Source organism: Oncorhynchus gorbuscha, linkage group LG13 (genome assembly GCF_021184085.1).
Source record: "Oncorhynchus gorbuscha isolate QuinsamMale2020 ecotype Even-year linkage group LG13, OgorEven_v1.0, whole genome shotgun sequence".
Classification (NCBI taxonomy): Eukaryota; Metazoa; Chordata; class Actinopteri; order Salmoniformes; family Salmonidae; genus Oncorhynchus; species Oncorhynchus gorbuscha.
The window spans coordinates 51,132,932-51,276,675 of NC_060185.1; the positions used below are offsets into that span (position 1 = coordinate 51,132,932).

Sequence of the window (143,744 nt, forward strand, 5' to 3'; positions counted from 1 at the left end):
CTGACCCACTGGGAATGTGATGAAAGAAATAAAAGCTGAAATAAATCATTCTCTCTACTATTATTCTGACATTTCACATTCTTACAATAAAGTGGTGATCCTAACTGACCTAAGACATGGAATTTTTACTCTGATTGAATGTCAGGAATTGTGACAAACTGAGTTTAAATGTATTTGGCTAAGGTGTATGTAAACTTCCAACTTCAACTGTATGTCCAGATAAAGTGTCCGGGGTGAGAACTTGGTAAACTTGTTAAATACATAGTTTGATTAAATAGGTATTAAGAGTAAAATTGAAAAAGTTTGACAGGTAGCCAAGTCTCTCACTCACACACACACACACACACACACACACACACACACACACACACACACACACACACACACACACACACACACACACACACACACACACACACACACACACACACACACACACACACACACACACACACACACACACACACACACACACACACACACACACACACACGCGCACACACACGCACACACACGCACACACACACGCACACACACACACACTCATAATTTTAAATCGTAGTCTGACATAATGAACGGTTGTTATGTAACTGTAAACGTGAATGTGTATTATCTGATTTCTCCAGGTGGGTGTAGACTCTGGTGATGTGTGTCCAGCGGGCTATGTCTGCCCACTAGGCACCAGGTTTCACCATGAACACCCATGTCCTGCTGGGACCTGGAGTAATGCAGTGGGGTCCCGGGACCTGTCCTCCTGCTGGCCCTGTCCTCCAGGTTTCTACTGTAACATCACAGCCCTCACTCAGCCCTCTGGGATTTGTGCTGCAGGTATATATTTTTATGATGGACATTTCGAGCAATGCCATGGGACATGATTTTATCGCGTCATCAGAGTACTTTAGAGGTCTGAAATATCGGACAGATGTTTATTTCTAGATGAAATGTCCATTTAACCAATGTCTTAACTGCACTGTATTTAGTATGTTTATAGAATACAGAATGTGTTTAGCTCTCAGTGTTCCATGAACTATAACACTCTGTGATTTACAGGGTTTTACTGTTCAGGTGCAGCAAAATCCCCAAAGCCGATAGATGGAGCGACAGGGGACACGTGTCCTATTGGATTTTACTGTCCTAAGGGCTCAACGTCCCCCTTACACTGCCCTGATGGTTCCTACTCAAACACTACAGGTATAGTATTTTTCACATTTCATGGCTTCCCTTCCATACTGTATACATGCTATTGACCCCTTTTTTCTGTTTCTGGTTGAATCGGAACAATATCTGTCACCCTACCAAACCTCCCCCCTTGTGACATCAATACAGAAGACCCGTGTATTTTAGGATTTATTTCCCTTTTGAAGGTGCTACAGAATGTATTGAGTGCCCTCCTGGGAGATACTGCCTAGGGGGGAAAGGTGTTCAGCTCTGCCCCAAGGGTTACTACTGTCTGGGGGGCACGGTGGAAGACGTAGTGCCCTGTCCACCAGGCACATACAGCCAACAACCAGGACAGAGCCAAGTGGAGCAGTGCCTGCTTTGCCCAGCAGGTGAGAGCATTGTCTATTGAATTCAATGAAAACCCTTCCTCAGCTACTGTCACTATTTCTACTGCAGTTACTCCTTCAGCTGTCACTATCCCACTAACGGCTACTATCCCACAAACGATTTATAATACAGTCACTACAGTCACTACACTAGCAGTCACACAATACAGTCACTACACTAGCCTCTAAAACACTTCAAAACTTCTTCCACAACCATAAGGCCAATCTCATGTCATATGCCACTTCTCACTTTTTGTTTGTTTCTCTCCACGACAGGAATGTACTGTGAGGACTGGGGGTTGGCTGAACCAACTGGGCCCTGTCAGGCTGGTTACTTCTGTTTAGCAGGTAACGTAGCCTACCACTAGCACTGCCACAGTGCAAGGTACCTCTTTAAGGCCCGCATACCGTGTATTGTTCTAATACGTTTCAATAATACATTTAACGGTGTACTACGTTTCACTCAGTACTCATAAAATAACTTGTCCCCAGGTCTAAACTTCAGGAACCCAGATGGGAACATCAGTACAGGAGTGGGTGGAGCCTGTCCAATGGGTCGTTACTGTCCAGAGGGCACCAGTCTACCTCTACCCTGCCCTCTGGGCACCTATTCTAACAGGTAAAGTGAACTGTTTATTTATGATATTTGGATAGGGACATATTGGCATATTGAGTAAGCAATTGCCAGATGTGTTGTACCGTAATGTTAATTGTTTATGCTAATTTCCAACATGCCTAGTTGGGCTTGAATGCTACGTAAACCTTTTGTATAATGAATATTAATGATAGATGTAGATAGTAGATGTATGTGCCTAGGGTTTTATCCAGCTCGCGTGTGTGTGTGTGTGTGTGTGTGTGTGTGTGTGTGTGTGTGTGTGTGTGTGTGTGTGTGTGTGTGTGTGTGTGTGTGTGTGTGTGTGTGTGTGTGTGTGTGTGTGTGTGTGTGTGTGTGTGTGTGTGTGTGTGTGTGTGTGTAATTGACTGAAACTAAATGGACTTGACCCCAGGCCTGTAACATGGAGTCCGTTTGGAGCTTACACAGTAACTCCAGCTGTCTACAGTTGATAAGCGTTGCTCAGTAGAGAAGATTTAGAATTCCTCGGTAAATAGTCCATGTGTCTGTGTTTAGTCTCCATGTGACAGAGGTCTCAGGCTGCAGCCCGTGTCCTCCTGGACAGTTCTGTGGCTCTGAGGGGCTAACCCGTCCATCTGGAGCCTGCCAGGAGGGATTCTACTGCCCAGGGGGGGACCGCTTGGCCACGGGTACGTTATAATCAGAGCACATTCATTATCACATGCCATGCGATACATTAGCGTCCTGTCCAGGGGTGTACGTAGGCATCAAGCTGCCTCACGCTACAGAATCAAGAGATAGACTCCTGCCCCGTGGGCCATTCTGGTTCAGACAAGGCTGACTTACCCTCATTATCACGTTCATTATCATAGTGTTAAGAATTCACTCTAGTCTCTTCCCGCAGACTCTGTAGCTAGACCCAAGAGTTTGGCAAAGCGAGACTACAGTCAACGACCTAGTCAGACCAGTTAAGGTTTTAGATGATAGCCAATGAATATATCGCAATTACACATTCATTTGATCAGTATTAGAAGCTCTAATCCCTGTTTCTAATCGATTTCGCCTGTGCAGGGTTTGAGGGAAGAGGCGGAAGAGAGGGAGGAGGAAGATGGGGAGGGCTCTGCCCCCCAGCCCATTACTGCTCCCCTGGCAGTGCCATCCCAGTGCCCTGCCCAGCTGGCACGTATGCCAGCCTGACAGGCCAGACACAGTGCCCCCGCTGCCACGCTGGTTACTACTGCCCTGAGAGGACCAGTAACTACACCCAGTTCCCCTGTCCCCCTGGCTTCTACTGTCCTGATGGTAGGAAACCATCCTCCTGTCTTATTAAGGTTTTCCAGCACATGGTTGGTTGAAAAGGTTTGGGTCCTAAGCAATCTGACCAGTGGGTGAGTCCATGTTGTTTGAAGTGATTACCGACCCAGTAACAGTACAGTACTTTCTTTTTGTATGAGGGACAGACAAGCTATACTACATGACCAAAAGTATGTGGACACCTGCTTGTCGAACATCTCATTCCAAAATCATGGGCATTAATATGGAGTTGGTCCCCCCTTTACTACTATAACGGCCTCCACTCTTCTGGGAAGGCTTTCCACTAGATGTTGGAACATTGCTACGGGGATTTACTTCCATTCAGCCACAAGAGCATTAGTGAGGTCGGGGATTGATTTTGGGTGATTTGGCCTGGCTGGCAGTCGTCGTTCCAATTCATCCCAAAGGTGTTCGATGGGGTTGAGGTATTCTTCCACACCAATCTCGAGAAACCATTTCTGTGTGGGCCTCACTTTGTACATGGGAGCATTGTCATGCTGAAACAGGAAAGGGCCTTCCCCAAACTGTTGCCACAAGTTGGAAGCACAGAATCGTTTAGAATGTCATTGTATGTAGTAGCGTTAAGATTTCCCTTCACTGGAACTAAGGGCCCTAGTCCGAACCATTAAAAACAACCCCAGACCATTATTCCTCATCCACCAAACTTTACAGTTGGTACTATGCATTGGGGCAGGTAGCGTTCTCCTGGCATCCGCCAAACCCAGATTCGCCCGCTGGACTGATAGATGGTGAAGCGTGATTCATCACTCCAGAGAACGTGTTTCACTGCTCCAGAGTCCAATGACGGTGCCATGTTGAAAGTCACTAAGCTCTTAAGGCCATTCTACTGCCAATGATTGTCTATGGAGATTGCATGGCTGTGTGCTTGATTTTATACACCTGTCAGCAACGGGTGTGGCTGATAAAATTGGGCAGAAACAAAGAACTTCTGAAACTCGTCAGTCTATTCTTGTTCTCAGAAATGAAGGATATTCCATGCGAGAAATTGCCAAGAAACCGAAGATCCCGCAAAACACCAGTCTTAACGTCAACAGTGAAGAGGCGACTCCGGGATGCTGGCCTTCTATGCCATATCTCAGACTGGACAATCAAAATAAAAGATTTAAGATGGGCAAAAGAACACAGACGCTGGACAGAGGAAGATTGGAAAAAAGTGTTATGGACAGACAAATCTAAGTTTGAGGTGTTCGGATCACAAAGAAGAACATTCGTGAGACGCAGAAACAATTAAAAGATGCTACAGGAGTACTTGACGCCATCTGTCAAGGATGGTGATGGCAATGCAATGGTCTGGGGGTGCTTTGGTGGTGGTAAAGTGGGAGATTTGTACAGGGTAAAAGGGGTCTTGAAGAAGGAAGGCTATCACTCCATTTTGCAATGCCTGTGGACGGCGCTTAATTGGAGCTAATTTCCTCCTACAACAGGACAATGACCCAAAGCACAGCTCCAAACTATGCAAGATCTATTTGGGGAAGAAGCAGTCAGCTGGTATTCTGTCTATAATGGAGTGACCAGCACAGTAACATCTCAACCCTATTGAGCTGTTGTGGGAGCAGCTTGACCGTATGGTACGTAAGAAGTGCCCATCAAGCCAATCCAACTTGTGGGAGGTGCTTCAGGAAGCATGGGGCGAAATCTCTTCAGATTACCTCAACAAATTGAAAACTAGAATGCCAAAGGTCTGCAAGGCTGTAATGGCTGCAAATGGAGGATTCTTTGACGAAAGCGAAGTCTGAAGGGCACAATTCTTATTTCAATTCAAAATCATTATTTATAACCTTTTCAACGTCTTGACTATATTTCCTATTCATTTTGCAACTCATTTCATGTATGTTTTCATGGAGAACAAGGACATTTCTAAGTGGACCCAAACTTTTGAACGGTAGTGTGCATTATGTCAGGATCAAGGTTGCGGTGCTTATTTTGGGGATTTCATGAAATAACTGCAAAATCTGTCTATTCCACACAGGATGGTCATTATCAGTGGTGTTGTGTGTTACAGTATGTTGTGTGTTTTCCAGGCACGCGGCATGCCACCCAGTTCCCCTGTCCCCGTGGCTACTACAACCCCGAACCCATGACCCAGAGCCTGGACAGCTGTCTGCCCTGTCCCCCTGGACACTACTGTGAGAAGGAGAGACTGACCGCTGTCTCAGGGAAATGCAAAGCCGGTCAGTTGATAGGCCTCTATTCTCTGAAATACTCTCTCTAGGGCCATGAGTTCTCCCATACCATGTGATCTGACCAGGAATAACTCACAGCTGTGTTTGTAAATATAACTAGGGCTAAACCTGCTGGCCTTATGCCCTTCATATGAGCGATTCAGGATACTGTCTGTTGTATGGTCATAAGGATCATTCTCTCGCGCTCTCTCTCTCTCTCTCTCTCTCTCTCCTGCCCCCCTCTCTGTCTCTCTCGCTCTCTCTCTCTCTCTCCTCCTGCCCCTTTCTCCATGTCTCCCAGGTTGGTTCTGTGTGTCTGCTGCCTGGAACTCCCAGCCCTTTGACCTGGACAACTACACTAACGCCAACTGTCTGTGTCCTGCCACCTCCACCGGGGGCCGCTGTCAAGAGGGCTTCTACTGCCCCCAAGGAAGCCCTGAGCCTCTGCCCTGCCCTCCCGGGGCCTTCTGCAACCTATCTGGTACTGTGTGTCACACCCTATTGTGTCACCCCAATCAAGACTCCTTTTTCAGCTTGTTACTCATTAGCGTGGAACACCACCCACGGGCCGTATGTTTGACACCCCCTGCGGGTGGTTTGAGTACATTTTATTCTGAGAGAAAAGATCTCAGTCGACATTGACATGACTAAAACCAAATTGAAACTGTGTAGAAATGATAATGGACCTACATTTATAGTCCCTTCACTCTGTACAGCTTGGTAACAGTCATCAAAACGAACGCTGGAGAGTCAGCAAGCAAGCGTTTTTGCTCATTTTGACAGCAGGAAATATAACAAATAGTTTGACACCGCTGGCATAGAATTTAAAACACCGTACTGTAGCAGACTGAAAACCCTGGGGAGTCAATTTGGAGCTGAAACAATAACTCAGTATTCGATTCTACAGTAAATATTGATGATTTTAATCTGAGGAAGCAGAGCTTTCAATTGCATACACACTCATACAGTTAATTATATTCTAATTTCTCAACATGTTGTCCAATAGGTCTGGCCCTGCCCATGGGACCCTGCTCCCCTGGCTTCTACTGCACAGAGGGAGCCACTCAGGCCAAACCCACTGACGGAGAGACTGGCAACATCTGCCCTCCTGGAACTTTCTGTGGTACTTGATACAGCAGCACTCACCCTGCTTCTTAATTAGTCAAAAACAAATATGTGTTCTTACTGGACACTTTAAGGTAGTATAACCCCACATTTCACATTTTCCAACTACTGAAGTGTGGTGAGCTTGATGTGCGGTGAGCTTTCTGGCACAAAATGTCTGCTACTCGATGGCAATGGAAGGATTTTGTCTCTCTCCCTACCACTGCAAAGGGCTTCGAACACCTGGAAAAGTCCTTTTTACAAATCAAATCTATTATCCTTTTTCATTGCCTCAGTCCACTCCAACTGTCTCCGTCTTGATGACAACTGTGAATCGCGCTGATAGCTATTATACGTCTTTGCTAGCAGTGGAGTAAAGTTGTCTTTTCCTCTCAGGTGAAGGTTCTGGGGAACCAGAGCTGTGTCCCGCTGGTACTTTCTCCCCAGCCTCAGGCCTCTCCAATGTGTCTCAGTGTCAGGCTTGCACTGCAGGGTTTTACTGCGCTGCTGCAGGCCTGAGGGATGCTACTGGGCTATGTAGCGAGGGTGAGTTCATTTTGGCTTAATCGTAAATCGCTCCAATTGCTCACTGATAGGCCAGGTGGAAGTTTCGTCATATTGCTTACAAATCAAATCCTCTCGGATCGCCACAAGTGCATGTGGTCTAGGGGTACATTTGGAATTGGGCCGTAAGCTGTACTTGTGGGTTAACTCTGTCCTCCTAGCTAGACGTGCCTTCAGGTCTCCCATCTCCCATCAAGCATTAGAAATGCTTTCACTCTACTTCCTCTTGTTACGTTATATTTCATTGATCTTTTATACAGGGCTTATTCTCATGCCTTGTTGCTTACTTATTTATCCATGTGAGTTCATTGAGATGGTTACAGTATCTCTAGCCAAGAGGTAGTGTCACAATGCAAAGGCGATCACTGTAACCAGAGGAACGAGAGACTGTCGGTATTGTAGCTCTGTCTCTATCGCGGTGTTCCAGGTTACTGGTGCCCTCCAGGTCAGAGGGTGGCCACAGCTCTGGCTTGCCCTGCAGCCCACTACTGTCCCCAGGGAAGTGCAGTTCCTGAGCCCTGCCCCTCTGGAACCTTACAGGACAGAGAGAAACAGGCCACCTGCCATATCTGTGAAGCGGGTAGGTACTGTAATTGAGCTCTCTCTCTCTCTCTCTCTCTCTCTCTGTTAACAGTACACTGTTCTGTGTTCTGGATCATTCCAAATACTTAGGGCCCAGAGTTTTTCCTTACTATGTGACCTGACCAGGAAAAACTCTGGACCCTAGTTATAACCTATACAACTCTGGACCCTAGTTGTAGCCAATTACAAGGACCCACAGTCAGGTCACATGGTCAGAAATGACGCAGGACCGATATTGGCAAGCTAATTATTGATCAAAGTTGTGTACTAAAATACATAAACAACACACTGTATTTTTCCTTCTAGGTTATTACTGTGACCTAAGGTTGGGCCTGGCGAATGCCTCGGTCCTTCGGCCCTGCCCTAAAGGACATTACTGCCCCCCAGGCACCGCCTTGGCCACCCAGAACCCCTGCCCCCCAGGCTCATTCAACCCCAGAGAGCGAATAGACCGCTTGACAGGCTGCATGCTCTGTCCTCCAGGACGGTTCTGTCCTGCCATGGGACTCGCTGAACCTGCAGGTGAGATAGATCTGCTTTCTCCTGAAGCGTGCACTCGTTCACTACTTCCCACAAATCTAAAAGCATTGGATTGGTGGAGCCATGGGCTAGTGGGAGGTTTCACTACATTTCTTATACCAGTCATTTCCTGGTATAATCAGTAAAGGGAAGTGGACATGTGCACATTTTGGGAGGGAGGAGAGATAATTGGGATATAGGTTATTGATGTATCACCTGTTTTTGTGACACTTTTCTTTTTCCTCACCCAGTTTCACGTCAACTATACAGTCAGGTCCATAATTATTGTCACCCTCGATAATGATAAGCAAAAAAGACTATATAAAATAACTAAGAAAAATACTGAGCTATATTGTATGCAAAACAAAAGATAATAAAACATATACGTATATATATTATTTTATGGGAGCTATAAATACAGTGTGTATATATATATATATATATATATTGGAAGTTGAGTTAACTCATCGTGACATAACCAGAGCTTGGCTCCTATGCTTGTTAATGCAATGCAGTGTGACAGGTACTGAACAGCAGGAAGAAGCAAACATTGATGATTTGTATGTAGGTTACTGCAACGCTGGCTTCTGGTGCAGGGAGGGGGCGTACTCCCCCAGTCCTGTGGACGGCCTCTCAGGCTTTCCGTGTCCTGCTGGACAATACTGCCCCTCAGGTAGCTCTCTGTTCCTACTCCTAATGCGTAGCTCTCAAATACTTGTTATTTTACTTCGAGTAGCCTAGAGATGATGTATAATATCACTCAGTATTAATACTGCATCTGACCATTTTGATCATTACAGTATTGTTATAAACTGACTGGAGGTTTCGGACCAGTAATCTCGCTGCATAGTGTATACTGCTGGATCCATCAATACATTTGTATATACAGTTTATGATGGGATTTTACAACACACCAATTGCTACGACATTGTCGGCATTGAGATTTCTCTGGATCTGCTCTGCAGGTACCCCTGCCCCGGTGCCCTGTCCTTTGGGCACCTGGTCTAACAGTACTGGCCTGGCAAACCAGGAAGAGTGCCGACCCTGCCCTGGAGGACTCTACTGTGACTCTATCAGCCTCACCGCTCCCACTGGGTCTTGCACGGGAGGGTATACACCAAGCACTGTCTCACTCACACACAGGATGAGTTCCGACTCCCTACCCCCTTTCCCCTGAAGTGGGAGTTTTCTTACTCCCCCTCGTGGATTCCAAAGGATAGTTCACCTAGAACATAGTTCTACTTTATACTATATAACCACACCAAGCGTTTGATTGATGTACGAAGGGGAGTCGTGTTTCTTACGCCGTCGTTCCCTGGGGAGTAAACACGGGCACACTCAGGGAAAAAGGGTAGATAAATCTGACTAAAGATACAGTATTTGGTAGTTTTATTCAGTAGTTCAGTTAACATGTGTTCTTCCTTTTCTGTGCAGATATTATTGTCTTGAGAGAGCAGTGACACCCACTCCCGCTGATGGCCCTACAGGCGGACCCTGTCTAGAGGGTCACTATTGTCCCGTAGGAACCACTCAGCCATTGTCCTGTGATCCAGGGACGTATATGATTGTAACACATGCCACTCAATGTGAGCCCTGTACCCCTGGCTGGTACTGTGTGACAGGCACACTGCAGCTGTGTCCTGCAGGTCAGTAAAGCAATTCTTATATTTTCAAACATAAGTTGAAAAACTAATATAAGATATCATTGATAAAAACCCTCGACACCAGCTATTCTAGGTCTCTCAAACAACAATACAGTGTCCTTCATTACTTAAGTAACCTTTTTAGGGTATCTGTACTTTCATTAACTTTTTTACTCCATACACTTTCCCTGACCCAAAAGTACTCATTTTGAACTGCTTAGCAGGACATGAAAACTGTCCATTTCACGCATTTATCAAGAGAACATCCCTGGTCATCCTTACAGCCTCTGATCTTGCGGAGATATGAGGCTGAGTGTTGGAGTGTGCCTCTGGCTATCTGTAATTTGCAAAAACAAGAACAGTGTGTAATCTGGTTTGCTTGAAGATTCACTGTGCAGAAATTGCTCTGCCATTTCCTGGTTGCTAAAATAGTTTGCCTAATTTTAGTTTATGTTACAAAACAAGCAAGTATAATGTAGAGAATCATTGTGCCATCTAAACCACTGTGAAATATATTTTCCACAACCAAAACTATTGTATTTTCACCTTTTTGAAGCTGGTGTACAAATCCGAATGTAAAAGAAGCAAAAATTTAACTTAAGAACGGGAAGCATAGAAATAGCAGACATAGAACAGCCCTACCTCTTCTTAGACTTGCTTTTGATGGGAATGACAGACCTATAACACACATTTCTATGTGAATTTGGTCAGCTTGGCCAAAAAGTTACATATTGCAGATTTTGTTATAAGGAATTTGAAAAGATTTATACTTTTACGTTTACTTTTGATACTTAAGTATATTTAACACCAAATACTTTTAGAATTTAACTCTAGTAGGATTTTACTTGATATCTTTCACTTAAGTCATTTAAGGCATCTTTACTTTTACTCAAGGATGACAATTGGGTACTTTTTCCACCACTGCTCATTACGAGACTACGTTGATAAGGATATGAAAATCGGCAACTATCTATACTGTATAACCACAGCACCCCACATTTCGAAAAAATGGAACTTTTGATTGAGTGGCACATTTGGTTCGTACTCTTGCACCAAGAAAAGTCCAATCTTCTTTTTTTCTTTGCCCTCTAGGTTTTTACTGTCCCGAGGGAACGGGATATGACTTGAGAGCTTGTCCGGAGGGCACATACAGCCCTGAGCTGGGCTTGACATCCATCAGCCAGTGCAGGCAGTGTGACGGTGGCCATTACTGTCCACTTAGGAATGGCACCTCAGTCACAGGACAGTGTCTGGAGGGGTATTACTGCTCCTACGGAAACACCTCTCCACAGCCTTCCTCTCACTCTGCAGGTGATGCACATGCACCATTCATGTTGGACAATCTCTATCTAATAATGGTTCTGGTCACACTTTAAATTAACTACAACTTATATAGAATTCATAGAATGTTCATAATGTCTTCATGAGAACTATATATATATGCTTCGTACATATTTTATGAGCAAAGGTCTTCACATCTGGTGATATGCCAAATGTGGCATAACCCTTTTGTCATCCAGTATAATGCCATTAGCTTATGAATGGTTTCTAAAGCATCTAAGACCTTATAAATGGTCTATGAAGGGCACATAAAGATTTTAAAGTTATAGCTTGTTTAAAGTGGGACTGTGGCTCCTTCTATTACAACTCGCATGCACATTGGATCTGTTTGATGAGACCCTGTACTGTCTTTGCTTCAGGTGGAGGACCATGCCCTGCAGGTCACTACTGCCCTAGAGGCACCATCGATCCTCAACCTTGCCCCATTGGCACATTCAGCAACCTGACCAAACTAGTCTCCCAGGTATATTCGTTTCTCAAGGCTCAAAACGCTCAATATTCCTGACATTTCCTCCCAAGACCACAGCACAGTGACTGCAGCCTGAGCTGTTGTTGCTATGCTCTACCTTCTCCCATAGAACGGCTGCCGGCCCTGCTCCCCAGGTTATTACTGTGACACGTCTGGGCTAACAGCGCCGACAGGGGAATGCTGGGAAGGTTTTTATTGTCGCCGTGGAGCAGTTTTTCCCAACAGCCCTATCAGAGACAGCCGAGGAGGGCCGTGTCCACGAGGTAACTCACCAATCCACACCTCCTCCCCTGGGTTCGCAAATATAAAGGACTCCCCAGAATACTGTCTCTATCTCTCTTCTCTTTTCTCTCTCTCTCTCTCTCTCTCTCTCTCTCTCTCTCTCTCTCTCTCTCTCTCTCTCTCTCTCTCTCTCTCTCCGTTTTCCTCAATCTTCTTTCTCCCCAAAGTGCTGCCTCTGTCGCCCCTATTGTCTCTGTCTCTCTCTATCTCTGTGTGTCTTTCTCTACCTCTCTCTCGGTTTTTCTCTCTCCACTCATTGTTTCCTATTTCTCACACACAGGTTATTTTTGCTCTAAGGGTTCGTCAGCTCCGCGAGAGTGTCCCCAGGGAGCCGTCAGTTTAGAGGAGGGTCGATCCAGCTGCAGCCCCTGTCCCCAGGGGTACGGTTACACACACACACACACACTGCTCCATCAGAGCAACTTCTCTCTAATACTGCTCTAACAAAGGCATACACTCAGTGTGCACACACATGCCCAAAGACTCCATGGGATTAAAGCTGTGAAGATAATATTGTTGAATCATGTTGTTTTATCTTTGACTCCCGAGTGGCGCAGCGGTCTAAGGCAGTGCTCAAGGTGTCACGACAGACCCAGTTTCGATCCCGGGCTGTATCCCAAGCGACTGTGATACAGAGTCCCATAGGGCGGCACTCAATTGGCCCAGTGTCGTTCAAGTTAGGGGAGGGTTTGGCTGGGGGGGATTTACAAGTAGCCGTCATTGTAAATAAGAATTTGTATTGCCTAGTTAAATAAAGGTTAGAGATCTATTATGTGATATGTAACATCTACAGCTCCGAGCCTGTTCCTCTTTCTAAGATCTGCTTTTATGGGGTACATAATGAAATCTGACTAATTGTATTGCCCACATTTTTGATTCCCGGAGAGAGAGAGAGTGTGTATGTGTGTGTGTCGCGTGCGTTTGTGCGAGTTTTCCCTTTGGTGTGTATTATGATCAATCAGATCCCAGCTTCTTACATACAGTATTTATTTCCTTTTCTCCAGTTATTACTGTCCTGGCAACAGCTCCCTCCATGAAACCATTGAGTGCCCTGTGGGTCATTACTGCCCAAATGGCACCTCCTCTCAGTACCAGTACCCATGCCCTGCTGGGACCAGCAACCCACACACTAGGATGGGCAGTCCACAGGACTGCCTGCCATGCCCCCCAGGTCGTACACATATCTATCTGGTTGTTATTGTCTATTTCATCTTATTCCGAATTCTTTTAATAGATCAAACAGTTCTAGATGTCAAAAAGTTACTTTTCAAGATGCCTGTGCTGCGGTAATGCACATCATTAATATCACCCTATCAACCAGGATGAAGCCAAGCCTCAAGTTCATTATCCATCATCTAACAACATTGTACAACAACCATTATAATGAAATACTTTCTTAAATAGGCCCCTGGCAGTGCAGTGACCTCCGTTTTGAAACGTAGGTTATTTTTGCTGGACTATATAAGTTAACCCAACGGTACTTCATCTGTACAGGTATACATATAGTAACTGATAGAACTACACAGGCCTTTTATTGAAACATTTCTTAACATTTAACATGTTTGATGTGCAAGCGGATGCCACATTCACCCATTGCCCCATTTTATAGCTATTTTAAAAGGTGATCTATCTAGTGATCCTGGTCTGATTGAATAAGCTTACATGGAATGGGAGAACCTGATCCAAGATCAGATGAAAACAGGCCCTGGTCTGATTGGTCCTACCTCCTTTTCTCAGGTTTTTTTTGTGCCTTTCCGGGACTGAGTGCCATATCGGGCCAATGCATCGCTGGCTATCTTTGCCACTCTGGAGCAGTATCCCCGGAACCAGAAGACGGCGTGACCGGTGAGCGGTGTCCCCAAGGGCATTATTGTCCAGAGGGCTTGGCTGCAGCGCCACGTCCCTGTCCTCTAGGATATTATAGCAACACCACCAGGAACACACAACTCTCTGACTGCCTGCCCTGCCCTGCAGGTTGGTGCTGATCAAACACATTTTAGTTTAAGTACAAACCACTATTCTTTATCTCATGAAGAAACATTTTCTGATGAATATTTGACTGATATACTGCACATGCAGTTTCTTCAGGGAGGACAAGTTATATACATTTAATTTGAATAGCGATTTATATTTGACTGGCATAAAAAATGACTTTTGTTGGGCTCCTTTTATATTGCGCAACAGTGAAGACTTCTCTCTCAAATGCAGGGTTCATTTGTGCCAGCAGAGGGCTCTCCATCCCTTCTCATCTCTGCCAGGCTGGCTCCTACTGCCCTTACAGACACAACTCCAGCCTCCCTGTCTCTATCACCTGCTCAGCTGGGCATATGTGCCCACTTGGCAGTGCCATCCAGGTTCCCTGTGTGCCAGGGACTTACCAGGATCAATCTGGGCAGGTAGGGTGGAGGACATTCATAGCAGTATCATCTTGACCACCGGTCTAGTAAAGCTGAACATTTTGTAGGGCCAGGAGTTTTTCTTGACCATGTAATCTAACCAGGAATAAGACTCTACATACACAGAATGGTGCGTGTTAATTAATATATTCTACATCATCCCTTTCACAGGCAGAGTGTTTTACCTGTCCAGCAGGGTTTTACTGTGCAGGCTCAGTACATCCTAACACAGAACAGGGGGTGGGAACACACATGCCAACCCCTTGTCTGAAGGGACACTACTGCCCCCCAGGTAGTGCATATTTGTCTGTATTGCAATAAGTGCCACGCATACCATAGTGGTCGAAGACATTGCTGAGAATGACACTAGACTATATGGCATCTGTGTGTGATTCTTTTTGTTCTCTAGGCACACGGTCTGGTGTGGAGTACCCATGCCCAGCTGGCACGTTTAGTGGGCAGACAAGCACATCTAATAAGATTGGGTGTGTGCCCTGCCCTCCAGGGAAGTACTGCAGCTCTGCAGGGTTAGCAGTGCCTACTGGGCAATGCTCTCCTGGGTGGGTTGCAGCATTATAAAAAAAACACCATCTTGAATCGTATCTTTGGTTCAGCATGTATGGTCCTTGAGATTTATGTTGCGCTGTCTCTATAATTGTGTTCCCGTTTCTTCCTCTATATTCACTCTCTCCACTTTTCTTTCTTGTTTTTTCTCTCTCTTTCTTTCTCTCTTTCTATTTGCTCTCTTTCTTTCCCTCTACCTCTCTTCCTCCTTCCCTCCTCTAGGTACCTTTGTATCCGAGGCTCTGTTACTTCTCAGCCAGCTGGAGATCCTACAGGTGGAAAATGCATCGCTGGGTCCTACTGCCCACTGGGTACCAGTCACATGCTTCTATGCCCGCCTGGCACTTTCAGCTCCTTAGAAGGTGACATTTAAACTGGGGACATTTCAATATGAAGATCTTTACAAAATATATATATCCTCTACTGTATGTGTCACATTTATGTAAGCGTGGTTGCTGTGTATGGCCCTTATAAATTATAGGTTTGTCATATAAAATGAACACATTCATATTGATTACATATGACTAAATGGAAGCCCTGAATTATATGAGAATGATGACCATTAATACATGTATTGTATAATAATTCTATGGAAATGAACTCCATCTTTTCTGGTGTGTTTGCTGTGCAGGGGCAGTATCTGTGGCTGCGTGCCAGCCCTGTGTGCCTGGGCAGTACTGTGCAGACTTTGGCCTTGCCTCCCCATCTGGTCCCTGCAGCGCTGGGTTCTACTGCCCAATAGGATCCAGAACCCCCATGCCAAATCATAATGCAACAAGTAATAATGAAACAAGTAATAATTGCAACAAGTACTTGAATCAGGTGTTCTAGTTCAGGGCTCCAACAAAATTGTGAAATGTCTGTGGGTCCCCGAGGAAAGGTTTGAAAATAGCAGATTCATTCAAAATGAGTAGAGACAGGACTATCTAGGACCTAACCAGGAAAAACTCTGGTCTAAAGTAATAGACTAGATCTTGCACCCTGGCTATTTCTTTGACAGGTCATGGGGTCAGGTAAAACTCCAGGCCCCACTAATGATAATGACATAACATATGTTGTCCCTGTTACAGGAAATGCAACTTCTGTATATCCTCCTCGTGATGGAGAGGTCTTGGAACAGATCAATGGAGACCTGTGTCCAGGAGGCCACTACTGTCCGATTGGGACAGCTCAGCCAATACCCTGCCCCCCAGGTACACTATATTATAATCAGACAAGTTCCAAGGGCAATAGAACCTAATAGGTGTAACAATAAAGCTGTCATTAAGGCAGCTCATTAGAACATGTAATCTGGCACTGTCACTCGTGATCGATGTGGCAATGTTATGCTATTTCTATTTAGTGTGTGTGTGTGTGTGTGCGTGGTTTGTGCCACCTTCGATAACACGTGATGTGGTCCTTTAACAAGATTAGACCATGCTAGACCAAAAATAGATCTTCCCTTTGTTTGGCAGCATGATTTATGTGAAGTGTCTACGACTGTCGCTAGATTGAATAAACTGTTCATTTAGTGCTCCAAGGTGTCAGATACAAGACATACTCTTGGCAGGCTACATAATGTCCCTCGTTGGTAAAAGGATGGTCTTTCTGTGGAACGATAATCAAACTAGATGCAATTATTAGATATACTAGAGCATTTCCCCCCCCCTAAACTCTCGTGGACAGATTACGCAATATTTTACTTCCAAATTAACCGAGATTACCCCCCCCCCCCCCCCCCTTCTATTTCCTCTATTCCAGGCACCTTTCTGGGTGGATATGGTGGTCAATCAGAGGCAGACTGTGAGGCTTGTCCGTCTGGATTCTACTGCCCTGTGTGGGGGCAGACCACCACAGACCTTCACTGTCCCCAGGGTTGGTTCTGTCCAGTAGGCGCTGTATCAGGGCATCAACCAGGTAAACCGGGTACAGACGGGAAGAGAATGGCCTGGTTCCTCCTTAGGTTCCTTCCTTTGTTTTGGTTTATACTGGCCACTGTGCTTTTGCTTTGCCTGCTCTTTGGGGTCTGAGCAGGGTAATTGTAAAGCACTTTGTGTCATCTGCTCATGTAAAAAGGGCTTTATAAAACAAACTTGATTGTCTGCTCCATACTGCTGGTTATTATGTGCGGTCTCATTCTTCTCAAAGTACTCATCAGATAGGGAGAGAAGGAGAACGCCGGGGATGGGTGAATTACTGTAGATAAATGGGGATAATGTCCACTCATTGTTTGAATGGCATGACAATTAACAAAAGAAAAGTTGGCTGCTACACATACAGAATGGCACTGTGATTTTTTTCCCCTCCTTTTGTGAGGTGCTGATTAACGGAAAATAAACTATAGAAATGAAAAAGAAAGTTGCACGCTCAAGAGCAGATGCGTGTGACTTTCTTTTTCATTTGTCTATTTTCTGTGTCAAGTTGAATGTGCATAAACACTCTCGATTTCAATGGATTCATTTCCTCATCAGCAAGGTTCATAAATAGCCCCCATAAATAGTAGGATGCAACTCCTCCATGCTGCCACAGTCATTACACCCACTTCTCCCTGCAGTCCACAGGGTCTCCCAACAGGGGCTAAATAATCCAATAGCGTTGCCATGACACCTAATTGAATTGTTTATAACGTTTGCTTCTGTTTCCTGTTTTTTTGCACTGCGTTTAGAATGTCAGTGCCCGTCTGGTCATTCGTGCCCGTATGGAAGTGCCAAGCCTGTCATCTGTGCCCCTGGCACCTATCAGTCTTTGACTGGTCAGTCTACATGCAAGACCTGCCCACCAGGTGACTATTGATTCAAGGACACTTTTCTAGCATATTTTCAATGCTATTCGGCCTAAATCCTGACCAGGAAATCCACCCTTTTTAGCTAGCCCAGCTAGCCCGTTCAGATGGCTTGGTCTCAGATCTGTTTGTGCTGTCTTAGGGTCATTCATCTGGACCAGGCTAGGACTCCACACTACATGAAATTTGTCCACCATTTAGTATAGTTTATATGTCTTTGGTAAAAAAAAATACTTATTGATAATAAAGAACATTATTTTCCAGACAGCCTCACTCTTTACTTTTCTGTTCCAGGTTTTTATTGTGTGGAGGGAACCTCTGTCCCAACACCGTGCCCAGTTGGCAGTGTGAGTCAGGCTGAGGGGAGAGCATCTCAGAGGGAGTGTTCTCCATGCCCTCCTGGGCTCTACTGCAACAGCAGTGCTCTCACCTCCCCCTCAGGACCCTGCTCTCCAGGTCAACACAGGATAATGTTTTAATAACCTTTTAATATCATACATTTTCAGACTGCCCATGCTCTCCAGGTTAGACACACTATACAATAATAACGTATGACTAACATTTGAATAAGATATTGTTTCAGGCATTGCCCATGTGCTTGGGGGACTCCCATTTTTTCCGGCAGAATTGATTGTGACCCTTGTGACCCTGACTTTGAATACCACTGCCTTAGGTGATGGCAATCTTGGTGTCTGTTTTTATTGACGATCTGTTCATTGTCTTTCCTCCTGTATGTCTGAAAGGCCACTTCTGTTCCCGCGGAGCTACTGTCCCTGATCCAGTCTCCCAGACCTTTGGGGATGTCTGCCCTCTAGGACACTACTGCCCAGAAGGTAGTGGGTCGCCCAGGCCCTGTTCTGTGGGTAGCTATCTTCCAGAGAGGGGTGCTCCATCCCCCTCCCGCTGCTACCCTTGTCCCCCAGGAAGATACTGCCTCAACCCAGGCTCCTCACAATTTACAGGTGAGGAAAAACTCTTAACATTGCCTCTCTCATATCAACTAATGACTAAATGAAACTAGTGCCTGGAGTTTTCCCTGGTCAGGTCACCAGGGGGTGTAATCATGACGCAGATTCTGTTGCAAAACGTTTCGTATGTTGCAAATCGTTTTACAACAGAAACCGTTTACTCCAAACTGAATGAGCAAACAAAAGTTTCTATTGGACAAATTGATCTATGTCCCTCCCTGTTCCGTTTGCTCTGTTTGCTTCCGTTTCGTTCTTAAACGGCAAATGGTTTTCGTCAAACCAGGGCCTCCGGCATTTGGTCATGTGACCAGGAAGAGAAATCTGTGGCTACATATCATACAATTAGGCTCATTTTGCACATTTGTAATTTCATGTTTTATATAACGTTTGTACCTGGTTTCATGTTCACGTCAATGCCACACTCCTCTATACTGTAGGTCCTTGCTCCCCTGGTTTCTACTGTAGTGGCGGTGCAGACAGTGCTATACCCCAGGCTAACTCCTCCCAGCTCAGCTGCCTTTGTGGCATGATAAAGGTCCATCCTACTAACCAAGATCTTTGTTCCTGGTTACACAACATTTCCTGCTCACCTAACAGTATAGATACAGGTAAGGCAGTGTATATTTGACCATCAGAAAATAAATGGTGGCAGACGGACGGTGCGCTAACCCATTGTTAAAGGCCCAGTGCAGGCATTTTTATGTCAATATCAAATCGTTTCTGGGTAACAATTAAGTACCTTACTGTGATACTTTTTATCAACAAAAGTCTGTGTGTTTAAGCAAGAGACTCTTTTTTTTGTGAGATGAGTGAGGATCTTCTGAGCTGTTTCCCTCACAAAAACATCTGGAAAGATCATACGGTTTATTGAACTATTTAACCTAACCCTCATTCACAAACCTAACCTTAACCATGAATTAATTTTGACCGCTATGCCTAAATTAAGTTTTTCTTTTGCTGGTCGACTATCCACTTCCGACAGGTCATGGACTCTATAGTCTCTTCTAACAGACTGTCGAATAGCTGGCCAGCATGCACGCAAGATTGATGATGGACTGTAGAGCTTGGAGGTGAATGCAAATGAGTTACAGTTGGAGGTTATAGCCTAAACATATGTTTATTGCGTCATGTCCATTTTTAGATGGAGATGGGAGCTGGATGGATGTCGTAGCTAGGCCGTGGTCAGGTCAGGCCTTGGCCGACTCTACACCTCATCTCAGGAGCCCACTTTATAAATGTGCTAACTTCAAAGGCGATGTATGTCCCAAAGGTATGCATTGCCCGCTATCTGAACTCTTGTACTCGAACGGTTGCTTCTATTTATGCCAATAGACTTTAAAAAACGGTGCAACGTATTTAGTAGATAGTCAGGCTTTTTTTATATTTTTAACCGTGTTGTATTAAAGCGTGTTTTCTTGTAGAGCATACTGGATTCATCTATTCTTCTTCCAGGTTTTCAAAGGGCTTTACATTGTATGGATTTAAACTCACCTCATCCACTACCAATGTATAGCATCAACCACAATATGTGTATGACTTTCCTATAGGTTTCTACTGTCCTGTAGGATCGGCTTACCCTCAGCCCTGTGACACTGGCTTCTACTGTGGTCAGACTGGCCTGGAAGCCCCCAGTGGACTCTGTACCCCAGGCTATTTCTGCTCCAGGGGTTCCACGACCCCTCACGCCTCACTCTGCCCCCCTGGACACTACTGCCCCCAGGGCACACCTCTCCCTCTCCCTTGCCCTCCTGGAACCCTGATGGGTAAGAAACAAAAACACTAGCCTGGTCCGAGATCTGTTTGTGCTGTATAGCAAACAACGACCTTAGGAGTTGGATACAGCAGATCTGGGACTAGGCTACGACAACACTGTTGCTTCACTGTTAATGAATCCCTGGTTAAAATTTAGACTATGACGATCATTGCAGGATATTTTGAGATTTTTGAATATCCTGCAAGGATCCTATAGGTCAGGATACTGTGAAAGATTAGAGGATAGGCCACCGTTTAAAAAAAGAAAGTTGCAAACGCTATCAGGAAGCATTGTTGAAGAGTCACATCACCCTGTTGTTGCTGTCGATGCTGATGTCCTCACATACCCTGCTATCGAGCGTTTCTTATTGTACAAATTCACATAGAACTTCCCCATTTCGGAACCATTTTCTTTCCTTTCGTGCCTACTGAACGTGACCCCGACCTAGGGCTGTCATCATGCTAGCTATTTACTGGTGCTGTGGAATATGAAAACGTAGTTCATTTAAAACCATTCTCCCCATGGCTACTATGACAGAGAGGTTGGTCACAATTTAATCTGTGTTTTGGAATGGGGCAATAAAAATAATCAATGTTCTATAACGTTCAGAAAATGTTATGTCAGTCTGATGTGATTTTCTGATGCTGACTCACAGATCTGTGCCACTGTGTGTTGTTAGGTCGATCAGGCGGGTCCACAGTGGACGATTGCCAGCCTTGCCCCCCTGGTCATTACTGCGATCAGATAGGCTTGGCCAAGCCCAGCGGTCAGTGTGCTGCTGGCTACTACTGTCCTGGGGGACAGAGCACTGATAGACCATCGCAACATGTGTGTGGAGTTGGTCATTTCTGCAAGGAGGTTAGTGCAAATGTGCAAATGTCCTCGGGGCTTGTGCAGTATACAGTATGGCTAATTTACTATATCCATACTGTACTAGCATACCACCTAGAATGCATGTCCAATTCATTGCTAATATAATATCATACTATGTATTATATTATATGTTGCTGGTCTTTCAGGGTAGCGTGAGAGAGAGAGCCTGTGCCCCAGGCAGCTACCAGCCTAGTGAGGGTCAGCACCGATGTGAGGTGTGTCCTTCTGGCTTCTACTGTCTTGAAGAAGGTAAGCAAATATATCTTCTTTTTTTTTCAATATGTTTTTTATTGATGCCTTGATAAAATAACAAGACAGACTCATCACATCATAGATAATCACACACACACAATAAGTGACAAGTAAACATTTATGATTAATGATCAAATGAAATGAATGAGCAATTTACTGTTCAACCCATACGGCTAAAACATGATGACTTCCGATTTTTCTGTGGCACCCACTCCCATCAAAGTTGCCCATCCCTGGCACAAAGGCCAGGGTCCGACAGGAGCCCGGGTGACAAGCAAGCCTGGAGGAGTGGGCCCACTCCAGGACAGACAAGAGGACAGAGTCAGGCGCAAACATCCAGTTATCTGGGCCCATCCCTGGGGTTCAAATGGGAACGCTGCGCCTCATGGACTTGCTGAGTGCCGTTGCCAGACACGAGGTGGGAGGGATGGTCTTCTTTTTCAAGACCTCTGCAATCCGCCCTGGCATGCTGTCAATTAACTTCTGTGCCACATCCTGACTGATGGCAGCCCATTCTTGCATAATCAATGCTTGGAGTTTGTCAGAATCTGTGGGTTATTGTTTGTCCACCTCTTGAGGATTGACCACAAGTTCTCAATGGGATTAAGGCCTGGGGAGTTTCCTGGCCATGGAACCAAAATATCAATGTTTTGTTCCCCGATCCAGTTTTCACTTTTGCCTTATGGCAAGGTGCTCCATCATGCTGGAAAAGGCATTGTTCGTCACCAAACTGGATGGTTGGGAGAAGTTGCTCTCAGAGGATGTGTTGGTACCATTCTTTATTCGTGGCTGTGTTCTTAGGCAAAATTGTGAGTGAACCCACTCCCTTGGCTGAGAAGCAACCCCACACATGAATGGTCTCAGGATGCTTTACTGTTGGCATGACACAGGACTGATGGTAGCACTCAACTTGTCTTCTCCGGACAAGCTTTTTTCCGGACACCCCAAACCATTGGAAAGGGGATTCATCAGAGAAAATGACTTTACCCCAGTCCTCAGCAGTCCAATCCCTTTACCTTTTGCAGAATATCAGTATGTCCCTGATGTTTTTCCAGGAGAGAAGTGGCTTCTTTGCTGCCCTTGACACCAGGCCATCCTCCAAAAGTCTTTGCCTCAATGTGCGTGTAGGTGCACTCACACTTGCCTGCTGCTATTCCTGAGCAAGCTCTGTACTGGTGGTGCCCCGATCCCGCAGCTGAATTAACTTTAGGAGATGGTCCTGGCGCTTGCTGGACTTTTTTGGGCGCCCTGAAGCCTTCTTCACAACAAATTGAACCGCTCTCCTTGAAGTTCTTGATGATCCAATAAATGGTTGATTTGGGTGCAATCTTACTGGCAGCAATATCCTTGCCTGTGAAGCCCTTTTTGTGCAAAGCAATGATGACGGCACGTGTTAACCATGGTTGACAGAGGAAGAACAATGATTCTAAGCACCACCCTCCTTTCAAAGCTTCCAGTCTGTTATTCGAACTCAATCAGCATGACAGAGTGATCTCCAGCCTTGTCCTCGTCAACACTCACATTTGTGTTTTTTTTTTTGTTGTTTTTTTTACCTTTATTGAACTAGGCAAGTCAGTTAAGAACAAATTCTTATTTTCAATGACGGCCTAGGAACAGTGGGTTAACTTCCTGTTCAGGGGCAGAACGACAGATTTGTACCTTGTCAGCTCGGGGGTTTGAACTTGCAACCTTCCGGTTACGAGTCCAACGCTCTAACCACTGACATGTCAGCTGGTCCTTTTGTGGCAGGGCTGAAATGCAGTGGAAATGTTTTTGGGGTTTCAGTTCATTTGTGTGACAAAGAGGGACTTTGCAATTAATTGCAATTCATCTGATCACTCTTCATAACATTCTGGAGTATATGCAAATTGCCATACAAACTGAGGCAGCAGACTTTGTGAAAATTAATATTTGTGTCATTCTCAAAACATTTGGTCACCACTGTAGGCGTCACCTCCCCAGCTATACATTTTCTGATCTCATTGAATTTCCCTCTGGCTCCCCTGTGGAATGTCCATTATCCTCTTTGTTTAGCCAGAATCCCACCTCATCCATCTTCCGTTCTGGGCCTGTCCCTGCTGTCTGATACTGGCAATTTCTTCTTCTCTGATTAGGTCATGGTTTCTAAATTAGCATACACACAATTTCATGACCTAAAATTCTTGAATACTAAACAGTAATCGTTCACTACACAGGATACAAACAAACTACAGTTTAACTTGAAACATGTTACATTTTAATATAATCCATCAATACTATAAATGTAGGTCCATCATCATTTCTACACAGTTTCGATTTGGTTTTAGTCATTTTATCGACGATTGAGAAACATTTTCCTCCGGTTTTATTCCATGCACTTGTCATCTCCCGTTTGGACTGCTGCAACTCTCTGCTGGCTCACTGCTTGTGCCATCAAACCCCTGAAACTCTTCCAGAATGCCTCAGCCTGCCTCGTGTCTCACTTTCCCATGTTCTCCCACATCAGCCTGCAATCTGGCGCCTAGTTGAAACTCACATATATTTCAAGACCATGTCAGGACAGTCTCTGCCCATTTTCCTGAAACATCTGAGAACCTTTTTTATTGCACTTGTCTGTTCTCACTAGCGTTGACTTTTTAGTTGCTTTATTGAGGAAAAATGTTGACTTAATATGACTGTGATATGTGGTTGTCTCTAGCTACCGTAAAGTGAATGCACTAACTGTAAGTCTCTCGGCATAAGAGAGTGATAAATGACCTAAATGTAAAATAAGTCATGTATCATTTTTTTATATTGGTAATATACACTGAGTGTACAAACATTTATGCACACCTGCTCTTTTTATGACATGGACTGATCAGGGGAATCCAGGTGAAAGCTATGATCCCGTATTGATGTCACTTGCTAAATCAACTCTAGATCAACTTCAATCAGTGTAGATGAAGGGGAGGAGACAGGTAAAAAAATATTTTTTTAGCCTTGAGACAATTGATAAATGGATTGTATACAGTGCCATGCAAAAGTATTCACCCCCCTTTCCATTTTTCCTATTTTTCTTTACATTACAACCTGTAATTTAAATGGATTTTTATTTGGATTTCATGCAATGGACATACACAAAATAGTCCAAATTGTTGAAATGAAATGAAAAAAATGACTTGTTTAAAAAAATAAAAAGTTAACGGAAAATGGTGCGTGCATATGTATTCACCCCCTTTGCTATGAAGCCCCTAAATAAGATCTGGTGCAACCAATTACCTTCAGAAGTCACATAATCAGTTAAATAAAGTCCACCTGTGTGCAATCTAAGTGTCATGTGATCTGTAACATGATCTCAGTGTATATATATACGTGTTCTGAAAGGCCCCAGAGTCTGCAACCCCCCAAGCAAGGAGCACCACCAAGCAAGCGGCACCATGAAGACCAAGGAGCTCTCCAAACAGGTCAGGGACAAAGTTGTGGAGAAGTACACATCAGGGTTGGGTGATAAAAAAAATATCAGAAACTTTGAACATCCAACGGAGCACCATTAAATCCATTATTAAAAATGGAAAGAATATGGCACCACAACAAACCTGCCAAATAAGGGCTGCCCACCAAAACACACGGACCAGGCAAGAAGGGCATTAATCAGAGCGGCAACAAAGAGACCAAAGATAACCCTGAAGGAGCTGCGAAGCTCCACAGCGGAGATTGGAGTATCTGTCCATAGGACCACTTTAAGCCGTACACTCCACAGAGCTGGGCTTTACAGAAGAGTGACCAGACAAAAGCAATTGTATTAAATAAAAAAAATAAGATAAACATGTTTGGTGTTTGCCAAAAGGCATGTGGGAGACTCATATGGAAGAAGGTTCTCTGGTCAGATGAGACTAAAATGGGGATTTTTGGCTATCAAGGAAAACCCTATGGCTGGCGCAAACCCAACACCTCATCACCCCTAGAATACCATCCCCACATTGAAACATGGTGGTGGCAGCATCATGCTGTGGGGATGTTTTTCATCGGCAGGGAAACTGATCAGAATTGAAGGAAGGATGGATGGCACTAAATACAGGGAAATTCTTGAGGGATACCTGTTTCAGTCTTCCAGAGATTTGAGACTGGGACAGAGGTTCACCTTCCAGCAGGACAATGACCCTACGCATACTGCTAAAGCAACACTCGAGTGGTTTAACCTCTTAGGTCGACCCGACACGCAGGCGTCTAGACATCTGGAAATGCAAATGTGCTACGCTAAATGCTAATAGCACTCGTTAAAACTCAAACGTTCATTAAAACACACATGCAGGGTACTGAATTAAAGCTACACTCGTTGTGAATCCAGCCAACAAGTCAGATTTTTAAAATGCTTTTCGGCGAAAGCATGAGAAGCTATTATCTGATAGCATGTAACACCCCAAAAGACCCGCAGGGGATGTAAAAACTAAATAATTAGCATAGTCGGCGCTACACAAAACGCATAAATAAAATATAAAACTTCATTACCTTTGACAATCTTCTTTGTTGGCACTCCTAGATGTCCCATAAACATCACCATTGGGTCTTTTTTTCTCGATTAAATCGGTCCATATATAGCCTAGATATCGATCTATGAAGACTGTGTGATCAAGGAAAAAACAGCGTTTTATAACGCAACTTCATTTTTTAAAATTAAAAAAGTCGACGATAAACTTTAACAAAACACTTCGAAATACTTTTGTAATGCAACTTTAGGTATTATTAGTAAACGTTAATAATCTATCAAATTGATCACGAGGCGATGTATATTCTATAGCTCTACGTCTTGAAATAATGTCCGGATAAATCTCAACCAAAATATCCGGTCGGAGACCGGAAGAAATGGGCTGTCTCTTCTTTGTTTGACCAAGAAACAAAGCCTAGGCAATTGACAAGACTGGTGACATCGTGTGGAAGCTGTAGGAATTACATTACATTTACATTTAAGTCATTTAGCAGACGCTCTTATCCAGAGCGACTTACAAATTGGTGCATTCACCTTATGACATCCAGTGGAACAGCCACTTTACAATAGTGCATCTAAATCTTTTAAGGGGGGGGGTAGAAGGATTACTTTATCCTATCCTAGGTATTCCTTAAAGAGGTGGGGTTTCAGGTGTTTCCGGAAGGTGGTGATTACAATCTCGGCTCCAGGTAATGTGGCTTCCATTCAACAATACATTCAAGTGGCGCAATTGATATATTTTCCAATTTTCAGTGATCAGATTTTCCTGCGCTTTTCGGTGAAACGCACGTTCTGTTATAGTCACAGCCGTGATTTAACCAGTTTTAGAAACGTCTGAGTGTTTTCTATCCACACATACTAATCATATGCATATACTATATTCCTGGCATGAGTAGCAGGGCACTGAAATGTTGCGCGGTTTTTAACAGAATGTTCGAAAAAGTAGGGGGTAGGATCAACAGGTTAAGGGAAACATTTAAATGTTTTATTTTGCATCTTCAAAGTGGTAGGTATGTTGTGTAAATCAAATGATACAATCCCCCAAAAAATCTATTTTAATTCCAGGTTGTAAGGCAAGAAAATGGGAACAATGCCAAGGGGGTGAATACTTTCGCAAGCCACTGTATGTGTGCCACTTTATTAAACAGTGAATAGGCAAGACAAAATATTTAAGTGCCTTTTTATTGGAGTGTGGTAGTAGGTGCCAGGCGATTATACCATGATGAAGACAGCTTGTCTGTCGAAACGTTGAACATTACATTTTTGCATCTGAGCTCTGAGCTCCTACAGTGTTCCACTCCGCTAGCCATCACCTCGCTTAAATAGGTGTGGGTTTCTTTCGTCTTTAGATTAGCAGGTGCCAGGTGCACTGGTTCAAGAACTGCTGCTGGGTTTACACTTAACAGTTCCAGTGTGTATCAAGAATGGTCCACCACCCAAAGGACATCCAACCAACTTGACATAACTGTGGGAGGCATTGGAGTCAACATGAGCCAGAATCCCTGTGGAATACTTTCGACACTGTTTAGAGTCCATGTTCTGACATGTTGAGGTGGTTCTGAGGGCAGAACAGCCTCAGGGGTGTTCTGGGGGGGGGGGGTTCAAAGTTTCAAAGTAAATGGAAAACTAGACCTGACAATCTACTTTCTAAGATGAACATGTACTCTGTACGTGGTGAATAAACGTTGAATAAATGTTCAAGAGCTTTATAAAATTAATTTGATTCATTGATTGATTTCATCCACCCTGAATCCAGGAAGGACACACTTGGTTCCATGCGGAAGAGGATTCTATTGTCCACGTGGAACAGCCAATCAGCATCCTTGTCCATCCGGGACCTATGGAAACTTATCAGGATTGGCTGACGAATCGGAATGCTCTTTGTGTGAACCGGGGATGTACTGTAAAGGAACAGGTATATATTAGCCTCATCCCATACGTCCCTAGGCTGCATCCCAAATGGCACCCTATTCCCAATGTAGTGCACTACTTTTGACCAGGGCCCATAGGGAATAGGGTTCCATTAGTGCAGGGTGTAGGAGGCTATCATTTGGTACCCAAACTGTATGTGCTCTAGCCAACTCTTCTATCGTCCGTTGTCATGCCATACAATATCATAGGAGTTAGGCTAGAGCACATGCAGGGATGAGGCTAGATACAGTATATATAACACTAACAGTTCATTTGAGTTCATAATCATGTTATTTTACATTGTTTTTCTGAATATTTTTGGGGGAAGGGAGAATTTACCCCAGTGGTCCATGCAGTGCAGGGTTTGTGTGTTTTGGGGCCGCCTCTCAACCCTCCCCCTCAGACAACATCACAGGCGCTCCATGTCCTCCTGGATTCCACTGTCCTGTTGGAAGCTCCGTACCATCGCCCTGCCCTAAAGGCACATTCAGGTACCCACTGCGTGTGATATCTATGCAAAATAAAGGCAGCTGTTAAGATATTGTCAGAGTATGTTTCATATTTACACTTTGTGTGGGACATTTTTTGTATTTTATTTTTATTTTTTATTTTACCCCTTTTTCTCCCCAATTTCGTAGTATCCAATTGTTTAGTAGCTACTATCATGTCTCATCGCTACAACTCCCATACGGGCTCGGGAGAGACGAAGGTTGAAAGTCATGCGTCCTCCGATACACAACCCAACCAAGCCGCACTGCTTCTTAACACAGAACGCATCCAACCTGGAAGCCAGCCGCACCAATGTGTCGGAGGAAACACCGTGCACCTGGCAACCTTGGTTAGTGTGTACTGTGCTCGGCCCGCCACAGGAGTCACTGGTGCGCGATGAGCCAAGGATATACCTACCGGCCAACGCTGGGCCAATTGTGCGTCGCCCCACGGACCTCCCCATTCGCGGCCGGTTGCGACAGAGCCTGGGTGCGAACCCAGAGTCTCTGGAGGCACAGCTGGCCATGCAGTACAGCGTGTGTGGGACATTTTGATAGATTTCATATTTTCATATCCTTTCCAATATTATTGTCACTAAAACATGTTTTATAATATACATATAGTGTATAACAGTTCTAAGTATTCCGTAACAATGTGTACCCACCTGCCAATGTAGTTTGTGCCATGATGGTAAAACTTGACAGATCTGTAGCCTTGTTAATGTTCAGGGCGTATATTTACTTGCAGTGAGCAAAGTGGACTAACGGAGCCCTCCCAGTGTCGTAGATGTGTTCCAGGGTTCTACTGTGCAGAGCCAGGCCTTAAAGCAGTCACTGGATCCTGTCTGCCAGGTGAGAGATTAACACTTATTTAGCATTTAAGTATTAGTATTGTATTGAATTGGGGGGGGGGGGGCCTGCCTGGGACTCATACCATGTAACCGTTACGCTAAGACGTCCAAACCTATTGACGAGTTCACTAGGTGTTGGGTTAAGGTCGCTACATTACCCCCTTCCTTCAGAAGAGCGTGTTCTCACGCTTCTCTGTTCCAAGTCCCTCACGGGTACATGCCTCTCTGATGGCCTCATGTGCACCATTATCACTTCTGACACCAAAGTAGCGTTTTTGATGGGTTGTACTGGCCGGGACACGAACCTGGGTCCAGCAACTGTCGAGCCAACACCTTAACCATCACACCAAGACGTCCGAACCCATTGATGAGACAGCTATGTGATGGGTTATAGTCGCTACACTATTATTTTTCCATTTTCAATCTATTATTCCACTTGAAGGACTTCATGGTGTTGCTGACTGTGCTCGATATTGCAACCGTTATTTTATTATGTTATTTTATTGTGTTACTTTTTATATTTTTTTTACTTTAGTTTATTTGGTAAATATTTTCTTAACTATTCTTGAACTGCACTGTTGGTTAAGGGCTTGTAAGTAAGTAAGCATTTCACGGTAAGGTCTACATTTGTTGTATTCGGCGCCTGTGACAGATTGAGTTTGATATGACATGTTCAGTGTGAAAGGCACCTACATAAGGCCGGACTTCATAACACTTTCAACTGCATATGTAGTGCTTATGAATGCAATATGTATGTATGAATGCATTATGCATGTGAAATCAAATCAAAGTTTATTTGTCACATATGCCAAATACAACAGGTGTAGTAGACCTTACAGTGAAATGCTTACTTACAAGCCCTAACCAACAGTGCAATTTTTAAGTAAAAAATAGGTATTAGGTAAACAATAGATGTAAAGAAATAAATAAAAAAACAGTAAAATGACAGTGAAAATAACAGTAGTGAGGCTGTATACAGGTCGGTGATCAGGCCTACACTGTTGTGTCGTCTGCAAACTTAATGATTGTGTTGGAGTCGTGCCTGGCCATGCAGTAGTGGGTGAACAAAGAGTACAGGAGGGGACCCCTGAAGGGCTCCAGTTTTGAGGACCAGCATGGCATATGTGTTGCTTCCTAACCTCACCACCTGGAGGCGACCTGTCAGGAAGTCCAGGATCCAGTTGCAGAGGGAGGTGTTTAGTCCCAGGATCCTTAGCTTAGTGCTCTTGGGCACAGGGACTATGGTGGTCTGCATGTGCTATGAAGTTTTCAATTGAAGTGTTAACATATATTTGTAGGTTTCTACTGCTTGGAAGGGTCCCAGAGTGCTGCCCCGATGTCAGGTGTATTTGGAGGTGTTTGTAACCCAGGCCACTACTGTGAGAGTGGGACCAGTGTGCCTGCATCCTGCCCTGCTGGCACCCATCACAATAACACCAGAGGGAAGAAGAGCGATGACTGCAAGCCATGTCCTGATGGTAACTTAATGATCTTCAGAGAGACTTGAGCTGATGACATTTTAAAAATTGTACGGATGCCCTATCACTACGATTAGTTTGTCTTGGCTGTTTAAGAAATCTGTGTCTCCTGGCTCATAGACTACTTTCAGGATAAGGAGCCATCTAACGTTCAGTTGTAAAATACTGAACTTGTCCTTTTTGATCAGCAAATAATGATATTCGGATGTAAAGATTTCCCTGTGAAACGTCCATTCATTGTACCTCATCTGTTCTCATATCTCAAAAAACAAACTGCATACCGTATTTGATGTTGTTTGTGACATTGTAGGTTGGTTCCAGGACTTGGAGGGCCAGAGGGAGTGTAAGCCCTGTCCCCCTGGTTCTCACTGCCCGACCACCAACACAACTGGCAGCACCAGTGGCCCCATCACCCCTCTGCCCTGCCCAGCTGGCTATGTCTGCCCCAGAGAGAGCTCCTTCAGCCAACCCTACCCCTGCCCCAAAGGCACCTACAGCCCTACTCTGGGTCTCACATCCCTTGGTGAGAAATAATATACTATAGTTAGGGACAGGAGTTTTTCCAGACCAAACAAGGTAGATGGTTTATGTATGGCCAGGAGTTTTTCATCACAGCCAACAGCTGACCAGGAAAGACTCTTAGCCCTAGCTTTATCTCTAACAAGCGCCCAAAGGGCCCAGAGGTTTTCTTGGTCAGGTAATGCAGCAACAAGGACAAAACTCCTGGCCGTACATGTATTATCTGTCTTATTTGAAATGGTAATCAGCCATAACCCTTTGTATTAATGATGTTTTGAATTTTGAATTTTATTTTTTTCAAATAAAATTGCATTTTGTTGTGTCAGAGCTAATGCATATGTTTGTTCCACTGCGGTTACAGGGGAGTGCTTGGTTTGTCCGGCGGGCCAGTTCTGTGGATCAGAGGGTCTGGTTGAGCCCACTGGACCCTGTGCTCCTGGGTTCCTCTGTGTTACCAGGGCCACAGTGCCCAACCCCACCGACAACAGGACAGGGTCAACCTGCCCCCTCGGATCATACTGCCAACTAGGATTCAGAGCAGGTACAGTACAGAGGAATTGTCTCTACACTCTGAGGGCCCATACTCAGACTTGAGGTAAATAGACTTAACATGGACTTCAGTCAATAAAACATGGACTGACAGTAAGTCAACAAAAATTGGACCTAAGTCCATGGTAAGTCAACTTATCTAAAGTCTGAGTAGAACCCATAGGGCATTTGTCTTAAGATGTTTGTTGTTGTTATTATGATAAAAACAAATGGTTACCTGCTATGTGTACATTTTTTACATGTACACTACCGTACATGTACACACCAGTCTCAACGTCAACAGTGAAGAGGCGACTCTGGAATGCTGGCCTTCAAGGCATTTGCAAAAAAAAAGCCATATCTCAAACGATTAAGATGGGCAAAACAACACAGACACTGGACAGAGATATGGCTTTTTCTTTGCAACTCTGCCTAGAAGGCCAGCATCCCAGAGTCGCCTCTTCCCTGTTGACGTTGACACTGGTGTTTTGCGGGTACTGTTTAATGAAGCTGCCAGTTGAGGACTTGTGAGGAATCTGTTTCTCAAACTAGACACTCTAATATACTTGTCCTCTTGCTCAGTTGTGCACCAGGGCCTCCCACTTCTCTTTCTATTCTGGGTAGAGCCAATTTGCGCTGTTCTGTGAAGAGAGTAGTACGTAGCGTTGTACGAGATCTTCAGTTTCTTGGAATTTCTCGCATGGAATAGTCTTAATTTCTCAGAACAAGAATAGACTGACAAGTTTCAGAAGAAAGTTGTTTGTTTCTTTTCATTTTGAGTCTGTAATCAAACCCACAAATGCTGATGCTCCAGATACTAAACTAGTCTAAAGAAGGACAGTTTTATTGCTTCTTTAATCAGGACAACAGTTTTAAGCTGTGCTAACATAATTGCAAAAAGGGTTTTCTAAGAATCAATTAGCCTTTTATAAACTTGGATTAGCTAACACAACGTGCCATTGGAACACATGAGTGATGGTTGCTGATAATGGGCCTCTGTACGCCTATGTAGATATTCCATAAAACATCTGCCGTTTCCAGCAACAATAGTCATTTACAACGTTAACAATGTCTACACAGCCTCCCTGGTGGCGCAGTGGTTAAGGGTGCTGTACTGCAGCGCCAGCTGTGCCATTAGAGACACTGGGATCGCGCCCAGGCTCTGTCGTAACCGGCCGCGACCGGGAGGTCCGTGGGGCGACGCACAATTGGCCTTGCGTCGTCTGGGTTAGGGAGGGCTTGGCCGGTAGGGATGTCTCGTCTCATCGCGCACCAGCGACTCCTGTGGCGGCCGGGCGCAGTGTGCTCTAACCAAGGTTGCCAGGTGCCCGGTGTTTCCTCCGACACATTGGTGCAGCTGGCTTCCAGGTTGGATGTGCGCTGTGTTAAGAAGCAGTGCGGTTGGGTTGTGTATCGGAGGACGCATGACTTTCAACCTTCGTCTCTCCCGAGCCCGTAAGGGAGTTGTAGCGATGAAACAAGATAGTAGCCACTAAAAACAATTGGATACCATGAAATTGGAGAGAAATAGGGGTAAAAAATAAAAATAAAATCAAACGACGTCTACACTGTATTTCTGATCAATTTTATGTTATTTTAATGGACAGAAAATGCGACCCCAAACTTTTGAACGGTAGTGTTAGTTGGCGAGCAGAGGTTCTAATTTTTCGACGATTTAAAATTAAGTCTGTTTGTTTGAATGAATACCAATGAATCAAACTAGTAACTCATAGGTTATCATTGCGCAATTATCATTTTACCAAATAAAAAACGAGGCATGTCTGTATTGCTTAAACAGTGTTCGACCTCGTGTTAATGATGGGAAACCCTTGTAGGTGCTTGTGCTCCTGGGTTCTTCTGTGACTGGGGCTCCAGTAGTCCTGAGGAGGCCCTCTGTCCAGCAGGCTACTTCTGTCCAGGAGGAACTAGGACCCCCCTGGCCTGTCCTGCAGGCACACACAGCTCAGTGACAGGCAACAGCCACCAGAACAACTGTACAACATGTCCTGATGGCTACTACTGTCAGGGTGGGTGAGATTGTTGGGTTTCAACTTCAAACAGGATTATCAGTGTCATTTTAAAACCTTAAGATCAGCCATTAGTTTAACATTTAAGTATATCTGATGATATATTTCATGTTAGTGAAATTATTTTGACAATAAATATATTCCCTAATTCCTATCAATTATGGTATTTCCACCAGGTTTGAGGTCATGTTATTCCAGTTGAATTCCTATATCTTGCGTTGGACATAGAATTTTGGTTCAAATTGACGCCAACTCTGTGGTAGAATTCACCAACCCTTTCCACTTCATACGTTAGCAGGATTCTGTGTAATGTTTCTCATGTCATGTGTGGAGCAGGTGAAGGGGTGGTCTATCCAGTGGTCTGTCCTCTTGGTCACTACTGCCCTCCTGGGTTGGCCGTGGGTGTGAAGTTCCCCTGTCCCCCTGGCACAGTGCAGAGCAAGCCTGGAGCCTCCAGCATGGACCACTGTCTACCATGCCCTGCAGGTGAACCTTACACAGATCTATACATTACCACCGACTAGGGTTTCAACATTCCGGGTAAAACATATCTTTCGCGTTTCAAATGACATCATCCTTTTCCCTATCCAGTGCACTCCTTTTTGACCAGAGCCAAAGTAGTGCGCTGTATGGGGGAATAGGGTGTCATTTGAGACGTACTCTCGTATGTCCACAGGGATGTTCTGTGCCCTCCCTGGGCTCTCCCAGACAACGGGGCCTTGCCAGGCAGGATACCACTGTCCCCCAGGTGCCATCACACCCAATGCTACTGAATATGAGGTACCGTTGTAGTAATATTGAATGAGGAGGCACAAACAACGATGGTCACGTTTTGATATGTTGACTCATTCTGTGCGTGTCATACCCAAGTACCCTACAAGGGACATTTTACCACACTGTGATGGGGAGTTGATCAAAATCAAACGGTATACAAGGGATTCATGTTTCTGCGTTGTGTTGTTTTCCAGCAGAATTCTACCAGTAATAATCTGTGCCCCCGTGGCCACTACTGTCCAGCTGGCACTGGCTACCCTCTTCCGTGCCCACCGGGCTCTCTCTCCAGCTCCCTGGGACTGAGGGGCGTAGAGGAGTGCCAGCCTTGCCCCCCTGGGCACTTCTGTGACAGGCCTGCGCTGACCGCGGATGCCGCCCCGTGTAGCGCTGGGTAACAGAAAAACATGCTGCTCGTCTCCTAATGAGGAGCCCTCAGCTTATGCCTGAGCATAATGCAACGAAAACTGATACAATTTATGTAGTTCATCTGGCAGTTTATCTCTCTATCTCAACTGACCTGGAAACAGAGGAAAGGAAATGACTCAGAAAATGCAGTTGTTATGCTCACTGAATTGATGTTCCTCTTGTGCTCATTGCTGTTAGAGAAAGGAACAAAACAGACTCAAATCAGCCTATCAAGAGATACAGACTGAGATAAGCATCTCTTGGCCATCTATTGTATATATCTACACTCTACGGTTTGTGGTTGACTCTTTCTCTCCTTATCTAGGTATGTGTGTCTAGGGGGTAGCTCCAGTGCCCACCCCTCTGATGGTCTCCATGGTTACCTGTGCCCCACAGGGCATCACTGTCCTGTTGGCACAGCTTCAGGGGTACCCTGTGAGCCTGGCACCTACAGTCCTGCCCCTGGTGCCGCCCACTGCCTCACCTGCCCTAATGGCACCATGTGTCCCTCCTCTGCCACCCAAGAGCCCTCACTCTGCCCTGCTGGTGATTATAACAAATACAATCATAATGTTATAGAATGTAATATCACTATTACTTCTCAAATTAAATGTAGAAATTGCTTCTTAATGTGAAGTAATGCATTTCAATACATTTGAATAGAATTCACATCATATACAACACGCTTCATTGCCAGTGATTGACTAGTATGCTGTAAGTGAATGCACTTATTCACAGCAGCCGTTTTCCGCTTCTCTCCTTTTCCCACCCAGGTCACTTCTGTCCTGCCCGGTGTGTGTTACCCCTGCCCTGTCCTGTTGGGACCCTCAGTGAACAGACAGGAGCCCCCTCGCCCTCTGCATGCAGGCCCTGCCCCTCTGGGCTCTACTGCAGCTTGCCCGGCTCCTCACTACCACAAGGTCTAGTCAGAGAATAGAAAAGCAAAGAATAGATCTGTAGTAACAGTACTATACTCTTAGAAAAAAATATATGCTATCTAGAACCTAAAAGGGTTCTTCGGCTTTCTCCATAGGAGAACCCTTTGAATAACTATTTTTGGTTCCAGGTAGAACCCTTTCCACATAGTATTCTACATGGAACCAAAAAGGGTTCTCTATGGGGGCAGCTGAAGAACCGTTTTGGAACCCTTTTTTGTAAGCGTACATATACTGCGCAGAGTTGGTGAACCTTTTGGCACTGTAATTCCATACAGATACAGTTGACAATTAATAATGTTGGTAATGTTTTTTTGTTTGTTGAATAATTGGGGTCACTACATGACCAAGAGTATGTGGACACCTGCTCGTCGAACATCCAATATCACAAGCTTTAATATGGAGTTGGTCCCCCTTTGCAGCTATAACAGCCTCCACTCTTCTGGGAAGGTTTTCCACTAGATGTTGTGACATTGCTTCGGGGACTTGCTTCCATTCAGCAACTAGAGCATTAGTGAATTCAGGCACTGATGTTGGGTGATTGGGTCTGGCTCGCAGTCTGCATTCCAATTCATCACAAAGGTGTTCGATGGAGTTGAGGTTAGAGCTCTGTGCAGGCCAGTCAAGTTCTTCCGCACCGATCTCGACAAACCATTTCTGTATGGACCTCACTTTGTGCAAGGGGGCATTGTCATGCTGAAACAGGAAAGGGCCTTCCCCAAACTTTTGCCACAAAGTTGAAAGCTCAGAATCATCTAGAATGGCAATGTATGCTGTAGCGTTAAGATTTCCCTGGAACGAAGGTGCCTACCCCGAATCATGAAAAACAGCCACAGACCATTATTCCTCCCCCACCAAACTTTAATGGCGACCAGCTTTACATCACTCCAGCCGAGGGGGGGGGGGGGTTTACTGTTGCCTTGTCTTATATTAAATATGAATTTCTTGCACTGATGACCATTGACTAGATGTTATGCAAGAAACCAAGCAGGAGAAGCAGACTGGATAGAGTATAGAGGCAAACAGGCTGGTGTGATTCTGTGTTTGGTTGTTGTTACCAGGCCAGTGCCAGCAGGGCTACTTCTGCCAGCGTGGAGCACATAGTCCAGCTCCCCAGAGCTCAGCCATCTTTCCCAGGAACGGACCCTGTCCTGTGGGCCACTATTGCCTTTCTGGGACCCTCTCCCCACTGCCGTGTCCTGCAGGCAGCATCCGAAACCACACCGGTACTTAGAGATACATCAGCGTGATAAGGATTCTTGCTGGGATTCAAGCCAACACAGATTAACGACCTGTCTACTGCGATGGACTTTTAAAGGTGATACATGCTTGAGCTGACATCCACGCGGACCCAATCTCAGAGAACATCTGGGAATTGCCTTTAAAGGTCTATCACAGTGAGCAGGTTGTTCATTTTGCGTTGATTTGAATCCTGGCCTTACTTAGTGCTGTTTTTGTTTGTGTATTTTGTACAGTCGACTCCTGATAACTGCATATTGGTTCAGTGTAAACTACAAAGTGCCCTTTAAAACCAGATACACCTTTTTTGTTGTTGCTGATATCAGCATGTTGCGCTTTACTGCTAAATGGCATCATTGATCTGAATACTTACTGGCTCATGGCGGCACATTGCCTTGATTCAAAGATGTGATCTGAATAATGCTAAACGAATGTAAGAGTCTGAATGTCCTTTGTTACTGTTATCCAACAGGTGGGTTATCCTTAGACAGCTGCTCCCCTTGTCCCCATGGACACTACTGTTCCATTGAGGGCCTGGCCTCCCCCAGTGGCCTGTGTGCTGCTGGCTTCTACTGCCCGTTTGACTTCTCCTCCACCACGCCCTATGCTTTCCTCTGCCCTAAGGTGAGCCTTGTCCTGCTTGCCTCACTCCTGTCCATCTGGACTACAGTAGAACCTCAAAGATTTGAACCTCACAATGTGCGGACTGACTGGTCAAAGGAATGGTCAATATCAAACCCGGGAAATGTATTAAATGTTTTCTATTGTGGTTTGATGTGATTTTTGACATGGCAGTGTTCTGAATGACCACCATTCCCGACGTGTTCGTATCTCTGAGGTCCTGTAGTAATGAATAATAATGGTAATTGAGTACTTATTTATTACTTTTCAAAGGGATCAAATCACTTATTATTATAATTTTAAACTTATTTTTACAGTTCTAGAAACAGGGGTAGATAGATGAGGAGGAGACAGTAAGAGTGATGTACGCAGGGATCAAACCCCAGTCTCTGGGGTCGATTGTGCTACCACTCAACCACATCCTCTGCACCAAATGACTTCGACAAACTCAGCTCATCCATGTACAACACCCAGCAGAGAGAGAGTCCCAAATTGCTCCCTAATTCTCCATTTGGCCTAACTGTTCAATGTTTATGAATCTGTAAGGAACAATATGATGATTCGCTGATTAAAACTCAATCAAAATAAACCGAGTGTGCAAAACATTGGGAACTTCCCCCTTTTGCCCTTAGAACAGCCTCAATTCGTCAGCGCATGGACTCTACAAGTTTTTCGAAAGCACTGCACAGGGATGCTGGCCAATGTTGACTCCAATGCTTCCCACAGTTGTGTCAAGTTGGCTGGATGTCCTCTGGGTGGTGGACCATTCTTGACACACCCAAGACACCGATAAGCGCGAAAAACCCAGCAGCATTGCCGTTCTTGACACACTCATACCAGTGTGCCTGGCTCCTACTACCATACCCCATTCAAAGGAACTTAAATCTTGCGTCTTGCCCATTCACCCTCTGAATGGCACACATCCACAATTAATGTCTCAATTATCACAAGGCTTAAAAATCCTTCTTTAACCTGTCTCCTCCCCTTCATCTACGCTAATTTCATCAATAAGGAAGTGTCATCAATAAGGAATCATAGCTTTCACCTGGATTCACCTGGTCAGTCTATGTCATGGAAAGAGCCGGTGTCCCTAATGTTTTATACACTCAGTATATGTTGATGTATGCCATTTTTTGTGGTGACTTTCAATTTCAATAATTCGCAAGAGGAGCAGCATGACAACAACGTGATTTGAAGGTATGACTACGTGAGACCATACCTTTCCAGACACTTCAGATCTGCAAACACTAAAGGGTTAGGGCCAAGAGACTAGCTCTGAGACTACTGAAATGTCTCCCTCCCCAGGGTCACTACTGTCCAGAGGGCTCTCCCCTGGCCCTGCCCTGTCCTACAGGAGAGTACCAGCCCAACCCAGGCTCTGACTCCTGCATCCCATGCCGCCCAGGCTTCTACTGTGAGGAGGCCATTGTTGGAGAGCCCTGGCCTTGCCCCCCTCACTCCTTCTGCCCTGCAGGTACACATACATTGGTTAAATGTTGGGCCAGGTGTTTTTCCTGACTATAGGACCGTACCAGGAAACACTCTGGGACCTAGATATGAACCCAAGGACTCTTAATTGACTTTGTCAAGGGTTCATTATTACAATGGTTCAGTTTTTCCTGGTCAGGTCACAGGATCAGGAGAGACTCGAAGCATTAGTTATACACACCAATATTAAGTTAATATAGACTCACCTGGCCCATATCTCAGAGAATCCAAATATGAAAACGTGATTACCATGCAACAAGCGCTACTAGGAATTGATCTAGGTGTGTAGGCCTACACAGAACCTCAACATCAACTGCAAAAAATGCAACCAATCATACTGTTTTGACCTTTGTCTTTACCAGCCACCATGGTTCCCCAGCCGTGCCCCAATGGTACGTTCACCCCTTCTGACCAAGGGGGGTTACAGGAAGAGCGAGAGTGTCTGCCCTGCCTCCCAGGGAGGTTCTGCAGGTACGATAACAGAACACTTTCTTCTCATTAACACCCTACAGTTACTCACTAAACTCTCAGCTACGTACCAAATAAGAAAGGACCTCAAGCATGTGCAGTTCGGTGATTATGGTTCAAGCAGTGGCATGCCGTGGGCCTGGGGGCTGGGCCTTCAGTGAGGTCCTACACAGTCCCACCCGAATTAATTCACCTCTTATTACCATCATTATGATGCCATGGCTCTAGACACTATACATTTAGAAAGAAACGCAGTATAAAACCAGGCGTTGCGTCACCTTGAAATTTACATTTTTATTCATAGAATTGCAGGGGAAGAGTACAACACCTTTTCATTGTGCAGCTCCCGTTGCCCTGCGCGCTTGTTCGTTGAGCTGTAGATCCACTCGGGTGTCCCCAAAAATGTTCAAAAGCACCATTGCTTGTAAGTGCCCAGCCGTGTCTCATTGCTGCCTTGGTTAGACAACTCAAGTTTGCAAAGCCAGTGTGTCTCCAAACACCAAATCTATCACTTGTAAATAATAGGCATTCCCAGCAGTACAGTTTGCAGTGCTTCTCAGAGCCTGTGAGCCATTGATAGCGCTCGTAGTTGGAACTTTGAAAGTGGCGAACAAACCCCTTTCCCGCCTGTGACAGGCTTTGTAGCGCCGGCGTCGGGCGACCTCTCCTGACAATGTCTAACTTTTCTTGAAAAGTTTGTCTTGAGAATGGCGTTATAATTATATCCTCTCGACCAAATCGATATCTTCTCCTCCTTCCGTCATTGTGGGTTAAAAAAACAGCTTAGTAGTACGCAAATTAATTAGTTTATCAAATTCAGTTTCCTAGTTCTGAGGTATGCATATACCTGCCCATATAGGACCTGCCTCTCAATATTGGTAATCCAATCAAAAGACGTGCACGCACTACGCCTGCTAGCTGACTCCTGTGTAACACTGGAGCCAGCCAACAGGCGTACAATAGCCAACTCTAAAGCTGATTGGTTGACACTAAATTTTCATTTCCATTCCCTTTAAGCTACAAGCGACCGCACTGTTGATTCTGAAGGCCTGAGGGCAGATTTTAGACCCCTGGCAACACATGATGGCTGAATATGATTGGATAAAAGATCTAACATAAAGACCAGCCCTCCAAATCTCAACCTGGGGCTGGAAGCAGTGCAACCAAGAGGAAAGCTATGAAATGAAGAGTATAACTCTTACTCTGGGGAATAATTTAATACATAATTGTTGGAAAATATATTTATTAAAAAATATATATTCTGATGATGTTTAGGCCAGGAGTGAAGGCCTTGCTGGCCCTGACGGCCCACCACTGGGTTCAAGAGAGGGTTTTACTGTAATTTAATTATGCCAATGTGTTTTCATTAATTGAAAACCCTTCATCTATTTTATGAGAATTTGTAAGATTCTTGTTTGCATAAAATAGACGGAGACCAGTCTTTTCAACAATAGGTAACAGAATTTATTCTCGGAGTGCGCTGCCACTTCACCACGAGCAACAGTTTATATACAAAACATGACGTCATTTCATTGCTTAGCAGAAACCCCTCCTCTCGACAGGGACAAAGTGAGGTGAAAAGTTCATTCTAACTTACTAACACACTCCCAGGTAACTTTTGACCCCTCAACATTATCGATCACCACTTAGCTGACAGTTCTAATTAACAGAAAACCTAGGAATGCACTTACTGTCTTATCTAAAAACCCCAGAGCTCAGTTTCGTCGGTTCAACCATAGGTTAACGACCGTATCTGTTTACACAGTCCACTTCTTTGTACCTAGTTGGAATGGTGTTCATTAACTTTAATTACTCCTTGTCTGTGTCACACAATCCCCTTTTATGAACTCATATTGTTAATCAGATATAATAAAACAGAGTATAAGTTCACTTAGTTACAGTTCTATTTGAAATGGGGATATTGTTTATTCATTTATTCATAATAATTCTAACAGAGGGCCAATTATTAACATCTTTGAAATTGCTTATTTTGTGTACTGTGTGAATGTGGCCATTGCAATGCTGTTATATTGCACTTCTGCCCCACTGGCTATCAGTAGAATACTCATTTTGTGGTGTTTATAAAGGTCTTTTACTATTATAAAAAAACCATAGCATTTTCACTAGGTTATGTAGGCTATATGTAAAAAAAAACACCAAAACAAAAACACCACAGTCAAGAGTTAAATCAATCACAAGAAATCCATTATAATTTTGTTTTGGAAGGTCTCAAGAAACATTATGGAAATAAGAAAATGTATTTAAAAATAACTGAATAGCATATTTTAAGTTGTATTATGTTACTAGTCTTTGCTTAGTAGCCTGAGCAATGTTGCCACGAATGCTTATGTGCTGAACGCATGGACAGCGCGGTTGCTCTTGGAAATATGTATATTTTCACATAGAGATGAATTTTAAGTTATTTGACTGTGTCTGGGAAAGGGGACCTTCATGTACAAGTAATGAACTGCATGTTTGACGGCAGGCGCAAAGCACATTTTGTAAATAAGAATTGGTTCTTCACTGACTGCCTAGTTAAAACTTTTTTTTTTTAATGCACTTCTTTTAAAGTCATAGGTAAGGTTGTGGTAAGATCCTCTGTGCCTGTATCCACAAAGCGTCTCAGAGTAGGAGTGCTGATCTAGGATCAGTTTTGCATTTTAGATCAAAATTAATATGATTATATGGACAGATCCTAGTTCAGAATTCCTACTCTGAGATGTTTTGTGGATACGGGCCCTGATCATTAATAATGTACTGTAACTATTCTAACTGTAGGGCTGGTAAGATCAAGGGCCATTGTGCAGCAGGGTATCTGTGTATGTCTGGCAGCTCTGAGTTCACGCCACAGGGGCCTCACTCCAACTGGAGCCAGTGTGAATGGGGGATGCAGTGTGCCGGCCCCTGTCCAGCAGGTGGGTCACTTATGAGTTGTTCAAAAACAGGACAACATACAATGTTTTATTTCAAAGTCCAAGATTACAAGGGGGTCATTTATTGGCCGTCTATTGGATATGAGAGATTTTGGCTTACGATTTTGGAGTTCCTGTGTTTGATGTTTTGTTGTTACAGTACTTGGTCATACAGGTCTGAGTATCGATTTTCATGTGTAATGATCGGGAGTCTTTGTTGTCTCAGGATTCTACTGCCCAGAAGGTTCAGAGAAGCCTGAAGTCTGCCCTGATAACACTATCAGAGTTTTACCTGGAGCAGCCAATATCCATGATTGTCTGTCTTGTCCACCACAGTACTGGTGCAAAAAAGGTCATTATAACGCCTAATAATAATGATGCCTTATAATGCTTATTCTTTCTTCCCATTTTAATCAAAACATTGGAGTTCAAAGACATGTTGTACTATGAGACACCAGACCAAGGTTAAAATAATATTTGAGATCTTTCAACTACTTTTGGGACATTTATATTGGTTCCATTGCAACAGGCAGCTCAATCTAGCACGGTTAAATCATTTAAAATGATTTCAAATAGCATTTGAAGCCATGTCTGCGAGGCACCCTTAGTGTTTTATCCACAAACCAGACATTTTTAGAATTCCATTGAACTCTTCTACAGGTGACCCTGTCCTGCACCTGTGTCCTGCTGGTCACTACTGTGATGGGGTGGTTGGTAGTGACTACGAGGGAGGGACTGAACCCAGGGAATGTCCGTTATTTACCTACAGATCCACACCCGGGGCAGCCAGCAAGGGGGACTGCCACCCCTGTCCCCCTGGATTCTACTGTAACTCTACAGGTCAGACTGAAACACCTTAGACTGCAATATCTTACAATACCATTACTGTAGCATTGGGGCGACAGGAAGCCTAGAGGTTAGAAAAGCGGCTAGCAACCGAGGGTTGCCGGTTGGACAGGGAAACAATGTCTGACAAGGAAAACATTTCGGTCAGGGGAAAAAAATGTGTCAGGGAAAATGTCTGACAGGTGATAAAATCTGGTCCTACATGCCATCTCCTACCGTTTTGCCCTTGAGCAAGCCACTGAAACCCTAAACTGCTCAACGGGCTCCATAGCGTGTCTGCCCTGCTCCAACCTCTCCGACTTCTGCATGTGTATGTGTCTTTTGGAGGGGTTGGAGTAAAGCAGAAGGCAAGTTTCTGTTAGACACAATAATACACTCTTTCTTTCATTGATTCTAAAGTTCCCCCGGGAAAGACGACATTCCTTTAAGTCTTGAAATAGGAGAGCAGTGGTGGTTAATGAGCCATAATAAGGGGAATTTAAAACACATTTTCCTGGGGCGACACAAATGAGGACCCTGTGGATAACTAAAGTTAATTTACTTTCCTTGACAAACCGCATACCATTAGAACTACAATCATCTTCCAACCCCATTGATTTACATTTGAATAAAGCTGTAGTGTAATCATTAGGCTCAAATCACCAGCGGACTTTTAGTGTTTGCTCTCCCTGGGTAATTTTTTCAGGTTTTACAGATTACTCTGGCTACCCCTGTCCCCCGGGCTACTGGTGCAGTGGCACTGGTCTACCTATACTATGCCCTGCGGGTACCATGAGGCCCCTTCCAGGGGCGGCAGCTGCCAGTCAGTGTGAGCCGTGTGCGGGGGGCACCTACTGCCCAGACCCCATGTCCACAGGGCAGCCCAACATTGCTGGAATCTCCTGTAGAGCCTCGTTCCAGTGTCCCCCTGGTAGGTGATGATTTATGTCTTAGGGCCAGGAGTTTTTCCTGACCATGTGCGACTTGACTTGGGAAAACTCCAGGCCCTGGTTAAGTTTTTTTTTTTTGCTGACCAAACATCCGTACAAAGGGAAACCCCAGGCCCTAGTAAGTATGAGGGCTCAGAGTTTTTCCTGATCTAGTAGTTGTGTGTGTGCGCGTGTGTGCATGCATGTATGTTGGTTAGGTGCGGTCTCAGAGAGGCTGTGCAAGGCTGGCTCTTACTGTGGGCCCCAGACTGCAGAGCCTGACATCTGTCCTGAAGGCTACCTCTGTCCAGAGGGATCTTACACCTACAACACACCAAACCAAGTGTGAGTAGGCCTAACTCAAAACCTGATGTAATGCTTACTCCAGTTCCTAGGCACATTCATTATGGTCCTTAACATTTATGCCACGATTTACTTTGAAGATAACATTGAAAATCTGATCATTGGTCCTTCCACAGTTGCGCGTTTCCCTACTACTGTCCTGCCAACAGCTCTGCCATGCTGTCCTGTGAGGGGGGCTCCGTGCCCCTCAACACCAGTGGCCCCAGAGCCTCCCAGGACAGCAGCTGTGGGCTGTGTGAGGCAGGGACCTACCGACCTCGGCTGTCCCCCCAACCTCAGTGCCTCACCTGCCCACCCGGGTACCACTGCCCTCCAGGTGACCTGTTTGTGCTTCTTTTGGTTTGGTGTGATTGCTTCAGCAAGATTTAGCTATCCTTTCCACAATCTATCCGTCTTTCCAACCGTCTTTTATCCATTCGTTCATTCTTCCAACCTTCATTCGTTCATCCTTCCAGTTTCCACTGATCCACACATCTTTCAAAGTTTTATCTATCTACCTATACCTTCTTAGTCTCGTACGAACCATCCCCAGCTACCATGTAGGGAAACAGAATGTAAGCTTGCTTGTGAGAAGAGGGTGGTTCATACGAGACTAATACCTTCTTGCCTACTTAAATGAATCCAAGGAACCATCCTCCATCCATCATACCGTCGTCTTCCTTCCCATCCACACACCCATCCATTCTTCAAGCCTTCCTTTTTCCAAAATTTAGTCTATCTATCTATTTTTCTTTCTTCATCCATTTATCCATCATTCCATCCAACACACTTTTCATCTTTCTTGATTTCAAATGTTTCCTTAACCGTAAAGCTGATTTTATTTTCTGTCCATCAGGGACAGAGCACTACCACAGCAACCCCTGTCCCCTGGGCTACGTGTGTCCGCTGGGCTCATCCAGTCCTGTCCCTTGCCCCCCTGGTTCTTTTGGTAATCTCTCCAACGCTGAACATGTGGAGGACTGTTACCCATGTCCAACTGATACCTTCAACCATCTGGCTGCCCAGAGAGCCTGTTTCCCCTGTGGAAGTTCCTCTACTGCACCCCAAGGTCCGATCAAACAGGTGTACTACACCATAAGGCCCGGGTGTTTTTCCTGATCACATGACCCGACCAGGAACAACTCCTGACCCTTTGTGTGTTTGTGTTTGTGTGTACGAGCGCATTTTCAGGTAACATAATGAGGGCCATGTGTTTTGGACTATCGTGTCACATTACCTTGATGTTTTATAATAATCATTTTTGTGTTTAACCTTTATTATTTAACCAGGTAAGCTAGTTGAGAACAGGTTCTCATTATTATAATAATAATAATAATAATAATGGTACCACTTTATTTTAAGGTACGCATGTGAACCACTAATTTGTAGTTTATAGGTATGTATATAAGTAGCTTATAAGGCCTTATTAGGTCTTATTAGCAATATATTATGCCTTAATTAAGTGATTTGTTACTCAAACATTACAAGTCATGTAATACTGGCCAATCCGTAATAACTTAATTTTTAGCTGTAATAAAATAAATATATTTATACTTAATAAAGAGCGAGTTAAACAGGAAACCGATTCTTAGTAAGCTGTCTCAATGTGGGACTAATAAGGGCAAAGTACCTCAAAATGTTTTCCCTATTCTGAAGTGTGAGCATATTTTTACATACAGAATGATGTAAACAACTAAAGTTCCATATATATATATATATAAAATATTATATTGTGAATCGCAAAGATACACACCTCCCCATACCCTTTGGCAAAAGCATATAACGTTTGCCTGAAACTGAGGATTTGTGTAGTTTGAAGACATAATAAATGGTTTCTTACTGTATATACAGTGCCAGTCAAAAGTTTGGACACACCTACTCATTCAAGTTTTATTTTTATTTGTACTATTTTCTACAATGTAGAATAATATTAAATAACACATCTTGAATCATGTAGTAACCAAAAAAATGTTTTTCAAATTTATATTTATAAAAAAAAGAAATTGGAAATATCACATTTACATAAGTATTCAGACCCTTTACTCAGTACTTTGGTGAAGCACCTTTGGCAGCGATTACAGCATTACATTTTCTTGGGTATGACACTACAAGCTTGGCCCACCTGTATTTAGGGACTTCCTCCCATTCTTCTCTGCAGATCCTCTCAAGCTCTGTCAGGTTGGATGGGGAATGTCGCCGCACAGCCATTTTCAGGTTCTCTCCAGAGATGTTTGATTGGGTTCTAGTCCGGGTTCTAGCTGGGCCACTAAAGGACATTCAGAGACTTGTCCCGAAGCCACTCTTGCATTGGCTTGGACGTTTGCTTAGGGTTGTTGTCCTGTTGGAAGGTGAACCTTCGCCCCAGTCTGAGGTCCTGAGCGCTCTGGAGCAGGTTTTCATCAATGATCTTTGCTCCGTTCACCTTTCCCTCGGTCCTGACTAGTCTTTCATTCCCTTCCGCTGAAAAACATCCCCACAACATGATGCTGCCACCACCATACTTCACCGTAGGGATGGTGCCAGGTTTCCTCCAGACTTGGCGCTTGGCATTCAGGCCAAAGAGTTCAATCTCAGTATCATCAGATCAGAGAAATTTGTTTCTCATGGTCTGAGAGTCCTTTAGGTGCCTTTTGGCAAACTCCAAGTGGGCTGTCATGTGTCCTTTACTGAGGAGTAGCTTCCGTCTCACCACTCTATCACAAAGGCCTGATTGGTGGAGTGCTGCATAGATGGTTGACCTTTTGGATGGTTCTCTCATCTCCACAGAGGAACTCTGGAGGTCTGTCAGAGTGACCATCGGGTTCTTGGTCACCTCCCCTGACTCAGGCCCTTCTACCCCAATTGCTCAGTTTGACCAGGTAGCCAGCTCTAAGAAGAGTCTTGGTGGTTCCAAACTCCTTCCATTTACACACCAAGAGAGTCGTGAAGAGGGCACGACAAAGCCTTTTCCCCCTCAGGAAACTAAAAAGATTTGGCATGGGTCCTGAGATCCTCAAAAGGTTCTACAGCTGCAACATCGAGAGCATGACTGGTTGCATCACTGCCTGGTATGGCAATTGCTCAGCCTCTGACCGCAAGGCACTACAGAGGGTAGTGCGTACGGCCCAGTACATCACTGGGGCTAAGCTGCCTGCCATCCAGGACCTCTACATCAGGCGGTGTCAGAGGAAGGCCCTAAAAATTGTCAAAGACCCCAGCCACCCCAGTCATAGACTGTTCTCTCTACTGCCGCATGGCAAGCGGTACAGGAGTGCCAAGTCTAGGACAAAAAGGCTTCTCAACAGTTTTTACCACCAAGCCATAAGACTCCTGAACAGGTAGTCAAATGGCTACCCGGACTATTTGCATTGTGTGCCCCTCCCAACCCTCCTCCCCAACCCCTCTTTTTACGCTGCTACTGCTCTCTGTTTATCATATATGCATAGTCACTTTACTATACATTCATGTACATACTACCTCAATTGGGCCGACCAACCAGTGCTCCCGCATATTGGCTAACCGGGCTATCTGCATTGTGTGAGACTTTGGCTGCCTGTATAAATGCAGCCTAAGTATCACATCTTGACTTAAATATACCACAGGGGCCTCTTCCTGCACCTGCCTTGGGAAGAACCGTGCTTTCCAGCACTCAGACGGCTCCTGTCTGTGTCGAACCGGCTTTATTTTCTACAACAATCTGGATTTCAAGATCTCCAGCTCTGACAGTGAACTGGACTGCCAGCCTGAGGTTAGATTCAGCAATCAGCGTAGTCGGATGCATCTCTGTTTGGCTGCTCGGATACAGATGTAACCACACATGACACTTGTCATGTTTTAAAACGGTTCCTTATGAGTCCATGTTTTTATCCTGCTGCACTAATGGAGGCAATAAGAGTAGGAACCCTCTCTGTGCTGTAGGTGAACAAGCGCTGCAGTGCAGGACAGGTGCGCCTGGCTGCATCCAGAGAGTGTGTCTCACCCTCTCACCACTCCTGTAACGTCACCTGTGGACCTCAGGGAGGGAGTCTGGATGTGGAGATGGGCATGTGAGTACTCTGTCAACACAACAGTCAATGTATTATGTGCCGTTGAGTAGACACATTTATCCAAAGTAGCTTACAGTCATGCAGGCATACATGGGTGGTCCTGGGAATTGAACCCACCATTCTGGCATTGCAAGCACCAAGCTCTACCAACTGAGCTGCAGAAGACCACATGTCCAATTTGTACCATGTCCAATATTTGTATTTTACTGTTTGCTTATTCAAAACTATCTCTGGTCTATTGAATTAACTGTAATATTGTTTAATGTTACAGTTGTCCAGTGTCCTTTTATCAACCGTCCTGTGTGGCTCAGTTGGTACGAGTGTGGCGCTCGCAACACAAGGTGGTTGGTTCAGTCACCGCAAGGATCACAAATACTATGTACACTACTGTTCAGAAGTTTGGGGTCACTTAGAAATGTCCTTGTTTTTGAAAGAAAATCACATTTTTTGTCCATTAAAATAACATAAAATTGATCAGAAATACAGTGTAGACATTGTTAATGTTGTAAATGACTATTGAAGCTGGAAACGGCTGATATTTTAATGGAATATCGACAGTCGTGGCCAAAAGTTTTGAGAATGACACAAATATTAATTTCCACAAAGTTTGCTGCTTCAGTGTCTTTAGATACTTGAAAACTGAAGTATAATTACAAGCATTTCATAAGTGTCAAAGGCTTTTATTGACAATTACATGAAGTTGATGCAAAGTATCAATATTTGCAGTGTTGACCCTTCTTTTTCAAGACCTCTGCAATCCGCCCTGGCATGCTATCAATTAACTTCTGGGCCACATCCTGGCTGATGGCAGCCCATTCTTGCATAATCAATAGTTGGAATTGACCACAAGTTCCCAAAGGGATTAAGGTCTGGGGAGTTTCCTGGCCATGGAACCAAAATATCAATGTTTTGTTCCCCGAGCCACTTAGTTATCAGTTTTGCCTTATGGCAAGGTGCTCCATCATGCTGGAAAAGGCATTGTTCGTCACCAAACTGTTCCTGGATGGTTGGGAGAAGTTGCTCTCAAAGGATGTGTTGGTACTATTCTTTATTCATGGCTGTGTTCTTAGGCAAAACTGTGAGTGATCCCACTCCCTTAACTGAGAAGCAACCCCACACATAAATGGTCTCAGGATGCTTTACTGTTGGCATGACACACGACTCATGGTAGCGCCCACCTTGTCTGCTCCGGACAAGCTTTTTTACGGATAAGAGAAGTGGCTTCTTTGCTGCCCTTATTGACACCAGGTCATCCTCCAAAAGTCTTCGCCTCACTGTGTGTGCAGATGCACTCACACCTGCCTGCTGCCATTCCTAAGCAAGCTCTGTACTAGTGGTGCCCCGATCCCGCAGCTGAATCAACTTTAGGAGACGGTCCTGGCGCTTGCTGGACTTTCTTGGGCGCCCTGAAGCCTTCTTCACATCAATTGAACCACTCTCCTTGAAGTTCTTGATGATCCGATAAATGGTTGATTTAGGTGCAATCTTACTGGCAGCAATATCCTTGCCTGTGAAGACCTTTTTGCGCGAAGAAGGTAACCATGGTTGACAGAGGAAGAACAATGATTCCTAGCACCACCCTCCTTTTGAAGCTTCCAGTCTGTTATTCGAACTCAATCAGCATGACAGAGTGATCTCCAGCCTTGTCCTCGTTAACACTCACACTCGTGTTAACGAGAGAATCACAGACATGATGTCATCTGGTCTTTTTGTGGCAGGGCTGAAATGCAGTGGAAATGTTTTTTTGGGGATTCAGGTCATTTGCATGGCAAAGAGGGACTTTGCAATTAATTGAAATTCATCTGATCACTCCTCATAACATTCTGGAAATTGCCATCATACAAACTGAGGCACCACACTTAATAACTGTGTCATTCTCAAAACTTTTGGCCACGACTGTGCATAGGCATACAGAGGCAACTGCAAAACACCAGTCTCAACGTCAACAGTGAAGAGGCGACTTCTGGGATGCTGGCCTTCTAGGCAGAGTTGCAAAGAAAAAGCTATATCCCAGACTGGCCAATAAAAATGAAAGATTAAGATGGGCAAAAGAACACAGACACTGGACAGAGGAACTCTGCCTAAAACGCCAGCATCCCGGAGTCGCCTCTTCACTGTTGACGTTGAGACGTGTGTTTTGCAGGTACTATTTAATGAAGCTGCCAGTTGAGGACTTGTGAGGCATCTGTTTCTCAAACTAGACACTCTAATGTACTTGTCCTCTTGCTCAGTTGCTCAGTTGTGCACCGGGGCCTCCTTCTCCCCTTTCTATTCTGGTTATTTCTATTCAGCCAGCTTGCACTGTTCTGTGACGGTAGTAGTACACAGCGTTGTACGAGATCTTCTGTTTCTTGGCAATTTCTCACATGGAATAGCCTTCATTTCTCAGAACAAAAATAGACTGACGAGTTTCAGAAGAAAGTTCTTTGTTTCTGGCCATTTTGAGCCTGTAATCAAACCCACAAATGCTGATGCTCCAGATACTCAAATAGTCTAAAGAAGACCAGTTTTATTGCTTCTTTAATCAGGACAACAGTTTTCGGCTATGCTAACATAATTGCAAAAGGGTTTTCTAATGACTAATTAGCCTTTTAAAATTATTAACTTGGATTAGCTAACACAACGTGCCATTGGAACACAGGAGTGATGGTTGCTGGTAATGGGCCTCTGTACGCCTATGTAGATATTCCATTAAAAATCAGCCGTTGCCAGCTACAATAGTCATTTACATCATTAGCAATGTCTACACTGTATTTCTGATCAATTTGATGTTATTTTAATGGACCAAAAATGTGTTTTTCTTTCAAAAACTAGGACATTACTAAGTGACCCCAAACTTTAGAACGGTACTTACTGTAAGTCGCTTTAGACAAAAGTGTCTGTTCAGTCATGTTTTTTATAAGCAGATCTATTTTATATGAATCTATTCCATTATGTATAGTAGCCCATATACTGTAAATCCCTCCTACTTCCAACTCATCAGCTTAAAGTCTCTCTCTCCTCATCAGCTGCCACTGTGAGCGCTACGTATCAGCAGAGGAGCTGTGCAACACCTCGTGTCTGTCCAGACTGCCCCACATCTCTGCCAGGCTCTCCCCAGATGGACAGCTGCTGCTGGGGATCAAAGAGCCAGATGAAAGCCGAGTGTGGAGCAGAGTGAGCACCGCCACCACCGCATGCTTACTGTACAGCCTTATGGCCCTATCCATTTTGGATCTTTCTGAGAGGTCACACACTCTGGGGACCTGACCTCCATCACATGACTGTGCCCAAGATTGCTTCAGTAGCCTCAAAACCATATCGTATGTGCTATAGCCAACTCTGTTGTCGTTGTGATGGCATGACTTGTATGAAACATGGCAATGTTTGAAAACTAGAGTTAGCTTCAGCACATACAGTATGGACACAGAGATAGCTGCAGTGTGATCAGGGTTGGGGAGTAACGGATTACATGTAATCTGTTACATGTAAGGGATGACAAAAAATCAGTAACTGTAATCCTTTACATCAACAAACATATTGTAATCAGATTACAGATACTTTAGAAAAACGACATGATTACTTCGAGGATTCCTTTTGACACTTCTCTGTTTTCTCAATGACATTCAAATCAGCACTGAAAAAAGGCGCGAGTTTAAGTTTGTCAGAGACCACAATGATGACACACCAAATGTGCTTGATGGATCACAGGAAAGGGGCAGGAATAGGCTTTTGTAGGCTACAGTCCAAGCTATGTCTTCCAATGGTGCGACTGCTGTCGGCATCCAAAGATTATCCAACTAAAATAAACACTTGGTGGTAAGGATGAAAGCAGTGGTGTAGTCTACGGCGATACGGATATCACTTACTATTGATAGCTACATAGCGCATTGATGTGAATCACACTGCTGCTCTCTCAATTAGCTGTTTGCTCCTTACGGACTGTGGTTGTTGTGGATGGCTGTTCACAAATCTAAATGTGTATTTGTACCCAATATTGGTTGATTTCAAGAAGTTTAAGCTGCCTATCAATCGTTGTTTTTTAAACCAATCGACAGCCACTGAAAAATGGGCTCTCACAATAGCTGTGTAGTGCGGATCCCGGCCTATGGAATAAAAGTGGGGCTTTAATTGCTCAATCTAATTCATGCCGATAAAAATATAAATCCATAGGCCTAATGGATACATGCTCAAACTCGCACGCTTTTGATAGACTTAAAGGGGCAATCTGTAGTTACATCCATTGTTGGACTGAATTATATATACACTGCTCAAAAAAATAAAAGGAACACTAAAATAACACATCCTAGATCTGAATGAATGAAATATTCTTATTACATACTTTTTTCTTTACATAGTTGAATGTGCTGACAACATAATCACACAAAAATAATCAATGTAAATCAAATTTATCAACCCATGGAGGTCTGGATTTGAAGTCACACTCAAAATCAAAGTGGAAAACCACACTACAGGCTGATCCAACTTTGATGTCCTTAAAACAAGTCAAAATGAGGCTCAGTAGTGTGTGTGGCCTCCACGTGCCTGTATGACCTCCCTATAACGCCTGGGCATGCTCCTGATGAGGTGGCGGATGGTCTCCTGAGGGATCTCCTCCCAGACCTGGATTAAAGCATCGGCCAACTCCTGGACAGTCTGTGGTGCAACGGCACGTTGGTTGATGGAGTGACACATGATGTCCCAGATGTGCTCAATTGGATTCAGGTCTGGGGAACGGGTGGGCCAGTCCATAGCATCAATGCCTTCCTCTTGCAGGAACTGCTGACACACTCCAGCCACATGAGGTCGAGCATTGTCTTGCAGTAGGAGGAACCCAGGGCCAACCACACCAGCATATGGTCTCACAAGGGGTCTGAGGATCTCATCTCGGTACCTAATGGCAGTCAGGCTACCTCTGGCGAGCACATGGAGGGCTGTGCGGCCCCCCCAAAGAAATGCCACCCCACACCATGACTGACCCACCGCCAAAACGGTCATACTGGAGGATGTTGCAGGTAGCAGAACGTTCTCCACGGCGTCTCCAGACTGTCACGTCTGTCACATGTGCTCAGTGTGAACCTGCTTTCATCTGTGAAGGGCACAGGGCGCCAGTGGCGAATTTGCCAATCTTGGTGTTCTCTGGCAAATGTCAAACGTCCTGCACGGTGTTGGGCTGTAAGCACAACCCCCACCTGTGGACGTCGGACCCTCATACCACCCTCATGGAGTCTGTTTCTGACCGTTTGAGCAAACACATGCACATTTGTGGCCTGCTGGAGGTCATTTTGCAGGGCTCTGGCAGTGCTCCTCCTTGCACAAAGGCAGAGGGTAGCGGTCCTGCTGCTGGGTTGTTGCCCTCCTACGGCCTCCTCCACGTTTCCTGATGTACTGGCCTGTCCCCTGGTAACGCCTCCATGCTCTGGACACTACGCTGACAGACACAGCAAACCTTCTTGCCACAGCTCGCATTGATGTGCCATCCTAGATGAGCTGCACTACCTGAGCCACTTGTGTGGGTTGTAGACTGCCCACCTGCAGAACCACTCCTTTATTGGGAATGTCTTGCTAAATGCCTATAATTTCCACCTGTTGTCTATTCCATTTGCACAACAGCATGTGAAATGTATTGTCAATTAGTGTTGCATCCTAAGTGGACAGTTTGATTTCACAGAAGTGTGATTGACTTGGAGTTACATTGTGTTGTTTAAGTGTTCCCTTTATTTTATTGAGCAGTGTATATACATGTGTAGATATATATATTTTTTACCTTTATTTAACTAGGAAAATCAGCTAAGAACAAATTCTTATTTTCAATGACGGCCTAGGAACAGTGGGTTAACTGCCTGTTCAGGGGCAGAACAACAGATTTGTATCTTGTCAGCTCGGGGATTTGAACTTGCAACCTTCCAGTTAATAGTCCAACGCTCTAACCACTAGGCTACCCTGCCATCAAAAGTTTGGACACACCTACTCATTCAAGGGTTTTTCTTGATTTTTACTATTGTCTACATTGTAGAAACAAAACTATGAAATAACACATATGGAATCATGTAGTAACCAAAAAAGAGTTATACAAATTTTTCAAAGTAGCCACCCTTTGCCTTGAAGACAGCTTTGCACACTCTTGACATTCTCTCAACCAGCTTAATGAGGAATGCTTTTCCAGCAGTCTTTCCAACAGTCTTTTCCAACAGTCTATGCCAAGCACTTGTTGGCTGCTTTCCTTCACTCTGCGGTCCAATTCATCCCAAACCATCTCAATTGGGTTGAGGTCGGGTGATTGTGGAGGCCAGGTCATCTGATGCAGCACTCCATCACTCTCTTTCTTGGTCAAATAGCCCTTACACAGCCTGAAGGTGTGTTGGGTCATTTTCCTGGTGAAAAACAAATGATAGTCCCACTAAGCACAAACCATATGGGATGGCGTATCGCTGCAGAATGCTGTTGTAGCCATGCTGGTGAAGTGTGCCTTGAATTTTTTTTTAAATCCACGACAGTGTCACCAGCAAAGCACCCCCACACCATCACACCTCCTCCATGCTTCTTGGTGGGAACCACACATGCAGAGATCATCCCTTCACCTACTCTGCGTCTCACAAAGACACGGCCGGTTAGAACCAATAATCTCAAATTTGTACTCATCAGACCAAAGGACAGATTCCACCGGTCTGATGTCCATTGCTCGTGTTTCTTGGCCCAAGCAAGTCTCTTCTTATTGTTGTCCTTTAGTAGTGGTTTCTTTGCAGCAATTCAACCATGAAGACCTGATTCACACAGTGTCCTCTGAACAGTTAATGTTGAGATGTGTCTGTTACTTTAACTTTGTGAAGCATTTATTAGGGCTGCAATTTCTGAAGCTGGTAACGCTAATAGACTTCTCCTCTGCAGCAGAGGTAACTCTGGGTCTTCCTTTCCTGTGGCCGTCCTCATGAGAGTTAGTTTCATCATAGCGCTTGGTGGTTTTTGCGACTGCACTTCAAAGTTTTTGACATTTTTCAGATTGACTGACCTTTATTTCTTAAAGTCATGATGGACTTTTGTTTCTCTTTGCTTATTTGAGCTGTTCTTGCCATAATATGTGCATGGTCTTTTACCAAATAGGGCTATCTTCTTTATACCACCCCTACCTTGTCACAACAAAATTGATTTTCTGAAACGCATTAAGGAGGAAAGAAATTCCACAAATTAACTTTTAACAAGGCATACCTGTTAATTGAAATGCATTTCAGGTGACTACCTCATGAAGCTGGTAGAGAGAATGCCAAGAGTTTGCAAAGCTGCAGCTGTCATCAAGGCAAAGTGTGGCTACTTTGAAGAATCTAAAATCTAAAGTATATTTTGATTTGTTTAACACTTTTTTGGTTACTACATGATTCCGTATGTGTTATTTCATAGTTTTAATGTCTTCACTATTATTATACAGTACAATGTAGAAAATAGTAAAAAATATAGAAAAACCCTTGAATGAGTAGGTGTGTCCAAACTTTTGACTGGTACTGTATATATATATCCATTGATTCTTGAAGAATATAACTTATAAATGCCTCATGAACTTAGTTCAACTATCACAGTCCATGAGAACCCAACATATAACCGTGTTTTACTCCAATGTTTGTCAACATTGTAAATGTAAACAAACATTGTATAGCCTCATAATGTGGTTAAAACAATAGTTTTGATATCATGGATATCCTTGCATCCATAACTCTGTCTATTAATCTGAGAGTGGTTACATTTCTCCAGGCCCATCTCTCAGCTTTTTACCAAAACGGAGTTGGGACAACTGTTTTTTTGTTATTATTTCATCTGTGGATTTGCCATTTCAACAGTTGCATATGATCAAGAGATCAAAGTGTCACCAACAAAAAGGTAAACAGTCGGCCTATAGCAAATGCAGCATATGGCATTCATTTTTCACATGTAAATAGCACTTTTCAGTAGTGCTCAAAGCTCAAAGCAATCATTTTTCAACTCTAATCAATGAGCCCAATCAGTCCTCCATGACAACAACATCATAAACAACAGAGTAGGGCTGGCGAACAAGTCCTTCGTTTTGGGGTTACACTCAGGTAAAACAATTTGGCTAATCTATACTTCTACATTTCCAAGTACTATTCTTGAAGATCAAGGGGTATAACATTTATTGGAATGACTGTAATTCTGATAGAATACATTTTTTTAAATGTAAAGATGTAATTTAATCGTATTATTATATGTAGTAGAAAGCGATGGGTTAGAAGAAGCCTACGTAACCAACCCATAAAGTAAAATGTAACATCCTTACAGTGGGGCAAAAAAGTATTTAGTCAGCCACCAATTGTGCAAGTTCTCCCACTTAAGAAGATGAGAGAGGCTTGTAATTTTCATCATAGGTACACTTCAACTATGACTGACAAAATGAGAGAAAAAATCCAGAAAATCACATTGTAGGAATTTTAATTAATTTATTTGCAAATTATGGTGGAAAATAAGTATTTGGTCACCTACAAACAAGCAATATTTCTGGCTCTCACAGACCTGTAACTTCTTATTTTAGAGGCTCCTCTGTCCTCCACTCGTTACCTGTATTAATGGCACCTGTTTGAACTTGTTATCAGTATAAAAAGACACCTGTCCACAGGCTCAAACAGTCACACTCCAAACTCCACTTTGGCCAAGACCAAAGAGCTGTCAAAGGACACCAAAAACAAAATTGTAGACCTGCACCAGGCTGGGAAGACTGAATCTGCAATAGGTAAGCAGCTTGGTTTGAAGAAATCAACTGTGGGAGCAATTATTAGGAAATGGAAGACATACAAGACCAGTGATAATCTCCGTCAATCTGGGGCTCCACGCAAGATCTCACCCCGTGGGGTCAAAATGATCACAAGAACGGTGAGCAAAAATCTCAGAACCACACGGGGGGACATCGTGAATGACCTGCAGAGAGCTGGGACCAAAGTAACAAAGCCTACCATCAGTAACACACTACGCCGCCAGGGACTCAAATCCTGCAGTACCAGACGTGTCCCCCTGCTTAAGCCAGTACATGTCCAGGCCCATCTGAAGTTTGCTCGAGAGCATTTGGATGATCCAGAAGAAGATTGGGAGAATGTCATATGGTCAATTGAAACCAAAATATAACTTTTTGATAAAAGGACAAAGAATGCTGAGTTGCATCCAAGGAACACCATATCTACTATGAAGCATGGGGGTGGAAACATCATGCTTCGGGGCTGTTTTTCTGCAAAGGGACCAGGACGACTGATCCGTGTAAAGGAAAGAATGAATGGGGCCATGTATCGTAAGATTTTGAGTGAAAACCTCCTTCCATCAGCAAGAGTATTGAAGATGAAACGTGGCTGGGTCTTTCAGCATGACAATGATCCCAAACACACCGCCCGGGCAACGAAGGAGTGGCTTCGTAAGAAGCATTTCAAGGTCCTGGAGTAGCCTAGCCAGTCTCCAGATCTCAACCCCATAGAAAATCTTTGGAGGGAGTTGAAAGTCTGTGTTGCCCAGCAACAGCCCCAAAACATCACTGCTCTAGAGGAGATCTGCATGGAGGAATTGGCCAAAATACCAGCAACAGTGTGTGAAAACCCTGTGAAGACTTACAGAAAACGTTTGACCTCTGTCATTGCCAACAAGGGTATATAACAAAGTATTGAGATAAACTTTTGTTATTGACCAAATACTTATTTTCCACCAAAATTTACAAATAAATTCATAAAAAATCCTACAATGTGATTTTTCTGGATTTGTTTTCCTAATTTTGTCTGTCATAGTTGAAGTGTACCTATGATGAATATTACAGGCCTCTCATCTTTTTAAGTGGGAGAACTTGCACAATTGGTGGCTGACTAAATACTTTTTTGCCCCACTGTACATGGCCAGCAATCTAAACTTTAACATTGATTTATCCTGCAATAGATGTTGTTCAATTGGTAACATACATTTTTGTAATCTTCTAATGCCTCTTAAGGGGTAAATCATCTTAAAGTTACTGAATGTAATCAGATTACGTTACTGAGTTTGGGTAATCCCCAAAATTTACATTACTGATTACAATTTTGGACAGGTAACTAGTAACGGATTACATTAGAAAGTAACCTACCCAACCCTGTGTTTGACGACTTGACTCTTAAAGCTGTTGTATCCATGGGATAGCCTTGTGGTGAAGAAACATGGTATGGATCAGAGTTGGGGTCAATTCCTTTTTAATTCAGTCACTTCAGGAAGTAGACTGAATTTCCAATTCCTAATGTTTCCTCATAGGAGAGCATTTGGGGAAAATTGGAATGGGAAATTGAATTTCAGTTTACGTACTACATTGACATGGAATTGACCACAATGCTGGTATGGATTTATATGTATTATTTACACGGTAATATAGCAGACAAATACAATCATTCATTATTATCCATTTACTCCAATTATCATTAGATCCTTAATGATATGTATCCTTTCTTTCCTGTAGAAAATGATGGATGTTTTGGGACCAGATGTCCACGTGAAGAACATTGGAAACATCCACTTTGTTCAATTTGATTCTGAAGGTGTATTTGGTTGGATTCTGATGGACCGAAATGTTATTGAAATGACCCTGACAGGTAATTGGGTTTGATTGAAAAAAGTCTGTTTCTGTTATATCTAGAAAGAAAATCGGCGCAAAGTACCCCTATCTATTGGAAATACAGCTACCAATTACGGTTAAAATGTACTCTAAGCCATTTCTTAAAGGAAAGCTGTATATTTTCAATAGTTCATTATTTGCCTGCAGCAGAGCCAATCGAATTTATTGGCATGCGATCAAGGAAGAGGAGGGATCTAGAATCCAAGGCAGAACTTCTACACTCCGATGTCCTCCCTCGTATCCCCAACCCCATAGCATGCCTCTCCTCCAATGACATGCTCATCTTCCAGCTCACCATCAACTACAATGGTATGTCATTCTTTCAACCTGCATTTCAAACATTCCCTTGGGCTCTAACTTAAAGGGGTAGTTCACTTGTTTGAAGTTCTTGCTTATTTCTTTAGTAGTCTAATCTGTTTTTGTGTTTGTTTGCTGGGTGTTTAGCGAAGTCCTGGCTAGCATTTTTGTAGCATGTAAGAATGCTAGTGGAAACGGATTGTATCATCTTGAGGTAAACTTCATAAAATGAACTATCCCTTCAACTATTCTGTTTTGCGACATTCCTATTTTATTACAATTAATTTTCAAACCAGACCGTCACCTCAGCCACTTCCCAGTGTATCAGAAAGACCATCTCTTCAATAGCAACCCGAGCTGGGACTTTGGGGCCTTCCGGCGGCTAGAGCGACTCATGAAGCAGACTCAGTTCAACTCTACCAGGTATGAAGGTACCTTATGGCCTTTAGTCTTCAGTTAGGTCATATTAGATTCACATTAGCAATGTAAAGCATTTGTTCTCTGATTGTGGCTGTGCCCGAAATGGCACCCTATTCCCTATATAGCCCAAAGTAGTGCACTGTATAGGGAATACATAGGGAATCAGATTTTCTTAATGACTCTTCTTTTACCATATGTATGCCCACATGTTCTCTGAGACAGGGAAGTATGTGAATGGGCTCTGGGCAAAAATAGTGCACTATATACAATCTTAGAAAAAAAAGTGCTATCTAGAACCTTGAAATGTTCTTCGGCTGTCCTCATAGGAGAGCCATTTGAAGAACCCATTTTGGTTCCAGGTAGAACCCCTTTGGTTCCATGTAGAACAATTTTGGGTTCAATGTAGAACCCTTTCCACAGAGGGTTCTACCTGAAACCAAAATGGTTTCTTCAATGGCGTGCTTTTGAGATTTGTCTCCTCTTTTCCCATTAGATTTGCACACGTGTTCTCGGAGACGGGGAAGTATGTGTTCCTGGACAACGCCATTCCAGAGTGGAGTCTAGTGGTGGTGGTCAGTGAGAGAGGGACAGAGTGTGACCCCACTGCAGCCGTTTTCCAGCCCATGACCCCCGCCCAACTGGTCAAGCACGGGGTCATCAAACAACACCGGCTCAACCTGCTGCCTGACTGGGGCGCCATCGTAGGTGAGGTACACTCTGTGTGCATTTCAAATGGCACTCTTTTCCCTATTTATGGTGCATTTCCTATATGTTAAACATCTTCTCACAAAGCAACTGTTTTGATTATTCAGAGGTTGTAGACACGTCTCTTTTCACATCTCTTTTAATCACCCTGCTTGATGAAAACACAATTCTCAAAATATCACTAGTGCTTAAAACCCAAAAGGCTGGAGTGACATCTATGGAAAAACACCGTTAGTGCACTGCTTTTGACCAGGGCCCACAGGGCTCTGGTCAAAAGTAGTGCACTCAATAGGGTATAGGGTGCCATTTGGGATTCAGCCACTGACCGTTCACATCTGAAGTGATATGTAATCAATAGCAACACATAAAGAGAAGAGAAATCAAGGCACAGCCCCATAGTAGAGAATCATAGACTGATTCCTTGGTGGGAATTGATTTTTAACGTGCATTATCACCCTCCTGTTTTTCTTTGAATTGATTGGTTAACAATTTATTTTCCCCACTGTGTTTAAATTCTGTGTTCCGCTTCTCCATGCCATTGATAACCAGTTCATACGCAGTTTGTCATGCAGCAAGAGAGAGCTAGTGTAGGTACTGCTGAGCAGAGAAAAAGAGAGGGAGTACAGGCTGCTTTGATTCTGTGGAAAGATACCAACGGTATCAAATAGATGGTCAATGGTTGAAAGGGTCTGAATAGACTTAAGAACAAGTTAATTGGAGCCTTGTCTCTTCAAACCAGTAAACCTGAACGACAGTAACAAAAAAAGTACTATAGAGCAGGGTTTCCCAATTTCGGTCCCGGGGGCCCCTCTTGGGTGCACGTTTTGGTTTTTGCCCCCCAGAACTACACAGCTGATTAAAATAACCAACTCATCAGCAATCGTTAATTATTTGAATCAGCTGTGTAGTGGTGGGTCAAAAAACCAAACGTGGACCAAGTTTGGGAAACACTGCTATAGAGCACAACTGGTTGCCATTCTCTGTCATATGGCATGACACACTTTACACTACATATTGTAGCCATGTGTATGTCAGTTCCTCCACGGGAATATACAGTTAATTGAATTGAATTTGAATTTAGGATCTTTTTACCTCAAACATGCACAAGAAAGAGAATTTCGTTGCCGACCATCTCAGATTGTTCCAATTTGGGTGCAATCAAATAGCTTAATTTCTCAGAGATCAAATTATATTTCAACAAAAAAGTGTTGCAGGAATGTTTATATTGTCTTTTTTTTAAACTACAGAAACCTTTAGAACAACCTGATATAGTGGGTGTCATGGCTTGCTGAATTGACGTGGATGGAATGACTCATGAATCTCCTCACTGTAGCTGTCCTGAGTCTCCTGCTTGTGCTGATCCTGGTGCTCACCACCATAGCTCTGGTTCTAAAGTCCAGTCGGGCCAAGCTGGTGTGCCAGGGCAAACTGAGGCCTAAGTGGCGGAGCCTGGGAGAGCCCATCCCTCCAGTGGAATACGTCTACAGTGGAGAAAGGTCAGCCAGACGCAACCAAACGATCAATACTAGTTTATTCTATTAGCTTTTATTAGCTTGGCTAATAGCTTTCAGGGAGTGGGCCAGCCATTTATCTGACATCTGATCTTACCACAGTTAGGATTGAGAGTTGGTAGATAGCAGGGAATGGCTCTACTAACAGCTCTCTGGTAAGAATTCAATCATGGCAGATAATAGGTTCTCTGAATTGTATTTTCAGAGGTGTATTTGATTTGCACTGCAGCATGTCCCTTACAAATCAGCAGTCCTGTGGCATGACCCATTCAATTCTGATGGTGAGCATGGCTGAGAAGTCTTTGGGTGCGTCATGCAACAGGACTGTTGTTTTTACAAATCAGGTCAACTCCATCCATCCGACCGGGGACACCTTGCTGTGCAAGTGAAACTCTGCTCTGAAAACCTCCTTCCGAAAAAACATCTACAATGATTGACTTCTCTCTTTTGTTTGTGTCTCAGCCTGAATGGCCAGGGGGTGCTGGGCTGCAGGGGAGTCGGAGAGGGGGCTGAGGCTGAGGCTGAGGAGCCTGCAGTCTGCCATGGAGGAGGTGACTAACTCAGATTACTCACTGCATTGATGATGATAGGTTCATAGTCATGATGGGTTAATGCCCATCTGCACCGCAATTTCAAAACCACCCATGGTACATATACGGTCACGTACAAGGTTATTTACCCCCACTAGATGAATAGTTGAAGGTTTTGATTGTACTCAGTCACTGAAATACCATGGGTAAAGGGGTGGGAGAGAACCTAGTGGTTAGAGCATTGGTTTGCTGGATCAAATCCCTGAGCTGACAAGGTAGAAATCTGTCGTTCTGCCCCTGAGCAAGGCAATTAACCCGCTGTTCCCCGGGTGCCAAAGGCGTGGATGTCGATTAAGGCAGCCCCCCCCCGCACCTCTCTGATTCAGAGGTGTTGGGTTAAATGCGGAAGACACTTTTGAGTTGTACAACTGACTAGGTAACCCCCTTTTCCTGATGGTTTCAGGAGTATTTTGCTCTGCCATTTCCATTTTGGATCGTTTATCCATTTTACACCCAAAATCCAACTCAAGGATGACAACAGTGCTAAACCACGATAATGTACTAGCGAGGCTATTTCCCTCTAGATCAATGAAATGTTCAGTAGTCTCGCATTGGAATTTCTAGTTACTATGATTCTCCACAAATGCTACCCAAGGATACATGACTGGGAAGTTTGATCTGGAGCAATTCAACGTGAAAACTCTCTACGACAAGCTGGAGGATCAGAACCTGCATTTGGCGTCCCAGCTGGCCAGGCACCGCAAGGACACCCAGGAGTTCTACCGGAATATCTGTCAACAAACAGATGCCCTGAGGGTAGGAAAAATATGGCACAATAGGACAGGGGAACGTAGCAGACCTGCGTTCAACCACTATTTGAAATCTTTCAAACACTCTAGCCTGCCTGAAGGGCCAGGTTGGGCAAGGTTAGCACTTTTGGGACTTCTCTATTGGTTCCATTGCAACAGCCATGGTCAATTAAACACAGATGAAGTGTTTGAAATCATTTCAAGTAGTATTTCAACCCAGGTCCCCCGAGAATCTGTGAAGTGACGGAACATAAACATACATTAGACATATCGGTCCTTTGAACGGCGTGACGAGTGGTTTTATGTTGTACTAGGATGTTCTGGAGAACATGGAACCCAAAAAGTTGAGTCTGTTGAAAGAGCTATTGGAACGCGATGCCTTGCAGAATGAATCATACACCAACACGGATGCAGACGGGGATGGACATATCCAATCGACAAAAGGTAAGGCTTAATGGTGTCAATCAGTGGCCAATAACACATTTATTAACTGCTCTACTGTGAAATCATCTGCCGACAGAGATAACGTCTCAGAGATAATGTAACGTATTGCTTTGCTATACTATGACCAGTATTTGATCCAACACAGATTTGAGACCAGCTCACAGCGATAGGCCTTTAAAGGCAAATTTCCCTTGACGTTTGCAGAAATAACTTTCTACTGTAAACTTTGTGGATGTCGGCTCAAGGCAACTGCAGTGCACAGGTCTTTTTTCTGCGTTTATCTGAATCCCAACCTTTGACCTGTCATCAGATCCGTCAGTGGTGCTGATGGGAGCTGTAGTCAGAGCTTTGGAGGCAGTCCTGTACAGACTTAGTGGCGAGAGCTGGCAGCAGCATGACATGACCGCAGCACACTGCCACACAGACACCAGGGAGTGTGAACTGCACACAGGCTACACACAGGTAAATGGCTATCACATCCAAAGATTATATATATATATTCACTTGGTCGCCAGTTTATTAGGTACACCACCCAGTTCATGTGGCCATGGCTTCCTATATAAAATAGGTAGGCAGGCATTCAGACATTCAGTTACTGTTCGATTGAACGTTAGAATGGTCAACACGAGTGACCTAAGCAACTTTGAGTGTGGTATGATCGTCGGTGCCAGGTGCGCCGGTCCCAGTATCTCAGAAACGGCCGGTCTCCTGGGTTTTTCACCCATGAGTGTCTAGGGTTTACAGAGAATGGTGCGACAAACAAAAAACATTCAGTCAGCGTCAGTCCTGTGGGCTAAAACAGTTCGTTGATGAGAGGTCGAAGGAGAATGGCAGGAATCGTGCAAGCTATTAGGCGGGCAACAAACAGGCAAATAACGGTACAACAGTGGTGTGAAGAACGACATTTCGGAACGCATAACTCGTGGGTCCTTGTCACGGATGGGTTATTGCAGCAGAAGACCACACCGGGTTCCACTCCTGTCAGCTAAAAACAAGAAGAAGCGTCTCCAGTGGGCACACGATCACCAACACTGGACAATTGAGGAGTGGAAAAACATTGCCTGGTCTGACAAATCCCGGTTCCTGTTGCATCATGCTGACGGCGGAGTCAGGATTTGGCGTAAGTAGCATGAGTCCATGGCCCCATCCTGCCTGGTGTCAACGGCAGTGGTGTAATGTTGCGGGGAATGTTTTCCTGGCACAAGTAAGGTCCCTTGACACCAGTTGAGCAATGTTTACATGCCCAAAGAATTCAGGGTGTTCTGGAGGGAAAGGGGGTACGACCCAGTACTAATTGGGGGTACCTAATAAACTGGCCACTGAGTGTAGCTCCTAAGGCTTAGTATCAGACAAGCACCCCATTGTAATGTAATAATGATAAATGGCATTTAGCAGACACTTTTATCCAAAGCGTGGATGCATTTTTAGCGTATGGGTGGTTCGGGGAATCGAACCACGTATCCTGTCAATGCAGGCGCCATGCTTTACCAACTGAGCTACAGAGGACCACCACCATTCACCAGCATACCTGTGGATGTAAATACGGGTATGCTGGTGAATGGTGGTGGTCCTCTGTAGCTTTGTCTTTGACAATCTAAAGGAATATGGGATATGGATATTGTGAATACTAGACCTAGATTATTTCTAACTCTTCGACTAATAACTCATCATATTATTTCGGTTTTTAGTTTTCCTCAGCCAACATGACCAAACCTACATCAGGCCATGAGACAGGACCACCACCTCATGATCTAGGTAGGATATAGACACGGTTCAAATCGTTCCCCTCATGTACACCTGTCGTCTTATTCACCAGCTGTGAGTATATTTCCACACAACTTCTTACATGAATGATTAGAAGAGCCAGGCATATTGCGAGAATATGTTACCTCAGTCCACTGTAAATTCAGTAGATAGTGTTAAGTTATGAAGTGAGGAGACACGGGCACCGTAGTCGGGTCACATCTAGGAACAGTGGTTTTGTTTATTCAACCTAAATTACTTTAATGCTTTTCAACACAGTATTTTTTTAAACTCGGTCAACTTGCAGTGATGAAGTGGAACGTGCGACTACTCCCACACATACAGGACTTTGCAGTGTTGTGTATTAACTTATCTTCTGCTCTTCTGTACTAGTACACCTACAGAGCACAGCCCCCTGTCTGAGTGAGCAGGACCTGTCCAAACTAGTGGCCATGACCCCTCTGTCCAGGACCCTGCAGGAGATACAGGAGTCCCTCCAGAACCTATCAGGTGTAGACAGAGGTTAGGGACAGCTTGAACATCTCTAATGCTCCATGTTTCTCTTCTCCCGAGAGAAGAGATAATCCTCTGTAACTGTTGATTGAAATGTTGGAGATAACAACTGGGACTCGAGACGGATTAGAGTCCAAGGCAATATTGACTAGAGTGCCCATCATGGGCTATGGTCAATTGTACTGTAGATCAATTAATGCCGCATGTTGCTTTTATTCACAGTATACAGTACAAGTCTAAGTTTTGGACACACCTACTCATTCAAGAGTTTTTCTTTATTTTTTTTCTATATTCTATATTGTAGAATATCAGTGAAAACATACAATGAAGTAACACATATGGAATCATGTAGTAACTAAAAAAGTGTTAAACAAATCAAGATTCTTCATAGTAGCCACCTTTTGCCTTGATGACAGCTTTGCACACTCTCTCAACCAGCTTCATGAGGTAGTCACCTGGAATGCATTTCAATTAACAGGTATGCCTTGTTAAAAGTTAATTTGTGAATGTCTTTGGTCCAATTTGGTCCAATCAGTTGTGTTGTGACAAGGTAGGGTTGGTATACAGAACATAGCCTTATTTGGTAAAAGACCAAGTCCATATTATGGCAAGAACAGCTCAAATAAGCAAAGAGAAACGACAGTCCATCACTTTAAGACATGATGGTCAGTCAATCTGGAAAACTTAAAGAACTTTGAAAGTTTCTTCAAGTGCAGTTGCAAAAGCCATCAAGCGCTATGATGAAACTGACTCTCATGAGGTCCGTCACAGGAAAGGAAGACCCAGAGTTACCTCTGCTACAAGATAAGGATAAGTTCATTAGAGTTACCAGCATCGGAAATTGCAGCCCAAATAAATGCTTCACAAAATACAAGTAACAGACACATCTCAACATGAACTTTTCAGAAGAGACTGTGTGAATCATGCTTTTGTCGTTGAATTGCTACAAAGAAGCCACTACTAAAGGACAACAATAATAAGAAGAGACTTGCTTGGGCCAAAAAACACGAGCAATTGATATTAGAGAGGTGGAAATCTTTCCTTTGGTCTGATGAGTCAAAATTGTCAAAATTGTGATTTATGGTTTCAACCGCAGTGTCAATTGGTACTGTATATCTGCTTAGCTGACTAGTACAGTACACTAATGATGTCCTCTGACGTTACAGTTTGTATTCCAGCCAGGACTGACAAAACCACAGAGGACCCAGCAGTGCACCTGGTTCCCGTTGCCCTGGACAACCTCTCCCCACAGCACTTTGCCATCTTCCTGTTTGGCTGTCATGTTGTGAAACTGCTTTGCAACACCCAAATCTTCCCCCCTGTCTTGTTGCTTCTGTCCAAAACGGTTCCTGTCTCAGCTTACGAGGGCCTGGTGTCACACTGCAGTGGGGACTTTCATTTTGACACAACCAACCAGATTCTGTATCTCCGTGAGGCAAAGCTTGAGAGTGTGGGACAGTTTATTGCCACTCTCCTACAGTCTATGGCCTATATTGCTTCAGGTAAATAGATAATAATGTTGTGAAGTATGGTCACATTTTAAGCGGTATGAATTTTTACTTGTGGATTTTTGTTGTACTATTTTGTTGTTGATGTTCTCCCACAGTAGGTTTATCATGTCCGTTTAATGTCCCGTATTAGGTTCCAAGCCTGATAGCTTCATGCAAGTCCTCCATCATGCCATCTCTGCTTTGAGCCTTCAGTTGTTCAACGCCTCTTTCAGATATGATGCAAACAAGGTAAGAAGCCATTGGAAGTTTCTGGAACCCATTGATTCACAGGTAAATACACTGCACTGTTGAGTGCAAGCAAGCAGACTTGTGCCTTACTTTTACAGGCAAAGAGGGACACCTCACTGACCTCAGACCAGTCTCCTGGGAAGTTAGTAGAGGACTTTCTCAATGTCCGTGTCTCCACTGATAGCCAGTTCACAGAGCACCTCTTGTCGGACAGGTTTGTGTTGCACTTTTGACAATGACTTTCATGAAAACATTTACGAAATGTTTACAGTCCTTTTACCATTTTATTTTAGACTCCAACGATATAAGTATTTCAATGTGGAGCAAATCATGCGGGATCTTAAACAGTTTCCAGCAGAGGACACTGAAAAGGGTAACCTGTTTTTATCATGTTTGGTCTATATCATATGCATGTACTATGAAAACAGTATGAATGTGTTGTTCTGTATTGAACTATATAGAAATATATTTAGGCACGTATTGTATACTGTCCTCAATCTATTTTTCAGGACCTCCACAACAATGTTTAAGAACACCCGTCCAAGTAAGTTATGCTGTCCGTTCCACCATCTTTTCCTACAGTGAATTTCCACATTGAGCCATTGTACTGTACATATTGCTTAACTTACTTCACAATCCCCGCAGGAGGATTACTGAGTTGATGGTTGTCTGACCCTTTGCTCTGTTGAAGGCTCACTGTTTGGAGAAGGAGATGGACCATCTGAATGAGGTTTTCCTGCAGCTCAGCGTTCAACTCCAGGAGAGAACCCAGGTGAAGACGTGGCTGAAGCAGAGACGGCAGAGCTTTGACCAAACCTTCAAATGTTTCTGGTTTGCATCATAGGCCTTTATTGAATTGAACATTTGAAATTCTAATGCTGTGGTGACTCTCTCTCTATCTCTCCCTCCGTCCCTTCCAGGGCGCAACAACCGAGAAGGCCCTGAGTCGTAATGGAACAATGATGTTAGAGCTGAAGAGACGGTATGTATCCCAGAGGCTCGACGAGCTGCAAATCATATTAAATGGGATGAGCCGGCGCCAGCTAGACGGCCACAGTCCAGAGGAAGAGGAGCAGACCCGAGATCACCCACACCCAGAGCCAGACAACTATAGATCAGACGGTCAGGAGGAACACGATCATTCTCCAGACCAGCAGGACCTAGACAGCAGGGTACCAAAGAACCATAAACTAGAAAATAACCAGAGCCCGTACAATCAGGAAGTAGAAATCCAGGGACCAAGCAGTCAGATGACAAGCATGGGTAAAACAGGCTTCGGAGAACTAGATGTATGGGAATAAGCCAGTTAGAAGCATGTGAAAATGGGATACTACTGAAGTGTGTGGTTTTGGTGTGATCTGTCTCATGATTTTGTAGATTATGTGTACAGTTTAGTGTATGGTGTGAATAACAGACGTATAATAGGTTCATCACATGTGATTTAATCAAACGGATCATTTTCGTTGGAGTGATATTTATTAAAGATATGAATTATGCTTGTGCATCGCTTTTATCACAATGTCACCAGGTAGAAATACTTTCCAGGTCATCACGCTCCATGTCTTTCAGGCTTCAGCCACCATTGTCAAATCAAAACATCACCGTTTCATTGGATGACCAGTCGGCTCTGGTGCCTGCCTCTCTTTGTTTCAACCCAACATCTTTGTACGAAGTGACCCAGAACCTTTCGGGAGTATTTATGAATATTTTACGACACAATATTCTTTCTTCCATTTGTGCTCATTTCCCTCTCTCTCCAAGCAGCGGTAAATGTATCATCATCTCTCCAACCCCTGGACCCGTTCCGAGCTGAGTAATCTAGACAATATAAGTGCTGCATGATAGTTCATCCACAGGGCACTCTGCTAATAGAAAGGGAGTATTCCTACAGGGGGTTGGATTTAGACTGTGAGCAGACTGAGGAGGTCAGCTGGACCAATCGTCAAAGGCTGTCAGTATCAGTTCCCACGACTTGGTGCCAAGTCCCGGGTTTAAAGTGTGGTGATTCCCCATAGAAAGTTCCATTGCTTGACAGCCCCTATCGCGGAGATTAGAAACAATGTCTCACTGAATATCACATCTCACACCACCCGCTATCTGACTACTTGTCATACCTCTCTCAGCTGGCAATGGCACTGTGCTCTTAGAAGAAGGGTTGCCAAAGGGTTCTATGTGGAGGGGTAAACCTGAAGTAGCCTTTATGGTTGTAGGTAGCACCTTGTCCTCTAATCGTGTAAACCAGCATACGTCTTTCTCGTGTAAGGACTTGCAATGTTTCAATAGTATTTCTGCTCCAGTTGCTTAATAAACAACGACTACACTGTTATTTATAGAAAGGAAAGCCCCGTGTATGTTTTTGTCCTCGGGTTGACATAATGTCACCTTTTGCCAGCTGCTAGTGGAGCCCACAACTGTTCCTGTCCCATCACTGTCTGTCGGTAACAAATGGATAGCTGCAATACATAGTGCATGATGCAAACACAAAATACTTTTGGTCATTAGTGTTTTGTTTGGGTCAGCACACATTTTGGAGGAAACGCGTTTGATATGGAAGATTGTTTTCAGGATCCCATGGATACAGACTCAATGTGAGTGTTGCTATTTGATTTATTTGGGGGGCGGGGGATGATGCTGTGTTACATACAATTAAAAAGGTTAGATTTGTTGCAGTTCTAATTGTGGTACATCAATATTGAAATTGATGAGTGTATATCAGTAATGCCACCAAAAAGAAATGCTCCATAACATAGATCCGACCCCTCAAAATCTAGCCTCAAATAGGATTGTGTAACCCCCATAAGCATGTTTGTATTGAACATCTGCACTACACTACTGGGGATAAATATATGGTCTACTTTTCATTAATTCAGCACTGAGTTTCATTCATTAAAACGTTTCTATAGTTTCTGGACAGATTTCACATTTCCCATCAGTGTCCACATGCTGTAATCATGTTGTAATCTTGAAATCCCTCCAAATCCCTGGGAATCTGTTGTCCCGGACGCCATGCAGTAGTAAACACAGGCCAATAGTTACATTTTTTTAAACGTTTGAACAAAGCGTTTGAACGTTTTTTTTAAATGTTTGACTAAATCTTTTTTGTTGTTGTTAATTTAACATTTGAGGCAAAACATTTGTATTTTTATACATTTGTAACATTTTTGACAGTGTTTCTTATTGGACAATTTCCTACAGTACAGTACTGTTCCTGTTTCAAAAAACATTTTCTCCTTACCGAACACCACTCGCTAGTTTTCCATTTTCGGTCATCCCAATTCAGGTTCACAATCTCATCTTTCTGCTGAGCCTAAGTGTCAGCTTACCGGTGCATCCATTTACCGGTTGGGTGTCTATATCTAATCAGTCTACTTTACTGTAAATAGGCCACCAGTGATTTGCTTGGAGTGCATTACCACCACCCTCAAAGATTAGCGCTGTGTGTACCTTTATTAGGAACTGGATTACTTGACTTTCACCCTACACAGTACTCACTGGGCACAGGCGTCAGTTCACTGTCTATTCCACGTTAGTTTAATGTAATTTCATTGAAATGACGTGGACTCAACATTGATTCAACCAGTTTTGTGCGCAGTTGGGTAGGAACACATCTATTTGTTTTGTTCTTGGAGATGAGCATGACAAACAAACCCGTTTGGTTTCTCTTTCTCGGAGCTGGGATCCTCCTGTGATGTTCCCATCATCCGGTACTTCTGCATCACTGTTACCATGGTTCCCTTATCTGTGGGATGTGGCGGCGGCAGCAGCCACCAGGCCTGCCATATTCAGTCTGTCTGAGACTCACCCAGCTTGCTGGCAACATCACACTGCTTCTGTTCCACTGCCATTTTCATTGTTATTTCATGTGTTTTCATTAGAAATAATATACCGTGGAATTAGTCACTCAAATTATGATTGCTGACTACTTGCTTGATGGCATGGATATAATGATTTGGGTTAATCCGCCATGTGCTCCGATATATAAACATTGACAAATGTGTCACATACAACATCCATATATATGAAATGACAACGTACTCCAAATGTAAATTTGCAATCCATGGTAGGAAGCCTAAATCCTTCAACCTACAGTATACTTTGAGGCAAGCCTTTCTTATTCCTCCATTCAGATACTGTACATTGGCCACTAGACTAAACACAGTGATCTCCCTTGTTAGATTACACTGAATCTCCAAATCGGAGCACTACATGTACACTGTATCTGCTTTATGAAGCTGAATGAAGCTGAATGGAGCTTTACGACGCCTTCACTGGATTATTTCCAGATTAGGAACATTGAAGAACATTCTCGAGAGTTTGAGGTTGAAGTACCGGGGAGAAATACAACTAAGAATGTTTTGGAATGCGTATCAATGTCACAATATCTTTTACTTTAGATGCTGGTTTAGAATGTACTGTATTTCTGCAATGTATGGAACTCACACCGTACCATGCATTACAGTAATCAGTCATCATTATAGAAATCTGATCATATTCCACATGGCAGGGCCTCAAAATTCATTAAACAGCTCGGTCTTTCCTGAATACATGTACTTGGAAAGCTCACCTAATTCAAACTCAATGTGACTCATAATGGGTATGTTTGATATCGCGCCAATCCTTGATCAGTACTTTAGGTCTGCGTCAGAAAAGGTGCCTCTATAGGGTGACATTTGTGACGCAGCCAGGGCTTCTTTCACACTGGTGAGTGGTTGATGGGGTGGATAATGACTGCTCTCAGAGGTAATATCAGAGAGAAAGCCGTGAAACACAATGGAATTAAATGGCATCGCAACACATTATGGCTTTGTGTCAGATGCAGATGATGTGCTATGTTGATGAAAGATCATTTGCGTCAAACTGCTATAAGCACCAAATATTAGAGAGAGTTGTGGGGATTTGAAGGTTGCATTAGAAGCTCTGTGTGCTTATGGCTTTTCTTGTTGTGCTCAGAATGACGTGTTTTTCAATGCCCTGCACATGCCATAGTTTAATGCCCCACACAGTACCCTCAACACATACTGTACACAACGAGGGCAGAGTATGCAGTGCATTCGGAAAGTATTCAGACTCCATTACTTTTTCCACATTTTGCTACATGACAGCCTTCCTCTAAAATGGATACTCATCAATCTACACACAATACCCAACCCTGAGGGGTTGAAGAAACAAATGTGGGCTTCACTGATCTGTATTAAATGAGTGGCTATGAGTAAGCGCTCTCCTTGCAGATGCTAAACAGCCTTATATAACATGTGTGTGGTTGTGGTGGTACATTGGGTGTCTGTTGTCAATGACCCTGTCCATTTTTGTTCACAAATGTCTTACATTCTTTGTAATGCACTTGCATCTCATATCATTGACATTGAATCGCTCTTTATAGAAATTCCCATCATGTACATTTTTTCTGGTGGTAAAAAAAAGTTAGAATTGGATGTGTTTATAAGCCACACGATACTGACATTTGGTAGTTTTGATGATGTCATTGCATCAACCGTAGATTTGATGAATAATTCAGCTAAAATGTATTTTCTATTGGCTGATTACAACATGAATTTATTTACAAGTAAGAACCACTTACTGACCTCTGACTTTTTGAATACTTTATACTCGAGCTATCTACTGTATATCCCCACATCGACAAGCCCACAAAAGTGACCAGTTCATCAATCATCCTTATTGATCATATTTTTTACTGAATCATTGAATAATGGGTCAAAAACAGGTACACTTTATTTATACTGGCATTTATGAACATATTCCACTTTTCTTTGTCAGCTGGAAAAGAACAGGTGGGAATTGAAAGTAGCAATAAATGTAGAATATTTAACAACAGTAATACCGAGCACAAATATTTATAACCATGCCGACGTGAAGTCTGCTTACCAGACTTTTCTCACATCTTTCAATTCTGTATTTCACCACTGCTTTCTCTTGTTAAGACCTCTTAAAGAGAGCAGAAAATGGCTACGGAAACCATGGTTAACAGCTGGTCTCTAAAAATCCTCAGTACATTTTTTCTCTCAAAAATCACTCCCCCCTTGAATTCTGACAATTACCAATATACTGAACAAAAATATAAAAGCCACATGTAAAGTGTTGGCCCCATGTTTAATGAGCTGAAAGAAAACCTCACAGGAATATTTGTATGCACAAAAAGCAAAACTTCCCTGTTAGTGAGCATATCTCCATTGCTAAGATAATCCATACATCTGACAGGTGTGACATGTCAAAAAGCTTATTAAACAGGATGATCATTACACAGGTACACCTTGTCCTGGGGACAATAAAAGGCCACTCTAAAATGTGCAGTTTTGATACACAACACAATACCACAGATGTCTCAAGTTTTGAGGGAGCGTGCAATTGCAATGCTGACTGCAGGAATGTCCACCAGAGCTGTTGCCAGATAATTGAATGTAAATGTTTCTACCATAAGCCGACTCCAAAGCTTTTTTAGATAATTTGGCAGTACGTCCAACCGGTCTCACAACCGCAGACCAGGTGTAACCATGCAAGCCCAGGGCCTCCACATTTGGCTTCTTCACCTGCAGGATTGTCTAAGACCAGCTACTTTTTATTTTTGTTCAGTATAATATAAAAACACATTTACCCATCTACTTCGGATATCCCCCAAAAATACTTTACTAGCATTACAAGAATCTTCAAACAATATAAAGTCAACAATCATCAATCATCTGTTGAGCAAGAAAAAGACTTCTACAGCTCCCCCATCTCAAATCAGTGTTGGAAGTAAGACCTATAGTGAACCTTTTTTTTCATGGGAAATTAATCACTTTTTTGTGAGATGCACAGTAGTCTCCTCCATGTAGCCTAACTCTCACAATTTCATGCACACACACACACACACACACACACACACACACACACACACACACACACACACACACACACACACACACACACACACACACACACACACACACACACACACACACACACACACACACTGTATATCATTTTTCTTTTAATGTAGTTTTCATATAACCCCTGTTGGGTTTTTACCTTGTTTTTATCTGCACTGTTTTGCTTTTCACTTGTCTTCATTTGTGCCAATAAATATAACTAAAACAAACTTTAAAGAAATGTAAGAAGATTGTTCCTCAATCTGCACTGAAAATGTCTTTGTATTACATGAAAAACAGTCCTCCGTCTTTGTTAGATGGCTTGTCTTTTTTGTAGCCCAGTTCTGTGTAAACTAAAGAGCAGTGATATTAGCATTGTATTCATTCAAATTCCATTACTTAGGCTAACAAGGTATTGGATTACTTGTTGGAATACTTTAAAATATAAAAACATTACAGTACCAGTCAAAAGTTCGGACACAGCTACTCATTCCAGAGTTTTTCTTTGTTTTTACTATTTACTACATTGTAGAAATAACACATATGGAATCATGTAATAACCAAAAAAGTGTTAAAGAAATCAAAATATATTTTAGATTTGAGATTTTTCAAAGTAGCCACCCTTTGCCTTGATGACAGCTCTGCGTACTCATGGTATTCTCTCAACTAGTTTCATGAGGTAGTCACCTGGAATGCATTTCAATTAACAGGTGTGCTTTGTTAAAAGTGAATTTATGGAATTTATTTCCTTCTTAATATGTTTGAGCCAATCAATTGTGTTGTGACAAGGTAGGGGTGGTATAAGACCAAGTCCATATTATGGCAAGAACAGCTCAAATAAGCAAAGAGAAACGAAAGTCCATCATTACTTTAAGACATTAAGTTCAGTCAATGCGGAAAGAACTTTGAAAGTTTCTTCACGTGTAGTCACAAAAAATCATCAAGCGCTATGATGAAACTGGCTCTCATGAGGACCACCACAGGAAAGGAGTTACCTCTGCTGCAGAGGATAGGTTCAGGATAAGTAATCCCTCTCACCTCTCACCCCTCTCACCTCTCACCCCCCCCCCCCTTTAAGATTTAGATGCACTATTGTAAAGTGACTGTTCCACTGATGTCATAAGGTGAATGCACCAATTTGTAAGTCGCTCTGGATAAGAGCGTCTGCTAAATGACTTAAATGTAAATGTAAATGTTCATTAGAGTTACCAGCCTCAGATTGCAGCCCAAATACATGCTTCATAGAGTTCAAGTAACAGACACATTTCCACATGAACTGTTCAGAAGAGACTGTGGGAATCAGGCCTTCATGGTCGAATTGCTGCAAAAGAACCACTACTAAATGACACTAATTTAAAAAAAAGAAGAGACTTGCTTGGGCCAAGAAACACATTAGAATGGGGGAAATCTGTCCTTTTGTCTTAAAATTTGAGATGTTTGGTTTCAACTGCCGTGTCTTTGTGAGACACAGAGTAGGTGAATGAATGGATGATCTCCGCATGTGTGGTTCCCACCGTAAAGCATGGAGGATTAGGTGTGATGGTGTGGGGGTGCTTTCCTGGTGACACTGTCAGTGATTTATTTAGAATTGAATGCATACTTAACCATCATGGCTACCACAGCATTCTGCAGATATACACCATCCCATCTGGTTTGTGCATAGTGGGACTATCATCTGTTAATCAGCAGGACAATCACCCAAAACATACATCCAGGCTGTGTCAGGGGTATTTGACCAAGGAAAATTATGGAGTGCTGCATTCGATGACTTGGCCTCCACAATCACCCAACCTCAACCCAATTGAGATGGTTTGGGATGAGTTGAACCACATAGTGAATAAAAAGCAGGCAACAAGTGCTCAGCATATGTGGAAACTCCTTCAACAATTTTGGAAGCTGGTTGAGAGAATGCCAAGAATGTGCAAAGCTGTCATCAAGGCAAAGGGTGGCTACTTTGAAGAATACATATATTTTTTTGTTTAACACGTTTTTGGTTACTAAATTATTTCATATGTGTTATTTCAAAGTTTTATTCTACAATGTAGAACATACTAAAAATACAAAATAAACCTTCAATAAGTAGGTGTCCATACTTTTGACTGTTACTGTATATACATTTGAATAGAATTGTAATAGCCCGCAAGTATAATTGATTGGAGTGCACAGTTTAAGGGTACTAATGTTTCACATTTTGAAATGTGTTATTTATTTAGAGTGAAAGGTCAAATGGTTAAAAATAGGAAAGCATGGTAGGATGGTAGGAGTTCAGGCAGGCCTTTGCACTTCAGCAAGCAAAGGAAAGGAGGGGTGCTCAACAACCATGAAATAAAATCACGAGAATGGCTTACCATGAAAAACTTCCAAAAGGACTAATTTGCGGTAAAAAAAAAAAATTTTTTAAGGAATTGGAGCACTAGTCCTTTTGTATTTTTTTCCGATTCTACTTGTTGTTGTTATGCTTGTGAACAAGAAGAGCCTACTGTAAATGGGGAGTGACTTTTACGCATGCGCATAAAGGACAATATTATCGGAGCGCTAAGTGGTCGCTTATTGTGAAAAACAAAGGCAGTGGGCAGCGGAAGAAGAAACGTCATTTTCGGATTGCTCCTCCTTTTATGAAGATTCTGAGAAAGGAGTAGGCTTTTTTTCATCAAACCAATTTATTATTCGCTTTTCATATTAAACTTTTTACAATCCATTGTCATATGATTGAGGATTTCTAGACGCTCACCCAGATCCCACAATAGAAAGTGGCCTAACCGGAGTGTGGAATCTACAGGTCTCTTCTGAGGTTTTATTCATGCCGGAACTGCGAGGAATATCGAGTGAATGACTGAGTGTGTGAGTTATTTTATTTTCTCACCACAAAGTTACTACTACTGGAATAATGTGGGAGTAGTTTACAAAAAGATAAATGATGAATCTTAGGCAACATGCCAGTCAATTATACTATTTAAATAATGTTGTCTTCAGACACTGGCAAATAACCAACCGTTGCCTTTTGTGTAACTGTTCGACATTACAACTTTACGTATAATTGATAGACCAGCATATAAAGCGATATTTTTCTCACACTTTGTGAAGTCTCTACAAATAATATGTTATAACTATCGACTGATCTCCTGGGTAGCAGTGCGCTGTCCATTGTCCTGAAATTACGCTCCTCAAATAGCCTAATCAAACTAGGGCAATCTGCCACCACGCCATAGAAATACTGTAGATGAAATATGAGATTATTCGAAGTTTAAAATGTGTTTTCTTTCTTTGAATGTGAACAGGGAGAAAGTGCCCAAGACAGCTATCCCAGAGAACACCGAATATGAGAACTCGAATCAGGGTTATATTGTATTCTCTATTACTTTTGGTTTTAGTAGGTAAGTGTTTGCACTTACATTATATATTTGTTTCTAATGGTTGAAAATCACACTTATCTTATACTTGCGATACGACGGTTATTAACATAAATTGGCACATCACGACCAAACACTTAGCTAAGCATTTATGTTCTGTCATCATTTACGTGACTTTAGTGTGGCATGATTTGACCGGGTCAAGTGACATACGAAGCCTATAGTAAAATTAATAAACATATTATCGTCACATGTAGAAGCCTACAGACAGGACATGATTTTGGTAATCACTCTCTGAAGTCGAATAAAATACAATTTAGCAGCATTTTTATATAAAATATTCTAAATACATTACATGACCAAAGTATGTGGACACCTGCTTGTCGAACATCCCATTCCACAATTATGGGCATTAATATGGAGTTGGTCCCCCCCTTGCTGCAATAACAGCCTCCACTCTTCTGGGAAGACTTTCCACTACGTGGGAACATTTCTGCGGTGACTTGCTTCCATTCAGCCACAAGAGCATTAGTGAGGTTGGGCACTGATGTTGGGCGATTAGGCCTGGCTCGCAGTCGGCGTTCCAATTCATTCCATAGGTGTTTGAGGAGGTTGAGGTCAAGGCTCTGTGTAGGCCAGTCAAGTTTTTCCACACTGATCTCAACAAAACATTTATGTATGGACTTCTCTTTGTGGATGGGAGCATTGTCATGCTAAAACAGGAAAGGGCCATCCCCAAACTGTTACCACAAAGTTGGAATCACAGAATTGTCTAGAATGTCACTGTATGCTGTAGGTTTAAGATTTTCCTTCAGTGGAACTAAGATGCCAAACCATGAAAAACAGCCCCAGACCATTATTCCTCCTCCACCAAACTTTACAGTTGGCACTATGCATTGGGGCAGGTAGCATTCTCCTGGCATCTACTAAACCCAGAAAAGCTTGAGCAGTTTGTGTGCTGATGTTGCTTTCAGAGGCAGTTTGAAACTCGGTAATGAGTGTTGCAACCGAGGAAAGACAAGTTTTATGTGCTTCAGCACTCTACGGTCCCGTTCTGTGAGCTTGTGTTGTCTACCACTTTGCGGCTGAGCCGTTGTTGCTCCTAGATGTTTCCATTTCACATTAACGGCACTTACAGTTGACCGGGGCAACTCTAGCAGGGCAGAAATTTGACGAACTGACTTGTTGGAAAGGTGGCATTCTATGTAAATAAGGCCATTCTAGTGCCAATGTTTGTCTACGGAGATTGCATGGCGGTGTGCTCGATTTTATACACCTGTCAGCAAAGAGTATGGCTGAATAGCCAAATCCACTAAGGGTTCCACTTTTGTATATATACAGTAGTGTATTATTCCAACATTTAAAAACATGAACAAACTAATAGAGGGACATAAATAGAGATCATACAGTAGATCCTCTTCTCACTTCTCAGTGAGTTAAAGCCTCAGATGAGGTCTGTCTGTGCTGCCCTTCAGAAATAAGAAATAAATGAATTCATACATAACATTAGTGTCATGTTTGTCATTCATTGTCATGTCTTGTCCCTGTGCTCCCCATGCTATTCGTTTCCCTCTGCTGGTCTTGTTTGGTTCTATCCTTCTCTCTCCCCCTCCCTCTCTCACTCTCTCGCTCTCTCTTCTCTCTGTCGTTCCGTTCCTGCTCCCAGCTGTTCCTATTCCCCTAATCATCATTTAGTCTTTCCACACCTGTTCCCGATCCTTTCCCCTGATTAGACTACCTATTTATTCCTTTGTGATCCGTTCCTGTTCCATCGGTTCCTTGTTTTGTATTCCATGCTGTGATTGCGTTTCGCCCTGTCCTGTCGTGTTTTTTGCCGTGATTGTGTATCACCCTGTCCTGTCGTGTTTTGTGCCTTCTTCAGACGCTGCGTGTGAGCAGGTGTCTCAGTTGACTACGGCCTGCGCCTACCCGAGCGACCTGCAGTCTGTGGCCGCTTCTCCAGTTGTTTTCCCTCTACTAATCTAGAGGATTTCAGTTATTCGGTTTTGAACATTAATAAACTCTGTTTCTGTTAAGTCGCGTTTGGGTCCTCCTTCACCTGCATGACAGAAGGAACCGACCAAAGAATGGACCCAGCGACTTCAGACGCTCGTTACACTGCCGTCGAGATCCAAGGAGCCATGCTCGGCAGACACGAGCAGGAATTGTCTGCTGCTCGCCATGCCGTGGAGAACCTGGCCGCTCAGGTTTCCGACCTCTCTGGACAGTTCCAGAGTCTACGTCTCGTGCCACCTGTTACTCCCTGGCCTGCCGAGCCTCCTGAACCCAGGGTTAATAACCCACCTTGCTACTCCGGGCAGCCCACTGAGTGCCGCTCCTTTCTCACGCAGTGTGAGATTGTGTTCTCTCTCCAACCCCACACATACTCTAGAGAGAGCTCGGGTTGCTTTCGTCATTTCACTCCTTACTGGCCGGGCTCGAGAATGGGGCACAGCTATCTGGGAGGCAAGGGCTGATTGCTCTAACAGATTCCAGAACTTTAAAGAGGAGATGATTCGGGTTTTTGACCGTTCAGTTTTTGGTGAGGAGGCTTCTAGGGCCCTGGCTTCCTTATGCCAAGGTGAACGGTCCATAACGGATTATTCCATTGAGTTTCGCACTCTTGCTGCCTCTAGTGAGTGGAACGAGCCGGCGCTGCTCGCTCGTTTTCTGGAGGGACTCCACGCAGTGGTTAAGGATGAGATTCTCTCCCGGGAGGTTCCTTCAGATGTGGACTCCTTGATTGCTCTCGCCATCCGCATAGAACGCGGGTAGATCTTCGTCACCGGGCTCGTGGAAGAGAGCTCGCATCAACGGTGTTTCCCTGCTCCGCATCGCAACCATCTCCCTCTGGCTTTGAGACTGAGCCCATGCAGCTGGGAGGGATTCGCATCTCGAATAAGGAGAGGGAACAGAGGATCACCAACCGCCTGTGCCTCTATTGCGGAGTTGCTGGACATTTTGTTATTTCATGTCCAGTAAGAGGCCAGAGCCCATCAGTAAGCGGAGGGCTACTGGTGAGCGCTACTACTCAGGTCCCTTCATCTAGATCTTGTACTACTATGTCGGTCCATCTACGCTGGACCGGTTCGGGTGCTACATGCAGTGCTTTGATTGACTCTGGGGCTGAGGTTGTTTCATGGACGAAGCATGGGCTCGGAAACATAACATTCCTTTCAGACCGTTAGACAGGCCTACGCCCATGTTTGCCTTAGATGGTAGTCATCTTCCCAGTATCAAATTTGAGACACTACCTTTAACTCTCACAGTATCTGGTAACCACAGTGAGACTATGTCTTTTTGATTTTCCGTTCACCGTTTACACCTGTTGTTTTGGGTCACCCCTGGCTTGTATGTCATAATCCTTCTATTAATTGGTCTAGTAATTCTATCCTATCCTGGAACGTTTCTTGTCATGTGAAGTGTTTAATGTCTGCCATCCCTCCCATTTCTTCTGTCCCTACTTCTCAGGAGGAACCTGGCGATTTGACAGGAGTGCCGGAGGAATATCATGATCTGCGCACGGTCTTCAGTCGGTCCCGAGCCAACTCCCTTCCTCCTCACCGGTCGTATGATTGTAGTATTGATCTCCTTCCGGGGACCACTCCTCCTCGAGGTAGACTATACTCTCTGTCGGCTCCCGAACGTAAGGCTCTCGAGGATTATTTGTCTGTGTCTCTTGACGCCGGTACCATAGTGCCTTCTTCCTCTCCGGCCGGGCGGGGTTCTTTTTGTTAAGAAGAAGGACGGTACTCTGCGCCCCTGCGTGGATTATCGAGGGCTGAATGACATAACGGTTAAGAATCGTTATCCGCTTCCCCTTATGTCATCAGCCTTCGAGATTCTGCAGGGAGCCAGGTGCTTTACTAAGTTGGACCTTCGTAACGCTTACCATCTCGTGCGCATCAGAGAGGGGGACGAGTGGAAAACGGCGTTTAATACTCCGTTAGGGCATTTTGAGTACCGGGTTCTGCCGTTCGGTCTCGCCAATGCGCCAGCTGTTTTTCAGGCATTAGTTAATGATGTTCTGAGAGACATGCTGAACATTTTTGTTTTTGTCTATCTTGACGATATCCTGATTTTTTCTCCGTCACTCGAGATTCATGTTCAGCACGTTCGACGTGTTCTACAGCGCCTTTTAGAGAATTGTCTCTACGTAAAGGCTGAGAAGTGCTCTTTTCATGTCTCCTCCGTTACTTTTCTCGGTTCCGTTATTTCCGCTGAAGGCATTCAGATGGATTCCGCTAAGGTCCAAGCTGTCAGTGATTGGCCCGTTCCAAGGTCACGTGTCGAGTTGCAGCGCTTCTTAGGTTTCGCTAATTTCTATCGGCGTTTCATTCGTAATTTCGGTCAAGTTGCTGCCCCTCTCACAGCTCTTACTTCTGTCAAGACGTGTTTTAAGTGGTCCGGTTCCGCCCAGGAGCTTTTGATCTTCTAAAAGAACGTTTACGTCCGCTCCTATCCTCGTTACTCCTGACGTCACTAGACAATTCATTGTCGAGGTTGGCGCTTCAGAGGTAGGCGTGGGAGCCATTCTATCCCAGCGCTCCCAGTCTGACGATAAGGTTCATCCTTGCGCTTATTTTTCTCATCGCCTGTCGCCATCTGAGCGCAACTATGATGTGGGTAACCGTGAACTGCTCGCCATCCGCTTAGCCCTAGGCGAATGGCGACAGTGGTTGGAGGGGCGACCGTTCCTTTTGTCGTTTGGACAGACCATAAGAACCTTGAGTACATCCGTTCTGCCAAACGACTTAATGCCCGTCAAGCTCGTTGGGCGTTGTTTTTCGCTCGTTTCGAGTTTGTGATTTCTTACCGTCCGGGTAGCAAGAACACCAAGCCTGATGCCTTATCCCGTCTGTTTAGTTCTTCTGTGGCTTCTACTGATCCCGAGGGGATTCTTCCTTATGGGCGTGTTGTCGGGTTAACAGTCTGGGGAATTGAAAGACAGGTTAAGCAAGCACTCACGCACACTGCGTCGCCGCGCGCTTGTCCTAGTAACCTCCTTTTCGTCCCTGTTTCCACTCGTCTGGCTGTTCTTCAGTGGGCTCACTCTGCCAAGTTAGCGGGTCATCCCGGTGTTCGAGGCACTCTTGCGTCTATTCGCCAGCGCTTTTGGTGGCCGACTCAGGAGCGTGACACGCGCCGTTTCGTGGCTGCCTGTTCGGACTGCGCGCAGACTAAGTCGGGTAACTCTCCTCCTGCCGGTCGTCTCAGACCGCTCCCCATTCCTTCTCGACCATGGTCTCACATTGCCTTAGACTTCATTACCGGTCTGCCTTTGTCTGCGGGGAAGACTGTGATTCTGACGGTTGTCGATAGGTTCTCTAAGGCGGCACATTTCATTCCCCTCGCTAAACTTCCTTCCGCTAAGGAGACGGCACAAATCATTATTGAGAATGTATTCAGAATTCATGGCCTCCCGTTAGACGCCGTTTCAGACAGAGGTCCGCAATTCACGTCACAGTTTTGGAGGGAGTTCTGTCGTTTGATTGGTGCGTCCGTCAGTCTCTCTTCCGGGTTTCATCCCCAGTCTAACGGTCAAGCAGAGAGGGCCAATCAGACGATTGGTCGCATACTACGCAGCCTTTCTTTCAGGAACCCTGCGTCTTGGGCAGAACAGCTCCCCTGGGCAGAATACGCTCACAATTCGCTTCCTTCGTCTGCTACCGGGTTATCTCCGTTTCAGAGTAGTCTGGGTTACCAGCCTCCTCTGTTCTCATCCCAGCTTGCCGAGTCCAGCGTTCCCTCCGCTCAAGCGTTTGTCCAACGTTGTGAGCGCACCTGGAGGAGGGTGAGGTCTGCACTTTGCCGTTACAGGGCACAGACGGTGAGAGCCGCCAATAAACGCAGGATTAAGAGTCCAAGGTATTGTTGCGGCCAGAGAGTGTGGCTTTCCACTCGCAACCTTCCTCTTACGACAGCTTCTCGTAAGTTGACTCCGCGGTTCATTGGTCCGTTCCGTGTCTCCCAGGTCGTCAATCCTGTCGCTGTGCGACTACTTCTTCCGCGACATCTTCGTCGCGTCCATCCTGTCTTCCATGTCTCCTGTGTTAAGCCCTTTCTTCGCACCCCCGTTCGTCTTCCCTCCCCCCCTCCCGTCCTTGTCGAGAGCGCACCTATTTACAAGGTACATAAGATTATGGACATGCGTTCTCGGGGACGGGGTCACCAATACCTAGTGGATTGGGAGGGTTACGGTCCTGAGGAGAGGAGTTGGGTTCCGTCTCGGGACGTGCTGGACCGTTCGCTCATCGATGATTTCCTCCGTTGCCGCCAGGATTCCTCCTCGAGTGCGCCAGGAGGCGCTCGGTGAGTGGGGGGGTACTGTCATGTTTGTCATTCATTGTCATGTCTTGTCCCTGTGCTCCCCATGCTATTCGTTTCCCTCTGCTGGTCTTGTTTGGTTCTATCCTTCTCTCTCCCCCTCCCTCTCTCACTCTCTCGCTCTCTCTTCTCTCTGTCGTTCCGTTCCTGCTCCCAGCTGTTCCTATTCCCCTAATCATCATTTAGTCTTTCCACACCTGTTCCCGATCCTTTCCCCTGATTAGACTACCTATTTATTCCTTTGTGATCCGTTCCTGTTCCATCGGTTCCTTGTTTTGTATTCCATGCTGTGATTGCGTTTCGCCCTGTCCTGTCGTGTTTTTTTGCCGTGATTGTGTATCACCCTGTCCTGTCGTGTTTTGTGCCTTCTTCAGACGCTGCGTGTGAGCAGGTGTCTCAGTTGACTACGGCCTGCGCCTACCCGAAGCGACCTGCAGTCTGTGGCCGCTTCTCCAGTTGTTTTCCCCTCTACTAATCTAGAGGATTTCAGTTATTCGGTTTTGAACATTAATAAACTCTGTTTCTGTTAAGTCGCGTTTGGGTCCTCCTTCACCTGCATGACAATTAGGCTACAGACACATTTTTGTATCATTTAGAGTAGGTTTCTACTTGGACCTCTTTCCCAGTACGTTTCTGTGTCACTTTCACTACTGTGACTGTCCCGGTTTCCATGTGCCTGCATGTATGACCCTTCAAAATGAGCTGGAGATGTGATCGATGTTGACAGAAAGCCTGGGGCTCTGGGTTACATAATACTAACCCTATGTTTCATCAGTCAGTCACACAAAGACTCCATGCAGAAAACCACATATTTTCATCCCTCAATCAATATAGCAGCCTGGCTGGGTTTGACTGGGTTTGCCTGTGTCCCAAATGGCACCCTATTCCCTATATAGTGCACTACTTTTGACCTGGGCCCTGGTCAAAAGTAGTGCACTATATATGAAATATGGTGCTGTTTGGGATTCAGCCCTTGTGTAGTGGGGTGGATGATGTTACGCTCACTGCACGTGTCCACAGTTGTCAGTCTAGTGTGACATTTATTTTGGTCCAGGGTGTGAGGGTGTATTATGTGGTGAGTGAGTTGAGATTTGAGAACAGCGGTATTTATGGTACTGCATTATGCCAGTCTGACTGGCACTACAGGGAGCTCATCCAAGGTTAGGGTTGGGTTTAAAAATCGGATTGTATGACTTTGTGGCTGTGCCAACTAGTGACCACTCTGCAGAGATGCCCCCAGAACAATATTCATGACACAAAACACTAACCTGCCTCTCTCACACAAAAGCACACACACACACACGATTATGTATCTCTGGGTGATGTGTACTGTACATGCTACCGTGTGGTGCTCGTGTGATGCCGCTCTGTGTGTTACGATCTCCAGTGCAGGTGAGCAGGCCAGTATGTGTGGATGTGCCCTCGGAAACAGAGGCAGTCGTTGGGAACCCAATGAAACTGACCTGCATCTCTTGTATGAAGAGAGAGGAGGTCAGTGCAGAGACACGCGTTGACTGGTACTACATCTCACCTGACGACGAACCCATCCCTGTAGGTCTCCTCCATCTAACATCCATTCGCACAAACACCACCTTCTTCAATTTCATTACAATTATTTCACCTGATGATAGGACCAGCCATTTTTCCTGACCATGTGACCTGACCGGGAATGATTGCCCATAACTAGGGCATGGAGGTTTTTCCTGGTCAGGCTGTATGGTCTACAAGTACTTTGAACTATGAGGCAAAGTTAGCTATCAACGATTAATGTGTGTGTGTGTGTGTGCCTGCATGCCTGCTATGTTGCCCTTAGATCTACCTGTTTGATGGGCACCCCAGGGAGCTGGAGGGACCTTGGCGGGGTCGCCTGGTGTGGAATGGAAGTAAAGACCTGCAGGAACTTTCCATCAGTATCCTCAACGTCACAATGAACGACACAGGCACCTACAATTGTGTGGTGTTCCGACAGTTTGAGTTTGACTCCTACTCGCACTCGGTTACCAAAACCCTGGTAATCAACCTGGTGGTCCGAGAGGAAGGTAAGAGTGCTTCCTGTTTCTTCCTATTTTGTAATTGTACTTCCTGTACTTTCAAGCTCCTTGCTGGAGGCTTAACTATCTGTGGTTGGCGACGTGTGCTTTGCGTATTTACATGTGCTTCTCCTTGGTTGTTGCCATGTGTTTTGACAAAACTTAAAAGTAAAATGTATTATTTTTCTTAGGCGCTATTAGGTATGTTAATTGGAATTTGCAATTTGCATAAAACAACATTCAGGACGTGTTGGTTATTCCCAATAAAGTTATGTGAAACACTATACTGTATACTTTACACATTTGATTATACTTGCAATAATTTGATCGTATCCTTTTTATCATTGGACCATTATCTAATGAAATTTGAATTCTCAATATGCACCAAAAAAACTCTCACATGTACAGACAAAGCTTAACTGCCTCCTATACGGGATGAGATTGACTTCACCTGGCTAACAGAGCAAGCTGTAATGCCCACATATAGGACTGTTTTGTCGTTTTGATTATGAGTGAATGGATGAATCAGAAATAGATTGCTACATACTGGAGTCATTTCAATTAGAATTGTCATTTCATTGCTAGTGGCGACAAGGCAGTTATTTATCATGGCTGATATGCTGGGTCTGTTCACTGGTCCATTCAAACAAATTGGCCTACGAAGTTATATTATGAACAAATAGTTATCTTTACTACTCTACGCCTTAACTCACAAATGACATACTTGTAGAACAGTCTGTGCAAGATTGACAGTAGGTCCCTATCAAACCAATGCAGTTGAAATACATTGTCGATTTTTGTTGTCTTGCAGTGTTCTATCCAATCAGATGCGGTCTGGGTTGTGTCATAGAGATGGAAAGAGAGCATTACCTATCTTTGCGAATCATCACTTCTGTGACAGCATGGGCAGAACCATTGAGGGCTATATCAATTTCAAAGTAGTCAGTGTCTCCTTCTTCTACTTCTATGAGTTTATTGGTGGTTTGTAATCAAAATTAAAAGGTGTATACTTCCACCTACTGTGTTCGAGTGTGTATGGTCTCAACGGGCATAAAGCTAAAGTTGATGATTTAACAGCCACCTGTGGTGCTTGAATCTTTGCTCAGGAGTATTTGGCTGATCCCTTCTGCTGACTTGGATGGAATTCTGTTATCCTTCCTTAACCCATAGTTAGTCCCACCCAGCTGACCACTTTAAAATGGTGAAAGCCTTTGATGGCGCTGCCAATGCTAATACGGACTTTGTAGCAGGTGTGCCCTATATCCATCTCTATGGGTTGTGTGTGTCTGTCTGGCAGCCAGTGACGACACCACCGCCCTGTACTCAGAGATCATGATGTACGTCCTGCTGGTCTTCCTCACCTGCTGGCTCCTGGTGGAGATGGTTTACTGCTACAGGAAGATCTCCAAGTCAGACGAGCAGGCCCAGGACACCGCGTGAGTAGCTCTTAGCTATGTGTCTTTCTAGCTTTTTATCGCCTAGGCTTGTCTTGTACCTTGTAGCGTTGTATCTCTTAGCATTAGATCTCATAGCCTTGTATCTTATAATCGGGTCTTGTAACTCGTAGCCTCGTATCTTGTAGCCTTGTGTCTCGTAGCCTTGTATATTGTAGCCTCGTGTCCATACTGTATGTACTCAGGCCAACTCTAGTCTTCGTTGCTTTGAACCATGTATCTAGATGTTTGGTGCAGGGCAATGATAGACGACTAGAGTTTGGCATCAGCACATACAGTTTGGATACGATGCTAAGTACTATATGTGGAGTTTGGGCCTTACCCACTCTAAGCATTACTGACAATGTGGCGTAACATTACCCCCGCTGATTTCATGAGCCCTTGAATAAATTGGGGTTAGTGAATAGTTTACATTTACTCTTAAGGCCATGCAGTATCCAATGTATAGGTTGTGCGGTCTGTGAAACAGTGTAATGGAGGTGTAACGGTCTGAGGGCTCCTGCGGTCAGTAGTCGGTCAATAGTAGTCGGTCAGCTGTTTCAATACTGTAAGTCGTCTTTCTGCTGAGGTCCCTGGATAGTTTGGAGCGCTCTGCTGACTCCTGTTTTGCCCTTTTCAAACAGACAATTTAGTGCTCTGAGGATTTGCAGCCGGATCTGAAATTGACTTGTTCTGTGGCCAAGGCTTAAATGTATTCCTGTGGTGTCAGCTCCCAATGATTGGTGACGGTGCTGGGCGGTAGATGGAAGTCGATACAGTGGATTGTGGCCATCACATTTCGACTTTACAATACGATATTGGGTAATATACAGGGCATGTTTGAATCCAATTACACTATCTCCTGTACCTTACACTAAAAGTACCAATAGTGCAAGATAGATGTACACAGAACTTGGGAAATTGAGAGAATGCCCGAAGGAATCGATTGAGAAATGGGTTAAAATAATGTACTTCTGAACAGATGAAGAGTATACTGTACGCTGCTATATTACATGGGTCGTGACTGTTGTTTCACAAATAGACAACACTCTGCACTTTGCACTCAGTCTAGAGGCAATGCCTAATGACCCCAATGCCCAGGAATATCACTAAGGAATATCATTAAGTTTAACCACCAGTGGTGTGTTGCGAGGTGTGACCTCCATCCGTTCTAGTGCCAACAGGACTTAGGGCTGATAGGGCTCTGGTCCCCAAAAAATAGTGCACTATATAGGGAAGGGGATAGGGTGCCATTTGGGACGTAGACATTTGGTATTGAGCTGTTTGAGCAGCTAAACTACATTAGAGGCACGCTGATGGCAGCCGGCCATAATGTGTGACTGGCTGTTCACCAGTACAGGATAATGCAGCCATTTTTAAAAGGATCTGTAGAATACATTAGTGAACCTAAATCACATCAATCATGGACTGTTGGCATGGAGACAGGATTTCCTACTGTTTTCCCACTTTCATTTGACATGGTCCTCTTACTTGGATACATTTTTTCATATAGAATAATGGCTAACTCATGGGTTGTGGGAATCCTAAAGTTGAAGTTTCTAAGTCAGTATCCAGGCTTACGTTCGACATTGCTGTTGGCACATTGTCATGAATCAACTGGAACATTCCCTACGCTAATGTACCCCGATTGTCTCAATTGTCATGCGTTGACCGAGTTCAATAAGAAAGGCCCAATGAAATGTACACAGTATGGTGCTCCATGGATGCACCACAGGGTCTCAGATTTGCCTCTCTTTCCACCCATCTCCAGGACAAACTACCTAGCCATTCCCTCCGAAAAGAAAGACAACCTGGGTGTTCCAGTTACAGACTAAAAGTGATTGTCTCAACACCAGTACGGTATTTTGAATGTGCCTCTCAATCTGACCTCGGATCAGAAAATCACTCTCCCCTTCAACTCGTTGTATGCAACTAACCCGAGTCTCTTGCTGCTGCACCTGCGTCGGCCATTTTCTTCCGCAAGACATGACTCACTCACCTCATAGTAATAACGTTCCCTTCATCAACCACTCATCTCTCTCTGCTTTGTCTTAATTTGCCATCGGCGCTTTCTCACTCATAGTACTAGTACTAATATAAAACATGTGAATATATTAGTGAAATGAACGAGGTGAAAGCAATAGTTTTATATATACGAAATCTACACACCGCATGGGATTCTGTGGCACTTGATTTGAGTGTCGTTTTCAAAGGGAGAGTGGCCCGATCGCAACAGCGAAAGAAATGAGGCCTTGAGCAACACACACCACCTGCTGAGTTCTCAGAAAAGTGGACAAAGACACTTTTTCTTAGTATTGCTATGGGGCTGTGTGAGGCTCAGTACGTGTCTTTAGAGTGCTACTCTGTTTTTTAAATGGAAGAATGTTTGTCGCAAGTCATTGTTTTACATTTCTGAATTTGAGTTTTAGAATAGGTTTTGTTGTTGCACCTAATCGGTATAGCTGGAAATGTGTGCATTTTTTTTTCAACACAATCAAGCAACTTGGTCTGTCCTCTCTGTTTCAGGTACTGACCAACCGTGCACCAAGCAGTTCATGGTCACCTGACGATACAGACTGACGTCCTCGAAGGGAACATTCAGTGAAGATGTCACAACACCTCTCAGCAACTTTGTCTTGGCCTTGCGGTGTGAGCTAGCTCAAATGCTCAAGTACACTCTCCTTTCTTATTTCACTCTGTACCACTCTGTGCCAGACAGCAGTGATTTGATGAGTAATACGTTGTTTATGCTATTTGAATGTCACCCACAGAAAGAAAACAGAACCTACTGTTGCGGAGGACCAAGGAATTACTTCAAAGTAAATTACTCACACTTTTAAATGCGCGAAATGCTGTTCAATTGATAATAATTATGCTGCACTGCACATAATTGGGAGCCCATAAAAACGTCTGGTACATTCTTTTTACATCATTTTTACTCTACTGATAGAATATGACGAGATTATGGGTCAAGGTTTTTCCCTTATACGACCAGTGTCTCGTTGTTATCTTTTTACATAAATTGGAGTGCACAGCTTTTCAAGTTTACTTCACTTAAGTTGTTTGGTGAAAGAAAATATTTAATACACAGTATTACTTCAGTCCCAGAGTTTCCCTCCATCTTTTACTCACACCATCAATATGGCATTTTATTTACTCAGCTTTTTGTAAGGTATAAAGTTTACTCAATGGCATCTTAAGACGTTCAAAACAATGATGCTGCAGAATGCAACTACTGTACTGCCCCCAATAGCCAAAAACTTGATCACGCTAAACCATATGCTGGTTGTTGAGGTTGTTTTTTTCATCTACAGTAGCACTGCTGTTGAGACTCAAATGTGTGCCTACTTCTATAGTTACTATTAGTGTATACACTGTATTGTGTACTATCGTACTATATATGTCGCTGTATATCTTATACACTGTATCTCTGTTTTGAGCTATTAAAGGACAATTGCATTCCAAATGTACCCTAACGCCTTCTCTATACTTATCTCATTTGTAAAGTCTCTCTACATTGATCTTGAAAATCAATATAATTACACAGTTAACGCAGGGACGAGACAAGCAGATCGCGTTTCATTGAAATGCTCAAAAGAAATCAACACTCGATAAGATTTGTGCAAAGCTGTTTGTCAGCCTCCTCACTGATTGTCTTGACGAATAACGGAGGAAGGCATTTGCAGCGTTTTTAAAATATAAAACAGATAACTATTTTGTTATTGCCTGAATAGTGAATACCACAGGGAAATTGAGCATCATCCCATTTGCAATAAATGCATTGTGACTAGTCCACCCACGAGGTTTTGATGACATGTCTCGACTGGGGCCTGGGGGTGGTGGCAGTCTGGGGGTGGTTGCACTAAGCTGATTGAGACTGAGGAGGTAGAGTGTGAATGAATTAGGCCAAGACTAGGTAGGTTTAGCCATCCATCTGTACCATCCATCCATCTGTACCATCCATCCATCCATCTGTACCATCCATCCATCCACCTCCACAGTGCACAGCTGGTGTAAATCACCTTCGGATGGGGGGCTGTCCTCGGAGAGCAATCTCACCGCCTCCATGTTCTTGTTCTGTGGCTGCCGGGTGACAGATATAGCATCTGTCGTTATAGCAACCCATGCAAGCCCCGAGCAGGGAGCAGATTGGTTGGCTTCGACGTAACCATGCCATGATGCAACATTTGTGCGGGTCATGCACTAGCGAGATGTGAAGATAATGACTACACAGTACAGGGCATAAGGGTTACCACAACCCTAGCTAGTAATGCACCCTAAAGCATAGGCCTACAACATTGACATGAAAGTTAAACAATTCATTATCTGTTTGCTGCTACTGATTCAGTCAGTAATGCATTTTCCTGCTCTTCTGTATTACCAGCGTATCTACGGAGTACGGTACATTGTCCTATCTCCCAAAGGGTACAACCCACTATTGTGACCCACATTCAGTACTTTATAATTAAACCAGGCTGTTACTGCTCTGAAATAAGTTAATTTATCACAGAAATTAATTCAACAATGCTTGATGTTCTATTGGAGCTGGAATATCGCCAATCGCTCACAGCAATTCATTAACATTTTACACAACAACAACATTCAATCTCTCCCTATCCCAGTATGTTGTCCCCACTTGCTTCAAGATGTCCGCCATTGTTCCTATTGCCCAAGAAAGTGAAGATATCTGAACAAAATGACTATTGCCCTGTGGCACTCACTTCTGTCATCTTAAAGTGTTTTGAGAGGCTAGTTAAAGGATCATAACATCTCCACATTACCCGGCACCCAAGACCCACTAAAATTTGCATACCGCTCTTTCCCACCTGGACAAAAGGAATGCTGTTTAATGACTACAGCTCAGTGTTCAACACCATAGTGCCAGGGGTGCATGCTTAGTCCCCTCCTGTACTTCCTGTTCACCCACTATCTCGCACAACTCCAACACCTTTATTAAGTTTGCTGACAACATGACGGTGGTAGGCCTGTTTACCGACAATGATGAGACAGCCTATAGGAAGGAGATGAGAGACCTGGAAGTGTGGTGCCAGGACAACAACCTCTCCCTCAATGTGATTAAGACATCAGCTGTCAGAGCAGCTTACCGATCGCTGCAGCTGTACACAGCCCATCTGTAAATTGCCCATCCAAATAACTACCTGCCTCATCCCCATATTTGTTTGTTTTTCTGCTCTTTTGCACACCAGTATTTCTACTGGCACATCCTCATCTGTACATCTATCACTCCAGTGTTAATTACTCAATTGTAATTACTTCGCCACGATTGGCCTATTTATTGCCTTACCTCCTTACTTAATTTGCACACACTGTATACAGATGTTTCTATTGTGTTATTGACTGTGCGTTTGTTTATCCCACGTGTAACTCTGTTGTTTTTTTGTTGCACTGCTTTGCTTTATCTTGGCCAGGTCGCAGTTGTAAATGAGAACTTGTTCTCAACTGGCCTACCTGGTCAAATAAAGGTGAAAAAAGGAGCTGATTGTGAACTACAGGAAACGGATGGCCGAGCATGCCCCATTCACATCGACGGGCCTGTAGTCGAGCGGATCGAGAGCTTCAAGTTCCTGGGTGTCCACATCACTAAGGACCTATCATGGTCCAAACACACCAACACAGTCGTGAAGAGGGCACGACAATGCCTTTTTTTGAGGCGGAAAAGGTTTGTCATGGGCTGTTAGATCCTCAAAAAGTTCTCTATACCAGGCGGTGTCAGAGGAAGGCCCTAAAAATTGTCAAAGACTCCAGCCACCCTAGGCATAGACTGTTCTCTCTGCTAGTGCACGGCGACAGAGCCTGGACTCAAACCAGAATCTCTAGTGGCACAGCTAGCACTGCGATGCAGTGCCTTAGACCACTGCGCCTGCCCCAAAAACATTTTGGGGGGGGTTTTGAAGGTGGAGAAAGTACAGGTATACCAAAGGGACCGAGACACTGAACAGCTTCTATCTCCAGGCCATCAGATTGTCAAATAGTCACCACTAATCGGCCTAATACCCTGCCCTGAACTTTAGAGACCGCTTCCCTATGTACTGTACATAGTCATTGAACACTGGTCACTTTAATAATGTTTCATACTATTTTACCCACTTTATATGTATATACTGTATTCCAATGCTCATCCTATATAAGTACTGGTGTACACACCTTTTCTATTCATATACTGTCCATAATGTCTATACACACCATCATACACATATATATATATTTATATTCCGGCCTCTGACATTGCTCGTTCTAATATTTTTACATTTCTTAATTCCTTTATTTGAATGTTTTGGGATTTGCGTGTATTGTATTATATTGTGAGGTATTACCGTACTGTTGGAGCGAGAATCATAAGCATTCCGCTACAACCACAGTAATGTTAGCCAAATATGTGTAAGTGACCAAAACCATTAGTATTATGTCATGTTTCATGTGGACCCCAGGAAGAGTAGCTGATGTTTTTGCAGCAGCGTATGGGGATCCTAATAGATACAAAATACCACATTTTATTTGATAACAACAACAAAAGAACTTAACAAATACGTCATCATGTGCTCTGCCAATCATACTTCCTATCACTTTTACTCTCAATTTACTATCACTTTACTCTGAATTTTGTTACAGAATGGGACATGACAACATTTAAGAAAACAAGATGAGGTCATGTCAATTATAACATCTGCAAAGGCTCTTTGTCTCCCTCTAGTGGAATACAAATATATATGTAATAAAACACCAAGTTATTCAACCTGATATGTAGTTGGGGGGCCTTATAAAATACAATTAATGGACAATCAAACAGGGTAAGTAGAGCTGTTGTTGTAGCTCGTCTTATCACTGTTGTAGTGGCCTACTTGAATACAACTATTTATTTATTTAGTTGTTAAGTCCCTTAAATGAGCCAAACTTCACACAACTGCTAACATCTGACCCATATCAGAGACTGTAGGGACAATCGCTCTTTCCCTCTCCCCCAAAATGCAATTATTGATCTATATTCAAAAGCACCTCCATGGCTCTGAAAGACCCCTTTTGGAGAAAAAAAGTATTGATGGGATCATCGACCAAAACCCGGAAGACAGAATCATATATTTTGTCCCTCCATTCAGGTGTCTAATATTTGAGTGCATTAGTTCTGTCTGAGTTGATGTTAGTTATTGGATGCGACAGTGCAATATGGTTCTAGGGCCATAAGAGGGCAGTGTACCTGTTTAATGCAGGAGCTGTGATTTTGTATGGGTGGCAGGGTGAGAGAAGATAATACGGTCGAGTAAGTTTTAAACAAGCTATCTCTTTATCGTGTTTGCTCATTTGATGTTATTGATTGGAGTACACACCCCACCCAGTGTGTGTGTGTGTGTGTGTGTGTGTGTGTGTGTGTGTGTGTGTGTGTGTGTGTGTGTGTGTGTGTGTGTGTGTGTGTGTGTGTGTGTGTGTGTGTGTGTGTGTGTGTGTGTGTGTGTGTGTGTGTGTGTGTGTGTGTGTGTGTGTGTGTGTGTGTGTGTGTGTGTGTGTGTGTGTGTGTGTGTGTGTGTGTGTGTGTGTGTGTGTGTGTGTGTGTGTGTGTGTGTCCATATACAACCCACACACTGTACCTCTATCTAAGCCAAAGTGTGATAATGGCTAAACAATGATACTCTGCTTAAAGGTTTGATAAAAATCTACCTTTTGGAAATATACAGTACCGGTCAAAAGTTTGGTGTCCACACCAACTCATTGAAGGGTTTTTCTTTATTTTCTTTATATATATAAAAAATGTTACCCCGTTTTCACCCCAATTTCGTGGTATCCAATTGGTAGTTACATTCTTGTCTCATCGCTGCAACTCCCGTACGGACTCGGGAGAGGCAAAGGTCGAGAGCCGTGTGTCTTCCAAAACACAACCAAACCAAGCCGCACTGCTTCCTTGACACAATGGCCACTTAACACGGAAGCCAGCCGCACCAATGTGTCAAAGGAAACACCATGCACCTGGCCACCGTGTCAGCGTACACCGCGCCCGGCCCGCCACAGGAGTCGCTAGTGCGCGATGGGACAAGGACATCCCTGCCGGCCAAACCCTTCCCTAACCCGGATGACGCTGGGCCAATTGTGCGCCTTACAATGGGTCTTCCGGTTGCGGCCGGCTGCGACAGAGCCTGGACTCTAAGGGTTTTTCTTTATTTTTACTATTTTCTACATTGTAGAATAATAGTGAAGACATCAAAACTATGAAATAACACACATGGAATCATGTAGTAACCAAAAAAAAAAGTGTTAAACAAATCAAAATAGATTTGAGATTTGAGATTCTTCAAAGTAGCCACCCTTTGCCATGATGACAGCTTTGCACTCTCAACCAGCTGCATGAGGAACACTTTTCCAACAGTCTCGAAGGAGTTTCCACATATGCTGAGCACTTGTTGGCTGCTTTTCCTTCACTCTGCGGTCCAACTCATCCCAAACCATCTCAGTTTTGAGGTCGGGTGATTGTCGAGGCCAGGTCATCTGATGCAGCACTCCATCACTCTCTTTCTTGGTCAAATAGCCCTTACACAGCCTGGAGATGTGTTTAGGTCATTGTCCTCTTGAAAAACAGATGATGGGCCCACTAAGTGCAGACCAGATGGTTAAGTGTGCTTTGAATTCTAAATAAATCACTGACAGGGTCATTAGCAAAGCACCTCCACACTAGAGGTTGACCGATTAATCGTAATAGCCGATTAATTAGTGCCGGTTTCAAGTTTTCATAACAATCGGAAATCTGTATTTTTGGACACCAATTTGAATGATTTTTTTGTATTTTATTTTTTTACTCCTTTATTTAATCTTTATTTAACTAGATAAGTCAGTTAAGAACACATTCTCATTTTCAATGACAGCCTTGGAACGGTGGGTTAACTGCCTCATTCAGGGGCAGAACAACAGATTTTTACCTTGTCAGCTCGGGGGATTCAATCTTGCAACCTTACAGTTATTAACTAGTCCAACGCTCTAACCACCTGATTACATTGCACTCCACGACTCCACGAGGAGACTGCCTGTTAAGTGAATGCAGTAAGCCAAGGTAAGTTGCTAGCTAGCATTAACCTTATATTATAAAAAACAATCAATCAATCATAATCACTAGTTAACTACACATGGTTAATGATATTACTCGTTTATCTAGCATGTCCTGCGTTGCGTATAATCGATGCGGTGCGTATCGTTGCACCAAAGTGTACCTAACCATAAACATCAATGCCTTTCTTAAAATCAATACACAGAAGTATATATTTTTAAACCTGCATATTTAGCTAAAATAAATCCGGGTTAGCAGGCAATATTAACCAGGTGAAATTGTATCACTTCTCTTGCGTTCATTGCACGCAGAGTCAGTGTATATGCAACAAAGCCGCCTAATTTGCCCAAATTTTACGTAATTATGACATAACATTGAAGGTTGTGCAATGTAACAGGAATATTTAGATTTATGGATGCCACCCATTAGATAAAATATGGAACGGTTCCGTATTTCACTGAAAGAATAAACGTCTTGTTTTCGAGATGATAGTTTCCAGATTCGGCCATATTAATGACCTAAGGCTCGCATTTCTGTGTGTTATCATGTTATAACTAAGTCTATGATTTGATAGAGCAGTCTGACTGAGTGGTGGTAGGCAGCAGCAGGCTCGTAAGCTTTCATTCAAACAGCACTTTCGTGCGTTTGACAGCAGCTGTTTATGACTTCAAGCCTATCAACTCACGAGATTAGGCTTGTGTAACCGATGTGAAATAGCTAGCTAGTTAGCGGGGTGCGCGCTAATAGCGTTTCAAACGTCACTCGCTCTGGGACTTGGAGTAGTTGTTTCCCTTGCTCTGCATGGGTAAAGCTGCTGCGAGGGTGGCTGTTGTTGTTGTGTTCCTGGTTCGAGCCCAGCGAGGATCAAGGAGAGGGACGGAAGCTATACTGTTACACTGGAAATACTAAAGTGCCTATAAGAACATCCAATAGTCAAAGGTTAATGAAATACAAATGGTATAGAGAGAAATAGTCCTATAATTCCTATAATAATTACAACCTAAAACTTCTTACCTGGGAATATTGAAGACTCATTGAAGACACAATTTGTAAGTCGCTCTGGATAAGAGCGTCTGCTAAATGACTTAAATGTAAATGTAAAAGGAACCACCAGCTTTTGTATGTTCTCATGTTCTGAGCAAGGAACTGAAACATTAGCTTTCTTACATGGCATATATTGCACTTTTACTTTCTTCTCCAACACTTTGTTTTTGCATTATCTAAACCAAATTGAACATGTTTCATTATTTATTTGAGGCTATATTGATTTTATTGATGTATTATATTAAGTTAAAATAAGTGTATAAGTAAAATTCAGTATTGTTGTAATTGTCATTATTACAAACGAAAAAATGGCCGATTAATCGGTATCGGCTTTTTTTGGGGTCCTCCAATAATCGGTGTCGGTATCGGAGATGAAAAATCATAATCGGTCGACCTCAAACCTACACCATCACACCTCCTCCTCCATGCTTCACAGTGGGAACCACACATGCAGAGATCATCCATTCAACTACTCTGCAACTCACAGAGACATGGTGGTTGGAACCATAAATCAAAAAATTTGGTCTCATCAGACAGATTTCCACCAGTCTAATGTCCATTGCTAGTGTTTTTTGGCCTAAGCAAGTCTCTTCTTATTATTAATGTCTTTCGGTAGTAGTTTATTTGCAGCAATTTGACCATGAAGGCCTGATCCACACAGTTTTTATTCTTCCTTTCTTTAACTAGGCAAGTCAGTTAAGATCAAATTCTTATTTTCAATGACAGCCTTCAAACAGTGGGTTAACAGCCTTGTTCCGGAGGAGAATGACAGATTTTTACCTTGTTAGCTCAGGGATTCAATCTGGCAACCTTTCGGTTTCTAGTCCAACACGCTAACCACAGTCTCCTCTGAACAGTTGATGTTGAGATGTGTTTGTTACTTGAACTCTGTGAAGCATTTATTTGGGCTGCAATTGCTGAAGTGCAGTTAACTCTAATTAACTTATCCTCTGCAGCAGAGGTATCTCTGGGTCATTCTTTCCTGTGGCAGTCCTCATGAGAACCAGTTTCATCATAGCGCTTGATGGTTTTTGCGACTGTACTTGAAGAAACTTTCAAAGTTCTTGAAATTTTCTGGATTGACTGATTGGCTCAAACGCATTAAGAAGGAAATCAATTCCACAAATGAACTTTTAACAAGGCACACCTTTTAATTGAAATGCATTCCAGGGTGACTACCTAATGAAGCTGGTTGAGAGAATGCCCAGAGTGTGCAAAGCTGTCATCAAGGCAAAGGGTGGCTAATTTGAACAATCTCAAATATAAAATATGTGTTGATTTGTTTAAGATATTTTTGGTTACTACATAATTTCATGTGTTATTTCATAGTTTAATGTCTTCACCATTATTCTACAATGTAGAAAATAGTACACAAATTAAGAAAAACCCTTGAATGAGTGGGCGTGTCCAAACCTTTCACTGGTACTGTATGTGAAGGGAATGTCAAGCCCAGTGAGGACGAGAATTAGAGCAAGAGTGCAAGAGATCAGCAGTAATTGATTCACATTTTACGCATTGCGCAGCAGAATGCGAAAAGTGAATGAACCTGATGTCGGGAGGAAACGTTTGTAAAATATGAAAGCAAATGGACATTTTAGCCTTTTGAGAATTTGCAGCCTGTCACGTCATGGTGACATTAGGTTTTAAGTCTCTCTTTTACATCTTGCTTCAGTAAGTAAGAAATCATGTGGGCTTTCAACTAGGAATGCTTTCAAATTGAAAATGTTTTCATGAATCTCCTTGACTCTCCCAGACTGCCAGTACTCCATAAAATACACAACAGACACGTTGGTGTTCTTCCTCGTCACATCTCCCCTGACCTGGACATCGTCATAGTGTCAGCGTGAGAAAAGAAACCCACAGGCAAAATGGCAGCATGTTCAAGTAAGTACTGTCTGCAGCGCAACACTAAATTATGCCTAAGTAGTCAACAGAGCACCCGCAGAAGCTCTTCTCAAATCCACACAAAGTTAATCTGATTTGAAAGAATGCAAATTATTGCATTTTCAGAGGTGAGTCATGTGAGGTCTTAAGTTAATTTGATCAAACTTGACATTGCCGTAATTTGATCAAACTTGTCATTGCCACGGACTGACTAATAAGTCACAAGGGCGTCTTAAGCAGTTCTGAGTGTGAGGGTGTCCATGGTTATGACAGGTATGAAGTATATAAATTAGGTCTGGGACACCTTTTGAATATCCAGGATTCATTATGAATTTATTATGAGTCAAAGCCACAATGTAATATACTCTACAAGACCTGTATATCAAACGTGAGGGACAATTCGTAAAAATGAGCAAAAACCCAAATGAAGACTAAGTGTAAAGTACCAGTGCAGTCAAAAAGGTGTTTTGTATATATTTCCACACTGAGATTGGAAAAATACTGTGAAATTATGAAAATTATGATCATATCCTTTTAGTGTAAGAGCTGTTTGAAAATACTGATTTGGTTTGATGGAGTATTGGCCTGTCTTGTGACATCACCAGTTATTTAATAGACCAATATTAACCCACAGTTCCCCGGGTGCCGAAGATGTGGATGTCGATTAAGGCAGCCCCCCGCACCTCTCTGATTCAGAGGGGTTGGGTTCAATTCGGGAGACACATTTCAGTTGAAGGCATTCAGTTGTACCCCCCCCCCCTTTCCCCTTTCGCCGATAACAGCTAGTTTTCAGGTTTCCCTCCCCTCTCAGACCACTAAGTCCTCGCAAAATAATTGCTTGAGAATTGCTATTTGCTAAGAAGCTTTTTTTTATAGTAAGGTACTTAATTGTTACCCAGAAATGAATTGATATTGAGATAAAAACGGCTGCATTGAAAAATAATGAAGCAGTTTTAGCGAAGACAGGAGATAAAACGATTACTCTTTCAAAGAACAAGATTGAGCATGAAATGAAAGTTGAAAGTTTAAACATTTACTCCATTCTGATATTTTGACTGATTCATTCCAACAAGGTATAATCAAAAGAGGGATGGATATCTTCCTGTCGTTTAAAAATCTGCTTTGCCTCTTAGGGCCACCGTACTATGCCGACGTTCAATCATCTCAATCAATTTGGAGATATGAATTAACCAAAAGGCTGTCCACCCATATTTACTTTCCACTAGCCCCCTCTCCTTCTCCACCATTTGATTCACCTGCACTTCAAACACAAGACATCTTTGATTATGCGCACAAAGGGATGCCTTAAATAAAAAGAGCATTAACAAGTCAGAATCCACAGTGAATCAATGGCTGGGGCTGCTTTATCATGCGTGATTAGAGAACCGAGCTGGCGTCGGCTCTGAGTGACGTCGTAGCTCCATTGTTAGTGAAATGAACACCTGGCTGTTAGCGACTTGCTAAATCACTGGGATATGTTTAGCCCCACCTGGATACCACATTCTTGAATTACACTAACTGTAACTGTGCTCAATCTGCTGGTGCTTTCCTCTAGGCCTTCTGACTATTTGTTTTTGAGAGAATGTATATAGATAAAATGTTAATTTGTCATGAACCAATGACTTAAAATATGCAATGAATGAAATTGGCCAAATCATTCTTTCCAGACATATACAGTAACTCAATAATAGTAAGATACATAATGTTGTGCATATACATTAAGTATTAATGAGATTTGCATTAATGTATAGGCTATGAGACCTAATACAAAGTTTAGAGGCTTTCATTCATTCACTCTTACACTTTTGCATAAAGCAGTCGTGGGGACAGTTGCCCAAAATGAGGCTTGACGCTATCAGACACAATCAATGATGTGATTTTACCTTCAGGTAACCACATTTCAAAATGTTGCTTAACTGTTTCCTCTTGAATATAACTTTAAAAAAATCCTAAATCCAGAATTAACTTAGGGCCCATGACGATAATTAACAAGTAACGGTTCAACATTGAAGACACACTGACCGTAGGCCTATCCCCAGTTGACACCACTGAATATCAACATTCTATTCATCTAAACCCAAGGATCATCTGTCTTTTCCTGTTTGGAGAGTTCCTTGGTCTTCATGGTGCCACTTGCTTGGTGGTGCCCCTTGCTTAGTGGTGTTGCAGACTCTGGGGCCTTTCAGAACAGGTGTATATACTGAGATCATATTACAGATCATGTGACACTAAGATTGCACACAGGTGGACTTTATTTAACTAATTATGTGTCTTCTGAAGGTAATTGGTTGCACCAGATCTTATTTAGGGGCTTCATAGCAAAGGGGGTGAATACATATGCAATCACCACTTTCTCGTTTTCAATCTTTTTGAATTTTTTGTGTTTTTTATATTTCATTTCATTTTGACTATTTTGTGTACAATATGTCCATTACATGAAATTCAAATAAAAATCCATTTAAATTACAGGTTAAAATGCAACAAAATAGGAAACACGTTAAGGGGGATGAATACTTTTGCAAGGTACTGTACAGCTGTGAAAAGATTTGAATAATGCAAACATGTGGAAGGACTGGCCGTGCAGCGCTAGACTAGTAGAGGCTGTAGTTTAGCTTTATGTATTTCCCAAACGAATTAGTCCCTTAAGGTTTGAACAATTTTGTTTTAACACTGTTTAAGCAATCACTTAACAATGTACTTAACATAAACAAGGACCTGCTTGAGGTAAAGTGGAAGACTAAAATTGTGGTCATTATCTTAATGTAATTATTATTAACATTATTCTCATCATGTTGAAAAAAACGGGTCAGGGACAAAGTTGTGGAGAAGTAAAATGTATCAGAAATTTTAAACATCCCATCAAGGAAAATGCGATGTCTGGCACAAACTCAACACCTCTCATCACTCCGAGAACCCCATCCCCACAGTGAAGCATGGTGGTGGCAGAATCATGCTGTGTGAACGTTTTTCATTGGCAGGGACTGGGAAACTGGTCAGAATTGAAGGAATGATGGATGGCGCTAAATACAGAGAAATTCTTGAAGGAAACCTGTTTCAGTCTTCCAGAGATATGAGACTGGGACAGAGGTTCACCTTCCAGCTGGACAATGACCCTAAGCATCCTGCTAAAGCAACACTCGAGTGGTTTAAGGGGTTAAGGGGAAACATTTAAATGTCTTGGAATGGCCTAGCCCAGACCTAAATTGAATGAGAATCTGTGGTATGACTTAAAGATTGCTGTACACCAGCGGAAACCATCCAACTTGAAGGTGCTGGAGCAGTTTTCCCTGAAGAATTGGCAAAACTCCCAGTGGCTAGATGAGCTTATAGAGACATACCCCAAGAGACTTGCAGCTGTAATTGCCGCAAAAGGTGGCTCTACAAAGTATTGACTTTTTTTTGGGGGGGTGATTAGTTCTGCATGCTCAAGTTCTGTTTTTTTGGTCTTATTTCTTGTTTGTTTGACAAAATAAAAAATATTTTGCATCTTCAAAATGCAGGCATTATGTGTAAATAAAATGACACAAACCTCCCAAAAATCTATTTGAATTACAGGTTGTAAGGCAACAATGCCACGGGGGGTGGATACTTTTGCAAGCCACTGTATCTCAGATTTGTTCTTCACCTCAAGCTTATCTGGCAAAGACATATAAGACCATTTTCCTTAGTTTCAAGTGATCATATAGAAAGCCTGCTAATGAACACACTGAACTACTGGCCACTATTGCTTTCAGAATGCAGAAGCAATACCAGTGGCAAAAGCTGACCTTATATGCCTTGGCTTATGGCAAGATACAGGACAAGCTAAGATAACATTTTGGTGCATGGAAGTTGCATCCACCACTATCAACACAACCTGCCTATGCCCTTGAATTCGAAGATTACTTCAAAGTCCACTATGGAGCAAAGCAGCCAACCCAACAGTGCAGTAGTTTTTTTGTTGGAGATTCTTCTTGGTTTGATATTGTGTATTTCGATAGCCTGCCTAAATGATAGATGGGATAGACTAAACTCAAATTATTGCACTTCCAACAGAGGCCATAATCCAATTCATCTTAAAATATCTTGGCTTCGGATGCAAACACCCAAATGTCTGTTATTTGATCGTTGAATTAAATAGTCAAAGCGTTTTATTCCCCCAAACAAATGAAAGCTTATCAGAACCCAGCTGATTATGTCTATCTCTTTGTGTGTGTGTGTGTGTGTGTGTGTGTGTGTGTGTGTGTGTGTGTGTGTGTGTGTGTGTGTGTGTGTGTGTGTGTGTGTGTGTGTGTGTGTGTGTGTGTGTGTGTGTGTGTGTGTGTGTCCGGTCCATGGAGACAGATCATGTGATTCTATAGACCTTTTCCATTCTGAAATGATTGGAGGAAAAAACACATTTCCTTACAAATTGTTCCTGAATACTGGCTTGATGAAAGACAAAGTGTTTTCTTGTTCGGAATTAATTTCGTATTGAGTGTAGGAGTCATAGAGCATTTGTTTTATTTTTTTATCTCCGCTTGGCAGGCACTAAACCCATTACTCTTTCCAGTCACATGAATGCAAATACAAATACAAATTATACTGTGTCCTTTTGCTTCTGCACAGAAAGCCCAAGGATAAACTAACATGTTCAAAGCTATAATGAAGCACCAGAAGGACATGTCTCATTTGAGCTGAATACCGAATGGATACTTCTCAACGCCATCTTGTTATGACTCAAAGGTACACAACCAAACTCAAATAAGGATAAGAATTAAGTACGAATTTCGGCAAAATCAACATAATGGAATATGTAAATACATGGGAGCCGGTTTTTCATTCAATATTCCCAAATGCCCGTGATAGCAATTGTGTAGTAGAGAATCATTTGGGGTTAACCATGAATTGAAGTTGTGTCGTAGAGAATGCTGCTTATCTTTTGCTCACATGGATATCAAAGGTCCTGCCTTGGGTGTAAATTACTCAAGAGTCTCTTAGCATTTGTCTGCTTTGTATTCATACAGCATAAACACTTTCACAATAGAGAGCTCTTCTTTACATTCTGCTTTGGGTTGATATCCATGCTGTACAAGCCTGTTCTGACTTGAATGCATATGGCCATATGGTTTGAATATGTGAGGTATGCGTACAGTTCATCATATATCACCTGCGTGTAACTTCCTGAATCACCTTCCCTCACCTCAACGTATTATAAATGAGCCCTACTTAACCCTCAAATCCTATTTCATGGTCCTAAAGTGCAAACTGTGGTGCACCAGATGAGGTAAAACAAATGCACACCTTGTTTTCAGGTGTTTGTGGGATGGTCATCCTAAGACTGACGCTGAAGAGATGGAGAGCAAGTGACAAGTGCAGTATGGTAAGGAAATAGCCTTGCCAATGCTAAAAAGGCCCATAGGCCAGCAGCCTATCTCTTGTTTCTGTAGCGTGAGGAATCTTGATGTACAAGTACACTCTCTGGACAGGATGTTAGTGCAGTGTGGTGCAACAACAAGGTGTTGATTTCTTTACCCTGTGTGGCATGGTCGGTTTGTCTCTGATAGCATATTCCATGCGGTCTGAGTTGTAGCCTTATGAACCAGAACAAAAAAAAGATTCAAGTTAGAGGTAGCGCCTTGTAGATGCACCATTTGCCTGCCTCTCAGAGTCTATACAAATGTTTGTGGGGGGAAAAAGGGAAAAATAGATGGGATAGGATAGTTGTTACGTGAATCTGAGAGCCAGGCTACTCTGATCCAATACCCTTAAAAGAATCTCTTCGAGAGCTGTTGTTCTTTTTGTTATTTTGAATCCAGGCTGACTCTTAGAATTGAGGATAGAAAACCTGTTTATGGCTCTTAAGCAACTTTGCAGTGTTTTTGTTTTTTATTGTTGTGTTATTTTTCACATTATTAGCTCCTTTTGTCTATTATATACAGCTGGAAATAACTTTGGGATATTAGAGCAACACTAACTCACCAGCATTTCGACCAGAAATACGACCTTCATGGATCTGCCCCTTTGTTCGTACCCCCCAAGGCAATTCCACTTATCCCAGAGACTTTACCAAGCACAAGCATTTCGCTACACCCACAATAACATCTGCTAAAAATGTGTATGCAACCAATAAAATTAGATTAGAATATAACGTGATTTCATTTTTCTCTACACGCCACATTCTTGACATCTATCCTGCCTACATCTCAGTGTCTATGTTGGTCGGTCAATCTGCAAAACACTATATCAGAGACCCTGTCCTTGAAACAAACTGTCCTGTAGTAGCAGCGTGTTGAAAGAGACAGTAATGAATTGTGATGACTGTGAGGAATCAGCTAAGTGACAGTCCATCATATTAGCTAAGTAATAATGACTTCTGTCAGTTCTGTCCCTCAGCACCTTTAAATAAAGTAGGATTACAGTATAATACACACCTGTCAAGAAATTCTATTTGACAGGGAGAACACATACCGAGAGTACAAAACTTTAAGGACACCTTCACAATATTGAGCTGCACCCCCCCATTTTACCTTCAGAACAGCCTCATCAGGGCATGGACTCCACAAGGTGTTGAAAACGTGCTGGCCCATGTCGACTACAATGCTTCCCACGGTTGTGTCTAGTTGGATGTCCTTTGGTTGGTGGACCATTCTTGATACACGCGCCGTGAGAAAAAATCCATCAGCATTGCAGATCTTGACACACTCAAACTGGTGTGCCTGGCACCTACTACGGTAGCCCTTTCAAAGGCACTTAAATATTTGTCTTGTCCATTCACACTCTGAATGGCACACTTACACAACCCATGTCTCAACTGTCTAAAGACTTTTAAAAAATCCTTCTTTAACCTGTCTCCTCCCCTTCATATGCTGACTGAAGGTGAATTTAACAAGCGAAAGGATCATAGCTTTCACCTGGATTCACCTGGTCAGTCTATGTCATGGAAAGAGCAAGTGGCCTTAAGCCTTCTGTTGCAGTCCGAATGATACACTCTATGATGGCTTCCGGTGTATTGATGGGGGGGGGGGGGGGGGAGACCTAAAAATACATGTGGTCTTGCTTTGAGGCCTTTCGCGAAGGCTCTATGTTATACTGACCGCACCATATGTTTCTGTGGGTGAAGATATGGTTGTCCTTGTTCGATAGAGCCATGGACGTCTTTTAGTGGTGTTCCTATTGGCGGATTCATTGCTAAATATACAATCAGACCAGTCTCTGAAAGAATACAACTTGTGTTGGGCGGTGCGTCGTGCTCTGGACCCCCGCTTTTTATTAAAGGATGCGGACACAACAATCCTTTGGGCAAAACCTGAAGAACTGACCAATGATTCGACTGATTCGACTGATTCGTCTCATCAACAAGAATTCGACAATGAAGCATCTATTAGCTACATGATGACATTCAACCATACATGTTTAAACCGGGAATATAGCGAACAGGATTCAAAACAAAGAGTTGGATTTAGCTAAAGTTAGAAGCTCAGCTACAGCTGATGCCAGCACCAAGAGGGCAGATGACAAAATACGGTGCCTAGCTAAGCAAGTCATTTTTTCTGCAAGCTACTTAGCTAGTTAGCTAACTTTAGTTTATCTACTGAAACCCATATTGTGTATGGCGAACATACTACTGTGTTACAGTGGGGGAAAATCATATGAATTTCCTGTTTGCTAACTTAGCTACCTAGGTAGCTAGCTAACAAGGTAGCTAGCTAAAAACTACCGGTAAACACATCTATGCCTCGTATTTGTAACTTAGCGACTTACAGTCATGCAATGGTGTGTAACATCAGCAACTGTAAATCATTTTATGAACTAGCTATGTAACATAATTGACAAGCGTTGACATTGGTTATGATTATGACCTTGGATTCATTTCAATCTCACAAAATTATAGGCAAGACACAAGATAGATGTAAATAATAAGTATTACATATCTAGCAAACTAGCCTGCTACGTTTACTAGCAAACAGTGAGGGGAAACAATAATAAAACATTTTACTGTTGTAAATCTCAAAAATCTAAGCTTGTTTTACTATAAAGAAAAAGAAAAATACAGTACATTTGGGCCCAACAAGTGGCAGGAGTCTTCTTCACTGGCATTTTCTACAAGAAATCTGCCTCCAGAAATAAGAGCTTCTCCCAAGTGGGTGTGACAACCTACTGTTGACTACTGCACTGCAGCGTGGATTCCACCTGCCGATCTGTTCACCGTCTGCCCTGGTCTGTCTCCCCCTGTCTGCTACAGGTACCTCCACCACACTCACCCCTCTCTCCTGAGCTTTCGCTCGCCTCCAGCACACAGGCACTGTTGGGGTGAGTGACTCTGAACTTACAATGGCTAGCCCCAAGTTGTTATATATATTTTTTAATTGTTGTGCATTTTGCTATTTTGCTATTTGCCTCATGACTCCTGCATACTTTGTTGACTAAAACGTACTTTACCAAACCGCTGGACAGACTATGTTTGTCCCCACACTCGGGACTCTGACTCTCTATTGGCCTCCCATCCTATTCTAACCACCTCTCCTCTCGCTGGCCTTGTATTCATGTTACCTGATGAAGTTGCTGTACAATATGATCTTGTTGCCATCTGATGCATATCCAGACGTCATATATCAGCACTGCAGAGCTCTCCCTGTACTATGCCGTGCCCTGATTGCATTACTGTTGATGATATCTGGAAATGTGCATCTACACCCTGGCCCATCTACTGTTGCTACCCCCTATTCTGACTTGTGCGCTGATATCTGCTTCACTGATTTCTGCTCTCGTAAAAGCCTGGGTTTTCTGCACGTTAACACTAGAAGCTTATTACCCAAAATGGATCAATTCAAAGTGTGGGTTCACAGCTCCAATCCAGATGTGTTGGTCATTACTGAGACGAGGTTAATTAAGGAAGAGTGTTTTGAATACTGATGTTAACCTTTCTGGTTATAATCTTTTTCGGCAAGACAGATCTTCCGAATGTGGGGGAGTGGCAATCTTTACCAAGGATCACCTTCAGTGCTCGATTGTCTCCACCAAGTCTGTCCCCGAACAATTTGATTTGCTGGTTTTAAGCATTAAACTTTCAAATAGCTCTTTGTTGACTGTTGCTGGGTGCTATCGTCCTCCATCAGCCCCGGCCTGTAGCCTACCTGCCCTAAGCTCTCTCCTGCCCCTTACACTAAGTCTGAATTTGTCCTGCTAGGTGACCTAAACTGGGACATGCTTAAACCACCTGACCAAGACCTAAAGCAATGGGAAATCTTTTCCAGTTTATTACCAATTCCACAAGGTATGACTCCAAACGCCCAGAAAAGCCTACCCTCCTCGATCTTATCCTCCCAAACAATCCTGATGGGTATCAGTCTGGTGTTTTCTGTAATGAACTTCTGTAATGACCTCACCTTAGTGATCACTACAGCCTGTGTTTGTGATGGCAGGTCAGTGAAACGACCTGTCCTTATTTGTCATAGACACTTGCTGAAAAACTTGAATGAGCCTTTGTGAAGTCACTTTCCAGCCTGCGTCATCATATGATCCACATCTACAGAACTTTTCTTAACGAAACTAAAATGACACACTGACTTTGAGCATTTCTACCAACTGATTAAATAGACTAGAAGTCAGAAAAAAGAGCACAAATACAAAATGTACATGTAAAAAAAAATCAATCTAGTCCATTGATCGCAGGAGGTAATGAACTGGGGTAAGACTGACCATGACAATCCCATGATGATTCCATAATTATTTGACAATAAAGATAAATATAGACATATTTGTAAAATGGTACAGAATCAGCTCTGTCGAAGATGCTTGGACCTTCGTTTTTGATATTTTAGTGGTATTGTTAAACAAACGCGCCCCCATAAAGAAAATTAGAATTAATAACAGGTTCAGCCCCTGGTTCGACAGTGATCTTACGGAGTTACTCCACTTCAAGAATTGCATTTGGCGAAAGGCTCGGCACGCACATACTCAGGCTGACTGGCTATCGCTCAGGCAAATGAGAAATAAGTGTACTCAAGCAATCCAGAAGGCCAAAGTTAGTTTAAGGAGCAGTTCTCTCTCTGTGGGCCTAACCCCAAGAAGTTCTGGAAAACTGTGAAAGACCTGGAGAATAAACCCTCCTCCTCACAGCTACCCATGTTAATGTTGATGACCTTTAATCTTTAATCACCACTTCAATAAGTCAGGATTCCTATTTGACTCAGCCATGCCTCCTTGTCCATCCAACATTTCCTCATCTCCCACCCCTTCTAATGTGACTAACACGGATTCTTCTCCCTCTTTTTCCCCTGCCCAGCTACAAAGTTTCTCCCTGCAGGCAGTCCGAGGTGCTAAAGGAGCTCTTTAAACTTGACCCCCAAAACATCTGGGTCAGATGGTTTAGACCCTTTCTTCTTTAAGGTTGCTGCCCCTATAATCGCCAAGCCTCTCCAACATTTTTAACATGTCTCTCCTTTCTGGGGAGTTTCCCATTGCTTGGAAGGCAGCCACGGTTCATCCTTTATTTAAAGGGGGAGATCAAGCTGATCTTAACTGTTATAGGCCTATTTCTATTTTGCCATTTTATCAAAGGTGTTGGAAAAACCTGACTGTCTTTCTTGATGTCTATATTATTCTCTTGGGTATGCAATCTGGTTATGCATTTGTCACTGCAACCTTAAATATCCTCAATGATGTCACCATTGCCCTGAATTCTAAGCAATATTGTGCTGCTATTTTTATTGACTTGGACAAAGCTTTTGATACAGTAGACCATTCCATTCTTGTGGGTCGGCTAAGGAGTATTGGTGTCTCGGAGGGGTCTTTGGCCTGGTTTGCTAACTAACTCTCTCAAAGAGTACAGTCTGTATAGTCAGAAAATCTGCTGTCTCAGCCACTGCCTGTCACCAAGGGAGTATCCCAATGCTCAATCCTAGGTCCCATGCTCTTCTCAATTTACATCAACAACATAGCTCAGGCAGTAGGATGCTCTCTCATCCATTTATATGCAGATGATACAGTCTTATACTCAGCTGGCCCCTCACCAGATTTTGTATTAAATGCTCTACAACAAAGCTTTCTTTGTGTCCAACAAGCTTTCTCTACCCTTCACCTTGTTCAGAACACCTCCAAAACGAAGGTCATATGGATTGGTAAGAAAATGTCTTCCCACAGGTGTTATTACTACCTCTGAGGGTTCAGAGCTTGAGGTAGTCACCTCATACAAGTACTTGGGAGTATGGCTAGACGGTGCACTGTCCTTCTCTCAGCACATATCAAAGCTGCAGGCTAAAGTTAAATCTAGACTTGGTTTCCTCTATCGTAATCTTTCCTCTTTCACCCTAGCTGTCAAGCTAACCCTGATTCAGATGACATGCTAGATTACGAGAGACATCATTTATAGATCGGCGGTAAGGGTGCTCTCGAGCGGCTAGATGTTCTTTACCATTCGGCCATCAGATTTGCCACCAATGCTCCTTATAGGACACTTATAGTGCACTCTATACTCCTCTGTAAAATGGTCATCTCTTATGCCTCACTCCACCCTATCTGAGATATCTACCGCAGCCCTCGTCCTCCACATACAACACATGTTCTGTCAGTCACATTCTGTTAAAGGTCCCCAAAGCACACACATCCCTGGGTCGCTCCTCTTTTCAGGTTGCTGCAGCTAGCGACTGGAACGAGCTGCAACAAAAACTCAAACTGGACAGTTTTATTTCTATCACTTTATTCAAAGACTAATTCATGGACACTTACTGACAGTTGTGGCTGCTTTGTGTGATGTGTTGTTGTCTCTACCTTCTTGCCCTTTGTGCTGTTGTCTGTGCCCTATAATGTTTGCACCATGTTTTGTGCTGCTACCATGTTGTGTTGATACCATCTTGTTGTCATGTTGTGTTGCTACCATGCTGTGTTGTTATGTGTTGCTGCCTTGCTATGTTGTTGTCTTAGTTCTCACTTTATGTAGTGTTGTCTCTCTTGTTGTGATGTGTGTTTTGTCCTATATTTATATTGTATTTATTTATTTATTTTAATCCCAGTCCCCCGTCTCCGTAGGGGGCCTTTTTCCTTTCGGTAGGTCGTTATTGTAAATAAGAATTTGTTCATAACTGAATTGCCTAGCTAAATAAAGGTTAAATAAATAAAACATATAAAGATAGATACTGCCTACCTATCTAGTTAGGCTCATTTGATCACTGCAAAGATTGAGGGTTATGCCATATTTCTTTCTATTAAGCAATGGTGGAAAAAGTACCCAAATGTCATGCATGAAAGAAAGTTAAAATACCTTTATAGAAAATTACTCAAATAAAAGTGTAAGTCACCTAGTAAAATCCGACTTGAGTAAAAGTAAAAAAGTTTCAAAAGTAAAAGTAGAAATAATTTATAATTCCTTATATTAAGCAAACTAGACGGCACCATTTTCTTGTTTTTAGCCAGGGGCACGCTCCAATACTCAGACATCATTTACAAAAAAAGCATGTGTTTCATGAGTGTACCAGATCAAAGGCAGGTGGGATGACCAGGGATGTTCTTTTGATAAGTGTGTGAATTAGACAATTTTCTTGTCCTGCTAAGCATTCAAAATATAATGAGTACTTTTGGATGTCAGGGAAAATGTATGGAGTAAAAAGTACCACATTTAGAAATGTACGGAAGTAAAAGTTCTCAAAAATCTGAATAGAAACTTAAAGTACAGATACACCAAAAAATTACTTAAGTAGTACGTTCAAGTATAAGTACTTTACACCACTGCTATTAGGCTGAATATTGTGGTAAATTTAATCTCTGTGCCTGTGCATATGTATGCATGTTCAACTCGTCTACCCTAATGTTGATCTTATGCTGGCACGGTTCAACTGTTTTTCAATCTGTACAATAGAGTATAATGTTTTTTTTTTGTCTTACAGACAATACTGTGTTGTGCCTGGGCTTCTTCCTGAAGGAGATTCTAGATACAGAAACATAATTCCTTTGCCTGCATGTGTAAGAACTGTATCCCGTGTCCTGTATCCCTATCAAGGGGTTAGACATTATGCTGGATTTATATGGATTTAGGAATCTTTATGACTGCTGATCACCAGTTCTCTTAGCTACATATTGTTACACCAGTAATATGATCTAACCAAAGATGTTTGGTATCCATGACTGGGAGTTACAGGATAGGTACTGTTTGGTGTAGAACAGATAATTTTTGACTGACCTGAGCGATGCCATCTTTGCCCTCGATTTGGGGAAACAGGAGTCTGATAAAAATGTCCATGTCCAGTTACAGGGGGTCCGTTTGAATTTAGGAAATGCGGCGTTGTACTTTTTGCTCCAAAATGTAGTCCAACAATATGTGCACCACCATCGTGTCTATTTCAGGTCTTCTCACTCTTTAATCAAGACAGGTCTCTGTCATCATGACATGCAGCACTTTGGGGTGGACACCCACCTGTCTCGATCAATGAGAGAAGATCTTTGGGTATATCACATAATCTGGTGTAACAATCTGCAACTACAGTTCTCTGTACAACACTGTTCGTACAATTTTTGTTGGTATACCATATACCATTGTTGTTGAAACTCAGTTCTCCTGTTACCATATAATAGTGTACACTCTCCTGTATTTGACATTTTCTTTGGATATCTGAATGTCTAGCATATGTTTGATGGTACAAAGCCCTGTACAGCTTATATAAATATATTCTGTGAATCCAACGACTGACACATTTTTAAGATTGATAGAAAATATCCATATTTATTTTAATGTGGTTCTACATCAGCACTCTCCAACCCTGTTCCTAATCAAATCAAATTGTATTTGTCACATACACATGGTTAGCAGATGTTAATGCGAGTGTAGCGAAATGCTTGTGCTTCTAGTTCCGACAATGCAGTAATAACCAACGACTAATCTTGCTAACAATTCCAAAACTACTACCTTATACACACAAGTGTAAAGGGATAAAGAATATGTACATAAAGATATATGAATGAGTGATGGTACAGAGCGGCATAGGCAAGATGCAGTAGATGGTATCGAGTACAGTATATACATATGAGATGAGTATGTGAACAAAGTGGCATAGTTTAAAGTGGCTAGTGATACATGTATTACATAAAGATGCAGTAGATGATATAGAGTACAGTATATCTGTATACATATGAGATAAATAATGTAGGGTATGTAAACATTACATTAAGTAGCATTGTTTAAAGTGGCTAGTAATATATTTTACATAAATTCCCATCAATTCCCATTATTAAAGTGGCTGGAGTTGAGTCAGTGTGTTGGCAGCAGCCACTCAATGTTAGTGGTGGCTGTTTAACAGTCTGATGGCCTTGAGATAGAAGCTGTTTTTCAGTCTCTCGGTCCCAGCTTTGATGCACCTGTACTCGCCTTCTGGATGATAGCGGGGTGAACAGGCAGTGGCTCGGGTGGTTGTTGTCCATGATGATGTTTATGGCCTTCCTGTGACATCGGGTGGTGTAGGTGTCCTAGAGGGCAGGTGGTTTGCCCCCGGTGATGCGTTGTGCAGACCTCATTACCCTCTGGAGCAGTTGCCATACCAGGCGGTGATTGTGCATCTGTAGAAGTTTGTGAGTGCTTTTGGTGACAAGCCGAATTTCTTCAGCCTCCTGAGGTTGAAGAGGCGCTGCTGCGCCTTCTTCACGATGCTGTTTGTGTGGGTGGACCAATTCAGTTTGTCTGTGATGTGTACGCCGAGGAACTTAAAACTTACTACCCTCTCCACTACTGTTCCATCGATGTGGGTAGGGGGGTGTTCCCTCTGCTGTTTCCTGAAGTCCACAATCATCTCCTTGGTTTTGTTGACGTTGAGTGTGAGGTTATTTTCCTGACACCACACTCCGAGGGCCCTCACCTCCTCCCTGTAGGCCGTCTCGTCGTTGTTGGTAATCAAGCCTACCACTGTTGTGTCATCTGCAAACTTGATGATTGAGTTAAAGGCGTGCGTGGCCACGCAGTCGTGGATGAACAGGGAGTACAGGAGAGGGCTCAGAATGCACCCTTGTGGGGGCCCAGTGTTGAGGATCAGCGGGGTGGAGATGTTGTTACCTACCCTCACCACCTGGGGGCGGCCCGTCAGGAAGACGATGATGAGTTTGGAGGGTACTGTGGTGTTAAATGCTGAGCTGTAGTCGATGAACAGCATTCTCACATAGGTATTCCTCTTGCCCAGATGGGTTAGGGCAGTGTGCAGTGTGGTTGAGATTGCATCGTCTGTGGACCTATTTGGGCGGTAAGCAAATTGGAGTGGGTCTAGGGTGTCAGGTAGGGGGGAGGTGATATGGTCCTTGACTAGTCTCTCAAAGCACTTCATGATGACGGAAGTGAGTGCTACGGGGATGTAGTCGTTTAGCTCAGTTACCTTAGCTTTCTTGGGAACAGGAACAATGGTGGCCCTCTTGAAGCATGTGGGAACAGCAGACTGGGATAGGGATTGATTGAATATGTCCGTAAACACACCAGCCAGCTGGTCTGTGCATGCTCTGAGGGCACGGCTGGGGATGCCGTCTGGGCTACCTAGAGCTACCATTCTTGTATGTTTTCACTCCAACCCTAATCTAACACACCTGATTCTAATAATTAGCTGGGTGATAAACTGAACCAGGTTAGTTACAACTGGGGTTGGCTACGTTTACACAGACAGCCCAATTTTGATTTTTTTTCCACTTATTGGTTTTAATCACACCAGATATTTTTCAGAACTGATCTGATTGGTCAAAAGACCAATTAGTGAAAAATAAGATCAGAATTAGGCTTCCTTTATGGAATGGTCTGCCTATCCATGTGAGAGACGTGGACTCGGTCTCAACCTTTAAGTCTTTATTGAAGACTCATCTCTTCAGTAGGTCCTATGATTGAGTGTAGTCTGGCCCAGGAGTGTGAAGGTGAACGCAAAGGCACTGGAGCATTGAATCGCCCTTACTGTCTCTGCCTGGCCGGTTTCCCTCTCTCCACTGGGATTCTCTGCCTCTAACCCTATTACAGGGGCTGAGTCACCTTCTTACTGGTGCTCTTCCATGCCGTGCCTATGAGGGGTGTGTCACTTGAGTGGGTTGAGTCACTAACATGATCTTCCGGATTGACGCCTCCCCTTGGGTTATGCCATGGCGGAGATCTTTGTGGGCTATACTCGGCCTTGTCTCAGGATGGTAAGGATGAAGATTTCCCTCTAGTGGTGTGGGGGCTGTGCTTTGGCAAAGTGGGTGGGTTTATATTAGAGGTCGACCGATTATGATTTTTCAACACCGATACCGATTATTGGAGGACCAAAAAAGCAGATACCGATTAATCGTCCGTTTTTTTTTCTTTTTATGTATTTGTAATAATGACAATTACAACAATACTGAATGAACGCTTATTTTAACTTATACTTAACTTATTTTAATTATAATAGATCAATAAAATCCATTTAGCCTCAAGTAAATAATGAAATATGTTCAATTTGGTTTAAATAATGCAAAACAAAGTGTCAGAGAAGAAAGAAAAAGTGCAATATGTGCTATGTAAGAAAGCTAACATTTCAGTTCCTTGCTCAGAACATGAGAACATATGAATGCAGGTGGTTCCTTTTAACATGAGTCTTCTCATGTTTCATCATCTCATCATCTTTGAGATGCAGCCCTCTTTGTTTCCTTCAGATCGTTAGAAGATAGCATATCTCATAACACTGATGTCTGGAAGGGCGCTCGCCGGGGCTACGGCGGTGAGAGAGCAACAATCCGCTGTTTGCCTTCGTCTGGAGAATTTCATAGAGGAGGTGAGGAAGGTGTTCGATTCTCCCGTGTCCGGGAGAGAGGTGGCTCTGAAGCTACTTCAACTACATCAAGACTTCCGTAGTGTGGCAGACCACGTGGTAGACTTTCAAACGTTGGCCGCCGAGAGTCCCTGGAAGACACCTTCCTTCATAGATTATCTGAGGAAATGAAAGATGAGCTCACAGCTCAGGAGTTACCCATGGACCTTGACAGCCTCATAGCCTTTACCATAAGGGTTGATGACCGCCTACAGGAATGCAGGAAGGAGAGGAGGTCTGTTCTCGGTTTCTGCCTCGTTTCCAAAAAATCCCGGAAGTCCCCGACGCCTGCATTCCCGAGAGATTCCGAAGTCACCCGAGCTCCCTTGGGAATCATCAGGGACTCCCCCAGTGCCCATGCAGCTGGGAAGGGCTATATTGTCTACTAATAAAAGTTCATGCAGGCTGAGCTCCAATGTTGCCTGTATTGTGGTACTACAGGACATTATATATCCACTTGTCCAGTAAAATACCAGGCTCATCAGTAGGTACGCTGGTGGGCCATACTGGGGGTCTCCAAACTCCGATTACTCATACTCCTCTCCATGCTATCCTGCTGTGGTGTGATCGGTCTAAATCTCTCCAGGTGCTCATTGACTCTGGGGCTGACGAGAGCTTCATGGATGCTACCCTGGTATCTGAGCAGGGTATCTCCACACAAACCCTTTCTATTCCCATGGATGCCAGAGCATTGGCAGGGTCACTCACAGTATGGTTTCCATTAACCTGCAAGTCCTTACACAGTCCTTACAGTTCCCGTGGTTTTGGGATTTTAATGGCTCCAGAGGCACAACCCCCTGATCAACTGGGCCCCTGGTTCAATCCTCATTCTGCCATGCACATTGCCTTTAGGCAGCACAGCCTGTCCCGGGACGTCCTCCTGCGAGCTTGGGAAAAGCCTCTGATCTCTCCTCTGTCCCCGCGGAGTACCAGGACCTCCGGGAGGTCTCCCGCCGCATCCCTTCTGCCGTATCATCCTTACGATTGCACCATTGATCTCCTCCCGGGCACCACACCACCTCAGAGGCGGCTTTATTCCCTGTCTGGTCCAGAGACCAAGGCCAAGGAGGAGTACATTGAGGACTCTCTGGCTGCAGGGAGCATTCATCCTTCTGCCTCCTCTGCCGAGGCGCAGGGTTCTTCTTTGTGGAAAAAAGGACAAACCCTGTGCCCGTGTATCGACTATCGAGGACATCACGGTAAAAAATCATTACCTTTAACCACTCCTCTCCTCTGCATTTGAGCCTCTCCAGGGGGCAATCATATTTTCAAAGTTGGACCTTCGGAACGCCTACCACCTAGTTTGGATATGGGAAGGAGACAAGTGGAAGACAGCCTTCAACATGGCTAGCGGACACTACGAGTACATGGGTATGCCGGTCAGACTGACCAACGCTCCCGTGGTGTTCCAGGCCCTGGTCAATGATGCGCTCCTTGACATGTTAAACCGGTTTGTTTGTCTACCTCGACGACATCCTTGCCTTTCCCGTTCGGCTCAAGAGCATGTACTCCACGTCCAACAAGTCCTCCAGCACCTCCTGGAGAACCAGCTGTTTGTCAAAGCGGAGAAATGTGAATTCCATTGCTCCACGATCTCCTTTTTGGGATACGTCCTCGCTGCAGGGAACATTCAGATGGTTCCTGACAAGGTGAGTGGTGGTGGATTGGCAATCCACATCCAGAGTGTAGCTGCAATGTTTCCTGGGATTTTCACATTTCTACTCCTGCTTCATTTGGGGCTGGCTATGCCCCTCTCTGCACTCACCTCTCCCAAGGTTCCGTTCACGTAGTCCCCAGCTGCTGACCGGGTGTTTTTGAATCTTAAGCATAGTTTCACCACTGCCACCATCTTAATCCATCTGGACCCATCCCAACAGTTCATGTTGGAGGTTGACGCCTCGGATGTTGGAGTGGGGGCCATTCTGTCCCAACGTTCTGCCCAGGAGAAAAAGTTGCATCCCTGCACTTTTCTTTCCCATCGCCTTAATCCCGCTGAGAGGAACTGTGATGGTAATCGAGAACTTCTCGAGGTCAAGATGGCCCTGGACGAGTGGAGGCACTGGCTTGAAGAGGTGTAACACCCATTCTTAGCGTGGACCGACCATAAGAATCTAGAATATCTTCACACCGCCAAACGCCTCAAGGCAGGTTCATTGGGCTCTGATATTATTCACTCGGTTCCTACTGCCCTGAGTCCAAGAATGTTAAGCCTCTCTTTTGCCTGTATAGTTCAATGGCTACACCCTCTGACCCAGAGACCATCCTCCCTACCTCTCGTCTTGCAGCTACACTTGTCTGGGTTATCAAGAGCCTGGTCCACAAGGCGACGTGTTCTCCGGGGGGCCCCTGGCTAACCGGATGTTAGTCCCTGATTCGTCCTGGAATGGGCTCATTCCGCTAAACTTACATGTCACCCCGGCTCCCGTTGGATCCTGGCTTTCATCCGGCAACATTTTTGGTGGTCCACCATGGTTCCTGACGTCTCCGCATTCATCGTCGCCTGCACTGAGTGCACAGAACAAGACTCAGCGGGCAAGCTCCAGCTGGCCTCCTTCAACAACTCACTGTTCCTTACTGCTCCTGGTCCCATGTATCCCTGGACTGTGTCACTGGTCTCCCCCCATCAAATGGCAACACCACCATCAAGCTGCACATTTCATTCCCCTTCCCAAGTTGCCCTCAGCTGAGGAGATGGCCCAGCTTATGGGGCAGCATGTTTTCCGGATCCATGGACTTCCGGTCGACATGGTCTCCAATCGTGGTCCTCAGTTCTCATCCAGGTTCTGGATGATATTCTGCACCCTGATTGGGTGATCAGTTTAAGCAAGCCAAACAGTACCTGGAGGCAACTCTTCGTTGCCTCGTCTCTGCCAAACCCACCAACTGGAGCCAGCAACTTGTGTGGGTGGAGTAATGCCTGCAACTTGTGTGTGTGGAGTACGCCTGCAACCCCCTTCCCTGCTTGGCCGCTGGTCTCTCCTTCGAGTGTTCCTCTCTCCCTGTTCAAGAGGGAGAAGTTAGCATACCCTCTGCCCAGGTGTTCATCTGCCGCTTTTGCCGTACCTGGTAGAGAGCCCGGTCCACTCTTCTTAAGACCACCTCCAGGTATCGGTGACAGGCGGACAGCCACCGGACTCCGGCTCCCGGATATCATCTCGGGCAGAGGGTATCCCCATCTCTAAAATCCTTGGCCCCAATGCTGTACATCTTCTGTTGCCCCGTACCCTCTGTATACATCCCAGCTTCCATGTGTCTAAGATTACACCTCTGTCTCACAGCCCTTTGTCTCCTGCTTCCTCGGGGCAAGGGGTTCCAGTACCTGGTTGACTGGGAGGGATATGGCCAGGAGTAGAGATCCTGGGTCCCTGCTAGGAACATCCTGGACCCAGCCTTCATTGCTGAGTTTCGCCACCACCATCCTGATAAACCAGGTATGGACCCGGGTAGGAATCCAGGTGGCGCCCCTGGGGGGATGTACTGTCACACCCTGATCTGTTTAACCTGTCTTGTGCTTGTCTCCACCTCCCATTAGGTGTCTCCTATTTTCCCCATACCTGTGTTATCTGTGTGTTTGTTGCCAGTTCATCTTGTTTTGTCCCTTCTTACCAGTGTGTTTTCTAGTCTTCACGGTTCCCAGCTTTCTGCCTGCCCTGAGCCTGCCTGCCGTTCTGTCCCTGTTTGACTCTAACTTGGATTACGAACCTCTGCCTGCCCTCGACCTGCCCTTTTGCCTGCTCCTTTGTTAAAACAAATATTCTGAGAACCAAACCTGTGTCTGCATCAGGGTCATTTCCTGAGTCGTGATAGTCTGTAAACCTCCCCGACCCATTGACTTTGACAGATCATTCTTGTCAATAGCAATAAAAAAATTGTAGAGATGTATTGTGTTTTGAGAATCTGCAGAGAAGAATGAGGTGGTTGTGTCATTACTGTTGTAGTCTTGAATGTATACCTTTCAGTCTCCCTTGGTGGTTTCTGTCCCATAATCTTGGTGTGCTCCATAATGGCAAGGTGTGTCCACTCTAATGCCTGTGCACCCAAAATGCCCATGCTTTTAGGGTATTTTTCAACAGGGCACTGTGGCATGACTCCAGATAAGAGTTTTCCAAAAATGTAAGTGAAGAGTGGTAGACAAAATTGATTACATGGTCTGTAACCCCATAACACAAACCATACAAACACTACCCAATTCATGTTTATACCATGCTTACTGTAAATTGAGCCATCTCAGCCATCAACTTGCAAATATTTTGGCCAAATTCCCTTTACCTTGTGCAGAGCTCGGGATGGGAAGTGCATGTTGGTGGAATCAGATTCTTAAATACATTCATCATTGCTACCAACACACAAACAGAGGGTGAGTTAGCTGTATCGACAATTCTATTTTTAGTAACTTAGTATTTCAGACAAGGGTGGAATAAATGGCTACCAAATGTAGATACTCTTATTTGGTAACATTAGTTATCTAACGTCAGCCAAAGATAGAACAAACAAACATGTTTAGTCTGCTGAAGGTAGGTAGCTAGCTAGCAGTGACTACCATGGCATAGGCAAAATCGATTGACAGTGTCTATACCAAAAGATAGCTATATGATTTAGCTTATGGTATTCAAAGTTCAATACAGGACAGTAACATTAGCAAGCTAGCTATCTAAATTACCCAGCTAGGCTAGTAAGCTAGCTAACATTAGGTTACCACTAATTGTATTGAAGGAAGACAAATCAATGGTATCCCATCACTTCTCAGCTGTTGTTGAATTGGATTCCCCATCAGGTCTGCCTGAAAACCCCTCTGGTAATCTTTGGTCACCACATCATTATTGATAGCCGCAAGCCATTGGCAGAATCAGGGTGAATCTCTGGTAGGTAGAAGGGTGAAAGATAACTAATTTTCGCACTTGTTTGTAATTAGCGCAGCCAGGCACAGAACACCACACCGGCAAGATGACAAACAGTAAAAACTAACATTTTCAAAAAATCTTGCCTAGAGAAATTCAGAGTTTAGTGAACAAGTGACAAACATCATTATTCAAGTTTTTGGCATGCCCCCTCTACCAAGCGGGCAGTATCAGCATTGGCTATATATGCCAGGACTTTGTGGTTCACTATGAGCAGACGAATACACAAGGAGTCAAAACTTCCCGATTCTACCAGTGAAATGAAAATGTGCTAGTTCTAGCTTGTGGTTTGGATAATTGTGATGTTTATGAATAAAACGTAATGTTGTTAATATAGTAATGACTATATGCTGTGGCAGAGCCCATGTGAAATTCCCCTTTAAAGATTTCACATTAAAGACCACATCACTGAGAGGTTCAAAAGAGAACAGAATCTTCTGTATGTACTGAACCTGGCTCGCTGCACATACGCTCTAATATACAGAGTTTCTGTTAAGCAAAACAAATTTGTTGCCAATGTACAACCACTGACTCCGCTCTTATTTGCTTGGGTGATTTGAAATCCCAAAGAGCCCCAATATTTGATTAATGTTGAGTAAACGCCATGAGTAAATTAATGATTGAAATTCAGAGGTGTTTTTTCCCCTCCTGGCCCATGGTGAGTGGTGGCAGCAGGGTACTTCAGATATTTTCTCAGTGGTGTCGATTCACATTATTCATGGTCCTCTCCCGCCCCCCGACTGAGTTTGCCCCCCAGCTCTGTAGGCAGCTGTGTAGTATGCCAGCCTGAGCCAGGGCTGGGGACTTTCGGGCTGGAGAGAGCTATAGGGTCTGAGATAGCCCTCAGAGCTACAGTAGAGTAGGGTCACCTTAGATCCTGCAGTGGCTTTCTGCTTTTCATTTTCTGGCTCTTGAAGATGACAGCTAGGAAGCAACCTGCCAACTTCACCCTAATGGGAGGTCATACTGAAAGCTCCCCTCTGCTGTCACCACCGGTGACATCACCCACACTGACATCAGTGACTCCCGACATTGAGCTGCCGATGTGTGAAGAGACATGGGACACAATACTCAACACAACAGTGACATAGGAACAGTACTGAGTCAAGGAGAAAGTGGTGGTTTGTCAGGCCATGCTTTGATCTTAACCATAAGGCGACATGTTACACAAGCACTGTGCACTGCATTAGCTGCCTGCCAGCATGTATTCTAGAGATCTGTGGAGTTATAAGGAAAATTGTGTGAAGATACCAACTGCCAGGCCTTGGGCAAGGAGAGCCCGTGCCTGAACCAGACGTATTATGCAAATGTGTATCACAACTCCCTCCCTGCATTTTGGGGTCAAGTGAATGACCTCAAAAATATATTTTTGGTCTGAAGTCTAACAAAACACCATCCATGAGTCATTGAGGAATAGAATCCAAGAGAAGTAAAAACAGAATGGATCAAAGTTGTGCTCTAAGCGTGAGAAACTGAGAGTCCAAACAGGAGAGTGCTGCTTCTATGCTGTCAGGTAAGATCTATGTATGTCCCAGTTACTTGAAAGGTGCATCAGTACCTTTTCACTCCCAGGGAAAGAGATAGAGTGTATGTACTCTAGAGAAGGGTCTCTGTGGGATCAGGCTGTTTAGACATGGATCCTTTTGGCATCGCTGTGTTTTTAACGTTTGATGACAGAGCTAGCTCCTGCTATGTCAGCAAAGGAATCCATTACAGTGGGAGTCTCAATTGCATACTCCTCATGTCCTCTGTCGTCGCCAAACCCCATTAGAGGAAAAGGTCAGAGGGGAGGGACCTCCCTTTCTCATCTAATGGGTTTTGAGAAGGAGACGAGAGAGGACGCGAGGAGTATGCAATTGAGATCTTCCCAGTGGCTGCGTTCCACTCAGCTGTTTTCATCAGTGTTTTTTTGTTCCCCTTGCACATTTCAATTCCTAATGGGATCCAGATCCCATTGGATAGAACAGGGCCAACAACAACAACAAAAATATGCTTTCTCAGAAAATAGCTATCATAATAACCTAGTTATTTGCAGTCATGGAACATGGAGTGCAGTATATTATCGGTGAAATTCAACCCCTGTTAGACAGCAGCCATTGCCCCTAAAAGTCACTTTGGAATTCTCAGAGACTTATGGCCTACAGTAGATTCTGATTCATGTCTGTGGGCAATGATGAATGTGTCACGGGGTCCATCCTTCATATGAGCTTGGTTCTGTGGTTCATTTAGAACATCAAATGTTGTCTGCCTACTCCTTCTGTGGGAAAGTCTGTTTTTGTCACAGTCCCAGACTCCAGTACTTGCAGGAGCAAAGCATTATGCAACACCATCCTGAGAGAAATGGTGACCTTCACTTCCTAATGAAATATTTAGAGATTCTGGCAGATTTAAATCTTTTCACATTTTGTTATGTTACAGCCTTATTCTAAAATTGATTAAATTAATAAAAAATCTTCAGTAATCTACACACACTACTCCAAGATTTTAGATTTAAAAAAAATGAATTTAAAAGAAAAAAACATATTTACATAAGTATTCAAACCCTTTTCTATAACCTGATTGGAGTCCACCTGTGATTAATTCAATTAATTTGACATGATTTGGAAAGGCACACGCCTGTCTATATAAGGTCCCACAGTTGACAGTGCATGTTAGAGCAAAAACCAAGCCATGAAGTTGAAGGAATTGTCCTTCGGATTGTGTCGAGGCACAGATCTGGGGAAGGGTACCAAAAAATGTCTGGAGCATTGAAGGTCCCAAAGATCACAGTGGCCTCCATCATTCTAAAATGGAAGAAGTTTGGAACCAACAAGACTCTTCCTAGAGCTGGAAACGGGCCAAATGGAGCAATTGGGGGAGATGGGCCTTGGTCAGGGAGGTGAACAACAACTCAAATGGTCACTCTAACAGAGCTCTAGAGTTCCTCTGTAGAGATGGGAGAACCTTCCAGAAGGAGAACCATCTCTGCAGAACAGCATCAATCAGGCCTTTATGGTAGAGTGGCCAGACGGAAGCCACTCCTCAGTTAAAGGCACCTGACAGCCTGCATTGAGTTTGCCAAAAGGTACCTAAATGACTCTCAGACCATGAGAAACAAGATTCTCTGGACTGATGAAACCAAGAGTGAACTCTTTGGCCTGAATGCCAAGTGTCACGTCTGGAAGAAACCAGGCACCATCCCTACAGTGAAGAATTGTGGTAAAGGCATCATGCTGTGGGGATGTTTTTCAGTGGCAGGGACTGGGAGACTAGTCAGGATTGAGGGAAAGAAGAACGGAGCAAAGTACAGAGAGATCCATGATCTCAGCCTTTAGAATAAGGCTGTAATGTAAGAAAATGTGGAAAAAGTCAAGAGGTCTGAAAACCTCCTGAATGCACTGTAGCTAGTTCGAGCAAAGCGTTACTGTATCATCATATGGGGTGCAGGTCTGTTAGGGTCTGTGGCCCAGCTCATCTGTTAGAGTCATGATAGCTTGCTCATTAAAGTAGCACTCCACTTTCTCCCTTGAACCAAGAGATAGAAGTCAAATAAGAGCATTTTAAGCCCACAATTACAGTAAATTATTGCTTGATTATGTCTTAAAGTGTTTCTGTTTTCTGAGGAACACCGAAGAGATATGATACAGAACAGATAAAACACTGTTAGTAATAAAGTTACAAACATTTTACCAGGAAAAGGATAGCACATGTTGGGCAAAACAGTAGTAGCCAATCGTCATCTCCACACCGTGCCAGATTAGAAGCCATTCATGAAAATTATGAAAATACTCCATATTAATGTATGTACCCGTAGAAATAAGGTTAATAAATCAGAGAGGTCTACATTCTTGGGGACCAGAATATTGACTGGTTTTCATCAAGCTGTCCGCTCAAGAGGAAGCTTCTCACTGTAACCAGTTCCTGTAATCTGGTTCAGAGTATTAATCAACCTACCAGGGTGTTTACATACACTACAGAAAGAAGATCATCCACATGTATCGATCACATTTTTACCAATACTTCAGAACTTTGTTCTAAAACTGTATTCGTACCCATTGGATGCAGTGATCACAATATAGTGGCTATATCCAGGAAAGCTAAAGTTCCAAAAACTGGGCCTAAAATAGTGTGTAAGAGATCATACAAAAGATTTAGCGGGGACTTTTATGTGGATGATGTTAAACATATTTGTTGGTAAGAGTGCATCCAGACGCTGCACTTGATGAATTTATGAAATTGCTTCCTCCAATTATTGATAAACATGCACCTGTTAAGAAACTGACTGTTAGAACTGTTAAGGCACTATGGATTGATGAGGATTTTAAAAATGGTATGGTTGAAAGAGATGGGGCAAAAGGAGTGTAATAAGTCTGGCTGTACATCTGACTGGCTGTCTTACTGCAAATTGAGAAATGATGTGACTAAACTCAACAAAAAGAAGAAGAAACGGTATTATGAAGCCAAGATCAATGATATAAAGAATGACGGAAAATGAAAATTACAGGCAGAAAGACAAATTCAACTCCATCTTTCATCGAATCAGATGGCTTATTCATTACAAAACCATTTGATGCCAATTATTTTATTTATTACTTTATTGACGAAGTGGGCCTATCAGCTTGCTGCCAGCTCTTAGCAAACTGTTGGAGGAAAATGTGTTAGACCCAATATCTCTGTAAACAAATTAAAAACATACTTTAAGCATGCTTATAGAGAAGGGCACTCAACATGTACTGCACTGACACAAATGGCTGATGACTGATTGAAAGAAATTGATAATAAGAAGATTGTGGGAGCATACTGTTAAATTTCAGTGCAGCCTTTGATATTATTGACCATAACCTGTTGTTGAAAAAACCTACAGCTGAAGTTGGAAGTTTACATACACTTAGGTTGGAATCATTAAAACTTCATCATTTAAAATGTCTTGTTAACAACTATAGTTTTGGCAAGTATGTTAGAACATCTACTTCGTGCATGACACAAATAATTTCTCCAACAATTGTTTACAGACAGATTATTTAACTTATAATTCACTGTAATTCCAGTGGGTCAGAAGTTTACATACACTAAATTGACTGTGCCTTTAAACAGCTTGGAAAATTCCAGAAAATATGTAATGGCTTTAGAAGCTTCTGATGGGCTAATTGACATCATTTGAGTCAATTGTAGGTGTACCTGTGCATGTATTTCAAGGCCTACCTTCAAACTCAGTTCCTAATTGCTTGACATCATGGGCAAATAAAAAGAAATCAGCCAAGACCTCAGCAAAAAAACATTGTAGACCTCCACAAGTCTGGTTCATCCCTGGGAGCAATTTCCAAACACCTGAAGGTACCAGGTTCATCTGTACAAACAATAGTACCCAAGTATAAACAGCATGGGACCACACAGCCGTCCTACCGCTTAGGAAGGAGACACATTCTGTCTCCTACAGATGAACGTACATTGGTGTGAAAAGTGCAAATCAATCCCAGAACAACATCAAAGGACCTTGTGACGATGCTGGAAGAAATAGGCACAAAAGTGTCTATATCCACAGTAAAACATGTCCTACATTTACATTTACATTTAAGTCATTTAGCAGACGCTCTTATCCAGAGCGACTTACAAATTGGTGCATTCACCTTATGACATCCAGTGGAACAGTCACTTTACAATAGTGCATCTAAATCTTAAAGGGGGGGGAATACTTATCCTATCCTAGGTATTCCTTAAAGAGGTGGGGTTTCAGGTGTCTCCGGAAGGTGGTGATTGACTCCGCTGTCCTGGCGTCGTGAGGGAGTTTGTTCCACCATTGGGAGGCCAGAGCAGCGAACAGTTTTGACTGGGCTGAGCGGGAGCTGTACTTCCTCAGTGGTAGGGAGGCGAGCAGGCCAGAGGTGGATGAACGCAGTGCCCTTGTTTGGGTGTAGGGCCTGATCAGAGCCTGGAGGTACTGAGGTGCCGTTCCCCTCACAGCTCCGTAGGCAAGCACCATGGTCTTGTAGCGGATGCGAGCTTCAATTGGAAGCCAGTGGAGAGAACAGAGGAGCGGGGTGACGTGAGAGAACTTGGGAAGGTTGAACACCAGACAGGCTGCGGCGTTCTGGATGAGTTGAAGGGGTTTAATGGCACAGGCAGGGAGCCCAGCCAACAGCGAGTTGCATTAATCCAGACGGGAGATGACAAGTGCCTGGATTAGGACCTGCGCCGCTTCCTGTGTGAGGCAGGGTCGTACTCTGCGGAGCAGGGTCGTACTCTGTAGAGCATGAACCTACAGGAACGGGCCACCGCCTTGATGTTGGTTGAGAACGACAGGGTGTTGTCCAGGATCACACCAAGGTTCTTAGCGCCCTGGGAGGAGGACACAATGGAGTTGTCAACCGTGATGGCGAGATCATGGAACGGGCAGTCCTTCCCCGGGAGGAAGAGCAGCTCCGTCTTGCCGAGGTTCAGCTTGAGGTGGTGATCCGTCATCCACACTGATATGTCTGCCAGACATGCAGAGATGCGATTCGCCACCTGGTCATCAGAAGGGGGAAAGGAGAAGATTAGTTGTGTGTCGTCTGCATAGCAATGATAGGAGAGACCATGTGAGGTTATGACAGAGCCAAGTGACTTGGTGTATAGCGAGAATAGGAGAGGGCCTAGAACAGAGCCCTGGGGGACACCAGTGGTGAGAGCGCGTGGTGAGGAAACAGATTCTCGCCACGCCACCTGGTAGGAGCGACCTGTCAGGTAGGACGCAATCCAAGCGTGGGCCGCGCCGGAGATGCCCAACTCGGAGAGGGTGGAGAGGAGGATCTGATGGTTCACAGTATCGAAGGCAGCCGATAGATCTAGAAGGATGAGAGCAGAGGAGAGAGAGTTAGCTTTAGCAGTGCGGAGCGCCTCCGTGATACAGAGGAGAGCAGTCTCAGTTGAATGACTAGTCTTGAAACCTGACTGATTTGGATCAAGAAGGTCATTCAGAGAGAGATAGCGGGAGAGCTGGCCAAGGACGGCACATTCAAGAGTTTTGGAGAGAAAAGAAAGAAGGGATACTGGTCTGTAATTGTTGACATCGGAGGGATCGAGTGTAGGTTTTTTCAGAAGGGGTGCAACTCTCGCTCTCTTGAAGATGGAAGGGACGTAGCCAGCGGTCAGTGATGAGTTGATGAGCGAGGTGAGGTAAGGGAGAAGGTCTCCGGAAATGGTCTGGAGAAGAGGGGAGGGGATAGGGTCAAGCGGGCAGGTTGTTGGGCGGCCGGCCGTCACAAGACGCAAGATTTCATCTGGAGAGAGAGAGGGGAGAAAGAGGTCAGAGCACAGGGTAGGGCAGTGTGAGTAGAACCAGCGGTGTCGTTTGACTTAGCAAACGAGGATCGGATGTCGTCGACCTTCTTTTCAAAATGGTTGACGAAGTCGTCTGCAGAGAGGGAGGAGGGGGGGGGAGGGGGAGGAGAATTCAGGAGGGAGGAGAAGGTGGCAAAGAGCTTCCTAGGGTTAGAGGCAGATGCTTGGAATTTAGAGTGGTAGAAAGTGGCTTTAGCAGCAGAGACAGAGGAGGAAAATGTAGAGAGGAGGGAGTGAAAGGATGCCAGGTCCGCAGGGAGGCGAGTTTTCCTCCATTTCCGCTCGGCTGCCCGGAGCCCTGTTCTGTGAGCTCGCAATGAGTCATCGAGCCACGGAGCGGGAGGGGAGGACCGAGCCGGCCTGGAGGATAGGGGACATAGAGAGTCAAAGGATGCAGAGAGGGAGGAGAGGAGGGTTGAGGAGGCAGAATCAGGAGATAGGTTGGAGAAGGTTTGAGCGGAGGGAAGAGATGATAGGATGGAAGAGGAGAGAGTAGCGGGGGAGAGAGAGCGAAGGTTGGGACGGCGCGATACCATCCGAGTAGGGGCAGTGTGGGAGGTGTTGGATGAGAGCGAGAGGGAAAAGGATACAAGGTAGTGGTCGGAGACTTGGAGGGGAGTTGCAATGAGGTTAGTGGAAGAACAGCATCTAGTAAAGATGAGGTCGAGCATATTGCCTGCCTTGTGAGTAGGGGGGGAAGGTGAGAGGGTGAGGTCAAAAGAGGAGAGGAGTGGAAAGAAGGAGGCAGAGAGGAATGAGTCAAAGGTAGACGTGGGGAGGTTAAAGTCGCCCAGAACTGTGAGAGGTGAGCCGTCCTCAGGAAAGGAGCTTATCAAGGCATCAAGCTCATTGATGAACTCTCAGAGGGAACCTGGAGGGCGATAAATGAGGATGTTAAGCTTGAAAGGGCTGGTAACTGTGATAGCATGGAATTCAAAGGAGGCGATAGACAGATGGGTAAGGGGAGAAAGAGAGAATGACCACTTGGGAGAGATGAGGATCCCGGTGCCACCACCCCGCTGACCAGAAGCTCTCGGGGTGTGCGAGAACACGTGGGCGGACGAAGAGAGAGCAGTAGGAGTAGCAGTGTTGTCTGTGGTGATCCATGTTTCCGTTAGTGCCAAGAAGTCGAGGGACTGGAGGGAGGCATAGGCTGAGATGAACTCTGCCTTGTTGACCGCAGATCGGCAGTTCCAGAGGCTACCGGAGACCTGGAACTCCACGTGGATCGTGCGCGCTGGGACCACCAGATTAGGGTGGCCGCGGCCACGCGGTGTGGAGCGTTTGTATGGTCTGTGCAGAGAGGAGAGAACAGGGATAAACAGACACATAGTTGACAGGCTACCTAATATCGACATAACCTTAAAGGCCGCTCAGCAAGGAAGAAGCCACTGCTCCAAAACCGCCATAAAAAAAGCCGTTTGCAACTGCACATGGGGACAAAAATCGTACTTTTTGGAGAAACGTCCTCTGGTCTGATGAAACAAAAATAGAACTGTTTGGCCATAATGACCATCATTATGTTCGGAGGAAAAAGGGGGAGGATTGTAAGCCGAAGACTACCATCCCAACCGTCATGTTGTGGGGTGCTTTGCCGCAGGAGGGACTGGTGCACTTCACAATAGATGGCATCATGAGGGTGGAAAAGTATGTGGATATATTGAAGCAGCACCTCAAGACATCAGTCAGGAAGTTAAAGCTTGGTCACAAATGGGTTTTCTAAATGGACAATAACCCCAAGCATACTTCCAAAGTTGTGGCAAAATGGCTTAAGCACAACAAAGTCAAGGTATTGGAGTGGCCATCACAAAGCCCTGACCTCAATCATATAGAACATTTGTGGGCAGAACTGAAAAAGAAGGTGCAACCATGGAGGCCGACAAACCTGATTCAGTTACACCATCTCTGTCAGGAGGAATGGGCCAAAATTTACCCAACTTATTGTGGGAAGCTTGTGGAAGGCTACCTGAAATTTTTGACCCAAGTTAAACAATTTAAAGGCAATGCTACCAAATACTAATTGAGGGTATGTAAACTTCTGACCCCCTAGGAATGTGATGAAAGAAATAATAGTTGAAATAAATCATTCTCTCTACTATTATTCTGACATTTGACATTCTTAAAATAAAGTGGCGATCCTAACTGATCTAAAACAGGGAATTTTGGATTCAGAGCTATTTATCTAATATAACTAATATGTTTTTCTTTCTCTAATGCCAAATATATACAGTGTGGTGTACTGCAGGGCAGCCCTCTAGGCCCTCTACGCTTTTCTATTTTTTACCAGTGACCTGCCACTGGCATTAAACAAACCATGTGTGTCCATTTATGCTGATGATTCAACCATATACGCATCAGCAAGCACAGCCATTGAAGTCCCTGAACCTCTTAACAAAGAGTTGCAGTCTGTTTTGGAATGGGTGGCCAGTAATAAACTGGTCCTGAACAGCTCCAAAACTAAGATTATTGTATTTGGTACAGATCATTCTCTATGTTCTAGACCTCAGCTGAATCTGGTAATGAATGGTGTGGCTGTTGAACAAGTTGTCGAGACTAAATTGCTTGGTGTTACCTTTGATTCTAAACTATCATGGTCAAAAACATATAGATCCAATGGTTGTAAAGATGGGGAGATGTCATGCCTACTCTCACTCTCCCTCTCTGGTGGTCGAGGGTGCAAGGTTGCCCTTCATTATGCACACCTGTCACCATCATTACGAGCAGCAGCACTCATTGGACTCATCTGGACTCCTTCCCTTTGTTGATTTCCCCATCTGTAAGTGTCTGCTCCATCGTTTGCTCTCTGTGTCTGCATTCATGTCGTTATGTGTTCATGTCCAGACGCTGTTTTGTCCTGTTCCATGTCCGTTGCCATTAAATGTTCACTCCCTGTACCTGCTTCTCGTCTCTACCAACCATCGATCCTTACAGGGAGAGGTGTTATGCAGGTGAATGAGGACCCAAAAGCGACTTAACAGAAACAGAGTTTATTCCAGTCTTAACAGAAGACGACTAATCCTGAATTCTTTCACAGGAAATGTCCAAACAGGAATAACAGAAATCCTCTAGTCTGTAGAGGGGAACAACAGGAGAAGCGGCCACAGACTGCAGGTCGCTTCGGGATGGCGCAGGCCGTAGCTGATAGAGACACCTGCTCACACGCAGCATCTGATGAAGGCAAAAACACGACAGGACGGAACAAGAACACAGTACAGCAAACATCAAACAAGGATCCGACAAGGACAGAAGCGGAAACAGAGGGAGAAATAGGGACTCTAATCAGAGGGCAAAATAGGGGACAGGTGTGAAAGAGTAAACGAGGTAGTTAGGAGAATGAGGAACAGCTGGGAGCAGGAACGGAACGATAGAGAGAGAGAGATAGAGAGAGGGAAAGAACCTAATAAGACCAGCAGGGGGAAACGAATAGAAGAGAAAGCACAGGGACAAGACATGACAATCTATGACAAAACATGACAAGAGGTCTGTCTGTACTAAAGAGATGCTCAGAGTTGTTGACACCACACTCCAAAAAGCAAATCCTGCAAGCTTTTGTTTTTTCTTATCTTGATTATTGTCCAGTTGTGTGGTCAAGTGCTGCAAGAAAACTACCTAGTTAAGCTGCAGCTGGCCCAGAACAGAGTGGAACGTCTTGCTATTCATTGTAATCAGAGGGCTGATATAAATACTATGGATGCCAGTGTCTCTTGGCTGAGAGTTGAGGAGAGACTGACTGCATCACTTCTTCTTTTTATAAGAAACATTAATGCGTTAAAAATCCCAAATAGTTTGCATAGTCAACTTACACACAGCTCTGACACACACACTTACCCCACCAGACATGCCACCAGGGGTCTTTCACATTCCCCAAATCCAGAACAAATTCAAGAAAACACACAGTATTATATAGAGCCATTATTGCATGGAACTCAATTCCATCTCATATTGCTCAAAGTAACAGCAAACCTGCTTTAAAAAAACAGATAAATCAACACCTCACAGCACAATGCCTCTCCCCTACTTAACCTCGATAGTTTGTGTGGATATATTGATATGGGATCCCGAGTGGTGCAGCGGTCGAAGGCACTGCATCTCAGTGCTAGAGGTCACTACAGACCCTAATTTGATTCCAGGCTGTATCACAACCGGCCATGATTGGGATTCCCATAGGGCGGTGATTCCCAATTGGCCCAGCGTCGTCCATGTTAGGGTTTGGCTGGGCTAGGCCGTCATTGTAAATAGGAATTTGTTCTTAACTGACTTGCCTAATTAAATAGAAAATATGTAGGTTGCATGTACCTTTTTTTAAATAGATGTAGTTCTGTCCTTGAACTGTTCTTGCCTATTAATATTCTGTATGATGTCATGTTTCATGTTTTGTGTGGATCCCAGGAAGAATAGCTGCTGCTTTTGAAGCAGCTAATAGGGATCCTAAGAAAATACCAAACACCAAACCCTTTACCTGGCCATTCACTGAATACCACGCGTTGTCTGGATCTCAGGGAACCAATCCCTTGGGTACTAATATCCGTCTTTAAGTTTAACCCACACACACCTACAGAGAACGGATGCCCTCTGTACCCTCTTAGGATCTCTGACACCACTGAATTATTATGGGACTTTATCCCATCGCGCTCCGTTGACTGGAGTATCATCGGGAGTCATGAATAAATCACACTTTTCCCTCTGTGAAGCGAATTCCAACTCCTCGCCAGCTTAATGAACACATCCTCCACTCACTGTACTGGCCCTCACTAGCTCCCAATTAGGCCAAGAGTTGGCATGTCGAGAATAAAGAACTCTGGCCCTCCTAATTCTCAGGGAACACTCCAACCTCATCCCCTTCATGAATTCCAAAGCGCTCAGTCAGTTCCTCTCCTTTGTCTCCGCACTCTCCGCACTCCAAGTGCGCACGCCTTCCTGTGTCGTCATGAAAGATAAACTTTTAGAAAAAAAAGGTGCCTTCTAAAACCATAAAAGGAGAACCCTTTGAAGAATCCTTGTTGGTTCCAGGTAGAACCCTTTTTGTTCCAGGTAGGAAGGTTCTACATGCAAGGTTCTACCTGGAACCAAAAACAGATCTTTTAAGGGGACAGCCAAATAACTCTTCTGCCCACTTCAGAGAGAGAAAAAAGACACGATAGAAACGTTGTTGAGGAGATTCAAAGGTAATGAAATATTTTCAAAGAGACCGATTCATCTTTCTGGGTCAGAACAGTGCCAGTAAATCAGCAACTTGCACATGCGCAGGCTGGCGAATCACCACCGCTGTCTGAGACTGTCCAAGTACCAAGACAGGGTAGTCACGATTTTCAATCACAGCACCAGTTCTTTCATCGTAGAAAAAAACAATCACCTCTCAGTCACTGCTGTGACTGCTTTATTAGAGTTGTTTGTTTAATGGGGACCTCTGCTGTTTGTTTTATGGGGACCCTGATACGAAGCAATTATATTTTTTTAGTTAGAATTCTGGCACCAGAACTGTCAGTAAAACTGTAAATACTGCTTTTTGATAGAAATGCCATCTCTTACTGTGTACAATGAAGTATTTTGAGAAACAGTGGGGAGTTGATTACTGTAGCGTGGGCTTACAAAGTGGATTGAAACCGTGAAATGGGAGCTTATGTGTGGCTTTGGGCTTGTTGGCCCACACATACAAGGCTGAAACACAACTCAATAGCCATAAATGCCTCGGCTGTGGGAAGAGACCGTAACCCATAAGAGTCTAAGCCGGGGGGACGGTTTAATGTGGATTTTTTCATTATGCTAATTAGATTTCCGCTGGGGCGCTGACATCGACCTTAGGGGGGATAAAGGCCAAGTCCTGCAAAGAAAGCACTGGGTTATTTTGTTGAGAATACGTTGTAAAAAGGTGATCCTAATTTATAAAAAACGGTGTACATTTTCCAATGGTGTTAGACATCATTTTTAAAAGAGTTAGTTGAAATGGTGAGACCAGTCATAACCCCAGGAAAATGAAAACAATGATGAGCATAATGGTCGGAAAATGCTGAGCTCACATAAAGTTCTATACTCCATATCAAATCAAATCAAATGTTATTTGTCATATGCACCGAATACAACAGTGAAATGCTTACTTTTACAAGCCCTTAACCAACAATGCAGTTCTAAGAAAATACCTCAAAAAAAGTAAGAGATAAGAATAACAAATAAATAAAGAGCAGCAGTAAATAACAATAGCTGGGCTATCAACAAGGGGTCAAGGTAATTGAGGTAATATGTACATGTAGGCAGAATTATTAAAGTGACTATGCATATATAACAACAGAGAGTAGCAGCAACGTAGAAGGGGCGGGGGGGGACAATGCAAATACTCTGGGTAGGCATTTGATTAGATGTTCAGGAGTCTTATGGCTTGTGGGTAGAAGCTGTTTAGAAGCCTCTTGGACCTAGACTTGGCGCTCCGGTACCGCTTGACGTGTGGTAGCAGAAAGAACAGTCTATGACTAGGGTGGCTGAAGTCTTTGACAATATAAGAAGATGCTGAAGACACATGGAACATTTTATTTGCCAAAGACAATATGAGAGGAAAAATGTGTAGATCTGCCGAATGACTCCAGCTTTGACGTTAGCATGGAAATGGAGTGTCACTTTGGTCCAGAGGGCCTGTTCAAATTGCTACCCTGTTAGGATTAAGTCATTATTTTGTGAAAAAATTTCAATACTGTGTGGTTCTGTTGGTGGACCATGGCACTTTCAACACCAGGTTTGTGTCTTCAATTCCTATGGGGGACCAGTATAAATAAGAATGTAATCACTACTGTAATTTTCCCTGGATAAGGGTGTCTACTAACATATTAAAGAGAAATAGCTTTTAGATAAGCACAATTCGTGCATTCACATACTTATTAAAACCGAAGAGTAGTTGAGTGATGATGTTACGCAAGCCGCAATTTACATTAACACTAATTTTGAAACTTTGTTGTCATGAGTGAGATGCCCTTGTGAGTTACAGAGGCCTAGTTGGAACAGGCACATTAAAGCGTACAAAAAAGTGATGTGTTGCAGCCTTTGTATGTCTCTCTGGAATACTAAACTAGCCTTCACTTGACATTTTTAGCTGAGTGCAGTTGCCATACTCTGGAACACAGTGCAATGGTGTTGAACAAAGAAAAGCTTGAACGTTGCGAGCTTTCTAGGTCAAAGAGCAGTGGGTGTCTGCATGACACTCAGGACCTGGGGAAACTAATGCTGGCAGATGTACACATGAAGAATAGCAAAAGCTAGTCCTAGACATTCCGTCCTGTTGATGTGTTTCATGTGAATGGAGCAGGAAAAGGATTTTCAAGGATCTCGTAAAGGGCTTGTGAGAAAATGGTCAGCCAGAACAGAAAACGGGAGACCTTACACTGTGATTTAATAAAACCTGCGCTTAGGATTCATGTAATTCTCCCAGACGCAGGGACTCAACTAAGAATGGCAGAATCAAAGGAGGCATAACTGAAGCCTTCTGAGATAACATGACCTGTGTCTCCCCAAAACGTCTTCAACTCAAATGAAGCTGTTACACTTGTGCATCCCACAGTTGAACAAAAATGGCTCCAACATCCGTTTCAGGCTCCACCTCTATTGCAGAACAACCGTTTACAGACGAGGATTATGGCTTAATTTCATAACGCAACCTCCGAAAGGAAATAATGTGTATTCAAAAAGACATTGTCTTCGTAAACTGTCACAAACGTCACAAACGTTAACTAAGTCAAACGTATGACTTATAGGACCTCGAAGGGTTAACCTGCTGTTCACATTTAGCCAATCCAATGGCAAAGGACCTTGTCTATTGTGATTAGTAACTGTTAGTTTCCTGTGTGTTTACATCCATATATCACAACGCATTTCCTACTAATTGACTGTCCTTCTGCGTTCCTCTACCGCACATTGAGAGATATAGCTGAATAAAACGTGTGATTTTGAGATATTTACTACATTTCCCCTCCTTCTACAGTTTGCTGCATTAGGTTTCATGTTTCAAAACCACCCACAGTTCCATATGACTTTTAACATGTGCAGAAAATGGTGTCATAAAACCAAATCTGCAGAGGTGACAGACGGACTAAATAGAACAACCGGCGTTACTTAAAAGATCCCCCCCCCCCCCAAAAAAATGAGAAACGTGTCTCTATGCCGGTATTCAACTCTGTGTTTGACAAATGAGGTCGAAAATCAATGACAACGTTTGGCTACTTGTTTCTCTTTTGATACAGTACATGGCCGACAAATAATTGTTTTGTCTGAGTGAGGAAGTACTTTGAAATTGTGAAGGACTCACAGGCTAACATGTTTGTAGTGCGCCTCTTTCCTTTACTTGGTTCATTTCCCCTCTAACTGATTGGAGTATTTTTCTAATCTGAAATCCCTTAGCCACCACCAGTTTTAATGCCTTCCTTTGCCTTATTAAGACAGTCCTTATCTCTGCCTCTTTATTAATGTGGGCTAAAATTCACTATATGAAGACAGATAGAGGCAATGTATCAGCCTTCAAAATGCGCATCTAATGACTATGCAGAAAGGGAACTTCATATGGCTGCAAGCCCTAGTGCTTTGTTGCACCACATTTACATAGTAGCTTGTGTTATTATTGATAATGTTCTAGTCCCAATAGGAAGCAGCCACTCAAATATTTCCATTGAAGTCTTCGGGGCCCAGATCTCTCTCTCTCTCTCTCTTTCTGTGTAGTCTGTTTCTCTCTCTCTCTCTTTATCTCTCTCTTTCGCTATATTTCTGTATCTCTCTCTCTCTCTTCCTCTACCTCATTCTCTCTCTCTCTATCTCTCTCGTTCTCTACTGCTCTCTCTCTCTCTCGCTCTCTCTACCTCTCTCTACCTCATTCTCTCTCTACCTCATTCTCTCGCTCTACCTCTCTCTACCTCATTCTCTGCTGCTTGCAAACTACATATGCCCAAAAAATACATAAAATGTCATTATTGTGGTATCTAGCAGTTGTGACATTTTATTTAAAGCTGTTCAATATATTCTAAATGCTTTATGAGAGAGTTCATGCAAAGTGTGCATCCATGAAATATGGGCAGGCCAATAACATTTCCTGACAGTGCAGCAGAAAGACAGATGGACTGCTGGACTGAAGATGTAGAAATGAGTCTCTTCGGAGGACTGCATTATTATATGTCACACCGTAGCAACTGCCTATATAAGACACACTACAGACCCTACAGTCCCTTGTGACTAGACAGGCAGGCTTTGAGCCAAACGATATGGCGAGTATCAGTGCATCAAAACTGCCTGGAGAGACTTTGCAGCTGTGTCCGTTATTAAATAAGGAGTTGAATGTCCGTCGGGCAGGCAGGTTGAACTGTTCAATAGTAATATAGTGAGAAATAATGACGATCCTTACATTCAATTCCAGGCATGATTTTGCTGGTTTGTACAAAAGAAGAAATCAATTTTAATATGCAAAAGTAGAGGCTTGGGGAGGTCTAATGGTCTAAGCAGCTGCCTCTGGAGCACATGTACAAAGTACAGCTGCCAGCATGGCTTCAAATCCGACCCACTGCTCTTTCAGCAGTCTTTCACCTCTGTCTCTCTCTATCCAATAAACATACAAAATCCTTAAATATACAATACCGTTCAAATGTTTGGGGTCACTTAAAAATGTCCTTGTTTTTGAAAGAAAAGCGATTTTTTCGTCCAAAAGTGGAGAACTTGTGAGGCATCTGTTTCTCAAAATTAGACACTCAAATGTACTTGTTCTCTTGCTCAGTTGTGCACCGGGGCCTCCCACTCCTCTTTCTTTTCTGGTTAGAGCCCGTTTGCGCTGTTCTGTGAAGGGAGTAGTACACAGCGTTGTAAGAGATCTTCAGTTTCTTGGCAATTTCTCGCATGGAATAGCCATCATTTCGCAGAACAAGAATAAACTTACGATTTTCAGAAGAAAGTTCTTTGTTTCTAGACATTTTGAGCCTGTAATCGAACCCACAAATGCTGATGCTCCAGATACTCAACTAGTCTAAAGAAGGACAGTTTTATTGCTTCTTTAATCAGAACAAACGTTTTCAGCTGTGCTAACAAAATAGAAAAGAGTTTTCTAATGATCGTTTAGCCTTTTAAAATGATTAACTTGGATTAGCTAACACAACGTGCCATTAGAACACAGGAGTGATGGTTGCTGATAATGGGCCTCTGTACGCCTATGTAGATATTCCATTAAAAATCTGCCGTTTCCAGCTATAATAGTCATTTACAACATTAACCATGTCTACACTGTATTTCCGATCAATTTGATGTTATTTTAATGGACAGAAAATGTGTTTTTCTTTCAAAAACAAGGACATTTCCAAGTGACCCCAAACTTTTGAACAGTAGTGTATATATATATATAAACAAATCATTAAAGAAATATATAAATAAGGAGCTGATACTTGAAATCAGTTGATGTCGTGATTTAAAAAAAAATGTAGTTGTCATCTCATCAGCCCAAGTTAATAGAGGTTGTTGAAGGTAGTGCCTAGCTTTAATGGCAGCCCCATGGCACTATGGCCGGATGCTGCTAGTGCCCATGGCCAGGGATGTAACTGGAAGACAGGCGGATTGATCGGAACACCGTTCTTCTCATGACAAGGACATTAAATGCCATGAGGTGTTTCTGACCATGGTTGCGTCCCAAATGGCACCCTATTCCCTACATAGGGCATTACATAAGGAACGTGGTGCCATTAGGGTTGCAACCCGTCGCTGTCCTCTCTGTCCTTTGCATCCCCTGGGAGATGGATGAATGTCATGTATAAGAAATGGTTCCTTTCTCTCTTTTTTTCTTTATTTTCTATTGGCCGATTGTGATTGATTTGACAATCTGTTGGATCATGTGCTTGTTCTGACGTGAACATTTTAACATGTGATTGTTCTGACGTGAACATTTTAACATGTGATTGTTCTGACGTGAACATTTTAACATGTGATTGTTCTGACGTGAACATTTTAACATGTGATTGTTCTGACGTGAACATTTTAACATGTGACTGTTCTGACGTGAACATTTTAACATGTGATTGTTCTGACGTGAACATTTTAACATGTGATTGTTCTGCCGTGAACATTTTAACATGTGATTGTTCTGACGTGAACATTTGAACATGTAATTGTTCTGACGTGAACATTTGAACATGTGATTGTTCTGACGTGAACATTTTAACATGTGATTGTTCTGACGTGAACATTTTAACATGTGATTGCTCTATAGTGCGCTTGCAGTGCTGCATACATAACAGTCCTGACAGCATTATGTCACCTATATAAAGAATGGCACGTATTATCTCAACTACCTCCTTGGTAATATGGCTGTAAGTATTTGGGCTTCTTGATGTACTGTCATCTGTATAGTATTTGATGTGATGACTGCCAAGCACAGTTACTGCAACTGTGGAGGAGCACATTTCTGTCACTGGAAGGAAAACATTGCATTTTCATCATACTTACCAGTGGTGTATAGTGCTTAAGTAAAAACTCTACTTTTTACTCCGTACATTGTACCTGACACCCAAATGTACTTGTTACATTTTGAATGCTTAGCAGGACAAGAAAATGGTCCAATTCACGCACTTGTCAAGACAACACACGGTCATCCCTTCTGCCTCAGATCTGGCGGACTCACTAAACACAAATGCATCTTTTGTAAATAATGTCTGAGTGTTGGAGTGTCCCGCTTGGTTATCCATAACTTCTAAAAACAAGAAAATAGTGCTGTCTGGTACGATTAATATAAGGAATTTTAAATGATTTAGACTTTTACTTTACTTTTGATACTTAAGTATATTTTAGCAATTACATTTACTTTTGATACTTAAGTATATTTAGAACCAAATACTTTTAGACTTTTATTTTACTTGAGTAACTTTCTATTAAGGCATCTATACTTTTACTCAAGTATGACAATTGGGTACTTTTCCACCACTGATACTTGCTATACTATTTAAAGACTCCATTCTACATGTTCAAATATTATATGCCAGTCATTGTATTTGTAGGCAAATGCAGCACTCCAGAAAGTTTATTTTAAAAAAGGACTTAAAGACATCTCCTCATTTCACCTATTTATTTTCCTCCGGAAATGCGTTTCGTCTGTTACTGTATGCCTTCATCAGAGCATTAAAAAAGTGCCAAAGCCATTGTTTTTTATATTCAGGTGCCTAGGTGCTAATTACAATTGCCCACACCTGTGGGAGGGCGGTATATAATGGTCATTTTAAAAAAGCATTTGAAAGTATTCAGACCCCTTGACTTTTTCCACGTTTGTTACGTTACAGCCTCTTACAGCCTCAACATTTTCCTCTTCAATCTTCACACAATACCTCGTAACGAAGAAGTGAAAACAGGTTTTAGAAATGTTTTGAAACAGAAATACCTTACTTACATATTGATCATCCTTGAGACGTTTCTACAATTTGATTGGAGTCGACCTGTGGTAAATTCAGTTAATTGGACATGTCAATATGCAATCCCACAGCTGTCAGAGCAAAAACCAAGCCATGAGATAGAAGGAATTGTCTGTATAGCTCCGAGACAGGATTGTTTTGAGGCACAGATCTGGTGAAGGGTACCAAAACATTTCTGGGGCATTGAAGGTCCCCAAGAACACAGTGGCCTCCATCATTATAAAATGGAAGAAGTTTGGAAGCACCAAGGCTCTTCCTAAGGCTGGCTGGCCTCCCGGCAAAACTGAGCAATCGGGGGAGAAGGGCCTTGGTCAGGCAAGGAGGTGACCAAGAACCCGATGGTCACTCTAATCAGAGCTCCAGAGTTCCTCTGTGGAGATGGGTGAACCTTCTGGAATGACAACTATCTCTGCAGCACTCCATCAATTAGGCCTTTATGGTAGAGTGGCCAGACGGAAGTCATTCCTCAGTAAAAGGCACAGGACAGCCGCCTGCTAGGAGTTCACGAAAAGGCACCTAAATGACTCTCAGACGATGAGAAACAAGATTCTCTGGTCTGATGAAACCAAGATTGAACTCTTTGGCCTGAATGCCAAGCGTCACGTCTGGAAGAAACCTGGCACCATCTGGAAGAAACCTGGCACCATCCCTTCTGTGAAGCATGGTGGTGGCAGCATCATGCTGTGGGAACGTTTTTCAGTGGCAGGGACTGGGAGACTAGTCAGGATTAAGGGAAAGATGAGCGGAGCAAAGTACAGAGAGATCCTTGACGAAAACCTCCTCCAGAGTGCCCAGGGGCAAAGGTTCAACTACCAACAGGACAACGACCCTAAGCACACAGCCAAGACAATGCAGGAGTGGCTTCGGAAAACAAGTCTCTGAATGTCCTTAAGTGGCACAGCCAGAGCCCAGACTTGAACCCAATCGAACTTCTCTGGAGAGACCTGAAAATAGCTATATAGCGGCGCACCCCATCTAATCTGACAGAGCTTGAGGTGCTTCAACAAAGTACTGAATAAAAAGTCTGAATAGTTATGTAAATATGATATATATATTTGTTTTATATAAATTTGCTAAAGTTTCCTAAAACCTGTTATTGCTTTGTCATTATGGGTTATTGTGTGTAGATTAATGAGGGGGGAAAAAACGTTTTAATCCATTTTAGATCTTTGGTGCATTTAGTTACTTCCTATTGCAAAGTAAAGCCTACAAAAATAGATGCTTGGGGGAATAGACATCTGGATAGAAAGATTGTAATTGAATTTAGGAATATATATATATATATATATATATATATATATATATATATATATATATATATAAATATATATAAATATATATATATATAAGCATTCAAAATACAGCACAGCCATATAATCTACATGTAGGAACCTCTGTAATCCTATGGGACGGTAAAAAGCCTTTTACAGTAGGAGTGGCATATTAGAAAGCAATTGAAATCTTTAGAAAAAGGCTTTACTCGGTTCTTTAGAGAATACTTCCAGTTGCCTTACGTGTGTGTGCGTGCGTGCGTGCGTGTGTGTGTGTGTACATGTGTTTGTTAACATGCATAAGTATGTGTGTGTGTTTTTTTGTTTTAGACGTGTGGAAAAAGTACAGCTGACTGGAGCATGGTTCTCTAAAGGGGTTTTAGTCTGCACTTTTCAACTTTGTTGAAACACTCATCTGGTCCCATTTAATCATATACTTTGGTAATACCTGGCATCGTTTTGTAAATATGCACTCTTATTTTCACATGAAATATGAAAGCTGACCTTGTGATCCAAGACACCCACTACCTGTAATTGTTGGCATTGTCTCTCAATTGAGGTGTGAATAGATCACTGGTCATGTTAAACTTGTTTCACACCTTTACTTGACAACTTAACTAGCTGAGTGTTGATGAACAACTTGCAGGCATCTCTTTCATTGTCTGACTTAATACTATTTGGGACTCCTTAATTAACACATTTTATTGACTGTATGTTTGTTTTACTCCATGTGTAACTCTGTGTCGTTGTATCTGTCGAACTGCTTTGCTTTATCTTGGCCAGGTCGCAATTGTAAATGAGAACTTGTTCTCAACTTGCCTACCTGGTTAAATAAAGGTGAAATAAATAAATTCAAAAAAATATATTTAAAGATGCAATAGGTCCGTTTTTTTAAATATTTGAATTTGTGTGATATCCATAGTTGGATAAATGAAAGGTCATGATTTATTTGCTTC

General features: G+C 43.5%; 3 protein-coding genes and 2 long non-coding RNA genes across 9 annotated transcripts; all 5 read left to right on the top strand.

Annotated features, from left to right (window-relative positions):
- The first annotated feature begins 11,996 nt into the window (after positions 1-11,996).
- LOC123994003 lies at positions 11,997-13,248 on the top strand. Its single transcript, XR_006831556.1, has 3 exons — positions 11,997-12,103; positions 12,403-12,502; positions 13,127-13,248. It is a non-coding gene; the product is annotated as an uncharacterized LOC123994003 (long non-coding RNA).
- Positions 13,249-17,724: 4,476 nt separating this feature from the next.
- On the top strand, positions 17,725-18,726 carry LOC123994004. The gene is made up of 3 exons (XR_006831557.1): positions 17,725-17,843; positions 18,138-18,299; positions 18,587-18,726. It is a non-coding gene; the product is annotated as an uncharacterized LOC123994004 (long non-coding RNA).
- Positions 18,727-19,969: 1,243 nt separating this feature from the next.
- On the top strand, positions 19,970-34,275 carry LOC123992328 (neurogenic locus notch homolog protein 4-like). The gene is made up of 12 exons (XM_046293482.1): positions 19,970-19,997; positions 20,359-20,574; positions 21,244-21,422; positions 21,584-21,686; positions 27,890-28,048; positions 28,373-28,535; positions 29,281-29,384; positions 30,682-30,861; positions 31,172-31,384; positions 31,742-31,921; positions 33,744-33,939; positions 34,272-34,275. Exons 1-12 carry the CDS (start codon positions 19,970-19,972, stop codon positions 34,273-34,275), a joined length of 1,725 nt encoding a protein of 574 aa, XP_046149438.1.
- A 601-nt stretch (positions 34,276-34,876) lies between these two features.
- si:ch211-286b4.4 lies at positions 34,877-69,699 on the top strand. Its single transcript, XM_046293483.1, has 35 exons — positions 34,877-35,100; positions 35,440-35,660; positions 35,888-36,034; positions 37,111-37,275; positions 37,761-37,912; positions 39,215-39,383; positions 39,760-39,868; positions 42,644-42,780; positions 43,004-43,129; positions 43,438-43,617; positions 44,309-44,533; positions 44,750-44,876; positions 45,011-45,210; positions 45,730-45,942; positions 48,455-48,600; positions 48,771-48,898; positions 51,907-52,054; positions 59,337-59,469; positions 59,640-59,801; positions 60,086-60,212; positions 60,703-60,914; positions 62,248-62,410; positions 62,888-62,976; positions 63,611-63,771; positions 64,079-64,208; positions 64,519-64,670; positions 65,897-65,963; positions 66,345-66,473; positions 67,631-67,966; positions 68,106-68,203; positions 68,302-68,417; positions 68,497-68,576; positions 68,713-68,747; positions 68,895-68,975; positions 69,124-69,699. The coding sequence occupies exons 1-35, from the start codon at positions 34,877-34,879 to the stop codon at positions 69,502-69,504; spliced, it is 5,469 nt and encodes a 1,822-aa protein (XP_046149439.1). The 3' UTR covers positions 69,505-69,699.
- Positions 69,700-77,615: 7,916 nt separating this feature from the next.
- scn3b (sodium channel, voltage-gated, type III, beta) lies at positions 77,616-91,676 on the top strand. 5 transcript variants are annotated; one of them, XM_046294905.1, is made up of 7 exons: positions 77,616-77,907; positions 78,345-78,440; positions 86,131-86,294; positions 86,557-86,782; positions 88,071-88,209; positions 89,978-90,066; positions 90,733-91,676. In XM_046294905.1, the coding sequence occupies exons 2-6, from the start codon at positions 78,386-78,388 to the stop codon at positions 90,039-90,041; spliced, it is 648 nt and encodes a 215-aa protein (XP_046150861.1). In that variant the 5' UTR covers positions 77,616-77,907; positions 78,345-78,385; the 3' UTR covers positions 90,042-90,066; positions 90,733-91,676. The 5 variants fall into 5 exon arrangements, with proteins under 5 accessions (XP_046150861.1, XP_046150860.1, XP_046150862.1 ...); XM_046294904.1 differs by having other exon boundaries at positions 89,978-90,061; XM_046294906.1 differs by having other exon boundaries at positions 89,978-90,043.
- Positions 91,677-143,744: the final 52,068 nt, after the last annotated feature.

Coding starts and splice junctions, on each gene's coding strand:
- LOC123992328 (XM_046293482.1), top strand. CDS start 19,970: ATGGATGTCGTAGCTAGGCCGTGGTCAG. Junction 29,385..30,681: donor CACTGGATCCTGTCTGCCAG/GTGAGAGATTAA, acceptor ATATATTTGTAG/GTTTCTACTGCTTGGAAGGG. Junction 31,922..33,743: donor CCAACTAGGATTCAGAGCAG/GTACAGTACAGA, acceptor AAACCCTTGTAG/GTGCTTGTGCTCCTGGGTTC.
- si:ch211-286b4.4 (XM_046293483.1), top strand. CDS start 34,877: ATGTTTCTGCGTTGTGTTGTTTTCCAGCAGAATTCTACCAGTAATAAT. Junction 68,418..68,496: donor GAGCACCTCTTGTCGGACAG/GTTTGTGTTGCA, acceptor ATTTTATTTTAG/ACTCCAACGATATAAGTATT. Junction 68,748..68,894: donor GTTTAAGAACACCCGTCCAA/GTAAGTTATGCT, acceptor GCTCTGTTGAAG/GCTCACTGTTTGGAGAAGGA.
- scn3b (XM_046294905.1), top strand. CDS start 78,386: ATGAGAACTCGAATCAGGGTTATATTGTATTCTCTATTACTTTTGGTT. Junction 78,441..86,130: donor ATTACTTTTGGTTTTAGTAG/GTAAGTGTTTGC, acceptor TACGATCTCCAG/TGCAGGTGAGCAGGCCAGTA. Junction 88,210..89,977: donor GAGCAGGCCCAGGACACCGC/GTGAGTAGCTCT, acceptor ACCCATCTCCAG/GACAAACTACCTAGCCATTC.